The sequence below is a fragment of the Aethalodelphis obliquidens genome, unplaced genomic scaffold (genome assembly GCF_003676395.1).
Source record: "Aethalodelphis obliquidens isolate GAN/ISIS:26980383/991018 unplaced genomic scaffold, ASM367639v1 scaffold21, whole genome shotgun sequence".
In the NCBI taxonomy this organism is placed as follows: Eukaryota; Metazoa; Chordata; class Mammalia; order Artiodactyla; family Delphinidae; genus Aethalodelphis; species Aethalodelphis obliquidens.
In genome coordinates, this window is record NW_020837965.1 from 10,876,505 (window position 1) to 11,018,706 (window position 142,202).

The 142,202-nt window shown below is 40.0% G+C and overlaps 2 protein-coding genes across 2 annotated transcripts; both read left to right on the forward strand.

The window, feature by feature from the left end:
* Window positions 1-17,076: 17,076 nt before the first annotated feature.
* On the forward strand, window positions 17,077-112,772 carry LOC113627799 (translation initiation factor IF-2-like). Its single transcript, XM_027120862.1, has 3 exons — window positions 17,077-17,294; window positions 17,460-18,180; window positions 112,668-112,772. The coding sequence occupies exons 1-3, from the start codon at window positions 17,077-17,079 to the stop codon at window positions 112,680-112,682; spliced, it is 954 nt and encodes a 317-aa protein (XP_026976663.1). The 3' UTR covers window positions 112,683-112,772.
* On the forward strand, window positions 112,677-119,551 carry FLRT2 (fibronectin leucine rich transmembrane protein 2). Its single transcript, XM_027120233.1, has one exon. The coding sequence runs from the start codon at window positions 113,050-113,052 to the stop codon at window positions 115,030-115,032; it is 1,983 nt and encodes a 660-aa protein (XP_026976034.1). The 5' UTR covers window positions 112,677-113,049; the 3' UTR covers window positions 115,033-119,551.
* The last annotated feature ends 22,651 nt before the right edge of the window (window positions 119,552-142,202 follow it).

The window sequence follows — 142,202 nt, forward strand, 5'->3', positions numbered from 1 at the left end:
TGGTTTTAATGAACCTAATAAAGAAATATGGTAATTTGCCTGCTCTCTGCAGACACTTAGCTGTGAGAAAATTAAATTAGGGTTAAGCCACATTAACTCTCATTACTTAGAGCAATGGATATTTTAGTATAACTTAAGACAATAAAACAATGTTATATATGAATCTTCAGAAATTTTCATCTCAACATATATGATATTCTTTATAGCTATATTTTAGATGTGATAGAATGGAAATATTCTTTACAGTTTGAATGCAATGAACAATCTTCAGGGGAACTTGGAGTTAAAACTGGATAGAATCAGCCTCATTCTAACATACTTGGTAGAAAGCTGGCACTTTTCTTCCTTTAAAAAAAAAAACTATTCTCTCTTTTATTAAAATGAATATATCATTAAAGAGAAAAGCTCAAGGATGTTGTGAGACCTGTGTACTTGTTTCCACATGACAGACAGTATAACTGGGAAGATCTTTTGACACTGATGAAAAATTTTTAAAAAGTAAGCATTAGGATCTGCTTTTTGGAACATAGAGAATCCATGCATTTTTCTTTATTTTTTGGACAATGGATTTTTCCCTATGGAGATGTAAACTATATATACATATACACACACACACATATACCTATACACATGTAAATGTCTATATATACATATATATAGGCTCTAAATAAACAGCCTTCAATTGTAATCCTCCAAGTTCTTTTTCCGGGAAAGTTAAACGAAACTTTATCCACAGACATCTGGACATACTCAGGGCTTGTCATGTTGGAATTAAGAACTTGGGATGGCATCAACCCTGCTGTCACTGGTTTTTGACATTTGTATCAATGCCCTCCTTTAAAATTGTGGTGTTTAGACAGTTCTGGGAGGTGTTCTCAAGATCTAAAGCGCATTGACGTGACTCAGTGTACATGAAAAGGAAATGTTTCATTGCTTGGTCGTGGTTTCCATGCCAAAAGTTTCCAGACGCTGAAGACACTGACACCAAGTTTCCAGAGAATGGGGATTGGTGAACTGGCAAGGAGGAGGGGTACAGGCAGGATATCTGGATTTGGGATGCTAAAAGCAATGAAAGGTTGAAGTACCAAGTTATATTTGCCAAGAATTTAAAAACTACATCTTCTCCCATTGATGGTCTAACTGTGATTGCCCAAGAGAAGCATGCCAAAAAGGAGGGGTGAAAGAATTTCCTTTACTCATAATATATAATATTTCCCAAATGTCTTGCAGAAACCAGCAATTAGGAGTTGCCAAAATATTTTAACGTCATATTATGGTGCAACCTCACCGACTTCATGTTCATCTGAAGAATACGAAGAATGGAAGCAGAAATGGAGATGGAGAGGGTAAGAAAAAAAGATGGCGTGAGAATCCTAGGTCTTTAAAGTGACAGCAATGACATTATATGGGATATTGGTAAAATTCCAATCTTGAAGAAAGATAAATTACAGATGAAACCACTCCCAAAGGGAAATAAATGGAATACAAAATAACTTTTTAAGGAGAAAAGGCAGATTCTTCATTTGTCTTATCTCTTAAGAATGAGATATTGCACCATCTGCTCCCCAAACAGTTATTTCAGCTGACTCTGGATTTCTCTTTGGTCTCCTCCCTACGTTTCTTCGAATTTTCAGATTGGCTCTCTTCCTGTGAGCCACATCCTTTCTTTAACTGTTTCCATATTTATTCCCCTCTCTGCAGCTTATGTGTGACTCTTTGTTAAGCTTTTCAAAATATTACATGTTACTGCGTCATAATACTTTGCCTGTATCTAGCACTTTTATTCTTAGAACTCACTGGCATTCAAATACTGTCTTCCTAACTCCTATGTTTAAAAAATATTATTCATTTTACAGGTATAAACTTGTATCACAATTTTTTAAAAAGACAGAATTACTAGCTTACACTCTGATTCTACAGTGCTTAATCTAACTCATGATTTTGTGGCCATTTAAAGATACCCTCCAAATTATAATCACTTCTCTTACTGTGTTCTTGCTTTCTTCTACAATATTCTACATGATATGTAATTACATTTGCCTTTAATGAGTTTTAGGGTCATCCATTGGTAGTTTTCTCTCACACATTGACTGAGCCCAAAACTTGGCATCTCCCTCTCCCTTATTTCTAGCCAGTGACCAAACCCTTGCAATTTTACGTCAGCAGCGGCTCTCTAATTTTGCAGACTGTGGCCTGTGGGTCAATTCCTGCCAGCTGCCTTGTTTTGTAAATAAAGCTTTACAGAAACACACACGTTCATTTGTTTGCGTATTGTCTACAGCAGAGTTGAGTAGCAAAAACACAAATTGGATCTTATGACATTTAAAAACCTTCAACGACTCCCTGCTTCCTTCAGTATAAAGCTCAACTTTTTAAACATGAGTTGCAAGCCCTGCTACTAATTCTGTCACTTCTCTTTTTCCTCTCCTAGACAATAGATATTCTAAGCAAAGTGAACAACTTTACATTTCTGTCATATTTCATATCCTACCAGAAAGGACACTTGACTCCAAAAGACTGAGTTAGGTGTCTCTCCTATGCTCTTCCACAGAACTTTGTTTCCCCAATCTAGCACTCACCACAATTGCACTATAATTTCACTTACTTGTCTGAATCCTCTGCAATAATTTACTTCTCGCTGCCAACTTTGCCAGCATCAAATACAGTGCCTGGCACACAGTAGGGTTTCAGAAGTATTTAATAATGTAAGCAATAAAACAAGGATACCATGCACATGCTTCATATGAAGTTTGTAAAAGTACAAACAGAACAACCAAATTTAGAGAGATGTATACAAGGCCCAAGAATGGTGGAAAGAATATAGATTTTTTTTCTTGGGAAATTAGCTAAATTTGCATAGGTAGGATGCTATAGCTATGAGAAATTATGATGGAACAACTAGACATGTTTACTGTATTATAATGTGCAAGGACCAGAAGAAAATTCCATAGCTGTAATTCACAATGCTCAGTTCATTATTCTAAGCATGTTGACATTATCACATCCATTTATCTTGTTATTAATGATTCTAACTTACCCACTGCAATTTTTCAATATACATTTTGATTAATTATTATTATTAGTAGTAGTTATTTAGTTTGAGTCTCACTATTTGGAAATAATGCAGAGTATTAGTATGAAAGGAAAAAAACATTTAGAAGATAGAGAATGAGAGATAGTAGGATCACTGACGAATTTGAAGAAAATCACTGTTATGGGTATAGGAAATACATGATTCATTTTTCATAAACATTATATTAATTGTGACCTATTGTTGGAATGTCTTCTATCTTGAGCTGTGGTTATGGATTATCTTAGATCAAAAAAAGAACTCTTTTCTTGTGAAAAATGTCATCCTACTGTGAGACTCATATAAAGTTTTCCAGGTTATCTATAAAGAGGGACGATAGCTTGCTTATTATATAAACTCCAACATTTACCTTATTAGACCAATGTCTAACCACTATAGCCTGGCTTTTCCTGGGGTAGAATGGAGGGGGTCAAAACCAAGAAAAGAAGCCAAGAAGTGAATGTTTTTATGCAATTTACTGTATCTGGACCTCCCAAAACAACTTGGAAACTGGGACTTAACATACTCCTCTTCAACTAAGTTGTAAATTTAATAGTATTAAAGTATGCATTGACATGTTTTTGTACCAATTTCATACACAGAGCTATTTAAATGGCCTTGTTTGCATTAATTCTGTTGGGATCTGTAGCTGAAAAGAACTACATTCCAATTGATAGATGTGTTTTAAAACATTTCCATGAAGGAAATTATTAATAAAATATTAATGTATAAATAAATAATAAAATCTTGTAAAAACAAACAAGAGGATTTTAGAGACTTTGGAAGCTAAGTGTAACCAAAATATAACAAGTAACTTTGAACAGATGAGTCCTAGTACATACTCAGTGTTCTCTGATTCATAGTCCCAAAGGTGGCCTGACTTTCTGTATTGTTTCATAGTAGCTCATTCATTTGAGAAAATACTTTGCCAATAGACTCTATAAATCTGTAAGAAGTAACTCTTGCCTTTTAATCTCACCCAAAATATCCATAAGTAGGATTGTCAGCATTCTTTTTCTAACTATAACTTTATGGCATGAGTTTCCAAAGGCAAAAATAATGTGGAATATTATGGGATTCATATAAATGATTTGACTTATCCTGAGAAAGGAAACCCTCCTACTGTTCTTAATGGCGATGTGACTAGGACAAGCCATGTTTGTACTGTTTGAATACATATCCCCTTACTCCTGCCTGGTGGGATTCATAGTCACCCACTAGGCAGGGTTAACTAATGACTGAAACGAAATCCAGTCATTTGAGGAAATCTCAAAGGCTTCCTGGAGTTAGGTTGGAAAGATGTCACTAATGAAGGGCTGTGCTTTATACTTTTGCAATGTTTACAGAACCTATAACACAATGGAGCATGATTAATGAGGCTCTCCAAACTCTAGGCCAAGCATAGGACTTTGTACTTGTCACATCTAAAGATCAGCCCTTTATCCCCTTTATAACATAAGAAACGTAAACCAGAAACTGACCATTTCCTAGAGGATTTACCCTGGCTTTCATCCTCAAGCAAACTAAGGGGGTAAAGAGGAAACATTCTCATTTTTAATAAGAATGACACCTTTGCTTAGGGAAATGCTTTTCTCTTAGATACTCTTACATTTATCATTTTATTCTATGCTTACAAAATGATGTAAAGCAAGTTTGCCAGAAATTATTATCACCTATGAGACGAGACATCTGGGGCCTATGAAAACTGAGTGGTTTTCCCAAATACTCAGCTAGTTGGGAACATATTTGATACCAGAACTCAGCCTGATTCTATTCCAAATAGACTGCAACCTGCTCTTATACTTAAACACCTCCTATAATGCATTGGCAAAGAACTTAGCCAATTAAGAAATTTTTTCAATACCTTCAAAACCTAGTCTTTTCCTAAAGCCTGAGAGTACATAGTGTGAAAAATGAAAAATAAATGTGATTTATATCTATGATTAAATCTTTTAAATATTTTTCATTGCATCAGTTCAAGAAGTTGATCTCAAAACCTTCAGACTTGTGTTTTTCTGTCCCTTTAGGGCTCACACCTCATTAACTGTGATCATCCTCATCTCTCTTCCATCTGGGATACTGTTGTGAATAGGTGATGGATGACCTACAGGTCCTGCAAATCTAGTCACAGCTCTAACCTCCTTCACTCTATCAACAGTTACCCAAGGCCTGAAAAACAAGGTCTTCCTGGCTGTAAAAAGGCCATTAGAGAGCACACAAACTTGACTTCACCACATCTAGTGGGCAAACTCCTGTTTGAGAAAAATGAATGCAGGATACCATTCAGGGCCCATTTTCAACTGAAAGCCACTATGTCAGTTGTCCTGAAGCTCCTCATGTGAAGATTATAAATCTGTCCTTTAGATCCTTTTATATTGTTGAGGATAGATTATTCTTCCTGAGCCTGTTCATCAGCAGTGCCCAGAAAAACATGATGACAGTTTATCCCAGTGTAATAGACATGCCGTGCCCTTAATCAATTTTCTTCTCTTTTTCTTTGTGTGCTACAGCTAATTTTTTTTTCAGGTAATCCTCCTAGTAAAATGACATGTTTATTTATTCCAGACATTTCAGTGGAAACCATGGAGAAACACCTTCAGTAGTTTTGCTTATTTATTTTCTGGTTGCTCACAGGTCTGGAGCTGTTATCATTTGAGAAAAGAAAGACTCTTGATCTGAGCTACTTGATGGACAAGTTGCTGTCTTTATGTTGTTTTTTTTTCCTTTGGCAACTGATACTGTGTCTGACTTTCTTCTTAACCCATCTGTCTTATGCTTTCTTGTTTTGCCAGAAAAAAGAAAAAATTGACATCCTCACAAAATGTTATTTATATTGCCATAACTGGACAGGGAGAAAGAAGGCTCCTGATTGATGAATATCTGAAGGAAGTAAACTGTTAAAGGGATATGTTATGATAATTGGTAATTCTATTATGAAAGATAGATTTTTATTAATAAAGCATCCTGTTTCCTTGAGCCATAGTAAACAAAAGTACTATGGGTTGTAAAACCAGAAGAACCTTTTGACAGAGGAGTCAGGTAAGCAGAGAACTTAACACAAAAGTAGAAAATTTGTTTTCCCTTAGTGATTCATAGACTTTTTTTTTTTTTAGTTTATTTATTTATTTTTGGCTGTGTTGGGTCTTTGTTGCTGCGTACGGGCTTCCTCTACCTGTGGCGAGCAGGGACTACTCTTTTTTGCGGTGTGCAGCCTTCTCATTGTCATGGCTTCTCTTGTTGTGGAGCACGGGCTCTAGGCGCCCAGGCTTCAGTAGTTGCAGCACACAGGCTCAGTAGTTGTGGCTCGCGGCCTTTAGAGCACAGGCTCAGTAGTTGTGGCACGCGGGCTTAGTTGCTCCATGGAATGTGGGATCTTCCTGAACCAGGGATGGAACCCATGTGCCCTGCATTGGCAGGCAGATTCTTAACCACTGTGCCACCAGGGAAGTCCTATAGACATTCTTAAAATGTTACTTTTTTTTTCAGAGAAGGGAGTGGAAAGGATATATCACTCTGTATTTTGTTTATTTTACTTCTGAATTTTATGGATCACATTGGGTGGATTTACCCAGATTGCAAATGACTTGCTGTTTTGAAGAAGCAGGCAGAAAGAACTGTTGAAACTTGTATACTTGTTTACTATTTCTAATACTCTCATGTTCTTTATCACTCGAGATAATTCAAGTCCTATTTATTGGTGATGTAAGAGGATCTAACAAGAATATTTACAAGATTAAATATTCATTGATGTTGACATCAACCCTCTTAGCTTTTAAAAAATAATTTTATTGAGACATATTTGCATACCACATAATTCACTCTTTTCAAGTGTATGATTCAATGATTATTTTTAGTAAATTTACCAAGTTATGTATCCTTTCACCATGAATCAGTTTTAGAACACTTTCATCATTGCATTATGATCTCTCATGTACATTTACTGTTAATCCCCATTTCTTCTTCTTTTTTAAAAAAATCTTAATTTAATTTAATTTATTTATTGGCCGCGCTGTGTGACATGTGGGGTCTTAGTTCCCCAACCAGGGGTTGAAACAATGCCCCCTGCAGTGGAAGTACAGAGTCTTAACCACTGGACCACCAGGGAAGTACCCCATTTCTTCTTCCCTCCTGCAGTTCTGCGTCATCCTGGCAGCCACTAATCTGCTGTCTTCATAAACGTTTCCTTTTCTTTATATTTCTATAAATTATATCATAGAATAGGAGGTATCTTGAGTCTGACTTATTTCACTGAGCAAAATGTTTTTGAGGTTCATCCAGGCCTTAGCAGGTATCCCTAGTTTGTTCCTTTTTATTGTCAAATTGTGTTCCATTGCATGACTATGCCACAATTTTCCTATCCATTAACCAGCTGATGGACATTTAGGTTGTTTCCAATTTAGATTTATTACAAATAATGCTGCTAAGGTCATTCATGTGAAAGTGTTTTGTAAATATATGTTTATATTTCTCTTGGGTAGATATAACTAAGAGTAGAATTTCTAGGTCATATGGTAAATTTATGTTTAGCTTTTTAAGAAAACTTCACACCAAACTGTTCTCCAAAGTGGTTGTTCTATTTTACATTCCCATTAGCAATACATGAAGCTTCCAAATTTTCTACTTTCTCACCAATGAGGGTTATTGTGGGGCTTTGAGGGGGGGGGTTGCTTTTCATTGCCATTATAGTGGGAGTGAAGAGGTATCTCACTGTGGTTTTGATTTGCATTTCCCTAATGATCTTGAGGCTTCTTTAGCTTTTATAAGTTTACTTCTGCAATTTTTAAGCCTGTCTGCTTCAGACAGACGTGAGGAATACACTGTGTCTTTAAAGGAATCTTTACTTTTTTTAAAAAATGCTTTTAATTCATAGAGACTTAGGAAAAAATTTAAGTAAACTTTGGTTTTATCCAAAGGGACAAGAGAAAAATTCCCTGCTGATGAGATAATAAAATGTACAGCGGGGCTGTGGGCTAAACTCTGTACAGTCTCCTCAAGACCCGGCATGCAGTCAGTACTAGCTGCTTCACTGGTTCTGTGACCTGGGACGTGTGTGTAAAGGCGGCAGCTCTCAGATAAAATAATTAATTTAGAAATGCTGTGAGGGATAAAGGTTCAAGAAATGAAGGTATTCTTTATGTTGACTGCTTGACTTTCTACCAGCACTGATCTATAATCCATATTCTTGTATCTGCTGCACTTAGTAATCTAATACTATACCATGTATAAAGCATTAAGGTGAAAAGGAGAGGAAACCCCACTATATAAACATGGAAATATAGCAGAATCCTTAAAAATAAAAATTAATACATAATCCAAGAACAGAACAATTTACTTCTTTCTGTGGTTTGACATTGTGTTTGGGATTCACTAGACATCTCTTCAAACTGCCAAGGAATGGGAAGACCTTTCAAACTGAAGGTCTTAATGACTTCTCTAGAGAAACGAGCGAGCCCCATTGCCATTATCAATCTACAAAACAGACTGGTGAGCCACAATGACTCTTCAGTTTTTAGGAAGCAGAATTTAACTTCTGCCCCTGTACTATTGGTAAAGAGTGAAAACAAAATGCTAATTTCATGACATATGATTTTTTTTTAGCTTTATCTGTGAGGTAAAATTGTTAATTTTACCTTTCAAAAATGTTTCAAGTGGAAAAGGGGAAACATGAAATCCAAGTTGTTCCAACTGAGTAAGCAAATGAGATGACTAAATCCAGAAAACTCAATCAGTGAAATAACCCAACCATAAGATGAATAAACAAAACAAAACAAAAAACAAACAAAAAAACTAAACAAATAAAAGAATCACTTGAAAAACTTTAGTTCACCTCTATTAGCTAAGTGGAGGAACTTTGGAAGAAAATTGTCCAACAGAATTTTATAGGAATTTTTTAATGATAAGTGAGGAGATAAGCTAAGAACTCCCTAGGCTGAGAACATTTATTTTTTGAGTAGTTCAAAGCTTAGTAGCAAACAGTGGTGCCAGAAAATATTGTTCAGAGACACTGCAGGAACTTAGCAGCTCTGTACATTAAAGCTCTGAGACAAGGTTACCAGAAAAGCAAAACCTGCAACACAAGTAAAACCCATGGCTTAATGTTATACAGAGCAAAATATATCTCACATTAAATTAAATTATGTCCTAGAAAACACTATAATTATATAAATAATGGGAATTTATTCTTACTGTGGAGCTTTGAAATAACTCACCTCATCTTTTCTTTATATATGTACTCTGGAAGATAGTTTTGGTTATACTTATTTGATAGAAGAGAAACTGAGGTTTCATGCAGTTAAGTGATTTCCCTAATAACGTGGCAGTGGCTTAAAGTATAATACCATCTTTCAAATCCAGGTTCACGGCTCTTGAAACTACACACAATTTAACTGACAGTATATTTGTTCTCATAAAGAGAGTCAGTCTAGAAAACTGTCTCTGACCTTTTAAAGAATGCAATTTTATTTTTCTAATATATTAATAGACAGTGGGAAGTATACATATATGTGTGCATATATATGTATATATATATATAGTGTATTGAGAAGTTATATACATATATATAAATGTAAATGTATACAAATATATATTCCAATTCAGAATCTTATAAACTCTTTCAATTGACTTTGTTTCCTCAGATTAAAATAGCACCTCTGTCTTCATCAGTACTACAGTCAGATATGGAAGGCTCAGTAACATTTTCTACAATGGTTTTGACCAGGTTTGAATAAATCCCTGGGTAGATCTTTCATCTCTTCTGAAAAAGGCTTAGATCTTTACATCACTCCTATACCCTTATTAAAAAGGCGTTTCCCTCACTTATTCTTTCTCAGTGCTGTTGGAGAGTGTTTGCTTCAGGTTTTTTACCAGTTTCCTTTTGGAACAGAGAGCGATTGCTTAACAAATGGCAGGTTTATATGAGGGAAAATCTCCATGGTTTAAACATGCTTTTGTTTCCTGTCAGTATGTACCTTCTGTTTTTGTTCACGCATAATCATCTTGTAACTTTCATGGAAAGTCAAAGAAACCAAGGCTTGGAGAAATGGATATTCAAGAAATTACTTCCACACTGAGTTCCCAATTCTGGTCCCAAAGAGCTTCCCATGAGACGGGGGACTCTAGCTGGTACCTGGGGTTGCCGCATGCACAAGGCTGGATATAAAATAAAGCTGCAAAGTCCCCTCTAAAATCAATACCTTGTCAAAAGAGCCTCCTCATAACTTGGATGAGGTCTTCCCTCTAGAGGGAATCTGTTTCAGGGCACTGAAGTATTTTGCATACACCTAAATTGTTATATTTACCTAATGAGTATATAATTATTTGTCTATGTGTCTCCACTAGACTGAGAGTTTTGACAGGATTGGAACTGAGTCTATTCAGCATATGCCTGCTACTTGTTTTGTGTTTTCTACAAATGTCTGTTGGATGAATGGATGAACCACATACTGTAGAATGGTGTTTCAAAATCAGAAGGGTGTTCATCTCAATGTCACCGAACCACATGAACCAAGCTGCACTCACAAAAAGGGTGTCACACATTAGGAGTAGTTTATACTCATGAGAAAAATGAGAAGCCACTTCTCCCCAGTATGTTAATCATGGATTTCCTTATGATGGTTCTCATCATAGGAGAAAGAATGCATTTCTCTCTACCTGCTGGAGGAGCTAACTCATGAAGTCAACACACGTATTTTGAGTATTACCAGCAGAACAGAAAAGTAAGACCAACTCAATTCTTTGAGACACTTAGATCTAGTCCAAGACAAATATGAAGATAGCTACTATGGCTTTGAGGGAGAATGAAATTAACACCATACTATCAGAAAACCATGAAAAAAAGAGAGGAGTAAGAAGTCATGAATGTCATCTTTCCATATGGAAGTTGGAATTCTGAACCAACCACATGTGGCATTGGTTTGGATTGGAAAGGAAAGGGACATTAGAAAAGAACAGGATTTGGAGAATGACTAGGTTTGGAGACTGTAAAGCATGGAGTAATTAAAGATGGGTTAAAAATACATACCCAAGAGGAGACTGTTGAACATTTTTCTAAGGACATATAATACAGGAGGAATTTCCTGGGAGATTATTCCTGGATGAATTTGATATTTTGGGTGTTTATGAGCTACCCTAAATACTTATTTTGCTCTTTTAAAAATTCTAAATTCACGAGTGTGGGCAAGAACTAGTAACTCATTTCCAAACAATAGAGTATGGAAATGGGCAAATACTTCTACTGTGGAGAAACCTTGCACACAATACCTTGAGGAGTGATGACTTTTTCATAAGTGATGTCATGCTGATATCTTGTACCACCTGATATGGTGTGATGAGAATGACATTCCACCTCCATGGTATTCTTTCCCAAACCCATAATTAAGAGTCTAATCTGGGGTCTAGTCATGAGAAAACATCAAACAAATCCAAACTGAGAGACAAAATACCTGACCATTACTCATTCAAAACTCTCAGGGTCATGAAAAACAGTGAAAGACTCAGAAACTGTCACAAAGCACAGGAGATACGATGGCTAAGGGCAATGTGGTACCCTAGATGAGATCCTGAAACAGAAAAAGGACATTAGTGGAAAAACTGATGAAATAGGAATGAAGTCTGGAGTTTAGTTAGTAGCAATATAACAGTGTTGGTTTCTTCCTTTTGCTAAATGTGCCAAGGTAATGTAAGATGATAATGTTAGGGGAAACTATGTTTAGTCTGATGTCATTTTCCTATGTTTTGAAGGCTGGGACTGTGTGATGTAATGATAATACTGTTAGCAATAACAACAACTAAAATTTCTAAAGCACTTTCACACACACTGACTCGCGATCTGATGGTATATAAGGCTGGTAGAATGAATATTTTTATGTCCATTTCATATATGAGTAAACAGTGGCTTGAAGCTGACTTACTCGGGATCAAAATTTTTAGTTCCTTAGGCTTAAACCATGATCTTGTGAATCCAAATCCTATGTTATTTTTACTTTCACCAAGTCAGTGTTCATGTGTAAATGGGGAAGGGTACAAGAAACATGGGGGGGGGGCTAAAGGATTTGAGATGACAGTCAAAGTTCAATTGAAAACTCCACTGAAGATTGAAGTCCTAAGCATAACTAAGCTGACTTCTGGGTTTTGAAGCTCACAGATTTGCTTTTTGTTTCTCTCCTTCTCTACCCTTATGCATTAGTGATAGTTTCCCTATAAAAATAAAGTAACGTAATTATCACAGTTTTGTGAGTCTGCAAAATTATTATACTCTGGAGCCCCTGAACCACATTCTTTTGCTTCCTCTGGCCCTGCCATCATGCATTTCTAGAGCTGACTAATGGGTCATATGCCTAAGAAATTTGTAACAGTGATTCTGTTCATATATTTGGTGTGATATTTTCCATACTTCATTTTCCTTGTCCTGATTAAATAACTGCACCAGTCGTCTTTAATAGGGAGTATATTCACATTACATTCTCTTCTTATACTTCAGAAACAGCAATAATCTAACATACAAATTCTGTACATCTGCAGCCACCCCCTCTCCCTTTCTCAGTCTTATTCATTTTCCCGAAGCATAAGTCAGAAAGCAAAACCTGAACAGGGCTCCGTTTGCCTTTAAACAAAAATGTATTCTTAAAGATGAAATAGTAATACCGTTATCTCACATCAAGGTTTCAAAGGAAGAACCTCGTGTACTTATGTACACTTACACACACGAAGTTGGATGTTTAAAAAGCAGGCAGATGAATATTTGTCCTAAAATGTGGTCACCCCTGTTGATTCTGCGGCTTGAGGAGCTATCTCTATGCTTTGCTGCCACCTTGGCAAACTAGAAGGATTTACAACGGAATTCTGCACCCGGCTGGCTGGAAACAGCGTCTCCATTGACTCGGCGGGCTGGCCTGGCTCAGAGAGGCATTTGAAATGGCTATTATGTAGCAGAGAGAAATGAGAACATCTATCCGGTGGATTTTCTCTATTTAAACATTTTCCCTATTTAAAATAACTCAGTTTCTGCAAGATTCAAGTGTTACTCTGATTTTTAAAGGCTCGGTCTTTCATTCTTTAGTTCGAAACGCAGATGGAGAAAGAAGGAATCGGTTGAAGACTTCTGAGTTTGCGCTCTGGGCGAAGTTCTGGCTCTTTGGGATATGACGGTGACAGCAGAGGCGTTCTGCTGTCAGTTTTCTCTTGTCTAAGCTTCCATTCTGCATCCATGAGATGACTCGCCTCCAACTCCAGTTAACTTCTTGGGTGCCCAGAGCAAGTAGTCGAAGATGTTTACAAAATGCAAAGCATCTGGGTGGCCAAGGCGGAGGCTCATATTCGTATTCTCTCTCTCTTCTCTCTCTCTCTCTCTCTCTGTCTCTCTCTCTCTCTCTCTCTCTCTCTCTCTCTCTCTCGCTCTCGCTCTCGCTCTCGCTCTCTCTCGCTCTTTCTGTCTCTCACAGGAACTGGGGAAATAATGTTTATTAAAATCCAGACTCTTAAATTTAACCTGCTGCTTTCAAGTTTGGGACTCAGATATATTTTCTGCATCGTCATTCTTGTTTGTGTTTCCCGTTTTATCCATTCTGAGGATTTCTCTCTCTCCCCCTCCCCCCAGCCCTCACCTATTTCCCCATTTACATCTCAAAAATCCCTCACCTCCCTCCCACCCCCCCATCTTCCGTTCTCTTAATCTTATTTGAATATAAGGTTATTATATTTGGCTTTTGCAGACACTGGGTGGTGGGTGACTGGGAGGCAACTTTCCTTGCGGTTTCATTTAAATTTGGCGTGAGTGGGTGGGTGCCTTCAACAATTCGTCTCGCACACGCAAAACAGTTAAAAGCTAGAGGTAGAAGGAGCAGAGAGTCCCACAACTTCAAAAGCATCGTCTAGGAAAGGAAGTAGTCCGTGGGTCCGGAGGGTGGTCGGGGGGAAAGGAATAAAACCCAACTTCGCTGGCAACTGTAATAAATCTGGTAACTGAGGGCAAAAAATAGATTCCGAGGGCTGGGTCTGGTCCGGATGAAACGCTAGGGCTCCTTCCCATGCCGAAGTCTGGCGCTGGAAACCTGCCACTGGCGTCTTGCTACGCGAGTGCCCCCAGACAGCAACACACCCACTAGAATCGCACGTGAACAAAGCTCTTTCCCCGGGAACCGCCGCCTGCGGTTTCCTGGTCGATTACAGCTTCTCCGGGGAGTGTAGGGCGCACACAGGGTTAAGTTAGTTCCCTCCCTGGTAGGAGGGAGAGGCGGGGGAGGGGAAAAACAGCTTACAGTCTCAGGCTGGGTACCTTGTAGTTAGTTGTACGTTCGAAACCTGTGGCCGTCACTTGCGAGTTTGGCATCTTCCACTGTCACCGAAGAGGAACGGGGGCTCGGAGATAATACCAGTGGCCGCAGTCTGCGAGCCAGGCGCTGCGCGCCTCCCGCCCTGGGTGCGTCTCTGACCCTCGGTCCCGTGCATCAGGGAGCTGCGAGGCGGCAGCTCCGCGCCCGCCACCGTGTCCACCCAGCCCGGGGAGCAGGTTGGCAGTTCTCAACGATGGGCAGGAGGGACCTTGGCGGCGACCCCTAAAAAAATACCATGCCCCGGGAGCCCCGCTGCTGCCGAGCCAGCTTCTTGCCTTTCCACCTCCCAGACCCTGTCGGATTCGGATGAGCCCACTGAGAGAAGCCGCGGCCTCCAGGTAAAGGGACTGAGGTGCCAGGTGGAGTTTCCAGTAACCGACCTGGCTGCCGCTAAGCGAGAACCACGAGGTTTCTTAAGGGGGATTATAAATCAGCTGGCGGTGGTCATTGGGGTGGGATGTTTTAGGCTTTATCTTTCATCCATAGAAAGAACAGACTGCTTAACTCGCCCCTGATTTTAGGGAAGGGAAGTCTAATTGCAGGTCGAATCTACCTCCTCTAAGGAGTTTCCTAACTGAGCTCTGGGTCAAAACGCAAATTAGCTAGCCAGCTGGAGCGTCGATCCTAAATTGGGATTTCTAGATCCACTAAGCTTGCCTGAATCCAACCTCTCATTGCCCCAGAATGAATGCTAACTTCCAAGAGTAACAATCCCCTAGTCACCCACCCCTGCGCCCACTCCATCTGCTGTTAATGCCACCGGCGTTATTATCAAGCGGTTGCGTCTAAAACCACCAGCCCGCCCCCCGCCTGCAATCGGGGATCCATTAGTGGCTAAGAAGATGCGGAGGGTGCTGGTTCGTTCTCCTTCGAGTTGGGGAAGGGGTTACTTTTCTCCAAAGTCTTTCTCCAGCCCTGCTGGTCTTCAGTGGCCTGGCACTGAGCTCCGGCCTGCGTGTCTTGCAGGCGCACCAGTGGTGACGGTGAAGGCGGGAGGAGCCCACCAGGCTGAACTGGGATTGCGTTCCCGGCTCCGCGTGCGTGGGACGCGGTGAGGGGGTGGATAACGCCTCCCAACACTGGGTTTAGGGTCGAGGCGACAGCAAGGAGCGCGGGAGTGGGTCCTCGCCAGCTGCCACGGAGTCCCAGGGAGGGGTGGGAGCCGCCTGGAAAGATCCCTCCGCCACGCAGACCAGTCCCGGGCTCGTCCTCGCGCTTTCAGCGCTGTCTCGGTCGCTTCTCATTTGTAATCAGGCCCAAGATCAAGATTGCTAGTTGAGGTGCGGGCACTAACCAGGGAAAGGAAGTATCCGGAAAGAGGGTGACTGGGGCGGGCTGGACCCACACTTGATGCCCGGTAAACTCCTGGAGCGCTTGGGGCTCCGGAAGGCGGCAGCTGCTGGTGGAGGCAGAGGCCACCGTTGCTGTCGTCCCTGGCGCTTTACTCCTGGAACCTCCCAGCAAGGTTCCTCCTGGAACCTCCTCACTGTCAGTCCTGGTTCAATTAACTCCCTCAGCCTCTCCCCTCACCCGATATTTATTAGTCACATACTGAGTTTGGGGAGAAGAGCGGCTTTGCATCTGTAAGGCAAAGCATTTTCCTAGCCACCTTCTCAGGATGCAACAGGAGGAGCGACCCGCGGGCACGACCCGGGGGCGTGTGTGCGCGCGTGTGCCAGCGTGCGTCTCGGGCGTGCGTCTGGGTGGATCCGTGAGTGGTTTGTGTTTGAGAGGCAAATCAGGCGTTTCTCCAAGTCCGCTTAACATGATTTAGGCGCTCAAAAAACATGAAGGCGGTAGACACAACGGGGATGCGAAGGAAATAAAAACAATTAGGAAAGTGGTGCCAAGTGACTCAGACTTTGAACTGAGGACGGAGAACTCATCCCGAGCTGGTTGTGGCCACCGCCCCTGCCTAACACTTCTGCCGCGATAACCGAGAGGATCCCTAGGGAGTTGGTCCTAAGCCAGTTTCCAGCTCGCTGGTTGCTTCTCGCCTGGCCCCACCGACGGCGCGTCTCAGCGCAGTCCGGCGCTTGGCGCGAACTCGCTCTCCCTCTTCTGTTCAGATTTAGCCTCTCTCCAGACTTGTTAAAACATGACAGCAATTTACTGGAGGCAGGAGGAGCGGCAATGAAATGAGAGGAGAAAACCAGAAGCTTTTTTTTTTTTTTCCTTTTTCAAGAAAGAGACGTGCACCTGGTTCTCCTTGCATTACTCTTTAACCTTTGCAAAAGATTGCGAAGTGGAAACGTAGCCTGTATGCAAATCAAGCGTTTGTTTTTTTTTTTTTTTTTTCCGCCGCTGTCAAACCTGTTTTCTGAATCTCTGAGGCTGAATTTGGTTGTTCGTTGTAATCTATGGGGCAAGTGAACAACGCTCTTTCCAGCGGCCAGGGTGAAGGAGGAAAATGGGTGGCTTAAAATAATTATATGAAACTTCGAATTATTTTCCCTATTGAGTTATTTAAGAAGATCCGGGATCAGTGATGGGGCGGGGGGCAAATCACCAAGGTTGCCTGCATTTGAAGTTACGCCATCTTGGTTGAGAGACTTGTTATATATTTTTACCCTCTAATGTCACGTTTCGATCGTTTCTCAGTGTCTAAGTAATAGATCCTCTGGTTTAGAAGTACAACCCCGGGCGGGCAGGGGGAAATCAACTTTTGGCGCTCAGATGGTGGCACTATCCTTCAGAGCTGGAGGTGGGAGGGTGCAGGGTAGAGAGAGAGAGGGGAAGGCGTACGCGGTCTGGGTGGCATCCGCGTTGTTAGCTTCGGCGCTCGCGCTGCAACTCTCTTCAGGGAGGACAGGGTTAAAAGCCGAGGCTGACTTTGCCTCCTGGAAAGCTTTGAGTTGCAGCCGCGCCTCCCAAGCATTCTTTAAACCAGAAATGTGGGAGGGGCTCCGAGAGGGAGGGAATAGGGGAGGGAGGGAGAGAAAGAGGACTCGAGGAGGGGAGCGCGCCAGAGCGCGAGGGACCGAGGCAGAGGAGGAGTGCGGGAGCAGAGGAGGCGATCCCGCGCCTTCATTACTGTAAACACCTCCCGGGGGTGTCAGATGGGGTGGGGGTGGGGGTGGAGGCCGCGGCGCCTACATTAGCCGGGCCGGGTTGGGTCGAGGAGGCAGTAAGGTCGGAGCAGCCTCCGCACCCACGCCGGGCCGGCGCAGCCCTCGGAGCGAGCCCCGCGGCCGCCCCCGCGCACCCCGTGCGGCGCCCCACGCCGGGCTCCGCGCGGTCGGCGCACAGGCGTCTGAGTTGCGCGCACCCGCCTGGCTCTCCGGCTGCCCCCCGGGGTCCTCTGTGTCCGAGGAGCCCCGGCGCTGCTGGGCAGCTTTCCGCCGCCCTCCCGGCTCCCCCGCCGCCTTTCGGGACTCGTGGGCTCTGCCGAGGCAGAGAGGGGGGAGGCAGAGAAGAGGAGGCGGGGGCCGCGGCGGCCGGAGCCGAGAGAAAGTGGCATGCTCGAGCCCTGGAGGCGGAGGTGTTGGAGGACGGGGGAAGACGATGCCGCGGCTCCGTAGGGGAGGAAGGCGAGAGCGAGCGAGGCGAGCGGGGCGCCCGGGCGCCGGCCGGCTGCGGGGAGGCGCGCGCCGCTCTGAGGCTCCGGCCTCCGCATCCCGGCGCCCCGACGCTGCGGGCGACAGGGCCGGGCTCCGGCAGCCGCCTCCGTCGCCGCCGCCACCACCCGGAGGAAAGAGCAAAAGTTTGGATCTGGGGGAGGACGCGACGCTGAGCGGGATTACTACCAGGGCTGGAAGGAGACCTCCAGAACCTTCGCAGGTAACGCACACCCCCAACCCTCTCCTTCCCTGCCTGCCCGCTGGGCTCCTGCTTCCTCCTAGCGCCTTTCCAGAGCTCGCCAGATCTGGCTGAAAGTAAGAGGGAGGCGAAGTTGAAGATCCCGGGAATGGGCAACTAGCACGGGGAGATCTACTGGAACGTTAGAGCGGGATCGAGGCGCTTCTCTGCGCAGAGTAGGCAGCTGTGCAGGGAGGCGAATCTCGCCCGGGAATGGATGGGAGCCCTCGGCCCCAGCTGGTGCCTCATCTTGTAGCTCGGAGGAAATTTAGAATGTTTATTCAGTGGCTTTTAGTATTCTTCATTCCAGAGAAATGATACGTAGATTTCACTCACTCCACCTTCACCCTCCCACTCTCTCATCCTTATTTAGTATCTTTTTAAAAATGATACGAACCCACTCTCATTCGCCTACCCAGTTTAGCTGGTGCAGGAAAGCAAATGGGGGGGAAGGGAGTGGGAAAATTTCAAGCAAAGGGGAAAATTTATCCTTCCCCTTTTTAACATCCTAAGAGCCCTCCCTCCCTCCTTCCATTCACCTCTGGCTTCATAAAATAGGAACTTTCGAAGTCACATTTTGATTGAAGGGTGAGATGAAACACGTTAACCATTGGTGGTGTGAATTTGCAGTGATCGTCAGCCAAGTGTGTTTAGGGGGTTAGTGGTGTTGCGGAGAGGCCGGTTTTCCTCGGTGGCCTGATGCACCGGGGCTTGGGGGGAGTGAGTGGTCGCGTTTGTGCACTAAGGCGGGGGCAGCGGAGAGAAAACAGTCACGTTTCCTGGGCAGCAGCCTTCTTACGCTAATAAAATAGCTCCTGCGTTTCACTCCGAGAGCAAAAAGGTGTCAGCCTCAACTCCCCGACGTCCCCTTTCCCCCAGTCAAGTTTGAGTTTCGAAGCAGCTCAACGTTTGCTGCTCTGTCTTCTTTATTATGATCATTATTTATTCACCTGGAAACTCATCGTGCCTTCTCTCGTAAATGGAAATCAGTCTCCAAGAGCTTTTGATTAATTTTAGTGCAGGAAATCTCTTGTAAAGCTTACAGTAAGCTAATCAAATGCAAAGCACAAATCCGTGTAAATGCTCGCGCAGGAGTGCAAGGTGCTGATTAGATTTCTTTACATGCTGCATTTGCTGTGCAAAGCATCTTCTAAATGGGAGCTATTGCTCCCCACTCAGCTGGGAGACTCTTTAATCACCCAGGGTCAGGGAGCTTTGGGGCATGTCCACTGGCTCACAGGCTTATTGCTAAATTTATTATGTCTAACTTCTCCCAGGCAAAAGGTAATATGAAGGCTACCTTCCATATCGGGACCGATATTGTCTGTGGACTTAGCGGTATGACCTTATTACATCTCCAACGAAAGGATCCCCCAAAATATTTTGAGGTAAATAGAATGCAGGTTGGCATTTGTCCAGGCATGTATTTGGTTGTTGCAGTATGAATCAGTATGAATGTAAAATTTTAGGTCAGTATCTGAAGTGTTAGAACTGGACTTTTTTTTTTTTTTTTTTAATCACTGAGCAACATGCACCAGATACATAAGATCGGCAGGCCACCATGTTAGATGAAAATCAATCTTTGGGTAATCAATCTTTCATGCATAGCATGAAAAGTTGCTTATTTTCCCACAGTGTCACTAGTCCGCGAAATACAACTTTTCTTCCTCGCCTCGCCAGAAACCTCAAAACCATTTATGGATTTTTAATAATCACAGGTGACAGTGCAACACCATACTGTCATGTTGAGCTGCAAATATCTGTGACTGGAGGAGGCTGGAAGATGAAATTTCAAACATTAGTCCATGCCTCTGGCAGTAGGTACAAGAAATTGTAAAAAGACTTGAGCTAGCTGTACTGTAGCAGACCTATTACAAACCTAGCATGGAAGGAATGCTGTTTTTTTAAAAAAATGCCCGTGTCTTAACACTTCAGTAGTTTCACTGCAGTTTTAGAAATTCCAGGGGATGCTTTTAACAGAAGAAGTAGATTCCCAAATGACACCATGCTGGGCTGCCTTGGGTTTCCCAAAGCAGGCATGATTTTTCCTGTATGCTAGGTTTCAGATGATGTGCTCTTATCCGAGTTTGAGTTTGACTTTGACCGCCTGGATCTAATTTGAACCTCCTCTGATACCTGTTACATTTATATTCTGGCCTGCTGGAGAGTTTGATTTAGGATTTAGACATATCTCCCCAAAGCAATCCTACATCTTCCCAGTTTGAAGCTGTGGTTTCAAGAAAGGCTCAGGTATGTACAAGTGCAGAAGCCTTATTCTGTAGAGAACCAGTGTGAGCATCTGATCTGACCCTTCAGCTTTGTACTCTACAAGGAAGAATTGCCACTTCTGCGGTCCCTAGTGTCTGAAGGTAAAAAACAGCAAGGGTGCCGGGTGGCTCTCGGTTTTGCTCGACTTAGAAGATTCGAAAAAGGTCAAGGTGATGTAATTTTATTTGTATTCCGGTTAGACCTTTCTGGATAACCATCTTTTGGTATCTTTAATTTCAATTCAAGTTCATTTTTCACTAGATTACTAACTTTGTGGTTTCCGCCACAGTGATTCAAATTCAGGCCATTAGTGACCTCTGTCTGTGAGAAGTGAACACTCATTGTTTTTCTTTCTTCTCATCAGAGTCGACAGATTATGTGTGTGTGCAGGGGAGAACCCAACAGCTCTGTAGTTCTTTCTGAGTATTTAGATTTTCGAACTTGATATTTCTAATACAGAGTTCAGAATGGGTAATGATATTTAACAACGGTAATAAAAATGTTACAGGCTACTAAATGGTTATTCCATACAGCATTGACAAAGTGATCAACATAAATAAAATACCAGTGCTGTCCACTGCCAATAAAAGGATAGTACAGTCAGGTAGACTAATGTTTCGAGACTCACAATACTGCTGGATGTAAGTTAAATTTTATGGCCCTGAAGTGCTTATGTAACAAGGGAAACTTGAGACAAGCCCAGAACATACATGTGGGCTCTAGACTTCACAGTAGCAGTGCATGTATATCTTTTTAAGTTCAGCTGTGCTTCTGCTGTGAACTTATGGTCCAGATCAAGGGCGAGGCGAGGTGGGGTGTGAGAAGGGTGTCTATAAACAGATGGTCTTTTAAGGAGACTTTTTAAAATCTGATTCCTAATCCAGCTTTGTCTTCTGAGCGTTTTCAAATCAAAATTTCCATTTGAGTTGATTATCCTAAATGGTAATTGAAGACAAAGTTTACTGACTTTCTTAAGTATGTGGATACCATTATCTGGCATTTTCCAGATGGTTTTTGATCTCATGGTATTTGGGAATATAGAATTTTTAAGAGGCTTTCTCGTCCCTTGGGCAGGTTTTATGCCAGAGACATTTAAAAAGACCAATTATTATTATTATTATTATTATTACTAAACTTAAGCAACTATTATAACACCCCAACTTTCTTTTCCCTACCCTCCACAAATTGCTTTGGTTTTTTTTAAGTTATATTTTTCTTCTAAAACTACATGTTGGGGCTAGGAGTAAGGCTATCAGTACCTTTTTACTCCTTTCAGCAATGTGACCTCCAATTAAATATTTGTTTATAGTAAAACATACACAGGTAAACATCAAGGACCATTTTAGGACAGAGATTCTTTTCAAGGTTTGAAATATGTTTCTTTTTAAAGGATTATGACACAAATATTGTAATAAAAATATCCTGTGTTCCAATGAATACAGAGACTTATTTCAGTTGCATGGAACAGTAAAACACTGTATTGGCAAAATAATCAGCAGTATTTTCAGTACATGGTCAAAATCTGTTAGAACCTTCATGGTTTTTTTTTTCCCCCTTGGTGAATTTTGCATCTACTGGTCTTTTTGGTTTTCTTTGATTCTTTCTAATGTGGCTCTTTGAAGTGATTCAAAATTAAACAGTAGCTACTTTTCTCGGGAAATTCATCATGTTATGTTCAGGATTCCAGAGGAGTTAATGATGCAGAAAAAGTCCTGTAAAACATCTTTCTAAAAGAAGTCCTTCTCTTGCAGGCTTCCCACTTACTGGCCTCCTGTACCATTTGCAGTGAATTGGAACTCTGTTATTTATTTATTTTTCAAATACCACCTCTAACTTAATTTAATGTGGGATGTGTTTCTGCAGAAGCGAACAGCACCATGTGCTGTCCGAACAAAGCAGTGTCATTTACGGATCTGTCATAGGGAAGGTCAAAGAAAATATCCTTGTATAATTTGGGAAGTCAAAAGGCCACATTCATGATTCTTAAATACCGATCAATTGTTCTGCGGATACTCAATAAGGGCACACATTTTTCTGGCAGTTTAGTGGTTGAAGACCTCAGCCGTTTTTTGAGGCATTCACAAAATAAATCTCAGATGCTCTTACCCATTCAGCGCTCATTAGAACTGGGCAGTCTTTCTCACTTTCCTCCCAGCTTGCTTTTAAGGGAATGTGCGAGAAACTTGGCAAAAAGTCCTCTGTTCCCCTCAGTTCACAGGTCATGTGCTGTATTTCAGTTCTCTTTATTAGAGCTTTCAACACACAGATAAAAGAATCTTCCAGCTGAACCTTTCAAGAACCTGAGGGCTTTTGGATTTAAACCCATCGAAAAATATCAGGTCTCCAAGTTCATCGATACTATTAGGCCTCAGAACACTAAAACTTCCTTCCACGGGGAGTGAAAGGACAGTGGCTCCTAAAATTAGTTCACAAATATATGGTCCATTGAAGTCAACAGAGGTCACAGGTCTGAATGGAAAACATTAGACTTATATCAGTCCCGAAATAGGCCCACGTGCTGGTGTCACTCTTAGCCCCAGCTGCCTGTGGGTGTCACTTTCATGAAAATCCAGTGTCAGAATAACCTCTATGACAGTTTTCTCTCCCACTTTGCTCCAGAGCTTCGACTCGAATATTTTGAAGAAGGGAATCATGCAGGAACTTGTAATGTTCCTCACAGATATTAGATAAAGAGGTGCTGAAGGTTAAGGGAGTAGATTGGATAAACATTTGACATAGTGGTTCCAGAAAATTCTGTTTAGGCCCTGAAGGATGACATTGACTTTCAAACATATTCCTCTTGATCATTCACCCGCCTCCTCTGTTATGTTTTCCAGTTCTCACATACAGTATTTCATTTATTCCTCACAACTGCCTCTTCTGTGAGTTGGTCTGAGAAAGCCCCACTCTGCTGGCTTCTTATTGGGTAATAGGAGCCAGAAGGAAGTTGAAGGCTACCTAAGGCTGCACAGAGCCCTCCTTTAAACCATTTGACTTTGTACAAAATCATGAACGTTACATTTAATTACATAGATGCTGAATTCTCTGATACAGTTTAGAAGTTTCCTTCTTTACGAACTCACCTAAAATGATCAGAGTTGGATTTCTTAAATTTCTTAAATTAAAACTCTAAAAAATCTTGCGATTGTGTAAATATTTTGATTTTAAAATAACACTTCACTGTCTCTCCCCCATTATCCTAGAGGCATGTTTGCCTGTTAGGATGGGAGTCATTTTATGAGGTAGGCTTTGTGATTTGGGACTTTTACTGTGATGGGGAATGAGAAATAGGGAGGCTGTTTTGGAGGAAAGAGAAGATGTATTTATAGAAAGAAAACCTGCATTCTCATGTCAGCACACTCCTTTCTACACTGATGACCTTGGACAAATTACTTCATCTTCTGGAGACTTAATTTCCTCTCTACAGAGTTCAACAGGGTTGTTATGGGGTCAGATAAGATTAATGTGTGTGAAAATACCTTGATAATAATTCAGTGTTATATTCCCATAAAGAGGCATTATTCAGATTGATAACATTTATCACTGCAGGACTGTCAGGTGCTAGGATAGTTCTAGGTTTTAGGTAAATAGAAGGGTAACCAAGGCAGCGTGCCCTGCTCTCCAGGAGCTTTTGTTTCTGTGAGTGTTCTGGGTACCGCCCAACCAGTAAAGTGTCTGATGGTTCTCTACATCACTCCCTCCTTTCACTTAGTGGTGCATGATCTTCTTCCGTGGTGAGTTGGGCACAAGGGCCAAACTTTCCTTCCTTGACAGCTTGGCTTGACATTGGAAAATGAATTTATCACAGATGGATTCCAGTGGGGATCTTTTGGGAAGGAACCGTCAACATTCCCTGAAGTAAGGTTGTTTCTTTTTGGATGATGGCTTTATACTTTAGCCATCCAAATGAACCTTTTGCAAAAACACAGTCATTACTAGGGTATATGATGATTTTTCAGACTTTTGTTTTGCAAAATAAGGCAGGCCAGTGCAAAAGACTGTCAGTAGTTTGGAAGCCTCCTGAGCCCATTACCAATAAATGGCCTCATTTATTAAGAAACAACACAGTCTCCAAAGCTTGGCCTTATTTTGACTTGTGAGTGTCACAAAGCCCTTGTGGGACAGTTCTTCACAACTTATTCCTTCATATTTTGTTCAGTTGTATTTTTATAATTGTCAAATCGGAGACACTTTTAATTTTAAATGTTCCAAGAGTTGAGCATGTTCATTTTACTTCCCTGATTTGTCTACATGTAGGCCTTTGTAAAGGTTAAGGTTTAATTGTTTTAAAGTTATTTAATTGAAGCCTGCAGAAGACACACATATGCGAAGTGTGTATTTATAAAACGTATGATTAGGTCATGATTCTTGATCAGAAGAGAATGTTCCTATCAGTGATTTGAATGTATGACAGTCTGGATCTGTGTTCTAGATCTGGACAGTGTTCTTTTTAGTTCTGGATTTTCTATTTGCCAGAGCTCTGACGCTTGCTTTATTCTTTTTTAAGTTAATTAGCATTTTAGTAGTACCTTGTAAAGGACCTGGCCACGGAACTATATTTTTACATGACAAATCATTTTCATAGTTTGAAAAAATTAGTCTGAATACCTTTTGTTCTGGCAGTGCCAAATGATATAATATTTGAAGAAAGAATGTTTGCTGCTACTCTGAAGAGTTCTGCTAACAACATGAGAAGAACCTGTGGGTACATATGGGGGAGGTAGTGTACGTTTGTGTGCGTCTTTGAAATGCACAGACAAATCTAAGTCTTAGATACTATGGGATGGGAGTACTACTTTGCCCTTATGCTAGGTGGTGCTAATTTAGCCCAGATGTCCATACTATAATAGAACAATGAGATAACCTAACTTATTTTTGGTTGGAGATTTTCACTTCCAAATAGGTCCTAGGGAAACCCTAAATAGATAAACACACACATTGTAACAAGGGACTATACTTTTGTGTGAATGGCGTGGTACTTATGAGGAGATATTATTCTTGTAGAGGCAGAAGGTATACATCCGACGATGAAGAAAGCTTTTTCATACACTCAGGAGATTATTTTTGCCACTTACCATGCACCAGGCATGGGGTAAGACTGGAGAGGCAAACATTGGTAATGCAGGATCCCTCCACAGAGGCAACCCAGGCTGGTGAGGAGAGAGGAAGACATAAAACCTATCTGCATGGCAGTTTCATCCATGATTGAAGACAGTGCCAGGAGCACAGAGTATTAATGAAAAGAGCTTTACATTTGGAGAGAGAGTCTCAGGTTCTAATGCTGCCTTTGTCCCTTGTTAATTATGTAAACTTGGGCACACCTTAAAAATATCTTTTAGGGCATCCCTGGTGGCGCAGTGGTTGAGAATCTGCCTGCCAATGCAGGGGACACAGGTTCGAGCCCTGGTCTGGGAAGATACCACGTGCCGCAGAGCAACTGGGCCTGTGAGCCGCAACTGCTGAACCTGCGCGTCTGGAGCCTGTGCTCCGCAACAAGAGAGGCCACGATAGTGAGAGGCCCGCGCACCGTGATGAAGAGGGGCCCCCGCTTGCCGCAACTAGAGAAAGCCCTCGCACAGAAACGAAGACCCAACACAGCCAAAAATAAATAAATAATTAAAAAATAGATATATCTTTTAGTCTTTGTCTCCTCAAGTGTAAAAATGAAAGGAAATTCTTTCTAGTCATAGAGCTGTTCTTCTGAGGATTGAGATAATTATGTAAAATATCTGCCTGTCTGGCACACAGTAGAAGCTTAATAAATGCTGACCGCAGATCCTTCTCTCTCTGAAATGATAATGATTCCATTATGTTACTCGCCCCCTCTACACATACCTCTGCATTGCCCTGGAATCCCGAAGAAGGCTTTTGACCCTTTGAACCTGTTCATTAACAGGATACAGCTTCTGCAAAAGACAGTTTCGTTATTTATGCACGTAACAGAGCATGAGGGGACAGCAAAGGAAAGCGCTCTCCACATAGTGGCAGAATGGGCTCATGGCTAGTGGGATACAGTGTGGGCTGATGGTGTGAGGGAGCACAGAGGGAAGGGACAGAGGGCAGAAAAGAGACCTCAGTTTGGGGAATCAGAAGGTGGTGTCAGCTGAGTCCTGCCTGACTTGCAATGTTTTTGGTCATTGAAAGCATAGCCTTTGGCACCCCGCCCCCCATTCACCTCCATGCCCCCTTCCAGGGTGACAGTACCTGCAGCTTGCAACAAGCCCCATGTCTAGACTGTGACCCTGGACACAGTGAGCCGAGGTTATGATGCCTCTGCCAGTCTACGGAGATTTTTTTATCAGAATTCATTTTAAACACTTGCTTCACACAATCCATCTCACACATGACTCTTGGCAGAGTCAAGAAGATATTTTATTGTAGAAGATTAACATGTAAATCATTGCTCTGTTTATATAATGCTTATTCTGTGCTTACAGAATGATTATACCTTGCTTGTGTAATGGTAGATGCTCGAATCAGAATGATGCTCTTGGGTTATCATTTCCATGTGGAAGAATTTCTTTCAGAAAGCCATTTTCAATTAATTTAAGTAAAAGAGCTTCTTACTGCTTCTGTGTGAGACACTCCTGAACAGCACTCAAAGGCACTGGTCAAATACACAATGCTGGGGTTATTTTCCATTTCATTATGATTACATGTATATATAGTATAATTTTTGCATTCTACTGAGCAGTTGAGACTTGGTTCTTTTTTCTTAGTACTATGAATCTATAAATTGTTGTGGGAAGGTTATATTTAAGAAGATGTTAGGAACCCCCAGCTTCCAAGTTTGGAAACACAGAGGTTTTCCTGTTAAAATCACATCATATATATGCAACACATATACATACAATCAATCACATTGGAGCAGAGAAGCAGGCACTAGAGTGTATTCTGCAAGCTCTTCACTTCTTAGTAAGTAGCTTTAGAACCAACATTCCACCCAACATAAAACAATAAGACCTTGTTTTGCTTCTTTAGAACATGTAAGAGAGATTAAAATTCTTTGGGAAATGGTTTAAAATTTTTTTTTTTTTTTACCCAAATAGGTAAGGAACCAGTCAAATAGTGCTGACAGCAATGGAATTTAAAGCTCAATTCTCATAATCTCTGAGTCCCAAAGGAATGCAAGGCAGACATCCATTCAAGTCACAAGCTTGTAACTGGGGATTTGACAAAGGTTGATTTTTTACCATGTGCCAGGCACCATGCTAAGTTTTGTTCTGAGCACTTGGGATACTCTTTCAAAGAAGACCTCGTCCCTCCTCCCCAGGAAATCTAATGGATTGACCTAGAGTTGCCCTTTTCCAAACTAGACTCATTCATCTGAATGAACTGGTTAAAAAACTGGAGGAGCTGGTTAAAAATCCATGTTTCTGGGCCTGAGGCCTGGAGACCCCGATATTTTAAGTCTGTGATGAAGCCTGGGAATGTGGATGTTCAAAAGTTCCTGGGATTGGAGATCACTCACTGATAATTTTTAGAATTTTTTCCGACCCAGAGACTCAGTGGTTTTATAGTTGTCTGGTTTAGAGTAACTTGTGAATTTCTGAAAGTATTTTTCCCATATATTTTGCCACATAGGAAATATTGCTCCATTTAACCCAACTCTTCTAGGGGAACCTTCTGAGGGACCAGATGTCAGGGCTGGTTTCACTCTTGGTAGCCACAGTCTCCTATGTGGTTTCTCCACCATCTGTCTGTACCATTCTTGGTGTCCCCAGAGTTAATCCCCTAAGAAAGCAAATCACATTGCATTACTAGTCCTATGACTTGGATTTCCTGTCCCCATGGATAAAGCACATCCAAACTTGTTATCATGACACATGAGATCCATGACAATCTGGGTCCCAAGCATCACTGAGACCTCATTCTCCAGCACCCATCCCAGCACCCATGCTCCAAAGATGGTAAGGCCTTCCCCATGCCATTTACCCTTTACATAGAATATTACTTGCTCACTCTCCATTTGGCAAACTCTTTTCCTGTAAGACACACAGGAATGACACATTCCCTCCCAGTCAAAATTAGTCATTACTTTCTCTGGGCTTCTAGGGCATTTTGTTTGTCACTTTATTAGTTCCCTGTTGGTGTTGTATTGTAGCGTGTCTGTTCATGTGTCTGTCTCTCCCAGTAGACCCAAAAACCTTGGCTCATTCATCCCATCTCCCTGTTACTAACAATAGTGCTTAATGCCCCAGGTTCTGCACAAATGTAATTGAGTGAATAAGTATATAATTGTACTGGACAATTCTGGAAAACAAGAAGATTCATAATCTAGTGATAGGGGCTGCTTCCTCAGAAGTGTTTTCCATGCCTGTAGATTGGTGGCTCAGTGGGGAAAAAATACAACCACCACCATCCTGCCTTACTGTAAGAAGGTTTGTCAGGCAAAAGCCTTTTGGTTAACCCAACCCTGATCAGCATCAAGCTCTCCAAACCTCACGTGAGGCAATTTCAAATGCCACACTCGAAGATCTGTTTAAAGAAGGAATAATTTTGCTTGATGAAGTATCTCTCTTGGCACCGAGTAAAACCATCAGTTAAGTAGATGTTCATGCAGATGTGGTTTCCATAAAATGAGAAATTTAACTTATCGTGTTAACTTTGTGTCTCTTTCCAGACAGAATTAGAGAGCAAAGCAAAGAACTTGTGACTGTTGTGCATTTGCTCTCTTTTTCATGTTGTTGCTCTTCCTTTTTGTTTTGTTTATTAGATCTTAGGCACATTATTTCCTGATGGCAATATCTGAGGAATGAGGGCCCTCCAAAGAGGAGAAAGGAAGACTAGGAATCATAGATCCTTAGTCACTCTGTCTCCACAAAGCAGGATCCACCCTAGTCCTCATGATTTGCACATTGAATGCAGCAAAGCCCATGCAAAGGTTGCAACACATTCTAAACTTGCATGGTTTAATGTGATCACGGTAGCGACAGAAGTTGGACCTCAAGTCCTTCTTATTGGCCAAGAGACAATTCTAACACCTTGCTGCTTTTATGGTAGACTATCGATTGATAGACAGAGAGGACTTGTTTGCAGGTGGGGGTGGTGTATGCACACATAAACACACTCTGGTCCCTCCTCCCCCTTTTTAAGCAAAATTTTCAGTGGCTAAAAGAGTAGAAGATAGTGGAGCACATTTTGATATACCCACACCTTAACCCTTGGTCCCCTCTGGGCTGTCTATATACTGGCAACACTTTCCATGCCAATAGGCGACCCATGGATGACCTGAGATGACTTTTGATAAAGCACTCTGCTTGAGTTCTAGGGGCTAATCACAACGCCCCCCAAGGATCTTACAGGGTTAATTTATGGGGCTGTTTAGAAACAATACGCCTTCCTGATTCTTGAATCATGCTGGGTATCAGTAAGGTCACATTCTCATCTAGGGGGATTAATAATAATAATAATAGTAGTAGTAATAATAATTAACAGTGGTAATTGTATTGATTATGCAATTCATTTAGGATGCTGCTTATGCAGTTCATGTATATTATCATGTTTAAACATTCACAAAAACCTTGTATAAGAGGTTCTGTTTAGAAATACTGCTAATAACCCCAGTTTACACACAGGGAAACTGAAGTAGAGCAAATTGCGTCAGATTGCTTATCTTATTTTGTAACTGCAGTTAATTAGTTTTGTAAGATAGGTGAGCACTAGGTGATTTCCGAAATCCACTCTAACTTTATTTTTCCATGCCTTAAAATCAAATTCTGGGATGATTGCTCATCCTCCACTAGGCAGCATGTGGTCCAGATTTCCATATTTGACTTTTTAATAGGTAAATATCTAAGAAGTAATTATTTGCTATTTGCCATTTTTGAGTGAAAGCAGTTCTTGGGTCTGTCCATGCATTTCTATAAAATGGGAAGAGAGAAGAGTCATTAATTAGAAAATAAAGTGTGACAACTTCTAGCATGTTTTCAGTACTAATGAAAGCCTGTGGTAAGTACCTAGTGATTAAGGAGTCGGTTATCGGAGAGCAGACTCTCCGTTTCTTGTCTTTACCCTTTTACCAGCACTACTAATAAATAGTTAGATGGACTGATTTGAGATGCACCTCTTTTTCCCTGTGGAGGTGATAATGGATAATGGAATGGCCAAAGGGCAGATAATAACATAGAGTGGGAGGTTTCTGAGAGAGCCTGGAAATGACTGAGAATTGACTGTGCTATAAATAGATCAGATCCTCTCCTTTTCTAACTCTATGTGATTGCTCAGGTGGTAGACCCTGTTAGGTGAAAAAATGACCCAGAGATGGTCTGGGAAATGCTGTTGCATGTTGATAATTTGAACATAAGCCCTGCGCTTACAAGTCGTCCCCAGTTGAATTTGATTTTTGACCATCCCTCTTTTCTCACCCTTTCTGCTGATGCCCTCATCTCTGCATGTATTCTCGTTGCATTTTATGAATTTGCAATTATTTGTCCTTCCTAGTTCTGTATGAATATTCTTAATTCTGTCTAAATTAAGCGATCCATCGCTTAATTCTTTCATTTCCCTGTGGGCAGCTAGACCATGGCTGCTGTTGTTTCTACGTTCTTTTGTCACCACATGCCCATCATCTGTCATGAGACTTCTGTGGATGGGGTGGCATAAGATGATTTCTGAGTTGGGTCAGTTTAGATGGGCTCGTGGATGGGGTGGGGTACGAAAGCACACTCTGCCCACGTGTGGTAGCAGTTTGATAAGCGGCTCCCCAGCTCCAGGGCCACATGCAAACACCAGCTCTGTTGGCCCTCCGGTGAATTCTGTGTTATTTCTGTCTATGGCAGAAATTTTACCTAATGCTTTGTGTCCACTATCTGCGAGCTCACTTAAGGTGAAGGCCTTGCCCAACAAATGTTTGAGGAGCTAAATTGAACCAAAGCATTTGCTCTCTGCAGTTTGCAGCTGAGAAGTGATCAGGCCACGTGGAAGAAACTGAAACAGACCAGTGTCAGTCTTGCTGGAAATGGCTGCCTGGTCTCTTTGGACCATGCACAGACCTATAAAGGATCAGCCTGCGACCCAGGGTCACTCTTCCCTCTCCACTAGGAGTGGTGGACTCACTTGGATTTTGTTGGAATTCAATGTCGGTATGTCATTTTAAACAAAGTCTCACTCTGTTTAATTCATATGTCTTTATTAAACAAGATCCGCTGTCTAGAACCACTGCTTTGAGTCATCTTTAATTACTCCCTTTCAACTGTTCTGTCACTAGTTTTACGCATCTTTCAAAAATTCTGTCCTCCTTGCCCTTTCACTTTGGCTGCATTGCAGTTAAACCCAGGTATGTCTTTCCTCCCCTGACTTGCACACCACAGCTGTTCTTCCTCGTTTTCAGGCGGATCCTACTGCTTTCCATTATTCACAGAGTCAAGGCTAAACTTTTTTTTTTTTTTTTTTTTGTAGTACGCGGGCCTCTCACTGTTGTGGCCTCTCCCGTTGCGGAGCACAGGCTCCGGATGCGCAGGCTCAGTGGCCATGGCTTACGGGCCCAGCCGCTCCGCAGCATGTGGGATCTTCCCAGACCGGGGCACGAACCCGTGTCCCCTGCATCGGAGGACTCTCAACCATTGCGCCACCAGGGAAGCCCAAGGCTAAACTTTTAAGCTTGACACTCAAGGCCATTCTTTCTGGGCCTTTCCTTTATCTTCCCAAAGAAAGTTAATCTTCTCTTCTGAGCTAAATGTAGGGTGAGCCCTCACTTTTATCTTTATAATAGTCTCATTGTGGTGTAAAATTTTACCTGGTGCTTTGTGTCCACTGTCTGTGAGCTCCTTTAGGGAGAAGGCCATGCCCAGTAAATGTTTGAGGATACTCTATCTGGTATCCATCCATACCAGATACTCAGGTATCTGACTCCAACCTACCTCTGAAACTTATAGCACAAGTCTCTATCTCCATCAACATATACTACTTCCCATAATTTTCAGTACTGAGAAAATTCATATTAACACAAGTTTGCAGAAATAACTCATGCATTTGAATTTCAAAGTTATCTAATAGAAGCTTCCCTTGTTCCCTCTGTGGAACACTTTGTCAAAGCAGTGCACTCTTGCTTTGAAAACAGGAAGGTAGAACATTCCAACAGCACCATGAGCCCTCTGTTGGTATTTGTAAAATCTGTAGTCTTTCCAGACCTGTAAGCAAGAGCAAATAGAAATAATCAGAGGCATTAGACTTGATTATGTTGAGCTGGATTCTTATAACTGAGGCTGGATAGCCAAAATTAGCGGTGTGATGGTTTATACTGAAAGAGATGCTTGCAGTATTGCAGAACCACAGACTGCAGCTTACTGGAATCTTTGAAGACATCTGGATGTTTTGAAAAATGCAACAATCACCTGCTTTTTATTATCTCCATAATTGTATTCTTTCAAAAAGGGAGCTGCATAATGACAGAGGGTGGTTGTAGTGGGAAGGCCATGGAGTTTGCATTCACATGGATGGCTTTGAATCTGGTTCTGCCGCAACCACCTAGGGTAACTTGAGTGTGTTTCTTCGTCTTGGGTCTACTTCCTCCGTTTTTAAATGGAGGAAAAATAATATGCATCTCACAGGATCACTGTGACAAATAGATTAGGTGATGCCTGACACACATCAAGTACTAGTAAGCCTTAGCTCTCCTTCCTTTTGCACTCCAACTTGGAATAATGTGAGTGCTGTGGTTTATAAATGGCTTTTTTTTTCCTGCATAGATAAGGCAGTTCTGTAATACTATGTCACTGTTTCCCTGAAGGATCTTTCTGTGGGGCAACACTGCCTCTTGCCCAATTTCTCCATAACAGTATTTATGTCTGGGGTCCAGAAGAGGAAATGATATCTTAAGAAATAGTTATCACTCTGTCTCAATTAGGACACTCACTGCTGAAGAACTCTTAAAAACACTTTGCTTCTGCGAAAAAAAGAAATCTCTCCAGGAGTCTTATCGCCTCAAAAACAGTGGGTATCATGGATTATTAGAAAGGAATTACTCAAAGAGAGAGCTCTTAAAAACAACTGCCCGCCGAGGAGTCTGGCTTATCAACAGGCAAAAAAATAATTTTTCTACTAAATTTTAGTTTGTCGCTATAAACGTGAAAATGGCAACACTCATAATATATTCTGTGGGGACGATGCAGTGAGTGTTTCCACTAGGTGAAATTCTCAAGTAAGAGCTTCTAAGAATGAACATTAACTCTTCAAGAACCCTAGGGAATGTCTGTTAGGAAACAGGTAAACAGCAAAATGAAAGCTATTACAAAGAGGGAAGCAAAACAGGCAAATCTAGTAAATAATTTTATTGTGGACCACATTGTGGAAAATATGCTGGGTTGTGAGGCACATTTCATTTAACACGAATGACCAATGTGATTATAATTGGTTAATGAATATGTTTTCTTTTTCAGCGTAATATTAGTGTCATCCAGAGTTATGAAGGTGTTTTTCATATCAAAACCCCACAGCCATGAGAAATTATGTTCGTAGACTTATTTTCTGGTAAAAAGTCAATGGTGTTTCAGCTTCACTTAGATTTCAGTTTAAAGGCTTGTCTGCAGTCTGAAAACACATTAGCAGATAACGAAGGATCTGTACAACATGACTTTTTTTTTTTACCCTTAAAAACCAATATTAGAGCTTATCCTTAATTGTATTTTTCTTTGTGTGGAAATCTTGATCTTCTTGTATAAAATACTTTGGAAGTTTGGAAGGGATCTCATGGGAGAATTGTAGTATTTCCTTCATTAGCGATTTTTCAGATAACATAAATAATTATCCTGATGGTTTAGCTTAAATTTGGTCTCCGATGACAGGCGTGCAAACAAGCTGGCTTGTCACTGCCCACTCTCGTTTCGTGATTCTTTATTTCTAGATCAATTAGTGGGATTTCTATGCAAATATATAGCAAATAGATTCCTGAGGAAATGAGTATTCAGATGATTATTTGTCCTTAAGTGACAGAGAGACTTGTAAATAATGGAATGTCGAGAGAAATCTCTAATTTCACTTAATGGTAGCTTGGCTGTGATTGTGACTCCACCTTTTTACCAGAACTCCTAACAAGAAGATGAAAGGATTGCAACTTCAAGTCCCGTATTTCTTTTGCTCTTCAAGATTTAGAGCACGTTGCTGATGGAGGAGTGCTAGTTGGTATCTGTGAAATGTGCTGAACAGGACCATTAGGCCATAATTGAAGTGATATAAGGAACGGGATTATTTGGAAAATTAGGAAATGGAGGTAGACTGGAAGCTTAAGAGGAGCACGGACATGCCGCTGGAAAAGATAACCTTCCAGAATCTCCTTTTCTGCCTACAGTAGCTCTTAGCTTTCTCCAATGGAGGGTAATTGAGAATTCATTAAAAAGTGCAGTGTTTGTTGTTTTCTTTCATATCACTCTATGATTTAACTCTCTAGAGCCCAAGTGATAGCAATAGGTGCTCCCGTGTCACCTCTGCTTGTCCTGTTTAACGGGAGGGGTTGGGAGGGATAGTACTTTGTGGTCATCGGCACATCCAAACATGACTCCAGGTAGAGGGAATGTCAAGGACAGCATGGTTGTTCAGTGTTAGAATTAGGTGGGCCTGAGTTTGAATACCAGCTCTATTACTACCTAACTGTGACACTTTGGGCAAATTATACATTTTATCTCAACTTCTTGTATAAAATGAAGACATTAATATTTTATAGAGTTCTTATAAAGATTAAGTGAAATAAACTATGCAAAATATTATGCCTAGTAGGATCTTAGCACATTGTTAGTTTTCGGTGTGTTTGGCTAACTACCACTGTATCTTAAGTTCTTGAATGAATGGCTGGATGAGTGCATGCATGGATGGATTTATATGTATGTTCTGCCTTGAAATCCCTAAAAGATTCATTTTATTTAGGATTGCAGTGGACCCTAATGGGATAACTAAAGATTTAATTTAATTATTGCCGGAGAGAAAGCATAGCATGAAATGGAAACATGAAGATGGGAACTGTTTTTCGTAATCCTTTCCATTTTTGTAATTCCTATTTCTTAAAGCTTTCAGTTTACTGATATCATTTTACTTTCCTGTCTCCTGTAGTAGGTGGGGTGTGCACAATTATCACTATCTCAAAGAGTCTCAGAGAGGAAGATGAAATGGAGAAGGTCATGTCCATTTCTGTTTTGTATAGCTATGTATCAAATAGTCATCTTATCAACCATTGGTGCCGTGAGCTGGACTGGACAAGCAGTGTGGGATCATCAAAAGAGCAATAGGCTAGTGGGCAGATGTTCTGAATTCTAGTTTTGTGCTGTCTCTAAAAAAAATCTTTGATTTCTGTCAAATTTCTCAACTGTCTTGAGCCTCAGTTTCTTCATTTGTTTAAGACTGGACAGTTCCAGTAACTCTTTTTCTTTTCTTTTCTTTTCTTTTTCTTTTTTTTTTTTGCGGCACGCGGGCCTCTCACTGTTGTGGCCTCTCCCGTTGCGGAGCACAGGCTCCGGACGCGCAGGCTCAGCGGCCATGGCTCACGGGCCTAGCTGCTCTGCGGCATGTGGGATCTTCCCAGACCGGTGCACGAACCCGAGTACCCTGCATCGGCAGGCGGACTCTCAACCACTACGCCACCAGGGAAGCCCTCCAGTAATTCTTTAATTCTCAGAATCTAGGGAGCCAGCATTAGTGGTTAGAAGCTAGGCTCTGGATCTTGTCTGCTTGGGCTTGTAGCTGCCTTCACTACTTCACAGCTCTGGCACCCTGGCAAGGTACTTAATCTCTATAAGCCTCACCTTTCTCATCTGTGCAGCGGGGACAGCAAAACTAAAACCTCCTTTAAAAAGTTGAGGATAAACAACAAGCTCCTACTGTATAGCACAGGGAACAATATTCAATATCCCGTGATAAACCATAATGGAAAAGAATATGAAAAAGAATGTATGTATAACTGAGTCACTTAGCTGCACAGCAGAATTTAACAGAACATTGTAAATCAACTATATTTCAATAAAATAAATTTTTAAAAAAGAAAAAAACAAAACCCCCAAACAAAATATAAACCAAAGAAAAGTCATGTTAATAAAAAAATGAAAATAAATATATAAGTAATCAAAGTAAATGTGAGTAGATTTAATTCACACGTTAGTTAGAGATTCTCAGATTTGATAAAGGAAATAAATGGGTACTATGCTATTTATAAGAGACATCTCACCCCTATTAAAAAACTATACCTGAAGTTCTAAAATAAAAGAATGGAAGATTATACCACACAAAGAGAAATTAAACAAAGCAAACAAATAAACAACAACAAAAACTCCACCATCAACCACAACAGTAAAGCAGAAAGATGCCAAAGAAAAAGAAATTGATATAGCAGTGGCAACATCCAATAACTAGAAAACAAACTAAACACTTAAGAATTATAGAAAGGAAAATATAAATCATGTATAATGCCAAATACTGGTAATGATCATCACTATTATTATTTCCATATGTTTTTCCAAATTTGGAATTCTATTAAATACGTTTTTATTTTTAAAAAAACAAGTTGCCGTGAGGATTAAATGCATGCCGAGCATTTAGCATAGTATCTGGTGCAGTTATGTGCTCAATAAATATTAACAAGTCTTCCAACATGGCTTATTCAAAAAAAGGTAAGACAAGCATCACTGATGTTTTGGAAAAGAAATAGATGTTAATGTGTCCCTGTATTACTGACCCAACAGCCCAAGTCATGCCCTTCGAAGCTACCAAGGGCAGATGATCACAGAAGAACATCCCACAGGCCTCTTCCGTGAGAGGTGTGGTCCCTCTCGTTCCCTCTAGGAGCTCAGCCAGTGTTTCATGAAGATACTGTTGATGATTCTGCCACAGCATGGAATTTCCTGGTGTAGACAGGTAAGATACGGAGACCTTTCGGTTTATGGAGCAATTTAGAAGGTTGATTGTGAAACCTTTGATGTGAAGAAATGATTCCAGAAATCCTTTCAAGAGACCTGCACTGCTGTAACTAATGAATCTTGTTGCTCATGTATCTGATGCTTCTGCCACTGCATTATTTCTCTGAAAATTTTACCAGCCTAACCTCTAGGTCTAGATTTAGAAGACTGTGGAGGAATGGCATTTCTGGATGCAGTGCTCAGGCTAGGACTCCCACATTAAATTTTAACTAGGGGATTTTTTGTAAATTAAATACTTTCAGACACAATAGATAGTGAATAAGGCAGGGGACACTGAGAGAGCAGCCACCTTCCACCTGTTAGCTCTTTTCTTTTGATTCAAGTAAGATTTTACAGGTATCTGCATTGGTCTTTGTTATGAAATGCACACCTGTTCTCCTTTGCAGCATTGAGACAGAGCAAAAGGATGCAGTGGATATTGCAGTGATAAAGGTTTATTGGCCACAAAACATAAAATCAGGATGAGATGCGATGATACAATCTTTTTAAGGATGTAGACAGGGTATTTTGTAGTGGCCGACTTTTAAACACTTGCCCCAAAGATCCACTTGCTTTCTCTTCCTCTCCCTCAGTGGGACCATCTAAGGGTCCTTTCACCTTGTTGAACCCCTTGGGATGATGGCTGTCTGAATTACACTTTTATCCTCAGATTCCAGGGGTATAGTAGGGTTTCAACAAATATTTGTGGTGGAAAGGAGTGAGAGAAGGGAGGGGGACGGAAGGAAAGATTGAGGGAGAAGGTAAAAAGAAAGATGATTTCAGGACTTCCTTGGTGGTCCAGTGGTTAAGAATCCACCTTCCAATACAGGGGATGCAGGTTTGATCCCTGGTCGGGGAACTAAGGTCCCACATGCCGCGGGGCAGCTAAGCCTGCACGCCACGACTACTGAGCCCCTGCACTCTAGAGCCTGCGCGCCACAACTAGAGAGAAGCCCACGTGCCACAACGAAGAGCCCATTCATCATAACAAAAGATCCCGCAGGCCTCAACGAAGATCCCGCATGCTGCAACCAAGACCCGACACATCCTAATTAATTAATTAAAAAAAAGAAAGATGACCTCATGTTACCTCTGTAGATGAGTGTAAGTTTTTTTTTTTTTAAAGAAGATGTTGGGGGTAGGAGTTTATTAATTAATTTATTTATTTTTGCTGTGTTGGGTCTTCGTTTCTGTGCGAGGGCTTTCTCTAGTTGTGGCAAGCGGGGACCACTCTTCATCGTGGTGCGAGGGCCTCTAACTATCGCGGCCTCTCTTGTTGCGGAGCACAGGCTCAGTAGTTGTGGCTCACGGGCCTAGTTGCTCCGCGGCATGTGGGATCCTCCCAGACCAGGGCTCGAACCCGTGTCCCCTGCATTAGCAGGCAGATTCTCAACCACTGTGCTACCAGGGAAGCCCTGAGATAAGTTTTGGTGGTGGTTCTGCATTGTAATTTTGGAAAAGTATAGAGTCTTTTTGTTCTACTGAAGACACGGCATAACAGAGGACCTTTGGAGTACATTAAAACACAGCTCTGCCTATGTGCTTGACACAGTTATCCAAAAAACAGCATAGATTCAGTTTTATATTCATCAGCTTATAAGGTAGGGCAGATATTTTCAAATGTGATCTTGAGGGTTTCAGTTGAAAGGAAAATCTCATCAGTAACAGAAAGCCAAGCCTCCTTTCTTGTTTTCATACTCATGTAGAAGAAAGGGGGAAATATTTTATATTTTTCTTTTTCAAAGAGCTGAACTTATTAGAGGGCTTCATTACCCTCTTACAAGACACCACATATTTTTAGGTTAAAAAAAGATTCATGTTTGAGCCAGCGATCAACAAGTACTTATTGAAGTCCCAAATACAAGGAAGTTCTAAGTGCTAGTTTAGTGTTCTTCCTACAGGATTTAAACTGTCATCTTGCAAAAAAGACATTGTAGAAGATAAACATTTGTCAGTGAGCGATCACAGGGTGCAGACGCCTTTCCTGCAGAGTGGAAGTATTATGTGCTTCATTTCCTGATATATTAGTGTACCTAAGAAATACAGTTCAGGATGTATTACATTTTCATTTTTTTTCAAAGCTTGCAAGTGACATACAGATGACTCTGAGGTTTTATCAGACCACGTCTGTGTGGTTTGAATATCTATTTTGAATCCTCCCACCCTTTTCCTTAACTGAATCCTGACGTTCTAGTTTGAGCTGACAATGAATTCAACTCACCTAATCGGGCCGAGACTCTTTCCCTCTTAAAATTGTGATATTTCTACTTGATCCATTATTTGTAAAATTTAATTCATTAACTTTGACCAAACATTTAGGATTGTGAATATGAGTGTGGTGTTTAACGTATCTGAGGAATGGTTATGTTTGCCATTCTTTTCTGAATTTAAAAATAGAGAGGTGCTGCTATGAATTTCAGTCACTCGGCCCAGTTAAGAGAACGATTCTACATCACTACTGGATGCTGCTAAGGTCTGATTCTGAGGTCCTTTTTCCCTGAAGGTGGTTTGCTGTCCTGCAGTCAGAGGTGGTGCTTGGTACTACATCAGCTTCCCATGCCCTCACCCACTGGGTATAGATCACACCTGCAGAACACACTGATGTGGATTAAAGACCTATAACATCATCTAATAATGCCTTTCTAATGGAGACAGGCATCATTCTGGTAATGCAATTGTGGTCCTTAGAGACCACTTGGTATGCTAGTTTACTCTGTGTAAAAGCTATCTTTATTGAAAGGGAAGGAGGGGAAATCTAAGAGTGACGAGGTACTGAAGTCTTTTCACATCAGATTTCACAGTAGATTCAGATATTGAGCTAAGGGGCCAAAGGAGGTTAGCAGCCCTAATAATCTTGATGTACCTTCAGAAATGAACTAGTTAGTATGTCAGAATATGCTTAAATTCCTGTGAGATGCTACAGGTCAGCAACATAGCTATTTCTTCCCTATCTAAGATCTTAAAATGAATCTGGTAAGGAGAGAAGAAAATGGGAAGAACTCCAACTATTAAAAATTAGAAAAGTGATGACTAAAAACACTTTTAATAATTAGCAGGAGAAAGGGACTTCCCTGGTGGCACAGTGGTTAAGAATCCACCTGCCAATGCAGGGGACATGGTTCAAGCCCTGGTCCGGGAAGATACCACATGCCGCAGAGAAACTAAGCCCGTGCACCACAACTACTGAGCCTGCGCTCTAGAGCCCGAGATCCACAGCTACTGAGCCCATGTGCCGCAACTACTGAAGCCCGTGCACCTAGAGCCCGTGCTCTGCAACAAAGAGAAGCCAGCGCAATGAGAAGCTTGCGCACCGCAATGGAGAGTAGCCCCCACTGGCCGCAACTAGAGAAAAGCCTGCATGCAGCAACGAAGACCCAACACGGCCAAAAATAAATAAATAAATAAATTAATTAATTAAAAAATAATTAGCAGAAGAAATAAGCATAAAGATGTATGCATGTTTCTATTTTCTAGCAGTGAGATGTTAATACAATATAGATAGAAGGCATATAATTAAGAAATTCACTATTAAGTGGATAAATTCAGTCTTGTGAATATAGAAGATTTGTACTTTCGTAAGACTGTCTGGAATATACAGTGATTCTCTTAAAATTAAAGCAGTAGTAATAAGCAGTGCTGTCTGGACATTTATAATAATAAGCAGTGCTGTCTGGACATTTATAATTCTTTTAAAGTTTCATATCCTAGAGACAACTATATGGATTTCATCTGCAGTATTCACCATTCTAAAAGAAGGCCCACTGGGTGGTTGAAAATTAGGTGTACACGTGTGTGTGTGCAGGGCACACTAATTGTATTGGTAAGAGCTTAATTTCAGATATTTAACTTACCTTTTGACAAGCTCTAGCCTATATCCCAAATACCCTTCTTTCTTTCCCTAATTTCACCTGCAGGTAGTGCTCTATTAATTTTTAAAAAGTTAGTGACAAAATTCTATTGCTAATGCAGGGGACACGGGTTCGTGCCCCGGTCCGGGAAGATCCCACATACCGCGGAGCGGCTGGGCCTGTGAGCCATGGCCGCTGAGCCTGCGCGTCCTGAGCCTGTGCTCCGCAATGGGACAGGCCACAACAGTGAGAGGCCCGCGTACCGAAAAAAAAAAAAAAAAAAAGTGGAATCATAGCCTGAGCTTGGTCTGAGGACCACACATGTCCCTTGGAGAAAATCCATTTTCGACCCGGTAAGTTGCGTATGTTCTATACTGCAGGGGCGCGCCAAGGCTTAGAGGCAGTTGTAGGAAATGATTAAGCTAGCGCTGGAGGCGGTCTCTGTAGGGCTCAGATCCCTCCTCGTCATTGTACTTGGTTGCCTTAGGTAAGTTACTTGTCTCTCTGGGCCTTAGTTTTCTCAACTAGAGCATGGAGATAATGTCTACCACATAAAGGTGTTGGGAGAATTAAATGAATTAATACTGTGTGCTCGGAACAATGCTTGGCATGTAGTACATGCATATGAAAGTAATAACTATGACTATTACTTATAAATAACGCCTTACTAGCACAATTTCTGTACCTTTTATAATTGATCTAGTAAAAGACTTTTTGAACTCTTCCTGTTTTCTAAGTGATAAACCCCTTCAAAAAACACAGACCCTGTTACTTGATGGGAGGCTTAAATTCATAACTAATTTAGAGTGTTCTTTTTTAAAGCATTTTTATGAGGTAGCTCTGTTACTAGTTTGCTGATTCTTTGAGAGCAAGGTTCATATCATATTTATCTTGAAATACCTCCACAGCTCCTAACTGAGTATTTAATGAAGTGATGAATAAATTTGTTTAAATGATTTCTTCCTTAAGTTTACCGCATTATGACTATAAGGTATTATTAGTAGGGTACCTGGATTTTCAAAAAGGAGATGGGCTAGTTAACATCCCTACACAAACCCAGAAAGTATAAAAATAAAAGCAAAACATAAAAGACACTTCTAGAAGTAACTTGTGTATAACACAAGCTCATATTAGAAGGAAAATGGTGATTATAGAAATAGTGAACCTGGAATCCGTCTTAGGAAATAAAACACATGATGGAATTTTGTAGACAGTATCTCTTACTATGTTCTAAGTACAGACCATAAGACATAAGACATAAGAATATTGAAGCCTCCGTGTAGTCTCTTTTGCTCTTGGAACGTGTATGTCCTCTGTGTGTGTGTGTATGTTTTCAATTGGGTTATGATTTTGTAAGCAGAACAAGAGGCAAGTGGCTCTCCTTTGCCCCCAGAGTTATATTCAGGTCTTTTAGGGAATTAGTGTGTTCACCCTGAAACATATATCCTTGCTTCAAAAATTAATTTAAAAAGTAAGTAAATGAGAACAAACAGAGAAAACAAGCTGGGTGGGTGGAGGGAGGGGATTGGAGTCATGGGAATGGGCAGGTGCTTAGCTGATTTAAAATGAGAAGTAAAGCAACGGCTGACGTTCCTGGATAAATGTCGATATGCATTATTAAATGAAACAGTAGTAAAATACAGACTGTCAGAAGCATTTGTCTTCTAGAGACAAGGGGAGAATTGAAATGCACTTTTGAAGGAGAAGTCTTTTTCAGTGCTTCTTCAATCATTTTCTGCTTGAAGCTTTAATTACAGTGCTTCTTGCTACCTAATGCTTTCAGTTTAAAATCACATCACAAAAGAGAGGGGAAGATGCAGTTGCTCAGATGAACAGCAGCTGTAGCATCAGTGTCAAGGTGTTTATTCACCGGGGAGTTCCCGCTACATGATTCCCTTCCAGATCAACATTTTGTTTTTCAAAGCCTTTTGCATCATGCATATTGGATAGTGTTTCTTTAGAGTGATTGCGAGATGCTGTTATTGCCAGGGGAGTTAATAACCTTTAGGGAATAAGGTAATCTGAAGTAAAGGAACTAGTTATTCCCATCACTTTCTCCGGATCTGGTAATGTGGGTGGCTAGTGGCTTCCTAACAGTTTAGTGTCCTCATCAAAGAAAACTGTGTTTAAAATATATTTATGAGGCCAGATAAATACACGTAAAAGCACATGTATACACATAGATTTGTACATGTGAATATGCATCTGCATATATAGACATATATAACTGTCGTAGTTACTCCTAATGAAGAATCTGTTATTCAGCTCAGCTGACAAATACTTTTTGAACACGTGCTCAGCCTAGCAGTACGGAGATGCAGGGACTCGGCCCCTGTCTCAAGCTGTTCATGGTCTGGTGGTAGATGGACAAGAGGACAAGCTGGGATGGGGGGATGTACACAGAGGTCTGGAGGCAGAGTAGAAGTGGGGCTCGTTTCTCCTCTGGGAGTCTGGGAAGGCTCCACAAGGAAGTAACCTTTTAGCTGATCCTTGCTGAAGGAACAAGAATTGGCTAAGCAGATAAGCAGTGTGAGGTCTACCAGGCAAAGGAAGTAATCACTTTTGGGGCTAAACTTGCAGCAAAATGAATATGAGTTCTTTTGTTTCTAAATAGTTCAGCTGTCCTTTGAAAGGCACTACCTAGAGGAAAGGGAGCCCGGGAGCTAAACCATAGTTGCATATGGTAAAGATTATATGCGCTATGTAATATATGTGTATACATACATATATGTGTAATGTATGTACATATGAGTACATGTAATACAGATGTTGTTTATAAAGTCTTTTTATGCTTTTTTTTTCTTTTTACCTCTTAGCAGCTCAACGAATTAGCGGAATAGGATCACTTTTTCAGGTAAGGAAAGGGAGGCTTACAGAAGTGCTGTCACTTGCACAGGATCATGTGGCTCGGTTTCCCTCCAGGAATGTTCTTGGGACTCACCACTCTTCCCCAGGTCTGTGCTGTCCATTGTCATCCAGAGGTTAGATGCAGGTTACAGGTTAGACTCCAGACCCTGGGCTTCCCCTGGCATCAGCGGCTTTTAGTGGCTTTCCTGTCTCCTTCACTCTTTCATGTCGGATGGACAGGGGTTTTTTTTGTTTTGTTTTGTTTGTTTTGTTTTTTTTTTTTGCAGTATGCCGGCCTCTCACTGCTGTGGCCTCTTCCGTTGCGGAGCACAGGCTCCAGACGCGCAGGCTCAGCGGCCATGGCTCACGGGCCCAGCCGCTCCGCAACATGTGGGATCTTCCCAGACCGGGGCACGAACCCATGTCCCCTGCATCGGCAGGTGGACTCTCGACCACTGCGCCACCAGGGAAGCCCTGGACAGGGCTTTTTATCTGTCTCAAGAAGCCCATAGGATTTGAGCAAAAATGTTGACTTTCTTGCATCTCTGCCAGAGTCGCTCCCTTCTCCCCCCAGAAATTTCAACAAATCTTTTCATGCTGCTTCCTCCTTTCTGTTCTTCAAAGTGTTTCTGCCAGACAGACAGACCTTGTCTGTCCCAGCTCCGACTCTTCAGGGTTGGGTAGGTTTATTTATTTATTTCTAAAGTTTTACTTGTCTACTGTATGTGGATCTGTACCCACCCAGGTGAAACAATTCTGTTTTTCCTCATTTTTATAGGTGAGACAGTGTGAACATACAATTACTTGAAACTAAGTCCAGAATCAGGAAGCACGAAGGAGAAAAATATCTTAACCTATCAGATTTAGAAATAATATCACACACACCAGAAACTGACTCCTAATAAAGACAGTCTTCACACATAAAATCCATGGTATGTGACAAGTAATTTGTAACAGCTAAAAAAAAGTGGTTCAAGGGAAGAAAATTGAAAGGTGCTAGGTGCAGTGTGAAGAGTATGCCTGCTCTTGGGTTCTGAGATAGATGCTTGTGAGAAATTTTAAAAAGTAAATGAAGAATGTTCTTTTCTCTCCTTTTTTTTAATACAATTAGATCTTTTCGACTACAAAAAAAAAAAATGCAGAAGAGCAATTACTCCGCTACTTTAATTACTCTCCTAATTGTAACGATAACCTTGTCACATTATCGTAATTCCCAAAACAGAAAATGCAAGCTCCAAATTGCACCGATACTTGGTCATTTTACCTTGTTAATAGCTCACTGTCAGTGCGTGGAACACTAGATTTTTTTCCCTCGTTACCTTTCTGTTGCACATTGGATATTTCTTTGCCTCCAAAGCTGATATTACATTCTGTTTAACATGCTTCTGCTCCAACGCCCTAATTTCAGTGCAGCTTTTTAACATCTCCTCACTGTTTCAGAAGCCGTCTACTGAGCAGTGTGTAATTCTCCCCCGGCTGTCGGGTGGTAATGGGAGCTGTATGTGTCTGGAGAGGGAAGCACACAGCTTGGGGTGAGAAAGTAACTATTTATCAAGGTATCTCACAATCTCAGTTTATGTTGCTGTAAAACGTTACAGTGCATATGTTCTGCAAGATTATATCCGTGAGAAATTTGTCAGCCATTGTCGACATACTGTAAGGAGTAAGGACCCTTTTTCTTCTAGTCAACGGAATTTTATTCTGCATTTCTTTGCCCTCATTTTCAAAGAGACTGACTTACGGAGGATACTTGCTTAATGGTGCCATCTGTTAGATTATGAATTGGGCAGGATGAGTGCTGGAAATACACTAGAACACTCACAGAACCCCGGCAGGTAGAAAACAAGGCATCCTAACACATGGCTTTTGCCTGCATGGAAATTCTCCTCCCATTATTACAGCAAGTGATTATTGTTGACACCAGTAAAATTGCAGAAAGGTTGCCTAGTATACAGTGATAAAGTAGGAGTGAGATCACATAGAATCACACACATAGAATGGTAAATTTCCCTTATTTTAAAATGTATAATAATGGAGCCTTGAAAATCATTAGTTCTTTAAGACAGCCCCAAGCCTTGGGTAAAATTACAAAATTGTTTCGGTTGTGGCTCTTGTTGTCTTTGTATTTAGTTTCTGTTGTTTGGCTTTAGTGCCCCTACCAGTTCCAGAGCTGCCCAACCCCCCTTCTGTGGGACACTTCTGTCACCATGTTTCTTTTCTGTCCTCAAGCTCTCTTACCAATACAACTGGTCTCAAGATAAGTTGGAACTCATTTCTACTACAGTGAATATGACTGACACCAATGCTCAATGTTTGTTTTCTGAAAATACTTGCATTTTAAAACTATAAGTAAGGACTTGGACTAAATGCAGATAGTTTTTGAAATGGAATGCTTAGAGCAGCTACTGAACAAATGGGGGGAGAGCGTCCGTGGGAGGAAAGGCTTCATTTCCTTCTGAAAGTTACTGCACACCTGGTCAGCTTCTCAGACCTGCTTCAGGTTTCCAAAGGGACACTTCATTTCATGTAGACATGGATATTTCTGAAATTCAAACCCAAAGTAATTGGAATGTAATGTAGACAATGTAAAGTTTTAATATTATTCCTGGATTCTCCATAGAGGATGTATGGCAGTTAGCATCAAGAAGACCAAGTCTGAGTGCAGTCTCTACCTTTTTTGGGCTGTGAGGCAGGTTATTTGACTTTCTGGAAATACAGTCTCCTCTTCTGTAAACTGAGGTAATACCAACTCATGGCCTTGTTCTGAGAATCAAATGAGATGGTATAAATATCAGAGAGGGGGAGAGAGTAGATAGGTATATAATGTCAGCTACTTGAGGTTAGTTCCCAAGTCTCAACCCTACTCCACTTTTTTTTTTCTTTGATCAAGATGCAAGATCTCTAATTTACCTCATAATTGTCTTAAAGATTGTGATGCTTATGGGCATCAATTATTTTCCTGTTCTTTAGGACGTTCTTTAGGCAACGACAGTTCAATAACAAGAAAGAATCACATGATTGCATCATGTTCTTCAAAATGAAATCTATTGAAGGTTGAACAGTATAAACAACAAGGAACATAATCAGTCAGAGTGACCCAGGGGAAATGTCCCAATGAAATTAAACGAAGGAAATTTTATACTGTGAGGAAAAAAATCAATGGATTGTAACAGAACCTGGTAAGAAGAGACAAAGCTCTTGAGTCCCAGAGACCCAGAGGTGATTGAGAAGCTGTGTGAATTGGAACCTGGGCTTCTTGTTTCTGCTTTTTGAAGGCTGTTTCCACTGTGTTAAATATAAAGATAAATAATAAAGAAATGCATTTTTAACTTTGTTTTTTTCTTAAGTAAAATTAGATAGCTGGAAGCATCAATAGGACATCTAGTTCTTAAAAGAAACACATACCATTTTTTGAGAATTATGGTCTTCTGGACACTGTTGCCTTACTCAGTGTAACCATTACAGACGTCTTATGAAATAAGAATTTCATAATTACAATTACACCCAAGTAATATCACAACAGTTACCTCTGTCACCAGGGACACACAGCCAGAAAATGATGAGATTGGAATGGGACCAGCTCTATGTGACTCCAAAGTCTATGCTATTTAACAAATGCCAGATTCATTGAGTGCTTCCCAAGGGTACTTCTGTTGTGACTGACATCGTTCAGATTTTCTGTTACCTCCAAACCCCAGTACTTTATATGATCTTGGGAAAGAAAAACAAAAACAGAGAGAGTTGGACTTCTCTCTCAAAAAACAGAAAATATTACATATATTTCCTCCTAGGTAGAGGGTGTGTCTGATATTTGTATATAACTTCATAGATGACGGTTCACTCTAAATCTCAATGAAGACATAGAGTGAAAAAGAAGACAGTGTCGACACAGGTAGAAGTCCGAGCATGAAAAGACCCTTAAAAAGAAGTACTCCTACATTTGATGCTTGAATGGACAGCTGGACGTCAGGGCATTGATCCCTTTCCTTCAATTGATCATAAGATGATGTTATCAAGGGAAGTATAGGGCAGGCAGGGGGGTTCACACTTCAGTGCACTGTTTTCAGTATTAACATGGTGGAAAACCAAAGTGACACTTGGCAACCTGTTCTTCTCTGCCTGTATATGGAGAACGTTATAGCCAAATAACTTTTTTTTTCATGTCTCATGGATTGATTTGGCTGATGACTATGTATTGCTTGAGTTGGATGGATAGGTTTAGAAGATTTAGTGATTTTTTTTTTTTTTAACCCTTTGGTGAGGACCAATTTGGGAGTGTTAAAAGGGACACTGGTTTCCCTCATTTTAGTATAAATTGATTATCTTAGAGGGATGCAGGATAATCAAAAATTCGACAAACAAAAACTAACAACTGAGTTAGCAACATATTTAGGTAATTAAGAGCCTAAATCATTACATGTCCATTGTTCCAACCGAGATCATGCAAAATGTATTCATGGAAGATCTATGTGAAGACATTTTGACTTTGGCAAAAAGGGCTAGGTTTCTGAGTGTTCTGTTAGACTCATAGATAGCATGAAAAAAAGTATTTGTAAGGAAGGTCCTGTAATATGAACCATTTTCTGTGTCTTTTGTAGGCATGGTTAACACTATTGCAGAAAAATAGTACAGTACCTATCGTGATTGAAACAAATGGTATGTAATTTAATGTCATAGTTCTTAAACTGTGCAGCTCTGCAAATCAACACCTTCATCGATATGATGAGAAGCATAATAGTGCTGATCTCAAAGGTTTTTGTGGTGATCAGTTGTGAGATCCTATCTAAAAGTGATTTGCAAGTTGAAGACTATTATTCATGTGTAAGTCCTAGTGGTGATTATTATTCTGATTCTATGGGGTAGTTCATACATTAAGGCACATTTCATGTGGATTACCCTGTCCTAAGTTTGTACAGTAATACCCATTTAAAGTTATCTCCTTTTGTTTCATGAAATTGTTCTCATATTTCCTGTATAGCCATGAATTAGTTCTTAGCTGCATCCCTGGTCTTACCAGAAAGCAAAGAATTTAACTTTATGATTCAGTCAAGTCTTCGGGATTTTAAAATATTGCTTCCTCAATATAAAAGAGATTTCAAACTCCTGAATTGTTGGGTTCCAATGAATGTATATGATATTGAAAGTGAAAATTTGAATGTACACACTGGTTGTTTCATAGTAAGAAGGAGGTAGGATATTTATCATATGATCTCTGGTTTTATCTTGTTTCTTTCTCACCATTTCTATGACAGAAGGAAAAGAGTTGTAGAGTTATGAACTATACCGGTCTTAGGAACAGAATTTATAAGATATTTTATAGAACATTCAAGATGCAAAGCCACAGAAATCCTAAAGTCTTATTTTAAACTAGACTCATTTCTGTCATTTCCATTTCTTTCAGGGATCTTAAGAAAAAGGAAATTAAATACCCTACTTTAAAAACAGTTTTGTTTTTGTTTTCATCAGGACGAGGATAGCAAAATTCTTCCTGACCAAGATGGCATGCAGTCTGCAGTGTCATATATTGTTTTTTCATAAGAGAAGTGATATTAATATTACCAGGATGTATGGAGTCATAAAAATAGCTTTTGTCATAATGTCACTTGTGTGCTATTACTTTTCTCATAAGAAATCTGTCACATCCATTTTCAGTTAAAATGTGGTTATGAGACAAGGGGATTCTGCAATCGGTTTAATGGGCTGGGTGTAAAAATAATGACTTTGATGGAGCTATTCGGGGTGTTATTACAGCATCTGGAACCCCGATAGTTTCTTAATCTGATTAATAGGAATATCACCATTGCTCCAGTACATGCATGGCTAGTGACCAAATTTATTTACTTTTTAAATTTTCAAATGATTTCAGAATACAGAGAATATATAAGATGTATATGCTTGAGGGTCCTTGTGCTCAGGTTATTGGTTTTAAAATACAGGTTGTTAGCTTTAAAAAAGGGTTGCGGGCTTCCCTGGTGGTGCAGTGGTTGAGAGTCCGCCTGCCGATGCAGGAGACGCGGGTTCATGCCCCGGTCCGGGAAGATCTCATGTGCCGCGTAGTGGCTGGGCCCGTGAGCCATGGCCGCTGAGCCTGCGCATCCGGAGCCTGTGCTCCGCAACGGGAGAGGCCACAACAGTGAGAGGCCCACGTACCGCAAGAAAAAAAAAAAAGAAAGGTTGCTATTTTGGGTTGTCATGCCTAAAAGACACTTGGAAATAGCATAAAAAGACTCCTACATTAAAAAGCTGTTACAAGTCATGAGGGAAAATGTACTTGACGCGTAACACTGATGTACTCCTACCTATTGAATCCATGGGGCCTTGGGAAGGTTTAGAACCTGTAATGGAGTTTATTACAAAATGCCTACCGACAGGCTGTTATCTTAAGGGAGAAAAGCCATTGCTTTGTTATTCCTCCAGACAGAGACTTCACTGCTTTCAATAGAGGATGAATAAGCAAAACGCATCAACTTTTGTAAGATTCTCCCATACCCCCAGTCATTAGAATAAGAAAGATGGGTCTCTGCTTTCTGCCATATCTAGGCCATGCTGACAGATAAGCCAGTATAGGAAAATGACAAGTTTAGGGAAATTTGCAAATGCTACTGTGCCAGCGGTAGTTTTCTCATGAATTATCCTGATGACTCATACAATGCAGATTAGAAGACAAAGTTGGATGTACCTGGACAGAGATCCACTTTCCTGTTGGCACTTGCCCAACTCACTCTGGTTGAGGACCCTAAAGAGTGTACACGAGTCAACAAACAATAGTCTCTACATGTATTAAAGGGAAAAACATCAAAGTACTGTGGGCTTGAGTGCGCTGATGAGCCACTCACTCATGGGTCAAGGAAGAAGGTATTCACTGAATGAATACCACGCATTATTACTACATTCAAGACTGAAGTTGGGGCAGTTCTTCAAGAATGAAAGGGCTTTGTGAAGGAATCCAGAGGATCATTTTGATTTTTCAGCCCAGAAGATAACACTTGGTAAATTCTCAAGTCTAATCCTAAGAGAGCCATCCTCACCACTCCCATGATTGTGTGTGTATGTGTGTGTGTGTGTGTGTGTGTGTGTGTAAGATGAGGATTTCTGCTGCTATTTTGGTGAAAGCATTTGGGAAAATGCAATATGCAGTATTGTTCAGTAGCTGATCCAAATATGTGTGGTATACTCTTCAGGGTTTATATTCCTGGCCTAGTTGCAGGGAGAAAAAATGTCATCTGGTGGCAGAAAAACAGTTGCAGTATTGCATCCTATCAAATCTTTGGCATGACTGAAAAGGAACAGACCTCTTCAGTGTATCAGCTTCCCAGAATGAAGCAAGCGTAAATATTTTTCAGTTTGGTCGTTTGTGAATCAGTCATGATGAAAAAACAATCCGTTTCTGCCAGATGAAGGGTAATACAGTGCAGAACTTTCAGCAATATTAATATTTGTGTTGGGACTAGAAAGTAATGAAAATAGTTTCCACAGGTGACCAAAATTTCTCATGATTCAGCTAGTGTCGTTGAAAGTTGGAGGAAGGACACATCTATTGGAACCTATTTAAAATGAAAAATGTGTTGATGCCTGGCTCAGTGGTAATCTTTTTCAAAGGAGCTAGAGGAGGTGTGTGCAAACACATCCATCAGTTGGGAGCAGGATATTGGATTTGAGCTTTGCAGAATTGCTTGCAACCAGCCCCGGGTCAGCTGCCATGTTTGACACGTCCCCTCAGAACCCCATGGGCACCTGGGCAGTGTCTTGAACATCATGGTATTTCCATCATACCATGGTGCCTGCACATAATAGAAACTCCAAAGGTCGTTTGGACCTCCTTCTACACACTTCCTCTGTTAGACCAGAATGGAACTTTCTAGGAAGACATACACTGTGTATGTGTCATATGCATGTTTGCCCTATTGCCATACTATATGGATTAAGAGCATGGATTCCAAAGCCAGACTCACCACCTGGGCTCATACGTTGGCTTTGTCACTTATTTACCTAGGAGTTCGGGCAAGGTCTTTATCACTCTGCCTCAGTATCTTTCTCTGTATAATGCAGACAATCCCAGTACCTACTCATAGGGTTGTTGTGAGAATCGAATGACTTAATATCTGTAAAGCACTTAGAATGGGGTCTAGCATAGGGCAAAGGACTTATGAGTACATTTTGTTTTCCTATAGAGATCAGGGGAACATCCAGCTTGGTTAAGTTCTACGACAGCATGGCTTACCCTCCTCCCAGCAGGTGGGTTGCCGAAGACTTGCACAGTTCCTCTGCAGAGCAAGGAATCTTACTACTTACTTGGAGATTAGCCATCTCTATCTTCCTCATGGTGGGTTCTTTGAGAATTTGCCCCTTATCCTGTTTCATCAGGGGACAAATAAAGACAAGGAAGTGAGAAGGCAGCAAACACTGTCTCTATTTGTAGAACCTCGCTGACTTGGGGAAGGAGGGCGCCGGAGGAGGACTGTGGGTCTTTGAGGCAGAAAACATGGTTTTTGTTCCAAGTCTGCCCTAGGCTGGTCACTCAGTTTCCTGCTGAAAAGTAAAGGGTTTCTTTGCCCTGCTTGGACAATGGAAAGGGTTATTGTAAGGAGGGTGAATGCTGAAATTAAAAGGTGATTGGAAAACCTTAACAACCATGTGTGAGGGAGGCATTAGGACCGAGACAGTGGTCATTGCTAGGTGTATTTCCAACTGAATTTAATTTTCCTTCTTTATATAAGTATAGATGGGGATTTCCCTGAAAAATGGACCATGTTCAGGAAGCTTGGAGCAACTCTGAATCAAATGGCACAAAAGATGGGGACTGAGCTTCACATTTAGTTTACCTGTCATTTCTTTTGTCTTTTCTGTTTCCATGAACTTCCTCAGGGATCCCGTGTTCTGGTCCTGCCCTCCCCTCTAATTAATGAGGACGCTCACTGTGGAGCCCTACCTTGGATGCTCACTCCTCCTATTCTTAGGCTCTCCTCTTAGTTACTTGACCTTTTGAAATCCATTTTCATTGTCTGTAAAATGGAGAAGCCTAGAGATTAATGGACATGGTATGTATGTCTAGCCCAGTGCCTGGTATATATTAACCATTTCTCTCTGCTTCTCATTCCTTGCATCCCCTCTCATCCCCTCTTACCCTAGTGTCTTAAGGATTTGCAGGTCAGCCTTTATCTTAGAAATTCCAGCTCTGATACTAATTAATGAGTAACCCTTATCATGATAAGTAGTAACGTTGTGATAGTAATTTCTTAGCAACCGCAACTCTTCACGGAAGAAAAGGAATATTTTCATGGTGGACCTTTTGGACGTTGTGACAAACTATTGAGGGCTCTGTGAGACCAAAGGAAGGCACTTAAGCCAGTAGAGGTGGTTATCATTTTGTTCTTGGGCACTGTTCTTGGTTTCCTCTAGAAAGAAAAGAGGATCTGTGTCTGCCCAAAGCAGCTCTGTCATTACCCCATGTCCTTGACAGCTGACCAGCTGTTGTTAAGGAGACCTGTGTCAATGCAGGTTTCTAGCCTAGGATGGAGAGAAGGGCAAAACTGAGCCCCTCTGGTTCCCTGAGCTGACCAGGAAATGGCACCAGGGGCAAGGAGGAGGGTGGAACCCAGTCCTCTGTGCTGAGACTGTGGACCAGAGCAGCACAAGAGCAGCAGAAGCAAGACATCATTTCCTACAGTGAACACCACCCAGGATGCACTTAACTTGGCCCTTAGAGATAAACCTTAGAGACAAGGAACCAGTAGGAACCAGGACAATTGTGAGTACGCTACCGAGTTCTCATAAAACTCTGCAGCAGTCACACTAAGGAGTGTGTTTTAAGAATTTCAGATGAGGTTTATTTCGTCGCTGGGCCCTTTGGTTACCAGTTTGTTATGGTTTTATCAGAGCTGCTAAAAAATACATTTATCTTGCTGCACACCAGCGAGACAGTGGCAGGATTCCAATCCTAAAATAATGTTATTAAAGCTTTTTTTTTTTCAGTGCCTTTGGAAGGAATTTGCATTAGCGATAAAATCATCACAAGTGCTGCCATTACCGAGATGTTTTCTTATAAAAGTTTTGACCAGTTCAATTTTGGGATCATGCTAATTAAATGTGACAGAGAGTCAGTCTTAGTGGTATTGATAGGATGTTGGTATGTCCATTTCATCTACCACCATATTCTTTAAACAGGCTTTCTCCAGATGGATATATCATTTTCAACCTTAGTGAAAAATCAGGAACAGAAAGTGACAAGCTTTCACACCACATAAGACTGTGTATTGCCACCATCACCATTCTCTAGCTTCCAGTATTGACAGCCATCAATACTGTAGAGTTGTCATTTTTGTCCCAAATTATACCTTGGCTCCTTCAAAGATGTTCTCTTGTTCTGATGCCAAGTTTGTGGTGAATATTGAAGATGAAAGCCCTTGGTTTTCGTAGGTTTCAAATTCCAACTCCGGGTTAGAATCTACGTGAGGATATTGTAAATAACTGAGTAGATACATACAAAATTGAACATGTAATAACTGAACTCTTTTCATTTTAGGCATTAGGATTCATAGTTGTACTTTTTTACCTGAACCTGACCACAGTATTGGAAGCAGCTAAATGAATTCATATTTAGAATTTTTTTTTTTTTTAAAAAAGCATTGCATAGATATGCTCTAATTTATACAGTTACTGAAAGAGCAGAGGGTGAAGTGCATGGTTTTAAGCAATTCTTTATGCTTGTGTTTTCCCTTAAATTTTCATTATTTCCTTGAAAACAGCTCTGGTGTCTTAGTATGTTACATTATACTTATTTTCATTGTAGTCTGCCATGAATCAGGAGTTTAGATTTTAAAGCATTTGTTGCTTCAAGTGTTTGTAAGACTTCTATCTTAAGAAAGTATCTGTTTATGCTTCTCAGTGATACTGGCTTTGGGGGGTATAAGGTGATTACAGTGTATCTTGGGCCCTGGTGACATCCTAAGGATTTGGAACCCAGGGCTTTTCTTCATCTGATTTGCTGAAGGCTGAGGTTGTTTAAAATGGATATACTTTTATTTTTATCACAGGATGCTATCTGCTAAGGTTTTTCTCAGAAGCGTGCATGATTTTAAGGATCAACATGATGTTAGCTCAGGGTCGGCTATAATGTGTTTATATTTGGATCTGCTATAACATTTTTATATTCTAGAATTTCTTTTAAAATGGAAATTATCACCCTCTTATATATTAGTTTCAGAAACTTTAACAAACTATAAAGAACTTTGTGGGGTAAGGAGGATGTGGGGTAAGGAGGATATTGAAATATTAGATGGCCAAATAGTACCTATTATGACATTTTAATTCAGTGGTCCATAGTTGGCAGTTTAAAAAGTATAACCCGGGCTTCCCTGGTAGCGCAGTGGTTGAGAGTCCGCCTGCCGATGCAGGGGACACAGGTTCGTGCCCCGGTCCGGGAAGATCCCACATGCCGCAGAGCAGCTGGGCCCGTGAGCCATGGCCGCTGAGCCTGCCCGTCCGGAGCCTGTGCTCCGCAACGGGAGAGGCCACAACAGTGAGAGGCCTGCGTACCGCCAAAAATAATAATAATAAATAAATAGTATAACCCAATGGATGGGGTGGTGGATGTGGCCATAAGAAAGGAGAAATGATTTATCTAATCCCTGGGCTCTTCCCTCCCACTGACATGTGTAAAAGCTGTATCAAAGATTGATTCCAAAAATGAGAATCAAAGGTAATCATTATTCATCTGGTGTTGAATATTTCCTTGACTTTCTTCCCATGGTGGTGTGGGAGGAATTGTAACAAGGTGGGCTGGGGGAGGCCACTGGAGCAGAGCCATAGAGGGACTCTCCTCCTCTGACCCAGTGCACTTGATGTTTGAAGAACATGGAGAGCACCTTCTTTCCTTATCAAGTGTCTCTTGATTTGGCTGCTAAAGCTCTTAGAGGCTCTTGTCCCAAGGCAGCCATGTAAACCATGTGTCAAGAGACAATTGTTTTGCAGTCAGTGAAATTGTGTCGGGGTGTGTGTGTGTGTGTGTGTGTGTGTGTTTGGAGTTCGGGGGGGGATTGCTAGTGCCAGTTTACTAGGACTTTATATAATCTACAGTCTTATTTATGCAACCCCAAATCCTTTTGAGTGGAGACTTGAGAATGATCACTGTTATTACCTGACAGCTGTATAGTGGTGAGACAAACAATAAAATGTTGAGAACCACCAGCCTCAATAGCAATGGTCCAACTTTTGTGCCTGGCATTCAGTGCTGCAAACAGCATGGCTAATGTACTGTGTATGTCTAAGTCATCACTTAGCCCTGTGTTTTCTCATTTCTGTGACTTTCTTGTATCATAAATCTAGGATTTCCTCTTCTCTGCTTATCTAAATCCTACTGTTCTTTCAAGGCCAGTCTCAAGTGGCTTATCTTCCATGAAGAATTCCCAGACTGCTTTAACTCACGGCAGTTCCCTTTTTCTCTGAGCTCATGGATGGTGTTATCAGTTATACCACTTGTCTGACTGCTCATCAGTGATTCATCTACTGCCCTTTGTACTTTTATGTTGTCCTTTTATTGTTATTCAACCGTCATTTTCATTAACTTCTCCAGCAGGTGTGTGTTATTTCCTCAACCAAGACATGGGGGCAGGGCAATGTGTCTTACAATGTTGTGTATTATCAACATCAGTTAATCAGGTCCCAGGGTCATGGCAGGAGTTGCTATTAAGCGTATATTGGTACATGGATTATAAGACAGTTATGTGCAGACAGGAAGTAGGTATTGATATTCTTTTATTGCTCATTCATCCTGTATGTAGCTAGGCACAGAGTCTGTGCCTAAGTACTGGCAAATACATGGTGATGGGCTGAACCACTGGGCCCACAGAAATGTGCATTCTTGCATCTCATTATTGCCATTTAGTGAGCACGTACCATGCGCTGTGGTGGGTAGTTCACACACACTAATTTATTTAATCATCCAAGGAGCTCTTTGAGTTTGCTGCTGTTACTTACATTTTCCAGATGGCTAAGGGGCACAGAGAGTTTGAGTAACCTGCCCAAGATCTCAGGGCCAGACAAGATGGAACTCGGGTTTGAACACAAGTCTGAGTAACTCTCAAGAGAGAACGCTCATGCCTACTTTCCACTCTCCTGAATTCCTGCTGCACACAGACCCATGCTTCAGTTCTAGCTTTCCAGTTCTTGGCCATTCTAACTACTGATTAGCCACGGTTTCTGTGTTAACATCTTTCTTTGGCTGGGTCATCCTCTTGGTCATTTGTATGTCACAGTTAGCAACCCGGGATTGTCGAACATAGCCTCCCTGGGAGGGAAGTTTTTATCTATTGTAAATGCAAGGCTGTGTGTGTGGAGCTATTGTAAATGCAAGGCTGTGTGTGTGGAGCTATTGTAAATGGCCATTATGCCCCAGAGAAGAAATTCTGCTGATGGTAAGAGAAGGAAACACTCTCTCCTCCATCATTCCTGCCCATTTATAGGCAACACACACGCACATGTGTGCACACGCACGCACGCGTGCGCATACACACACACACACACACACACACACACACACAGCATGTCCTTGGAAGTAAAAAGTCATTGAGCTTTATTTTCCATGAAGAAAAGTCCGATTTTTCTTTACTCACTTTTAATGCTGTTAGCATTTACTGATACAATGAAGACCCAGCTCACATCTGTTGAGATAATTCCTGATTCAAATGTGGATGTCGTTATGTTATACTGTGATTGGACGGTTACATGGTGGCAAAGGAGTTCGCACATTAGCTAAGGGTAGAAGAATGTCTCAGCTCCTTCTGTTGGGTGTGCCAACTCTCTCAGCTGTTCAAGAAACAGGATGTAAGGAGGAATTGTTTAGAAATGACAACATGGGGTGAATTCTGGCATCAGGTGTCAGAGATTCTATACTTGGTTGTGCTTCTGGGTTACAAATTTAGAATGAGTGGTTCTCCCGCAGTGTCCTCATGTGGGTAATGAAGAAGTGGTCCGTGACAATATTTTCTTAACCAGTATTTGGGTTGACGTTATCTCCTTTTGATGTTCTCAAGTTCACACTACCTTAAGATTCAGGACATCCGAGTCACCTCTAAGGGCCTAATGGAGTGATTTGAGCCATCAAAGAAATCTGGCTTATTGTGTCTTCCACATTTATTTTTATTAGTCTGGGTTAACACAGTCATTCTCAAATATGTGTGCATCAAGATTCACCTGGGAACTTGTAAGCATAGTGATATTTGGCCCATAGGAGAACTAACCTCTAGGGGAAGGTCCCAGGAGTCTGCATTTTCAAAGAGCTTCCCAGGAAAACATGAAGCACAATAGTGGTTAAGGACCTCTGGTTGTACCGTTAACCAGCTCAAAAATAGTTCATTCAGAATTTGCTCATGACTGCTTGATTGTTCTATTAGAGGGTTAATAGATATAATAAATAAAAATACAGGATGCCTGGTTAAATTTGATTTTCTGATAAACACTGAATATTTGTTGGCATGCATAGGTCCCATGCCTTATTTGTATTATTTTTTTTTCACCTGGCAACCTTTCATGCTATAGAGAGCCAGGACAGTCTTGGTTCTTTTACAAATGTTAATACCAAGGGGTCAAAAATGATCTCTAGACAAAGAGAGGTTGGCGGAAACTGTGGTATTGCCTGTTAACTTGTGTCTTGAACCTTTGGAAGATCCTTGTGTTAGAAAGAAATTTGAAGATGTCTTTTTTAAATCTTTCACTCATTTTCTTCCCTTTATGCTTCATTTTGCCAGAGCTGCATTCACTTTTATTCCTGAAATAAATTAAAGGTTTCTTTTTTTTTAGAGTGCAAAGGAACCTAGACACACTGCTCCTATTAAGCCATCACTTCACGTGGAAAACTGTTCCAGTGTTTCTCATGTGGATACAACTACCATCTCCTAAATTTCAGAACTTTATTTTGATGAGACTTGTGAGGAATCTAAGACCTCCCTGTTGACCAATGTGTTGGCTTCCCAAATAGTTTTTCTTCCAAATGGAATATTTTTCCACTGTTTGTGAATTGCATCTCTTTAGTCTACTTTGGAAAAAATTTACCCAAGACATGCTGGGTAAGGTAGGAAACAAAGGCCTTGGCCATTTTTTAAGAGCAGACCAGGTCACGGCCAACACCACCAAGATTCATTTTCACTGAAATTGATCTCTGGGTACCACCCTCGCTTAGTGATACTTAGTCTTAGTGACTCAATATCTCTGGGTACCACTCATACTTAGTCTTACTGACTCAGCAGAAAAGACTTACGGTCATTAGGTCAGCAAATATTTTTACTTTGGCTTTTATTTACTAAGTTTTCAGATATACTTAATGGGCACACTTGTGAATATGGCCATACTGGCACAGAGCCTGTAATAGGTGGTTGTGATTGCCAAGGAAATAGTTCGGCAGCCTGGACCCAACCTTCATCATCTGAAGGTTGTTTATTCCCAGGCTTTGCTCCTGGGCTTTTACCATCGCACTGAGATCTTGAAACCTGGACCCAGATGATCCTGTACCGTCCTTAGGCCTAAAACAGGCTGAAGGTAAATTTTGAATCTCTACCTCTGATACCTCTGGGTACCTCAGAGCAGAGTGTATGTGGGTAGAACAAGGGACTCTGACTTACAACCCTGTTTCCCATTTTCTGGAGCTGAAGACAATTTGTTCTTATTGAAATATTCCTTCAAACTCAACAAATATCTACCGATACCTCTGGTTCCCCCTCAAAACATTATTTTAGAATGGATCAAGTGGTTCTGCAGCTCAAGAAAAGGTAACTCACCTTTTTCATAAGTATGTATAAGTTAAGTTGGAAATGGGGAAATGAAAGCTCTCTGCTCTGGGATGGGCACATCGGGCCCCACAACGAGAATCCCCTGCCAAGCATAACTAAATGGAGTGAGGAGACATGAACGGTTTGGACCCCTGAGTCTCCAAACAAAGTTGTTTACAGCAAGTAGTGAAAACCCTGCCCCAGACTGTGCTTCTTCCCATGGGGCAGATGGGCTAATGAATGAACAACCTGCAGCAGCAATTTCAAGCCTCTTTAAGAGATGCAGAGAGCGAGAGGGTGCAGGAGGGAAGACAGAATGGGGGGCCCCCTTTGTTCCAGGAGAGCCACCTTCCAGCCATAGTTCCACTGCTAAGCGCCTTCACGTCTGAGTGTCAAATTGTTCATCTGTAAAGAAGTGATAATACTACCTCTTTGGCTGGGCTATCCAGAAGATTAAAGGGAAGAATATATGTTAAGTGCTTAGCACAATGTCTGGGAGGGACAGGGCTTTTAAGGAGCTTGGTAAACCTTCATTCTCTCTTGCCTGTAAAATTCTATTTGTGAGGACATATTCTATAATTGGGAAGGATGCTTCTTGCACTAAGGCTTTAAGAGATCATTCACGACCTTGTATGTTTATATTCTGTGCTTCCTCCGATTAATAATCTGCCATTGAGTTCACCAGTGACCAATCTTGAGATAAAATGATCTTTCTTTACTTGCAATCTGTGCTACATTTGAAACTCTGTCAGAGGCAGTCTCAGAAACTCATGACCAAACCCTCAGTTATTCGGATTTCTTTCAGGTTTGCTGCTATTTTAATTATATGTGATTTCTTATTTTCCTTTTGGGACAAGAGCTCTGTATTTTCATCACCATAGTTATCTTTTGATGACTCAAAGTATTTGGCTGTTTTCCTCTATTTGGGCATAGAGACAGGGATGTTATAATTTGTCTAAAAGTATTTGCTGTCTCCAAACAGTAGAGAGAGTGCCTTACATTTATAAAGTGCCAAAACATTATCATTGTCTTGTGTTTGGTGCTTGCAAACTCAGAATTTTACGTGTTATTAAAAGCTTTCAACACCTTCTTTTCCTACTTTGAAAAATAATCAGCATATTGCCTCTAGCATTCTTTCAAGGAAAGCCAAAGACTGTTTTCCAACTTCTGAAAATCTAATTCCTAAAGCAATAGCAGTACAAGCTGCTTGTACCTTTTGCGAGGAGGCTAACAAGTCATTTGTCGATTTTGTTTTCAAATGCATTTCAGATTTGCAGTTCTTCATATTAAAACTAATTGCTTGCTTGATGGTAGAAATATTCTATTGTGTCAGAGAAAAGGCATTATAGACACCCCTCGAAAGCGCTCCAGATACCCTTCCAAGAGCATTGACACACTGTGCTCAGAGAGGAGCAGAAATTCTGACGGCCAATTCAAATCCTTGACATGAATTTCACACAGTGCCCACATATTTTGTATTTCTGTTTAGAAAAAGTGAAAAAACAATTCTGTCCATGTGTGTTCCTGATCTTACATATAGTTATTCCTCTAACTATAGCTCAGAACATTTGTCAGCGAACTGTGAAGCTCTTGTTAAAAATAAAATAGAAATTCAAATCTCAAAATAAATAAGGAGCGATTTGTAATGCATTGCCTGTTTTTCATTTTGGGTTGGCAAATCTGAGGCCTGTGGAATGCTGTTGTGGGTGACCCCATTTAAATAATTATTCAGAGGCTATCGAATCTTATAATTCTGATGTCTCCTTTTGCTGTTGGTGTAGAAAACTACAAAGCCGAATCGATTTTTTTAAATGTATTTTTGTATTTTGTCAATATGTATAAAAATGGAGGAGAGGAAGTGAAATGATTCATTTTAAATGACGTATGAATCCATTTTCTCCCGCAGTGCTGTTACAGAACTCCCGTCCACACTAAGGGAGGTGAGTGCATGCATGAAGAGGTGAATTCTAGTCACAGCCCACTGCTGCTGCCTTTAAAAAAAGATGTACGGATTTTTTATTAATTCCCTGCAGCCGTGCTCTCCTTCAAGATTCTGCTTTCTAGCCAGTATACTATTTTTCAGTTTATTGGCCTCTGAGGACAATGCCCTGCCTTCTGTATGCCTGCTCTACTTCCCCTACTGTCAACAGGACTTGAGTGAGATGGTCAAGGACAGCAAATGGCAATCACTGCCCTTAGAGAGTTTGCCACACTGAGTTGAGAAGGAAAGGGCCAGATATTTCTAACGTTGCATATGGTGTTACCTATTTGGTTGTCATCTATGCACAAAAGTACACCCAATTTGCTGTTTAAAAAATATGTATATTGGCACCTGTTTTTTTTTTCCCCAGTTCTACATGTAACCATTCAGAAAGCTGCTAAACATTCCATTGCAGCAGCGTTTTTGACTTGCGCCAGAACAAAAATCACAGGCATGCTGTGTTAGCTAGGCAGTGTAAAAGCATATTGCATACATTATTATCAGATGAGAACATCTTCATAAGTCCATAATCATTCTGAATAATAATGGCAGCAGTAACACTGATAACCGATGGATGGTAAGCCAAGAACAGGCGGCCAAGTGGCTGTCTCTAAGAAGTCACCTTGTAAATCAGAGGCAGAGCAGAAGGGAAGGATGCACTGGCTTGACTTCCAGGCAGGGCCTCCAACCCCTTTCGTGGACAAAAAAAAAATAGACGCTGCAGCAAGTTGGGGGAAAATGGGGGCTAAGGAATGTTACAAACCATTTTAAGGAACTTTTTGGTTTTTTCACATACTTAGTTTATATAGCTCAATTCAGGAGCATTCTTGTAAAAGAGTATTGCTTCAAATTATAGACATGCTGAGGGTCACAGACAGCTTTATGGGCGGGTGAAATACCGCTGCCTTGTCATGGTGGGGATAAACTGAGTCTACTTGACATCTGGATGGCCACCCCTGCCCCTCAAATCCAGCCAGGCACTCAGAAATCTGGGATCATCCTGCAAACCTGGGATCTGAGCCACAGAAGCACACCCCTCCCAGTTGGAACCTCATACCTTCTGATCTGCCCTGGCAGTCCTGATAGAAATCAGCTTTTGGAAACACTTTGAATTCTTTTCTTTGAGCTGACCGACCTCTGTAGTGAATCTCCACTCGTCCTCCACCCTTCCCTAGGGATATGGTCCCCCTTCCAGCTGGCCCTCATGGACCTCGTGCTTCTCTTCCCCCTGGAGCTGCCTTTGAAGTCAGAGGGGGCTGTGCAGTGGCCAATGGGAGTGGGGAAGTGGGTGGAGGGGGGGAGTGGGGGCCGGCTGAAATCCATGTTGTTCCATGGGATTACAGGTTTCTCCTTTGCTTCCTTTTAAAAATATATATTTACTTTTTATTTTGAAATGCGTGTCTTCTCTTGGCTAAAGAAAAGACAGAATTATTCTGGTTTTAAAGGACACCACTAGAGCCAGCCTGTTTATGCAAAGTTGACTGTAACAAGCAGCTGCCACTAAAGCCACTAGTGCCAGGACTTGGAAATTGGACATACACCCACCCCATTTAGGCTTCGGCTATTCTGGGAGTGGAGGAAGGCTGGGAGGTGTCAGAAATGAATCCTGATGCTCTCTCTTCTTTAGTGTCTCATTCTCCAGCTACCTGGAGAAAATTACCTCTCAGAACCTCAATTTTCCTTATTTGTAAAATGGAAATAAAACTCTTAGCTCATGGGGGTGTTCTGAAGATTAAAGGATGTAGTATTCTTAAGCACTTTATATAGTTGCTGGTTCATCTGAACTGCTTAAGAACCTTTGTCATTATTAGGATCATATTTATGGTACAACAAATTTCTATGGAATGTTTACAGGGCTCTAGTGGGCAGAAATTGACAGAGTCCTCTTTGAAAGCAACACCCCTGGAGTCATAACAAATCTTTTCGTGGCTACATGCACCAGTAGTGATAGTCCTGATTCGTAGAGGCTATTGGGATTTCTTAAAATCAGTAGTTATCAAAAGGGGAGGCCTGAGTCGTTTGTAGATTTGTTCTTGAGCATCTACCAGTCTGGTTTGAGCTGTTGCAGTTTTGTCACTCAGATTTGCATCTTGTCTTTCTTTCTGTTTTTAGTTGTTTGGATTTCTCCCAAAGTATTTGTGGCTAAAATTCCCTTTGGACTCTGAGCTGCCTTTTTTACATAAGCTTTGGATTGGAATCAATAGAATGTCAAGATGCCGGGCACATTCAACCTAATAGCAGGTGGGTGTCTGCTGGACAGTGTGCCTGATTTGCCTGATAGCTGCAAATTTAGGCCAGAATTAATGATCCAGGGAAGATGCTGTTGATGTTGCAGGATTTTTGCAGAGTTTTCACAAGTAGTTTTGTTTTCTCCTTCTAATGGGATTGTGTTTGCTCAAGAAATACGTGTTCATGTACGTATGTGTGTGTTTATTATGACATAGAGCCTATTTATTCTTGGTAACTAACATTCGCACACACCTCAAAATCTGGCTCATAAACCTAAATAGAATTTAGTTTAAGTTAACAGTTTTTCTCTGTCTGATTAATCTTCAAGGAGAAGAAAACATTCAAATGCTGAGTGAATCGCTGAAGTTTTTGTTTACACTTACGAGGATACTTTTCTGTTGTATTTTGGGCTAATGTCAGAAAACAAGGGGTCAGCAGAAGGGAGGTGAGTTGGGGTGGCAGGTGAAGGAATGGGGTTACAGCCAGACCCTACTACGTTTGAATCTTGCTTCTACTGTTTAGAGGATGTTTAACATTGAGAAAACCTCCTTTCTTTTGATTTTCTTTTTCTTCTGGACTTTCCTTGTATATCAGGGAGTAGAAAACGATTAAATGTGGAAATGCAAGTAAAGTACCTGGTGTCATCTTAGGCGCCCCTGAATGGTGACTTGCTAGCTCATCAGTAGAAATGCAAGACCTCAGCAATGGTTTCTGGTTTCTGCCACGTTTATACTGTAACTGGTCTTTTTGTTTTTTCATACTCTGTATCTTGCAGCAGGCTTTCTCTTGTTTCTGCTTTTAATTTCAAATATAAACCCAACTCTGGAACCCAGACCTTCTCATGGTTGACCACAAATGGCCTTAAATTCAGGAGACCTCCCACAGCAGGGATGATATTAAACATTCTGATCTAGACTTGGGCAGGGGATGAATAAAATGCAAATGCGGTTTATGCAAATCAGCTTCCCATTTGTTTGGAGATGGTCCGGAGGCAGCAGCAGTCATGGGGTGTTCCAGGATTCTAGAACAGAGCAAGCAGTGCTCTGAATGACAAGCTGGTGGCTTCACATGGCTCATTACAGGATGCCACTGACCCCTAGGGAAGACCGGCCTCTATATTTTGTGGTCAAAGAAAGGAAAACAATAGTTTGACAGTACCATTGAGTCCTAGTTCAAACGGTTTAGAAAATTCTACCACGTCTCCACTTCTTGCAAGAAAATGGCAGTCATTCCCTTCCTTTGGTTCAAAGCCCCAGTCGGTCCTCATGGGCATTCATAGTCACGCGTCCAGTAACGTTAGCGTTGAAGATTGACCCCAGGATGAAGACTTCCATTTTCTTCTGGAGTGAAAGGTTAAAAATTCTCCCTATGCAGTGGTGACATTACATATATTTTATAATGTTTATTTTGTAGTATCCATTATTTTTAAATTTGTAGAACTAGATTTTAAATAATAACATTCTTTATTTTTATTCAGAAAAAGATGTGTATTTTTTTGCAGGGCCAGTTTGAGGGTGGTGTCCAAAAGGTCCTTTGCCATGTTTCACTTGAGTGAAAAAAGTCTAATATTTGGGGTCATTCTGCAGTGTTATCTCTCCATATTGTCTTGTCCACCATTAGGATGTGTGACAAATATGACAAATATCTATCATTTCATTTCGCCTTGAGTCATAGCTTTTGAAGGGATGAAGTCTTAGCTATGGATGACAACTGTACCTGTGAACACAGATGCAAGTTTGGCTTCAACTTTGTGTTTCCCTACAGTGAGGGGCGGGCTTTTCTTTTCACGGACTGCATCATTTACACTAGCTGTTTTCTTCCTTGGGGGTGGTGGCAAGTGGGGAGCATTACTAATACAGTCTGTTAGTGGAAAAAGCACCAGCACTGGAGAAGGAGCTAGTCTTAAATATTTGTGTGATCATTATTTTTATGCATCTGAGTCTTCCTGTCTTTAAATTGTACAAAAGAAGTCTTTCTGCCATGTTCTTATGAAGCTTAAGGAAGAAGCTATTTATAGGAAACAGTAACTCTAACAATGGAAGATATTTACTTAATTACAGCTACCATCCCATTTTCTGTATGATTTGCCTGGTTTAAGGTGTACTTAGGTCCTACTCTTAGGTCTACAGGCTGGTGGTAAGGCAAAACAAACGGAGTTTTGATATTCTATTCAACAGCAAGATGAGCATTATTTTGATACATATGCCTTACGACTATGTGATGTGTGTGTGTTTGTGTGTGTGTGTGTGTGTGTGTGTAATGGGTAATCATAGTTTGTTTTGACTTAGGAAGCTCAATGAAAGTGGCAGACATCTTGAGTTGGGGACCTAAGGAGGAGATAGAAAGTATTTGCTCAAAGACTCGTAGAGGTCTTCCTCAACCCCACTCACGGATTTTCATTGTACTTCGTGTTTGTTTGAGGCAGTAGAGCAAAGTGGTTAAGAAGTCAAGAATGAGTTCAGTCTGGGTTGAAATGCTGGCACTTATTAGTGTTGATCTTAGTTAGTTACTTAACCTCTGTGGGCTCCGTTTCTTCATCGGTACAACGGGAGAAACTAGAGAACCAGGTTCATAATGCTACTGCGTGGATTAAATGAAGATGACTTACGTAAGGTGTCTAGCACGTAGTTAGGCACTGAGTAGATAAATCATAGCTCTTGTTATTGTTATTATCATTACTATGATATGTATAATGGGGGATAGTGGATAGTCTTATCTTAAGCAGTCACTGTGGAGATTACATGCAATAATTATGCATAAATTTGTCCTGCAAAGAGAGTGCTCAATAAAGTCTAGCTGTTTTTATTACTAACTTGGGATGAAAGCATCTAATTTTGAGAGATGTTAAATAGTAGCTATGAAAAAGGGCATCCTTTTGTAGGGTTCTATGTATGTTAGATCAATTTTATTGTTTTACTATATATTTCCATAATATTCTGCATATTTTTTTGAGAATAACAGTTGCATTTGTTTCACTGAACAACTTTGGAGGTTAAAGCTAAGCTTCCTCCCTACTCCCCTCTCCTGGCCCTTATCTAAAGTAGAAAACCATCTGAAAAAATAGTACCTAGAGAAAATTCCCATGTGAGGAATAAAATTGTCCTTGTGAAGGGTTAGGGCTCTAGGAACTGTGTGCGGAAAATCATGGAAAGATAATCTCTGTAAGATTCTGAAAGTTACTGGGACGGATCAGCTCTGAAGGTTAGAATGTCCCAATCCTTCCCATAGTAAATACTGCAGGGACATTTATTTTAAATTAATTTTGATTCATTTAATTTTTTATGCTATGTCATATTACCTAAAGAAGCAGAGGTAATGAGAAAGGATAGATAAGGTTCATCCATTTTGTTAGATCAAAACTTAAGGAAACACTTTTAACCCATTTGAAATCCTTGCTGCTGGTAAACTGGAGTGGGCAAAGTTCCCCAATAGTAACAACCAAGGAATTAATCCAGGGAGCAACTGAGGGGCACTCTGTCCCATGAACAGAATTCAAATGTGGGTTAAAGCAAAGAATTTTGGGAGCAGAGCACTCCCATTTTGGCAATAGTGGCTTGAAGCCCTAGGTACACACAGCATCAGGCAGTAGATGTCATGGGGAGAGCCTCCAAGCACATCCCAGGGTTCCTACAGGATAAAGTCAAGATCAGAGCTCGTGGTTCGCTTAAAGCATGTTTCCTCAAGGCGTTGTGCAAGGAAGAAAATATATCTTACTTTATATAATATGTGTGCTGCATGTTGATTGTACTGATCTGTACCTCCTGAAAATCAGTGAGAAGGAAGAGAAAAATGGGCCTTTCTTAAGCTAATTAGAATCTGACAATGGGTATATGGATGTTTTAGGAATAGGAGGTGATTGGCACTAGCTTTTCGTTATTGATGGGCTCCTGTGGCTCCCTGGACTGTCTTTATCCCTGCAATAGGATTTATTTATTTTTTTCCCTCAGGGAATATGGGCTCCCCTTTATCTTACCTCTAAGCTTTCAGTCTTAGGAAGCCTCCACAATTACATTGCTCTGTTGTCCTAACCTCTCTATTTAAGCACTGGTGAACTAAGGCTTCTTAGCTACTTGCCTCACAAAATGCAAGAGTTGATTAGTATGTGCACAGGACTAGGAAATGCCTTTTAGAAGTGGCATGAGCATGTACCAGGCCTTATAGTAATGACTTAGGCATTGCACTCATTTCCTTCTTTAAATAATTAGCAGGAGAAATTACATGAAAAAATATATGCTGAAAGGTATAAATGAAAAAAAATAGTGGGGGCCAATTAAAACCATGAAAGGCATTCTTTTAATGATCTTAATTCTGTATTTCTGTCAAGCAGTAGAAATTCCATGCCTAGGTTGGGTGACTGGATACAGTCAGACTTGGAGGTTCTTCCTTAGACATTTCTGCAGCTTTTTCTCCCCTTCCTGTCTTTTGGGACATGACAATATGCCCTCCAGAGCCACAGAGGACAGACTTTCTTCCCTGGGGTCCCATGCAGTCCTGCCTGGGTTCAGTAGAGAATCACTTACTCTGTGGGAGCTGGCCTCCACCGCAGATGCCTGCTGACACAGGGTTCTAAGTGGCGCTGAAAGCTGCTTTATGAGCTCTGCAGAATCGGTGTGCGTGCCTGCAGCTGCACGTCTGTGAGAATACTGGTGGGTTCAGGCATTGCTGTCCCTACCTTAGTCAGGCTTTCTGTGTGGGAGCTATATGAGGCTTTTGTACTCCTGCTGACTTTTCATTGCAAATGGGACCACATCCAAAAAGCAGGGAAGAGGGTGGGCTTGAAGGGGGAGCATGGTAGGGGCAATGAATAAATATATGAGAGGGCTGAGGAAAGGCAAGAGGCAGACGAGGGCCTCTGTGGCATCATGAAAGGATATGTAACTTAGAACTGGGAAATATGGTTGGTGTTCTACCATGGCTGCTGACCTTGAACCCTGGTTTCCATATTTGTAAAATTGTGGTCCAAAGAGCTCTCTACAAGTTGGAGGTGAGATTGAGGGAGATGATGCTTGTCAAGTTATCTGTCATCAGGACTCAATAAGTGTCTCTAGCCCCTAAGCCTTTCCAAGACACCACTCCTCAGGTTTGACTGAGGTGACCATCTGTCCTCTGGGTTCAAAGAGCAAGATGTTACTCAAATGTTTTATTTCTCTTACTGTTCCTCGTCCCACTTGGTTCATTGCAGATGATCATTTTTCAGGGCAGTCTTTGTATTATCAGTCTGCTAGTTCTGCTTTTCCCACTCAAAGGGGGCTCAATCGTGTTCAGTTATAATGAGAATTCCAAAATTATCCCCACTTGAAAACTGCGAACCTTTTAATTTCTGATTACACATGTAAGGTGAGCTTATTTGTAGATAATTTGGAAAATCCAAAGTTAAAGACTAAAATAACCAGCAATTATAATCGCAGTACACAGAAAGAATCATTGCATGTGTGGGTATGTGTTTTACATAGGCATGAGAGTATATATGGTGGGTATTTTATTGAGTATCATATTAATATGTTATTTAGAGTTCTGGATTCTGCAACATAAGGTTTGTTGAGATCAAGGGTAGGTGAATTTTATTTTCTTCATTTTAGAATGAGAATATAAATTCATATACATTTTCCTTTCTTGTTGTTGTTCAGGAGTACCAATGCTTCAGCTTTGCTGATAGTCAGTGATAATGATTGCAAATATTTTTATGTTATTTATCTTCTTGGCATTGGTTCTACATGCCACACACACATACGTAGTTAACACACGTATACCCACACATACATGTTATATAACATATAACATATATATTATATATGTATTATTTTGATTTATATATATTTTATATAACATATATATAAAAATATATAACACACACACACACACACATATATATATATATATATATATATATATATAAAACATATAACACATATATATGATTTTTTAAATTCTTTTCGCAGAAGAGGAAAATGAGGCACAGGGAGGTTAAGTAACTTGCCCACACGTCACACAGCCTGTAACAATGGAGCCCAGCTTCAGTCCCAGGGGCTGTGGAGCATGCGCTTTTATCTATTCTGCTTACTGCATTGATAATGCTGGTGTAAGAAATAATGATCAATCAAGGAGCATGAAATTTCAGTTATGCAAGATGAATAAGTTCCAGCGATCTGTTATACAACATTGTGCCTATATTAACAATTCTGTATTATACACTTAAGAATTGAGGGTTTGTTGAGGGTAATCTTGCTAATTGTTCTTACCACAATAAAATGAAATTTTTAAAAAATAAATGAAATAATGCCCCAAATTGGAATTTTATAATCCTGGTAAAATTCACCAGGATTATGTGCCAATCCTTCCACAGTTTGTGAATTGGAAATATGGTATTTCATTATATATATATATCTCAAAGTAAAAAGGGGTCTTTGTTTAAATTTTTTTTTAAACAGTTGAAACCAGAACACTAGTCAGGCAAATTCTCATGGGCATAGTAGACATGGAATCAGTTTAGTAATGATCCCATCACTTGTACAATAGGGCCATGATATTTCTCAAAGTCAGAAGAAAAATGTTCTAATCCAAAAGATCAACACAGGAAGGTAAGCTGATTCTCATGGAGTTTAGTTTAATCAAAGAAATTCCCAGGTAGTATGTGAATGTTAAAAATAGTAGAGGGTTTTTTTTTTGTTTTTGAGTTGGCTTCCCTTTATAGATCAGTGTTCTCCAGTTTGACTATAAGGAAATCTACACTCTTTTATATAAAGCATTTCTTACTTGATATTTGGCCCTTAGTTACATGTTAGAAAAGGTGTATTTCCAGTTTTACCATCAAATGAGGAAGCTCACTTTTACTTTGCTTTCAAAATGATATTCAAAAAAAAAAAACACTTACTTTCTTTCAGCATTTCAGGACATGGGCACAAGTAGATTTTGGCCTTGAAACTGCTTTGTCATCTAGTTTGTAGCTGGCTAAGGAATGAAAAAAAAAAAGAAAAACAGACTTATCTTGGTCACTGTAATTGTCACTGACAGCAGACACCAGTTTGCCCACAGTTCCAAAGAATTCCCAAGGAAGAGCTACTTCTGCTCTTCTGTCCGAGATTTTCCAGATTTGTTTTGTTTGCTCATTTGATATATAATCTTGTGGTTTAAACCACCTAAAGCAGAAAAACATATTCGATTCTTAGGTCATTTTAACTAGAACTTGCTCAGGTTCTAACTATTTCAACAAATTAAAGGACTTGACTGTGGAATTTGTTCTTTTTTGAAGTGAACACTCTGCTATTACTCAAGCTCTAACCACAGGTTCAGCAGACAAATGCAAACTGTCTCTTTAGATGTGGTCACAGTTGACAGCTCAAAAGAATGAAATCAGAACCCTTAAAATTGAAATAAAAAATCACTCCTGGAATAAAAACACGTATTTCAAAGATGATATTAAAATGATAATAATTTTAAACATCCCGTTTTAGCATAAACTTCTCCTGATTAAACACTAACCACAAAACTGTAAGGCTGTATTGTTTTTATTTATTTATTTATTTTACATATTTATTGGAGTATAATTGCTTTACAATGGTGTGTTAGTTTCTGCTTTATAACAAAGTGAATCAGTTATACATATACATATGTTCCCATATCTCTTCCCTCTTGCGTCTCCCTCCCTACCACCCTCCCCATCCCACCCCTCTAGGTGTTCACAAAGCACCGAGCTGATCTCCCTATGCTATGTAGCTGCTTCCCACTAATTATCTATTTTATGTTTAGTAGTGTATATATGTCCATGCCACTCTCTCACTTTGTCACAGCTTACCCTTCCCCCTCCCCATATCCTCAAGTCCATTCTCTAGTAGTCTGTGTCTTTATTCCTGTCTTAAACCTACGTTCTTCATGACATTTTTTTTCTTAAATTCCATATATATGTGTTAGCATACGGTATTTGTCTTTCTCTTTCTGACATTCTTCACTCTGTATGACAGACTCTAGATCCATCCACTTCATTACAAAGAGCTCAATTTTGTTTCTTTTTATGACTGAGTAATATTCCATTGTATATATGTGCCACATCTTCTTTATCCATTCATCCAATGATGGACACTTAGGTTGTTTCCATCTCCTGGCTATTGTAAACAGAGCTGCAATGAACATTTTGGTACATGACTCTTCTTGAATTATGGTTTTCTCAGGGTATATGCCCGGTAGTGGGAATGCTGGGTCATATGGTAGTTCTATTTTTAGTTTTTTAAGGAAGCTCCATACTGTTCTCCGTAGTGTCTGTACCAATTCACATTCCCACCAGCAGTGCAGGAGTGTTCCCTTTTCTCCACACCCTCTCCAGCATTTATTGTTTCTAGATTTTTTGATGATGGCCATTCTGACTGGTGTGAGATGATATCTCATTGTAGTTTTGATTTGCATTTCTCTAATGATTAATGATGTTGAGCATTCTTTCATGTGTTTGTTGGCAGTCTGTATATCTTCTTTGGAGAAATGTCTATTTAGGTCTTTTGCCCATTTTTGGATTTGGTTGTTTGTTTTTTTGTTATTGAGCTGCATGAGCTGCTTGTAAATTTTGGAGATTAATCCTTTGTCAGTTGCTTCATTTGCAAATATTTTCTCCCATTCTGAGGGTTGTCTTTTGGTCTTGTTTATGGTTTCCTTTGCTGTGCAAAAGCTTTGACGTTTCATTAGATCCCATTTGCTTATTTTTGTTTTTATTTCCATTTCTCTAGGAGGTGGGTCAAAAAGGATCTTGCTGTGATTTATGTCACAGAGTGTTCTGCCTATGTTTTCCTCTAAGAGTTTGATAGTTTCTGGCCTTACATTTAGGTCTTTAATCCATTTTAAGCTTATTATTGTGTATGGTGTTAGGGAGTGATCTAATCTCATACTTTTACATGTACCTGTCCAGTTTTCCCAGCATCACTTATTGAAGAGGCTGTCCTTTCTCCACTGTACATCCCTGCCTCCTTTATCAAAGATAAGGTGACCATATGTGTGTGGGTTTATCTCTGGGCTTTCTATCCTGTTCCATTGATCTATCTTTCTGTTTTTGTGCTAGTACCATACTGTCTTAATTACTGTAGCTTTGTAGTATAGTCTGAGTCAGGGAGCCTGATTCCTCCAGCTCTGTTTTTCGTTCTCAAGATTGCTTTGGCTATTTGGGGTCTTTTGTGTTTCCATACAAATTGTGAATTTTTTTGTTCTAGTTCTGTGAAAAATGCCAGTGGTAGTTTGATAGGGATTGCATTGAATCTGTAGATTGCTTTGGGTAGTAGAGTCATTTTCACAATGTTGATTCTTCCAATCCAAGAACATGGTATATCTCTCCATCTATTTGTATCATCTTTAATTTCTTTCATCAGTGTCTTATAATTTTCTGCATACAGGTCTTTTGTCTCCTTAGGTTGGTTTATTCCTAGATATTTTATTCTTTTTGTTACAATGGTAAATGGGAGTGTTTTCTTGATTTCGCTTTCAGATATTTCATCATTAGTGTATAGAAATGCCAGAGATTTCTGTGCATTAATTTTGTATCCTGCTACTTTACCAAATTCATTGTTTAGCTCTAGTAGTTTTCTGGTAGCATCTTTAGGATTCTCTTTGTATAGTATCATGTCATATGCAAACAGTGACAGCTTTACTTCTTCTTTTCCGATTTGGATTCCTTTTACTTCCTTTTCTTCTCTGATTGCTGTGGCTAAAACTTCCAAAACTATGTTGAATAAGAGTGGTTACAGTGGGCAACTTTTTCTTGTTCCTGATCTTAGTGGAAATGCTTTCAGTTTTTCACCATTGAGGATGATGTTTTCTGTGGGCTTGTCATATATGGCCTTTATTATGTTGAGGAAAGTTCCCTCTAGGCCTACTTTCTGCAGAGTTTTTATCATAAATCAGTATTGAATTTTGTCGAAAGCTTCCTCTGCATCTATTGAGATGATCATATGGTTTTTCTTCTTCATTTTATTAATATGGTGTATCACACTGATTGATTTGCGTATATTGAATAATCCTTGCATTCCTGGGATAAACCCCACTTGATCATGGTGGATGATCCTTTTAATGTGCTGTTGGATTCTGTTTGCTAGGATTTTGTTGAGGATTTTTGCATCTATGTTCATCAGTGATATTGGCCTGTAGTTTTCTTTCTTTGTGACATCCTTGTCTGGTTTTGGTATCAAGGTGATGGTGGCCTCATAGAATGAGTTTGGGAGTGTTCCTCCCTCTGCTATATTTTGGAAGTGTTTGAGAAGGGTAGGTGTTAGCTCTTCTCTAAATGTTTGATAGAATTCGCCTGTGAAGCCATCTGGTCCTGGACTTTTGTTTGTTGGAAGATTTTTAATCACAGTTTCAATTTCAGTGCTTGTGATTGGTCTGTTCATATTTTCTATTTCTTCCTGATGCAGTCTTGGCAGGTTGTGCATTTCTAAGAATTTGTCCGTTTCTTCCAGGTTGTCCATTTTATTGGCATAGAGTTGCTTGTAGTAATCTCTCACGATCTTTTGTATTTCTGCAGGGTCAGTTGTTACTTCTCCTTTTTCATTTCTAATTCTATTGATTTGAGTCTTCTCCCTTTTTTTCTTGATGAGTCTGGCTAATGGTTTATCAATTTTGTTTATCTTCTCAAAGAACCAGCTTTTAGTTTTATTGATCTTTGCTATCGTTTCCTTCATTTCTTTTTCATTTACTTCTGATCTGATTTTTTATGATTTCTTTCCTTCTGCTAACTTTGGGGGTTTTTGTTCTTCTTTCTCTAATTGCTTTAGGTGTAAGGTTAGGTTCTTTATTCGATATGTTTCCTGTTTCTTAAGGTAGGATTGTATTGCTATAAACTTCCATCTTAGAACTGCTTTTGCTGCATCCCATAGGTATTGGGTCGTCATGTCTCCATTGTCATTTGTTTCTAGGTATTTTATGATTTCCTCTTTGATTTCTTCAGTGATCACTTCGTTATTAAGTAGTGTATTGTTTAGCCTCCATGTGTTTGTTACAGATCTTTTCCTGTAATTTATATGTAGTCTCATAGCATTGTGGTTGGAAAAGATACTTGATACAATTTCAATTTTCTTAAATTAACCAAGGCTTGATTTGTGACCCAAGATATGATCTATCCTGGAGAATGTTCCATGAGCACTTGAGAAAAATGTGTATTCTGTTGTTCTGGGATGGAATGTCCTATAAATATCAAGTCCATCTTGTTTAATGTATTATTTAAAGCTTGTGTTTCCTTATTTATTTTCATTTTGGATGATCTGTCCATTGGTTAAAATGGGGTGTTAAAGTCCCCTACTATGAATGTGTTAGTGTCGATTTCCCCTTTTATGGCTGTTAGTATTTGCCTTAGGTATTGAGGTGCTCCTATGTTGGGTGCATAAATATTTACAATTGTTATATCTTCTTCTTGGATCGATCCCTTTATCATTATGTGGTGTCTTTCTTTGTCTATTCTAACAGTCTTTATTTTAAAGTCTATTTTGTCTGATATGAGAATTGCTACTTCAGCTTTCTTTTGATTTCCATTTGCATGGAATACCTTTTTCCATCCCCTTACTATCAGTCTGTATGTGTCTCTAGGTCTGAAGTGGGTCTCTTGTAGACAGCATATATATGGGTCTTGTTTTTGAATCCATTCAGCAAATCTGTGTCTTTTGGTGGGAACATTTAGTCCATTTACATTTAAGGTAATTATCGATATGTATGTTCCTATTCCCATTTTCTTCATTGTTTTGGGTTCGTTATTGTAGGTCTTTTCCTTCTCTTGTGTTTCTTGCCTAGAGAAGTTCCTTTACCATTTGTTGTAAAGCTGGTTTGGTGGTGCTGAACTCTCTCAGCTTTTGCTTTTCTGTAAAGGTTTTAATTTCTCCATCAAATCTGAATGAGATCCTTGCTGGGTAGAGTAATCTTAGTTGTAGGTTTTTCTCCTTCATCACTTTAAATATGTCCTGCCACTCCCTTCTGGCTTGCAGAGTTTCTGCTGAAAGACCAGCTGTTAACCTTATGGGGATTCCCTTGTGTGTTATTTGTTGTTTTTCCCTTGCTGCTTTTAATATGTTTTCTTTGTAATTAATTTTTGACAGTTTGATTAATATGTGTCTTGGCATATTTCTCCATGGATTTATCCTGTATGGGACTCTCTGGGCTCCTGGACTTGATTAACTATTTTCTTTCCCATATTAGGGAAGTTTTCAACTATAATCTCTTCAAATATTTTCTCAGTCCCTTTCTTTTTCTCTTCTTCTTCTGGAACCCTTATAATTCGAATATTGGTGTGTTTAATGTTGTCCCAGAGGTCTCTGAGACTGTCCTCAGTTCTTTTCATTCTTTTTTCTTTATTCTGCTCTGCAGTAGTTATTTCCACTATTTTATATTCCAGGTCACTTATCCATTCTTCTGCCTAGTTATTCTGCTATTGATCCCATCTAGAGTATTTTTAATTTCATTTATTGTCTTCTTCATCATTGTTTGTTTCATCTTTAGTTCTTCTAGGTCCTTGTTAAATGTTTCTTGTATTTTCTCTATTGTATTTCCAAGATTTTGGATCATGTTTACTATCATTATTCTGAATTCTTTTTCAGGTAGACTGCCTATTTCCTCTTCATTTGTTAGGTCTGGTGGGTTTTTATCTTGCTCCTTCATCTGCTGTGTGTTTTTATGTCTTCTCATTTTGCTTATCTTACTGTGTTTGGGGTCTCTTTTTGCAGGCTGCATGTTTGTAGTTTCTGTTGTTTTTGGTGTCTGTCCCCAGTGGCTACGGTTGGTTCAGTGGGTTGTGTAGACATCCTAGTGGAGGGGACTAGTGCCTGTGTTCTGGTGGATGAGGCTGGATCTTGTCTTTCTGGTGGGCAGGTCCACATCTGGTGGTGTGTTTTGGGGTGTCTGTGGCCTTATTACAATTTTAGGCAGCCTCTCTGTCAATGGGTGGTGTTGTGTTCCTGTTTTGCTAGTTGTTTAGCATAGGGTGTCCAGCACTGTAGCTTGATGGTTGTTGAGTGAAGCTGGGTGCTGTTGTTGAGATGGAGATCTCAAGGAGATTTTCACCGTTTGATATTATGTGGAGCTGGGAGGTCTCTTGTGGACCAGTGTCTTGAAGTTGGCTCTCCCACCTCAGAAGCACAGCACTGACTCCTGGCTGCAGCACCAAAAGCCTTTCATCCACATGGCTCAGAATAAAAGGGAGAAAAAGAAAGAAAGAAAGAGAGAAAGGAAGGAAGAAAGAAAGAATATAAAATAAAATAAAGTAAGTTAAAATAAAGTTATTAAAATAAAAAATAATTATTAAGAAAACATTTTTTTAAAAAGAAAGAAACAAACAAAAAACGGATGGATAGAGCTCTAGGACAAATGGTGGAAGCGAAGTTATACAGACAAAATCTTACAGAGAAACATACACACTCACATGAAGGGGAAAAAATCATAAATCTTGCTCTCAAAGTCCACCTCCTCAATTTGGGGTGATTCGTTGTCTATTCATGTATTCCACAGATGCAGGGTACATCAAGCTGATTGTGGAGTTTTAATCCGCTGCTCCTTAGGCTGCTGGGAGAGATTTCCCTTTCTCTTCTTTGTTCTCTCAGCTCCTGGGGCTCAGCTTTGGATTTGGCCCCGCCTCTGCGTGTAGGTCGCCGGAGGGCGTCTGTTCTTCGCTCAGACAGGACGGGGTTAAAGGAGCAGCTGATTCAGGGGCTCTGACTCACTCAGGCCGGGGGGAGGGAGGGGTATGGATGCGGGGCGAGCCTACGGCGACAGAGGCCGGCGGGACGTTGCACCAGCCTGAGGCGTGCCGTGCCGTGCATTCTCCCGGGGGAGTTGTCCCTGGATCCCGGGACCCTGGCAGTGGCGGGCTGCACAGGCTCCCCGGAAGGGAGGTGTGGATAGTGACCTGTGCTTGCACACAGGTTTCTTGGTGGTGGCAGCAGCAGCCTTAGCATCTCCTGCCCATCTCTGGGGTTCGCGATGATAGCCGCGGCTTGCGCCTGCCTCTGGAGCTCCTTTAAGCAGCGCTCTTAATCCCCTCTCCTCGTGCACCAGGAAACAAAGAGGGAAGAAAAAGTCTCTTGCCTCTTCGGCAGCTCCAGACCTTTTCCTGGACTCCCTCCCGGCTAGCCGTGGTGCACTAACCCCCTGCAGGCTGTGTTCACGCCGCCAATCTCCCTGCGCTCTGACCGAAGCCCGAGCCTCAGCTCCCAGCCCCGCCCGCCCCGGCGGGTGAGCAGTCAAGCCTCTCGGGCTGGTGAGTGCTGGTCGGCACCGATCTTCTGTGTGGAAATCTCCCCGCTTTGCCCTCCGCAACCCTGTTGCTATACTCTCCTCCACGGCTCCGAAGCTTCCCCCCTCCACCACCCGCAGTCTCCGCCCACAAAGGTGCTTCCTAGTGTGTGGAAACCTTTCCTCCTTCACAGCTCCCTCCTACTGTTGCAGGTACAGTCCCAATTCTTTTGTCTCTGTTTATTCTTTTTTCTTTTGCCCTACCCAGGTACGTGGGAACTTTCTTGCCTTTTGGGAGGTCTGAGGTCTTCTGCCAGCATTCAGTAGGTGTTCTGTAGGAGTTGTTCCACGTGTAGATGTATTTCTGGTGTATCTGTGGGGAGGAAGGTGATCTCCGTGTCTTACTCTTCTGCCATCTTCCCTGCCCATCCAAGGCTGTATTGTCTTAATCATCCTTTTAGGGAAATCTGTGGAGCTCTCACAGGTTAAATGATGAGGAATGTTCTGGAGGATTGCTTTTATTTTAACTTTCCTTTTTATTGGTGGGGATGGCCCTTAGATTAATTTAGATTGATTAGATTAAAATTAATTAAATTAATTAGATTAAAATATTCTAGGCTGAACAAAATGTGACTGTTTGATTCTGAATTTTATTTTTAATACTATCATAAGCTTAAAATGTGTCTTTATTCTGATACCCTCTTATGTATTTTCCTTTCTTCATGTGCTGTTCAATGAAATGCATGGGCTTTATTATGAATAAAAATAATAAAAGTAAAAATAATAGTAATAAAAGTACTTCCAGTTTTATAAGCATTCCAGTAACAGGATGAATTACTTTGCTTGAATTATCTCTTGCAGTACCTCACCCATCCTTCAAGGTAGGGACTGCTGTATTATTAATAGTATTATACAATTAAGGAGGCTTGCATTTCCAGAAGTTCAATAACTTCAATGTCGTATCACTAATTCAGGGTTTCTCCACTACAACACTATCAACAGTTTGAACTGAATAGCTCTTTGTTGTGGGAGTTGCATTCTGCCTTATAGAACACTGGGCAACATCCATGGTCTCATCCACGGTCTCTTCCCACTAAATGCCAGTAGCACCCCCAGCCATGACTAATAAAAAGTCTCCAGTATTGCCAAATGTCCCCTGGGGAGAGGTGTAAAGTTGCCCCACTGAGAACCGCTGTACTATATGTAGCAGAGCTTGGGGATGTCTTAGACTAATTCCCTTCCTCTTTACTCTTGTTACTGTAATTCTACTCCCTGTTCATATAGCACATAGCTACAGCTATCAACTTTTCTTGTCTCTTTCTCTTTCCCTCTCTCTTTCTTTCTCCTGAACATAGAGATTTAGCCCTTAGTAAGTGATCATTAATGTCTACTTGTTCATCTTGATGATGGGCTAAGTGCATTGACAAACACCTTTCTATTCTCTTTGTGGGTGTAGTCAGTTAAAAATGGTGTGGGGTCTGCGCCTTTTGAAAACAATATCATACGCACAGCAGCGTGCGTGAAGAACCACACAGCAGCTGTTTAATTGCTCATCCCTCTTCACTTGCTTGCTGAATGTGTGTTTGAGATACAGTTGTCATGTGTTCACTGAGTCAGACTTCTGTCACTGTTTCCTCTGAATGGCTGAGTGGCCTTGAGCAAGTCACTGAATCATTTGTGTTTCCTGCTTTTTCTTTTTGAAAAAATGAGAACCATCCTTCTATCACAAGTCCTCTTACCTTTCACTTTGGAGAGTGGTGTGTTAACTGCAAAACACTTTGAAAGGAATTCTAAGACATCCAGTTCATTGAAAAGTATAATATTTGAAAAATAGAAGTATCATTCACGGTGATAACTTTCAAGATGAAATAGTCCATTGGTCAGCCATTAATGCATAAAATACTATCAGAAGAAAGCCACATATACCTTTTGCAAGCCATCGTTAGTTTTAGTTTTCCCAGGCCTTCTAGTAGCTGAGGATTTGGTTTAATACAAAACCATTTTGAAAAAAAGGTAGTAAAAGCACATATGGGTGGTGTCGTGATGTTGTCATCTGTTCATTTCACAGAAACTGAGGATACATCTTGCCCTCTTCCAGTGTCGGTGCATTTGAAGTGCATTGTGCTGTGGGAATTTATTCTCTAGGTTAGAAAGTCTGCAGTGGCAAAGTTCTTGGACTCTGAGCATCTAAAGATGCACAGGCAGGGGACAGACCACAGCCCTGCCCCTTACTTGGGGAATGCATGGGGCAGGTTCCAATTGCTCCTAAAAGATAACCTAGGTGAATGCTTAGGTGATTAGGAATCCTATCACCTCAGGCCTCCAAAATAGCCATCAAATTATTTTTGCCAGTTAGCACATAAAATAGTTAGCTGAGAATAAAACAAATCTGTGTAAATCTAGGTTAGCAGGCAACTAAATGCAATTCTTTTTAATTGCTTTTGATTTATTGAGTGACAGGTGTACAAGGGTACCTAATTTATAAATGAGGTGGAGTTTTGTTTGCTGAATATATAGCATTTTTATTGCTTAATAAATATTTTGTGAGCTAAGCCCTGACTCTTATGGATGTGGAAAATAAAGGGACATTAGACTTACATAGAATGCTATATAAATTTAATATGCATTTATCTTAGTGTTTTAAACACACGTAACAGTCAAGAAATGAATGACTCACTCCAGTAAATTGAAATAACGAAGTAAATTGCAAATTGATTTTTAAAGTGTCAAATTAAATATTTCTCTACGTAGTAGTTGATTTCACCCTGTCTGAGATGGGTCGTTAAAAACATGTGACACGAAGAAAACAAAAATCTTTTATATGACTATTTTTTTAACAGCAACAACAAAAAGTGATAGGATAAAGACAACTTTATTTCTTAGTGTTAATCAATATATTCTGTGATGATGGAAGACAAAATAGAAAAGGAAGGAGAGAACTCTAGAGAAGGACAGAGGTAGCATCTCTACATCCTTTTCCCTTGGTGATAAAAGTGCATCAGCTCTGAAAATAAATGGAATCTGGTATGTACAAAGAAGTATTGGCATTCCTTGCTCAATCAAAAATTGTAACCACGTTAATTCTGCACCTGTTTGTCCAGGATGCTGTGCAGAGTGCTGTGGAGGATCCAGGCGTGCAGAACATGCTGCATCAGCTGTCCCGGGAGCACAAGGCTTTCATTGTAGTCATTCCATAGTCTTTTCAAATTACATAAATGTTTTACCTAATATTTTCAAATCAGTGGGCTGAAAATACACAAAATACATCTTCATCTACTCTACACTAAATCTCAATACACATCTGGATATGGGTAACATTTTCTTTTCATCTTATGCTACAGAATTGCCACTGGGTTATATACCGTGTTCCTTTAAGAACATTTAGAAGAAATGTTTCTTCAGAAGAAAGGAGAAAAAGAGTACTTGACCAGATGTCTATATACTATCTGTAGATTAACTTTTCATTTCTTTGAGTGCGGCTTTCAAATGCTTAATCAATGAGTTATTAGACTTTTTCTAAAATTTATAGATTTTTCTGTGATGTCTGTGTGCCCCTATTCTGTGCTGCTTTTGACATTACCTGAAGCTCGTGGCTGTTTCTTCCTTGTAATATTCAAGCTTTTTTTCTGTACCTCGTCTGCTGGCTACAGAGCCAGTAGGTTAATTTAAGTCTTGTCATACCTTTCATATAATTTGTTTTTAAGTACAATTGTGAAATCCTGCTGATTTGATAAGATTAAAAATATGTTCAATATGTTCAGTCAAAATCAGTAGGTGCCAGTAGGATTTTCGATATGTCATATACTTCCTGGGGATTGAAACCGAGGGATATTGTTGGGTCTTTATACTCTACCTGGGAACCAGTTAATAATGTTTTATAGACTGTGAACTCTTTGTGTCATTGCCGACCCTTAACTGTTTCTTTTGGTTGTTTAGCATTGTTTACAGGGCTCTTAGTTACCTGTGTTTCTTGTTTTTGTTTTTCTTGAATTGAAATTATTTTATGCCTGGTTCTGAGCATTAAAAAGTCTCAACACCTGATTTTTAAAAATAAGATTTAAAAAATTCTATTTGCCTTATATACTGTGAATTCGATCATTTGCCTGCTTATTTAGAACATTCCAGTCACAAGTATCTGTTAATAATTTGTTTTCAAACTCGTCTAAATATAATATTTAATATTAAGTATATACTACTTAAATCTGATTATTTAAATAACATTAAGCAAACTAGTAATGAAACTTTTATCAGTATGTCAATGACCACAATTTTTTTTTTTACCTAAAATAATTTATCTAAGCTAAAATTTAGATTTTCAACCATAATGAGGTTTTCAGTCCACTCCAACTGTGGTCTTCTGAATATTTTAATGAACCAACACTAGATTTAAGGTCTTCAATACAGCTTCTCTAGAAAATTCAAATTGCAGTTGGTAGACCTGGGTAATTCAGCAGCCACATGAAAAAGACCAGGTTCTGTGTCATGTGACCAACGTGAGCCTCTTTCTGTGGTTGAGAACATGAAGCATGGGCTGGTGGCAGGAGACACAGCAGGCTGGATGCCCTGCCCCAAACACCAGCCCCTCTGTTTCCCATCAGCATGGCTCCTTCCTTTGGATCCCCAGGGCTTTTCTTCAGATAAGAAAGCATTTTACAATAAAAGTTTATCTTGATTGGAAGCAGTCTCCTAATACTAATAAGCCTGACAAATGGGATGATATTGATTTCTAACTTAGAATAAGCCCAGAGGAGGTATCTTTGGAAAGGAGAAGACAGAGGAAACAAACCATCTGACTGGAGGAGACAGCCAAGGAATAATAGGAGAAAAAATTCCACAAACACACCGTATGTATGTCAAGAGGAGAGTACACGTCTGTACAAGGAAGTGACACTTTTTGCAGGAGATTGGAAATGCAGGTCGTGGTGGAGTGACTATACATGGCTGCAAGGGTTTTGTTCAGGTTCTATGTGTATGCCAAGTTTGTCCTCAGCTGAGGGAGAGGAGCAATGGGGGCCACGATCACTACTCGGGGGGCGGGGTCGGGCGGGTTGGGGATCTGTTGAGTATGGGATGGAATGTGTGTGGATGTGTGTCTTTGGAGTATGGCCATGTGTGCATCAGCAGAGCTGCCCTGAATCTCTTCCTCCAGGTATCCACGTGCCCAGCTCCTTCCCTCCTGCAAGTCTCAGCTCAAATGCCTTATTTAAAATTGCACTGCTGGTGGGAGGCAGGGGCGGGGCGCGTGGGGAAGCGCCGGGAAAGAGGCCGGTGGACCTCCGGGGGACTCCTGTCTTCGTGGAGGTAAAGTCTTCCAGTCCGAGGAGCAGGCGCCCAATCACGTGCAGGCCCAGCACGTGGACGCCATAGCTGCACACTTAGGCTTCGCTCGTGCACCCGAGGAGCCCCTGGCCCTGGAGGGGGTTGGGCGGGAACACTCGCCGACCCTGGGTGTCATCTCTGCCCAGACTGAGGGGGCACGGGGCCCCCAGGAGAGGGTGCCCGGCTCGGCCTGTCGAGTGCCGGGCAGGGTTCTTAGAGAGGAAACCTTCGAGCTGAGGCCTGAGTAGTAGTTCTTATGCCCCGGGGAGTGACGTGGGGTGGGAGAGCCTAAGTCTCGGACTTTAGGAGCTTTGGACGCCACCACACTGAGCTCAGAGGAGGTTGCGTCCGCCTTATTGTTGTAGTGACCCTATTGTTAATGGGCTGGGAGACTTTAAAGACGTTTAAAGTGTACCCAGGGTGCTGACAAGGCAATGAAGACACTTGGGTTTGAGAGGGCAGTAGCCCCGCGTGTGTAGCAGTCACCTTGACTGGGTGTGTAGGGGGCGGGGATAGGGGGATGACCCGGTGGCCACCATCCTGGCAGGAAGGGCGAGGTCCTGGGGGGGGCTGAGATATCTTGCCTGGCTGGAGAGGAATATCCTGGTAGGAAGCGAACCCCCAGAGTCTGAGATGAGGAGAGAGAGGGCAGAGTCAAGTACAACATTGTAGTGCCAAGATTAGGTGCCTGGGCTGTTGCTTGAGGGGTTCTATCGATGAGACTTAGCCTGAGACTACATTGGGTCTTTGTTTTCATATAATAGTTTTCCTTTTAATAAAGACCAGTAGAAGTTAAAATAAATAAATAAATAAATAAAATAAAATAAAATTGCACTCACTCAGCCCTTCACCACACACCCAAATAAATCCCTCTTACCTTATTAGGTGCTCAATAAATATTTGGGAATGTTCTCCCTGAGCTCTGAAGGAACTTGGACCTTAAGAGTTGTCCCCAGAACTTCCCTGAGGGTCCAGGGGTTAAGACTCCATGCTTCCACTGCAGGGGGCCACGGATTCAATCCCTGGTCAGTCAGGAAACCAAGATCCCACATGCCACGGGGCATGGCCAAATAAATAAATATAAAAAATAATTTGCTTCTGGTATAGGTATTGTACTGAATTTGTACCAGTTAAAAAAAAAACAAACAAAGAAAGAGTTGTTCCCATCGAAGTCATTTTCAGTCGAAAAATATACAGGAGGCTTTTATCTTTTGGCGCATTGGAGTCTAAGTCCTCCCATTCAGTTTTCATATAATCCTGACAAGAACTAAAGTTTTTTCCATAGTTCCACACACAGCCCCAGTCATTACCTAACAGGGGATACCTGTGATATGTCAGAATGACCCTGGGATGTGGTACTCACATCATCCTAGTTTCGAGAGCTGATGTTTATAATCTGTGTGAATTTGAGCAAATTATTTCACTTTAATTAAATTTAGATTTTTAGGGCTTCCCTGGTGGCGCAGTGGTTGAGAGTCCGCCTGCCGATGCAGGGGACATGGGTTCGTGCCCCGGTCCGGAAAGATCCCACATGCCGCGGAGCAGCTGGGCCCGTGAGCCACGTCCACTGAGCCTGCGCGTCCGGAGCCTGTGCTCCGCAACGGGAGAGGCCACAACAGTGAGAGGCCCACGTACCGAAAAAAAAAAAAAAAAGAAAAAAAAATTTAGATTTTTAAAAATCTCAAGAATGAGTTACACATAATGGCCTGCATGGGTTTTGTGAGGATTAGTGATAAGATGTAAAGAAATGCCGGAGAAAGTGCTTGGCCTGGAGAACGTGTCCATAGTTGGTAGATACATTTTGAATGTACATTCATGCTTGTTTATTTCTGTACATGTATATGCACAGAGCTAGGAGAACTCATGGATTCCTCTCAAAGATAAGGAAGAAAGAATCTTTTGAAGTCTATATGAAAAGAGCTTAGGAATTAATGTCCTGCTGTTATCCAAGATATAAGTGCCTACCATGTTCAAATAGCATCAATAGGATTAATATTCCAAATTTTCTTTGAAGTCCTAATACAGGAAGGCCTGGAAGTGAAACCCATAGCTATTTCTATTGGGGGTAAGTTCTCGATACCAAGTAACAGGCCCAGTGGGACAGCTAGGCCATATCTGTATTGTCCTGTCTTCATATGTGTATTCTCTTGGTGTCTTAGAACGGTTCAGATGACTGGCAAGAGGTGAGCATGTTCCTTGCTTGGTCAGTCGCTTGGAGTTAACTTCTGTAAGTCTCCTGGGGAGGATTTGGAGGGCTTGGAGATTTCTGCTGTTGGGTGTCGGGACTGGGCTTTTTTTTCATTCATCTTAGGACAGGCTTGTGGCTGCCTTTCAGGAAATTACAGTTCATTTTTTGACTGTTCAGGAAGGGCCTTTTTAAATACTGGCGTCCAACAAACAAACAGTCTTTCCCTGCACAGGTCAGCGAGGCCGCATCTCACCCAGGGGCCAGGAAACAGACTCCTCTGAACTTTCCCCATGATTTGTTTTCACACGTTATCTTCTCTTCCAGATCTGGAGACTGACATAGAACCTGTCTTCACGGATTTAGGTGAGGTCAGTTAAATAACCACCAGCAGCCCTCATCTTCACAAGAATCCTCAAATGAATCAGATATTTCTGCAAATATTAAAGCAGTTGGACACACTGTTTTCATGTAATTTTTTTCTTTTTTCTTTTTTGAGACACTCCAGCACATTTGTTTGCTATGTCATATTTATGCCTTGTAGAACCATGGACCAAACTAGAGATTAGATAGGAACACAAGGCAGGGTATTTTTGAAGTAACTTTTTTTTTTTAAGTGAAAAAGGACTTTAATGTGAGAATTTATTTGATGGATTTCTCCAATGCGCAAGTAGATAAAAGAACTTCAGATTTAGAAATTCCAAAGTAACTGAGCCCATCATCTTTTGGAAGATTTTTCTGTTTGTTTTTCTTTGAAACATTTTCACTGTTTAAGCTCTTTCTGCTTCTCACCATGGTACCTGCAAGAATTTGGATGTTTCATAGGTGAGCAGTTACCATGCAGCTACACAGATCAGAACATGTTAGCTGGGCCTTGTTATGTGGTGTGTTGACTTTCAATTGATTTTAAGTACACTTTAAATGGTAATGAGAATGCCAGGCTAGGAGATAGCATATAGCTTTAATGATTTGATTCTCAGAAAGCAAGCAAACATTTTAAAATTATGATAGAGTTTTACTAGTGTGAAACTCAAGGTGAAATCAGTGTTTGAATGACAGAAACTACTTCTTCCTTCTTTATTATTATTAGCTATGCTTTATTATATTGTATTGTGTGGATAGGAAAAAAAGTAAAGAGGAAAACCAGAATTTGCTATTGAAGTTTGGATCAAATTAAATATGACATAAGGCTTTGCTCAAAAGGTATGACGCCTGGTGTTTTTGAACTCAAATCATCCTTTCCAGCAAAATTTAATATGAAAAGTCAATTAAAATACAATAAGGAAAAAAGGTAGTTCAAGGAGCTGGAAAATGAGAGAAAATGTGTCAGGGCATGAAAGAAAGATGAAGAGAAATATTAACTATTTATGCATGAACTACATTTGGGCTTCCTTGGTAGCGCAGTGGTTGGGAGTCCGCCTGGTGATGCAAGGAACAGGGGTTCGTGCCCCAGTCCGGGAAGATCCCACATGCCGCGGAGCGGCTGGGCCCATGACCCGTAGCTGCTGAGCCTGCGTGTCCGGAGCCTGTGCTCCGCAGCGGGAGAGGCCACAACAGTGAGAAGCCCACGTACCATACATTTATATATATATATAGTACTCAGTACATAGCCTCCTATTAACCAAGAGAAAAATGTGAGTAAATGAGGTGAGTCACATGGAGATATTTGATCTCTTTCTGGGGAAAAACTTGGAGGCGATGTTGAACGTTTGTTTTCTTTATTTGTTCTATCAGATTTTGCCGGCTGCCATTCCCAGCTAAATGACAAACGCCTATGGGGTTATTTTTTCTTAAATCACACTGTTTTCTTAGTTAAAACTGAATGCTGGAGATACCAAAATGCAGTCAACTTTAGGATATTTAGGGGTTTAAACAACTTGTGAGAAGTACGATCTGTTCACAAAGAAACCATGCTTCTCTATAATTCAGTCACTTCTGCAGAAATTTAAAGGCATTGGTGAATTACACAGTAAGATGTGTGGTTTAAAATTATATACTGATAGGATGTCACCGCCGAGTGGGACTACAGAGAGAAAATGCTCTGGAGGCATTTTGTTTTTATACCAGCAAAATGGATTTATTTACAGTCAAAAACATAATTGTCTACAGTTGGAAAATAAACCTTTGATCTCCTGAGTTTTAGACTCTCTTTAATGGCTCCTCTACACTTGTCACTATTTCAGTTTAGTTGTTTCATTCAAAACTGTTAGTTTAGTTACTTCATATAGACACAGTCTAAGTCGAATGATGAAAATAATGATTACCATTTACTGAGCACTTATTCCATTCAGGCCATTTACTAAGTAAAAGCTTTGCATAAATGCCCTCATTTAATTTTTACAACCATGTTGTAAGGAAATTTTGGATTAGAGAAGTTAAACGATTTACTGAACATTCGCCTACAGCTCATTAACGGCAGAGAAAGTGTTCGGACGCACATGCACACTGGGGACAAGGAGACACGAGGAAAGTTCAGTTCAGCTTATTTATGAGGTTAGCAGCAAGTATCTGAAGAGGGAGTTTTAAAGTAAGACTTGACCTTACCAGTGACTCATTTGGGTGGTAAGTCAGGAGGAAGTAGGAGGCAGTGGTGACCTCTTCACTGTGAGTAACAAAGAGGATGTTGATGCCATTAGTCAGAATGAAGAAGTCAGAAGAAGATCCTGAGAGAGTTGGTTTGAAGTTGCAGATAGATGTAATGCTGTTAACATCCATGGGTATGGAAATGTAGGACTGAATTTCTGATCAGGTGTTGGAACTGGGTTGAAGATTTGAGATCCAGCTTTATTTGATTAAAGCAGTAACATTTCATCGTGCATCAATAGAAGGTAAATGAGGACAGAACTGTAAGGACTGTCCACATTTAGGGGTTGGGAAGAAACAAATGGGGTCAGAAAAGTAAAAGGAAGACTGACGGGATATCAGACAAACTGATGAAGGGGAGAGCTTAGGGAAAGGAAGAGTTGTCAGGAGTGTTATTCCTTGCAGAGAAGTCAGGGTGAAGGAAGATCAAAAGAGACTATTCAATTTTATATTATGAAATCCTAATGTGGACTTTTTAGAGAGCAGTTTCAAAAATATTTCAGGATAGTTTAAGCCAAATTATAAAGATCCAGAGGGTAAGAAATAGAGATAATCTAATTTACAAGAATGCAAGGAGAAAGATGGAGTGGGAGTTTGGTGGACTCCCAGTGCTGGGAATGAGTTTTTGGAATAGTGGAGACCTGATCATGTTTGTCATCAGAGAAGACCTAGTTTGAGGTCAAGTCTCTGACTTATACATCATTCTGTACATTGCCTCATCCACGTAGGTGCTTAGTAGATGTTTGTTGAATGACTGATTTAGCCTTTTACCAAACCAGAAAGATAGATATTACCTTAATTTTGTAAATTTTAAAAAGCATGTTCTCAAATAAACAAATAGAAACCATGTCCTGTGGTAGGCGGGAGGGTGGGGAGGAGGTTGGATGAAGGACACAGGTTAACATCAGAAAGGAGAAGGTCCAGCTGACGGTCAGGCAGGGCTAAGGCTCAGGAAGGCGGTGAGGATGCAGGGACAGAGGCAAAAGTGCTGGAGGAAGAATAGGATGAGATTGGAGGGAAGCAAAATACGCAAGAGACCCACTGACAGAATGTGGCACAGGGCAGGCAGCAAACTGGCAGCCCAGACAGATGAGGACTGGGTTGAACTTGCATGAACTCATAGACCATTGCTGAGCCATTTTGTCAGCCTTGCTTACAAGCCCTATTGAACTTTAAATGACATGGCGTGATCATAATAAAGAGGTCCTGGAGCACAGCCAGGCTTCCAGGACTAAAGTTATGTCCCACATCACCAATTCCCCAGAGAGACTGCAGGTCTCTGGATAATAGAAAGCAGCAGGCTGCTCTAGAAGCTGGGGAATGGCAGGCTGCAGTGGATTAATGGCCCGGGGAGAAAAGCCCTAAAGCTCTTCTCACCCCAAAGGAAAGAGCACAACTCTGGAATCAGAACACTTGAACTTAAACTCCAGCCTTGCTTCCCACTACCTAGATAAGCTTGAGAAAATCTTTGAAACTGTCTGAGCCTCAGTTCTGTCATTTACAAACTGGGATCAATGACAGACTTGTCTTACAGAGATGTCGTGAAGATCAAATGAGATACATGGGAGAGTAGTTTGTAAATTTCAAATTCTACTCAAATATTAGTTTTTTGACTATTATCATTATTGTTGGTAAAGCCACAGCGATGTGAATGGCTAAGAAACAGTGCTAGCATTAGGACTGCCATGTATCTGGCTTACAGTACTCAGAAATGGGAGATGTGTCCTTGAGTCCATCATGGAGTGTTCTGAATACCAGACTGTACAGATGGGAGTTCAGGTAGAAGAGAGTTCATTGTCTGCGACAAACAGTACTTCTTGGTCTGTATGGAGGAAGGCCCTTTCTGCAATAGACACTTTTTTGTAAAACCATACCGGAAATTTGTCATGAAATACTTATTTATAGTAAAGGATAGTGCAGTGTATTTTGTAGGTATAAATGTTTTTTGTGTATATATACATACACACACTCAACCTGTAAATGCATATAAACATTCATATGTATGTTACATGAAAATACATACATAACTACCTTATTTTCTTTGCTCTCTCCTACATAGCTGTCTTTTAAAATAGTGATACATCTGGTCCAGTTTCTCAAGATTAACCATCTTGCTAAAACAACCTTGCAATAGTCTCTAGGTTCAGATTTGGAGTTACCATTGCAGAATCATTCCTGGTCCGCTCCTGGCTCTTCTTCCTTCCCACCTTCTCCACTGGAAGGGAGATGGCGTTTCCGATTTCATTACCATACCCTGTGGCTCAGGGAGCAAATTGGAGACATCAGGATCGATTATTTTCTGTGCTCTCTTTGTCTTCGTCAGGGTTTGTTCAAAAGCCAAGTTAGAGTTTTCAGAGTGAGAGTAGCTTAATGGAGCTCTACATTCAGTACAGAAAACTGTGATTTGGCAAAAGCTCCAATTATTACAGAGAGTGAAATAGAAAGGGTGGGCGTGATTGTGCTTTAGGAATCTTACCTTCACATCACATTATTTGCCCTGTAGCTGAACATATCTGGCAGATTATTTATTAGGAAACAAGTTGCTAGAATGTCATACGTGGATGGCATATCCTTTGATGCATTTAAATTCTGTGTGTGCCCTTCATTACTGTTTAAAATAAAACTAATGACCATTTTAAAGATATATTGCAGAGGAAAATTGCTCATAACCCCAGACTGATGATTATCTCTGTGCTCAGGTTTATTTGGGGGGTGTTGGGGGTTGTGAGGTGCTTCTCTTGTTTACAACTCAATGGGCAGTTAGAAAGGGAGCTAATCTCAAATGCCACTTTTTTTTTTTTTTCAAGTCTTTCAGATATCCCCAATCAAATATTCCCTTTCTTTTCTGCCTGGATATAATTTTGTTGATAACCTCTAGTTATGGCATTTATGGCCTTCTGCCTTCATTTATTCATTTATCCATCTTCCTTGTCTTCCTGTGTGCTACGTAACACGCAGGCAAGGACTTGAACTGATTCCTTCTGAATTCCCTGAAGACACTTAGTATGGAGCCCTTCACCCATTACATGCAGCTTGGTAACCACTCCTGTTGCTCCAGTGAGGTAGACTCCAGAGAAGAGCAGACGGAGGCCCCTTTGCTTGTATCAATAAGGAAGAGGAAAGTTGAGGTTCTGGGCATTGATTATTAAGGAGGAGAAAGAAGGCTTGCGTCAGTTCTTTCTACAATAACGGCAGTGTCTGAATAACTGATGAGCTCAAAACCAGCATATTAAAAAATGTCCCTGTCTTATTGTTCCTTGATGAGTGATGTTCTCTGCTGAGGACAAGATAAGGACAGATAAATAACGTCTGATAGAAGATGAAGGGGTTCCCTCTTTATTTTTTCTTCTCTTTTCTTTTTTGTCAAATCTTGGCATGTAATTGGGACCTGAACAAAGAATGGAGAAGGGATCAGAGATTAAAACTGTACAGATTTCTGGGTAACAAAAGGTGACTTTTCACTGTGTCTTGATGGGACCATTTTAATAACATTAAAACGTACTGCTCTAGTTGGAATATGCATCTATTGCTTTCTTTAATGTATTTCTGTGAACTCAAGAACTTCAAAGCCTATCCTACCTAAATTAATCCTACCCTGTCTTACTAGTTTTTAAAAACATTTTTGTGGAGTTTTTTTTGTTGATTTTGGGTAGGTGGGATGGGCTGGAAGAAAAGAGCTTAGATGCAATGGAGTCCATCCTCTTCCATAAAGATGCATGACAGGATGCCCAGGGAAGTTAAGTGACATGCCTGTATTAGTGGAATGTTCAGGAGTAAAGTCATGATTTCCTAGCTCTTACCCAGATCATCTTTCACTTATATCTTATTTCATGTATATTTCACATGCTTATCTGCTGCCTGATAATCTTCTCTAATGTGTGTATTTTCTTTATGCAACGATAGTGTACATTTTTCAACGACTCAGATCATATCTTTGACTTCTTTTGACCTCTCACAACTAAGCCCAAGTCTTTGAACATTATTATTCACAGTAGGTCACCCTTTAAGGATTAATGATTGCTGTGGGCAGCAGTTGTTTGCACAAATTACTGTGGATGAAGAAGTTGAGTGAGAGATGGAAAGCTCCACCAAAAAGAAAAAAAAAAAAATCAGAAGCAAGATAAATAAGCCTAAGGACTGTTTTTAAAACTGAGAAGTTTTTTTGTTCTTACTGTTTTTGAAATTGGACTAATGGTAGAGAGAATAAAAGGATGCAGATAAACTAAATTGCTCTAAATAGCTGCAGTTCAGAGCAGTCCTAGAGAAGTACCTTCAAAGAGGGCTTAAAAAATGGGAAGAAATTAGTCATTCGTGCTGTGTCTGTGCAGAGGCGTGGGATGGGGGTGGTTAGGAAAGGAAATGGGAAGACCACAGTGGCCCTCGCAGCCTCCTTCTGGCTGTCAGTGCCCGGTAGCGAAGACGTGACTCTGACACGGAAGGTTCAGAATCATCACAGGTCACAAAGAAGACACACTAAGAATGCATAGCCCTTTTGGGACCTAACTACAGTGCATCTGATAAATAATTCAGGTAGTCAGAAGTGCCTGCGTATGGAAGACTTTAACTGTTCTTTTTCATCTTTTCCTTTAATATTGTACCTGGCCTCCTTTCCATCTGATGAAAATTTCAATCTGTCTCTCTGTCTCTGTCTCTCTCTGTCTCCTGACTCTCTCTCTCTCTGCCTGCTCCCCTCTCTCTTTCTCTCTGTCACATCTCTGTCACTATATGGCTGTGTCTGTCTCTGTCACTATATGGCTGTGTCTGTCTCTAGCTCTGTTTTGTCAAGAAGGATCATTTAGGAAGCCCCTTGTTTTCTCTCAGCTATGTTATTCTTTCAGTAACTTGCAAATTTAGTTGGAAATAGGGAGCGTCATTTATTTTGGTAACGGTAACTCTCTCCATTGGATGGAGCTCAGCAATTTTGCTTACGTTTTTGCCTCAATAATAAGTCACAGATTTTCCAGGCTTTAGGGCTAATAGAACCATGTTATACATTTGAAAACATATACAGTGTACAAGTTATCTATTATCAGACGTAATTGGGACAGTAATTCCAGGTAAATTAAGAAGTCATAAAAAGATTTAATAAGTGGTACACATACACAGAAAACCATCTAAATGGACACTAACTTGGCAATCTTTTGATGTAGGATCCAAGTTATTGCCTGCATGTGGATCCACTGATCGAATTAACATTTTTTCCCTTCCCCACATGCATCAACTCTGATTTCCAGTTTGCTTTCTTACATTGGAATAAAAACATTTAGGCACTTGGAGAGTAATTTGAGTGTAGAATCGTTCAAGATTTTTAAGATTCTGCCCTCTCCTTACCCACATGTCCCCTGATTTGCCAGAAACTTTAACTGACTTGTCCTTCATCAATGTTTCTAAGCCATTCAAGTAGATTTTCATACGAGTAACTCCTTTTTTGTTCCCCTATTTTATTGCATTGTAAAATATTTATTCTTATATAATTACAATACAAAAGTATAGTTGGCATAATTGTTAATTATTAGAGAAATGCAAATCAAAATTACAATGAGGTATTATTACCTCACTCCAGTCAGAATGGCCATCATCAAAATGTCTACAAATAACAAATGCTGGAGAGGGTGTGGAGAAAAAGGAACCCTCCTACACTGTTGGTGGGAATGTAAATTGGTGCAACCACTATGGAGAACAGTGTGGAGGGTTCTTAAAAAAACTAAAAATAGAGCTACCATATGATTCAGTGACCCCACTCCTGGACATATATCTGAAAGAGACGAAGACTCTAATTTGAAAAGGTACATGTGCCCCAATGTTCATGGCAGCACTATTTACAATAGCCAAGATGTGGAGGCAACCTAAATGTCCACCAACAGATGGATAGATAAAGAAGATGTGGTATAAATATACAATGGAATATTACTCAGCCATAAAAATAATAAAATAATGCCATTTGCAACAACACGGATGGACCTAGAGATTATCATACTAAGTGAAGTAAGTCAGACAGAGAAAGACAAATATCATATGATATTGCTTATATGTGGAATCTGAAAAAAAAGAGTACAAACAAACTTATTAACAAAACAGAAATAGACCCACAGACTTATCGTTACCAAAGGGGAAGTGGGGGAGGGATAAATTAGGAGGTTGGGATTAACATATACACACTACTATACATAAAATAGATAACCCAAAAGGGAACTATACTCATTATGTTTTAATAACCTATAAGGGAAAAGAATGTGAAAAAATGTATATATATAAAGAATATTTTTTTCAGTAATTTTTTTTAAAAGTATAGTTGGTATAATATGGTTTGGTAAGGGCTTGACGGTCAAGAGCACATGTGTGGAGGTGCCAGAAGATTACCTGAGCAGCCACTAACACCCAGTATGTGCTGGGTGGTGATCAGTGTGTTTCATGAGGACATGAGACCATTGAACTTTCTGGTATATTGATTAAGTGGAATATTGGGCAGAAACTTTCTGCCATATATATCCCAGCTATCATATATTTCAGCTGTGTAATCTTGGGAAAATGACTTAAACACTTATGCCTCAGTTTCTATGTCACTTAAAATAGTAATATAATAATAATACTTATCTCACAGGCTTGCCAGAAAAATTTAATGAGCTGGCAAATCTCAAGCACTCGGCACTGCGCATTTCAGTTGCAGGTGGCGCTCAGTACATGTTAGCTATTACTATTCTTATTTCCTTGTTTGGTAGTCTATGACTGTGTCTCTCAAACTTTTCATCCTTATTGCCCCCCTAAGGAGATTGCTTAGATTTTTTTCCTAAAGATTTCATTCCCTCATAACATTTTAATACCATAGATATGCAGTATATCCGCTTATGTACTGTGGCCACGTGGAGGGTCATAAACTATCATAATATCTAAGGTTTTCTTCTCCTTTCCCTAAGAAAAATTTTCTTACCCTCTGGGGACAACATTGCCCTGGTTGCGAACGCATGGTCTATTGTATTTCAGATGACTGTGTTCTCCTCCAACCCAAGGCATCAGCGTACTATGTTAGAGTGGGGTTGACTCTTTATAATATGGGATTGAGCAAGTTTTGACCTGGGAGTGATGCTCCCTTATCCTGTGGATATTTCCCTCCTTAGATAGGTACTTTGTTAATGGATTGTCATTGAAGATATGAAGTATTATTTGTTGGCCTGAAAAGTGGGAGGTGGGTGGATTCTTGGAACTGCTGAGGGTATGACCAAGGCACCTGGGAGAAGAACGTTTTCAGTTCCAAGAATGAGAAATCCTGATGGGGAGGCCTGGAAGTTGAAATTAGGTCTAAAGTGGACTTCTAGAAGAAAACCCTTCCTTTGGTTTACAAGCAAGTCTGCTTTCAGTTTTGCTTTGAGAGTTGGATGTAAGTGAGCTGTTCTTAATCACGTGGTCTTACAATTAGTTGTGACATGTCTTTCTTTTCCTTTGTATCATGAGTTATTGAACTGAGCGTATCTCTGGGTTAGCTTGCTCGGGCTGCCATAACAAAGTACCACATACTGGGTGGCTTAAACCACAGAAATTTATTTTTTCATAGTTCCGTAGGTTACAAGTCCAAAATCAAGATGTCAGCAGGGTCAGCGGGGTTTTGAGACCTCCCTTCCTGGCTTATAGGTGGTGGTTTTCTCCTTGTGTCATTGGATGGTCTTCCTTCTGCGTGTGTCTGTGTCCTATAATCTCCTCTTCTTACAAGGATACCAGTCATATTGGATTAGGCCCACCCTAATGACCTCATTTTACCTTAATACCTCTTTAAAGACCCTGTGTCCAAATATGGTCACATTCTGAGGTCCTGGAAATTAGGACTTCAACATGTGAGTTTTAAGGAACACAATTCAGTTCATAACAATCCATTACCTGTTGGGTAGTGGGCATTCAATAATAAGTGAATGAATGAATGAATGAATGGGTTTTTATTTATATTTTTGCTGTTTGCAGAATTAGCAATTCTAGCAATTCTTGTGAGTTATTAATAAGTTTCTCAACATTTTTATATTTCTTTCACCCTAAAGATATGCTTAGGAGATAAAATTCCAAGGTGATGTTCATATTTATTCAGCAACTATGCACCACTCTTCTCTTCATGAAGGAAGATCCTCTCATCATGTTAAGAGCTTCTGCCATCAGCAGGTGTAACCCAAACGTTAGCAGACCCCTGAGCAGTGGTTAGAGAGAGGCCAGCCACAGAGCTAATCTTTCAAAAGTTATCCATCTTATTAACAGATTGTTTATAAAATGCGTACAATCCTCCTACTATGACTGATCTGCATTTCAGAATGTCCTGGAAGGCCAGGCAGGTTCGACTTTAGAAGTCTGACTCCACCAGTGCTTCATGGAAAGTAACAACACAAAGAGAGCTGATCCCAAGCCTCTTCTATTCCCCATGGGGTTTCCATCCTGAACCACAAGGGGCTGGGCCCACGCACACCAGCTCTGCACTCTCCTCCCCCAGATAAACAGGGGACACCTAGAGATGTCAGAACTTCGGGAGGACAGACGCAGCAGAGAAACCCACCCAGGCCCTGGGAGAAGGTTTGGGACAGGAAATTATGGACCTTGGCTACAAAGAACATAGCTTAGAAGAGGCTGTACAGTCTTCAGACAGTCATACTGTTTGGCCCTGTCCACCCCTTGCCCTGATGGGAGGGTGCGGGTCTTGGTCTGAGGGTGATGCTGCGGTCAGTTTCAACTCCTTCAGGACCTTGCACTAGTTTTGATATTATCTCCATACTCTGACTTCCTTGAAGAGTGAGCAAGAGAGTCAGGGGGACAGAACCTTCTGAGAAAGCACAAGGGTCAGGGCTTAGCCACGTTCAAAGGGAGCCGATGGAGGTGGCTTTTTCACCTGGGAATTCACCTCCTTAGGTCCTGCCGCCAATACCCCCAGTTTCTGCACCCGTGAGTCCCCGCAAAGACCAACTCACTCCCTGTGAGGAGATTCAGCTCTAGAAACGTATGAGCAGATTTCAGGTAAAAGCAGAAACTGCACGGGCTACCCTGGAGAGGCGCCCACCTCACCTGCAGGGAGCCAGGGCATTGATGCCACCCCTGTACTCAGGTGAGACAGCCCAGCCTCTCATGAATGATGCAGCCCTGCCAAACCCTGGACATCACTGGCCACTTTTGTGTCACTAGGGTCACGAAAAGCCACTTTTTCAAAATTATCTATGGTGGTTTGCCAGGCTATGCTCATAGCTTCAGGAAAAAAAGCCAGTGTTCTTCTTCACTACATAGAATAATTTACAGGTAGGGACCAATCTACTTGCTTGGGAACAGCGGGTGGTCTGTGCCTTTCCCAGTGGAGGGGACATTATGCTAAGCAGGGTGATAGTCTTCAGTGTTCACCATAGAAGCAGGGAGAGCTTTCTCATTAATTACATGGCTGTCTTTATGCAGTATCAGTACCTTACTTTGTCCTCAAGATTCTTTAGAGAAAGCCATATTTCTTATTTATACAACATCTATTTTCAAAGAGAGTTTAAGACAGATGAGAAAATGGGAGCGGGGACAGTATTTGGAAGGCTGTCTGAAATAGGACATTTGAAGAGACAATTCAGACAGAAGTTTGAAGTTGCTTTGTCCTCTTCTTGATAAAATTTCCTGTTTTTACTTCATCCTTACTTCTCCTCTCCCCAGACCTCCTTCCACTCTACGCTGTACAGATTCAGGGTATCCCTTTTCATCGTTACCATCCCTCTCTATACCCTCCCTGCTCTAGCCCATTTAATTGCCGGCTTCCAGTTGTCCTTAGAATAAAATTCAAGTGGTTTACCAAAGCCTCAAGGCCTTGTGTATCCAGGCCCTTCGGAACCCTTGGTCCTTCCACCCACCCCATTCCTCACAAAACATCCCCAGCCACATTGATCTTTCAGTTCCCGGAAAAGAACAGACTCTTCTTCCCTACTAACTTTGTGCCTGCTCTTGCTAAGACCTGGACTGTTGTGTTAGCCTCTCTCCTTCCATGCACTGCCCTCCTTTGTCCCAGCTCCCCCATGGGTATCAGCTGCTCATCCTTTGGGAATCCCACTCTCCAAGATGTCATCCATGTCTGCCATATTTAAACTCACACTCACAGCCTCCCAATATGCTCTATCATACTTCTCTATGCCCTTCATGACGTCGCTCATAATTTTATTATTTCCAGTCTCAAGTTTGTAGTTGTTATTTGATATTTCTTTTCTGTCTTGCTTTCAAAACAGATAACCTTCCCGACTGCAGGGACTTTATCTGTCTTGTTCATCTTTGTATCCCAAGGGCCTCACACTGTGTCTGGCACAGAGTAGCCACTCAACACTTGTTTGACAAATGAATGAAGGAATGAGAAATGCTAGCTTTAGGATAGAGTCTGATACACTTCACTTGATTTAGAATGTCTGCCAAGGATATTTGGATTTCAAGAGAGGGTAACATTCTAGTCCAAAGAAATTGGTTTACAATTATGAAATTGTAAGTGTCAGGGAACTGGTGTAAAAAGGTTTTTGTGGAAACACAGGTCCTTTGGGAAACCGTGTCACATTAAGCAGATGCCCACCCACGAGTCTTTTTCCTTGATCTGTTTCTTGAGTGTTTTGTCTAAGAGAGCAGGCCTGCCATTTAGATGTGATACTTTAGAAGTTAAACCTTATTAGACCCACCGCGGTACTCCCAAGGACCAGGGGGCCCTGCATTTCAGTCAAGTGTGAAAATGTAGCTAAGGAAGGAATGAGTAATCCAATCTGATTTCAAACATATGATGTTCCCCTCATTAATCTCAGTCTTTAAAATCTGCTTTATCATCCCAAACTCACATTACTCTCTAATACTTGAGTTTTTAGTTTTATTTACAAGTGAAGAGAGGAATTCTTTTCTGAACAACCATAAAGTAGCTGAGACAAAGATGAAAAAACAGTCAAAACTTTTTCATGTGATGGGTGTGTGTGTGTATGTGTGTGTGTGTGTGTGTGTGTGTGTGTGTGTGTGTGTGTGTGTATTACTGGGATCATCTTACAGCTGTGTTGCCTCCCTCTGGCTGCCAGCTATGTGCACATGGGTCTGGGTGACATGGACTACGTCAGACTGTAGCTTGCTTTCTTTTTAAAAAAGAAAAAGAAAAGAAAAAGAAAAAATGTTATTGTGTTCTCTTGATTTTTAAAATATATTTTGGTGGAAGCTCTTTTTTTTTTTTTAACAAAGACTTAAGTGGTTGAAATTGATTGGCAGCATATATTCAATACTTAAGAGAATACAAGCTTTTTGCATGTGGGGTAAAGTTGGGAACCTGCAGTGTTCATAAATGAAAGCAGGGCTCTGACTGCGTATAAACCTATAAAAGGATCTTCTCATATGTTTAAATTCCTCAGTATTGGGGAAATATATTTCAAAATTCATTCAAATGAGAAAGGCCACCAGTATAGATTTTTTAAAGGTAGCTTTTAAAATCTGTTGTGGGTGTGTGTTTTTATTATTTTCCTTTGAATTGTTCCTTATCTGAACTGTGTAGCTACACTGGACGCGGTACTGATGGCTCTCATCTCAGGTTTTATTTTATGTCTTAGAAATCACTTGATTTAATTTTAACCCATATCTAGACATGTTCCAGGGTCAGGGCAGGGGAGAATTTCCTTGAGAGAAGGAGAGGGTCAAGGATAAGGAATAATATTTTTTCTTCTGTTTCTTGTCCCTTCTCATCCTCCAGATCCAGAAATAGTCCCCTGAACATAGCCTGACACTTCTGCGTGACAGGTGTTCTGAAGATGAGAAGGTGCACTGTAAAGCCTGTTTATTCAGTGGGGAAATTTTATACCACTTACATTCAGAGCCATCGCTATCATACTGAAATAGGCTTAAGCAATGAATTTTTTGTTTTTTTAGACTCAAAACCAGATAACCCACATGGGAATACACACTATGTAATTTCATTTCACGCACCTAATCAATACCACTGCCTGAAATCTGTATTCCAGATCCTTCTCATGAAGGAGACACGAGATTTTCTGTTTCATTATGTCTATTACATATAGGGTGCAGTATTTTGGTGGGAAAAATAGGCCATGTTTATATTTTTGGATTCAGTTTGTTTTTTTCCATAAGCATTTTTATAGCTCTCAAAGATACTGGCTTATATTATGATTCTAACTATGTGGCGTGGTAAAGTGATATGCTATTAAAATGCAGTTGAACTGTCACACTGAATGTATGTAAATATTTATAAGCTGTTGCTATATATAAGCAGAACACATATTTGCTGTAGACCATAAAGACTTACCTGAATTCAGGTCATCACCATTTTAAAACTGAGGTGTTAGGTATCTAGCATGATCAGAGGTGTCTTTCATCAAACAGAGTTTGTAGTAATAGATCAGACTGATCTTATCTGAGTAGTACTCTTGCTGAAGAAGACCACAGAATTTGATATTATTTTGTAAAAGAAGTACAGTGCTGTAGTAATTACAGTTATTTTCCACTTGAGTGTTCTGTGTCTTTTCCTAAAGTCATCTAGTTCCTTTGTGTTTGGGAATTATTTATCCATCAATCTCTCCAGCTAGGTTAGTGTAGTGTAAAACCCTTGAAGCCTGTTCTGAAATATTATCTTAGTGATTCCTTATGGGACCTCAGATTGAAGATGCTGAAGAGCTTTCACAGACCGCCTCTTCAAACAAACTAATCATCTGAAGGTCGTTCTTTGATTCGTCCATTTATTCTACAAACACTTCTTGAATGCCTGCCATGTGCTGCTCCCGGCCCTGGGGAGGGACCAGCTTGTGAATGTGTGGAGTTTACAGAGAGACAGAACACAGGATAGGAGCAAGGCCCTGCAGATCATGCCTGAGTTCAAGTCCATCCGTGTCACTTCTCTGCTCATCCACTTTGGAGAAGCTACTTAACTTGGAGCCTCCATTCCCTCTGTGAGATAATAACAGTATAAAATGCATAGCTTTATTATGAGTCCATGTATGTAAGATTCTTTTAAAGTATCTAAAACTGTTAATGCTATGTTGGAAGTGCTCCTGAAACACTGAAGTAAGTCAGGTGGGCGTTTGGGTGTACAGATAAGCAGCTGAGAGGACAGTCTAGGATGGAGATTGAAGTTTCTGATTGTATATATGATCATTTTTTAAAACTTTTTTTGGAGTTTAGTTGATTTACAATGTTGTGTTAGTTTCAGGTGCAAGGTGATTCAGTTATACATACACGTATATTCATCCTATTTTGGATTCTTTTCTCATATAGGTTATCACGGAATATTGAGTGGAGTTCCCCGTGCTATACAGTAGTTGGTTATCTTCTTGTATATAGTAGTGTGTGTATGTTAATCCCATCCTCCTGATTCATCCCTCCTCCCCCCCCTACCCGCCACCTTGTTTCCCCTTTGGTAATCATAAGTTGGTTTTTGATGTCTGTAAGTTTGTTTCTGTTTTGTAAATAAGTTCATTTGTATCATGTTTTTAAATTAGATTCCACATATTTTTAAATATCATATTTGTTTTTCTCTGTTTGACTTTTCACTTAGTATGATAATCTCTAGGTCCATCCACATTGCTGTAAATGGCATTGTTTCGTTCTTTTTATGGCTGAGTAATATTCCATTGTATATATGTACCACATCTTCTTTATCCATTCCTCTATTGATGGACATTTAGTTTGTTTTCATGTCCTAACTATTGTAAATAATGCTGCAAAGAACATTGGGGTGCATCTATCTTTTCGAATTATGGTTTTCTCAGGGTATATGTCCAGGAGTAGAATTGCTGGGTCATGTGGTATTTCTGTTTTTAGTTGTTCAAGGAACATCCATACTGTTATCCACAGTGGCTGTACCAATTTACATTCCCACCAACAGTGTAGGAGGGTTCCCTTCCCTCCACACCCTCTCAAGCATCATTTGCATATATGATCATTTAAGCTTAAGGCTTGGATGCCATTTCTTACAAAGGGAAGAAAAGAAGAGTGTCTGGACCCAAGCTTATTGGACTAACACTGAATGGCTACACGGAAGAGGGAGAACCTACAAAATAGGAAATAACAATAGAAATAGGAAGAAAACCAGCAGCTGTCATAGCAACCAAGGAATGAGGATGTTTCAGTAAGCACATGGACAAGTCTAAATGTTGCTGTGAGATTAAGTGGGAGGAATACAGTCAAAAGAAAGCCCTTTGGATTTGCCAACCTGGGGCAGATTGTTAACATCTCCTAATGTAAACATTAGAAGAGAAGCTTGTGGGAGAGTAGGGGTGGGAGCCAGCATGGAATGTGTTGGTGTGAGATGGATGGGAGGTGAGGAAACAGAGATATTGATGATGGACTGTTCTTTCCAGGAATTTAGCTAAAAGGAGAGAAATGTGGGAATAGCTGGAGGGGAACTTGAGGGTCAAGGGGATTTTTTTAGTGGAAAATAGTGGGGAATATTTAAACATGGATCCAGTTTGAGAGGGAGAGATTGTGCACACAGGGAAGGAAGAGATAGTTATCTTCCAGAGAGGCCTGTAGGGCGAGGGCTCCAAGGAACGGATGATGTGATCAACCTTTAAGGAAAAGAAAGTAGGTGCACATAAAGGTAAACTCGTATGTTTGGCAACAGAAAGAGGTGGGAGATCCTGTCTGATGCCTTCCGCTATCTTCAGATTAAAGTCAGGTTGTCTACTGAGGGTGAGAGGAATAAGGTTTGGAGGGCTAAGGAGAGTGAAGTTTAATGCCATCTTTGAGGAGAATGGGAGAGAATGCTTTCCAGAGAAGTGCAGTAAAATTGCTAGATGGGGTGAAGTCTCACTTTAGGTTGGGGATCTCTTATTTAAGGTAGAACTAGTCTGTGCTGTTAGGTGACTTTCTCTAGTGGGAATCTGAAACTCAGGTGGGCACAGGGGAGATTGGGCTTGTGATTGGGTGGGAAGTGTTTGCTTCATTGCTGTAATGAAAGAATAGAGGGCAAAGAGAACCTGGGGTGTTACAGAAGAATTTTTGAAATGAGAGACTGTATACCCTAAACTGATAAGGAGAGAAATGTGGTGTAGTGGGAAGAGCACTGATTGTTTTTTAGCCAGGAAAATTGAGTTGCAGTTCTATTTCTAGGATATGCTACTGTTTGAACTGGTGGAAGTCACAGATTTCTCCAAGCTAGTTTCCTCATTTGTAAATTAGGAGTAATAATGACTTACTTCTCATAGCTGTGTAGGCATTTCACAAGACTAGTAGTGACTAGCTCTCAATAGGTATTTGAATATTTAGCTGAATCTGAACTCCAGTTGGAAATGTACAAGAGCCTAGTGGTGAATAATGTGAGTATAGTTATTTGCTTATTCCTTCTCTTGAATTATCAAGAAATGTTTAAACATCTTTTGTTCTAGCCCTGCACAGTCTGCCTTTTGAAAAAGAAAGAGAGGGAAGGGGTGAGGAAAAGAGGACAAATTCTCATTTGGGACACACATATTCAGAATGAGCACTGCATGTTTGAGTTATAGAGTGGAAGAGGGAAAAGAAAACCTATTAGACTTCCTGGTGTCAAATGCTATTATAGGATTGTCTGAACAAAGTCTCTTGTAGAGAAAAAGCAGATGTAGAAAGATTTTCCCTAAAATTACTGTTTGGTAGCTTACTGATCCCATTTTCTACAGATATTTTTTTCACTTGGAATTCAAGGAACTCACAACACTTAACAACATTTCATTTAAATAGAATACAGAAGGTGGCTGTATGTAGGACAGTTGGCAGTTAGTTTTATCCCTTAAATGGCTTTTCCGACAGTGACCCCACATAAAGACCTTCCCAAGCTGTAGAACGTGGTGGCAGCAAACTTGGGACTCTTGGCTATGAAGGAGGCAAGGAGACTTTGTTGTCTGTCTTGCTACCGGCTTATCAGTAGCTGTCTAGTCCTTTAGACGCCTCCAGTTCTTGGCATCTTGCTGCTGCCCATCATCTGGGGAGCCCTTGATTTCCCATTCCTGCTGAGTCCTGGAGTCACGTGGGCAGAGCAGATAATGGGCCCCCTGGTGTAATTACCTTTTACTTATGCACCAGTCCTGCTTGGAAGTGTTACCCACTTTAAATGCCAGGCTGCTGCTAGTTTTGAAAATTTGAGCAGTGGCGAGGGGCTTTAGTTTTTTCAGGGAAGTGGATGTTGTTTTTTGTTTTTTTTTTTTTTTCGGTACGTGGGCCTCTCACTGCTGTGGCCTCTCCCGTTGCGGAGCACAGGCTCCGGACGCGCAGGCTCAGCGGCCATGGCTCATGGGCCCAGCCGCTCCGCGGCATGTGGTATCTTCCCGGACCGGGGCACGAACCCGTGTCCCCTGTATCGGCAGGCGGACTCTCAACCACTGCGCCACCAGGGAAGCCCGGATGTTGGTTTTACTACCACTGTAACTAACACCGTTCATAACATTATACCTGAAGCTTGCATTTTCATACGGAAGATTTATAATACTATCCTCTGTCCATACTGTCTATGTGGCTTCAGGCAAATTATTTCATCTCTGTGGACTTCATTTGAGATTGATATAAATAGCTCCTATGGGCTGTTGTGGGATTAGATGAAATGAAACATATTAAAAGTCTTTGGAATTATAAAGAGCTTTATACAAAAAGTTACTTGATATGACATGAACCTTTACTCAATACCAAGGGCCATGTCATAGGTATCTTTCTAGTTACCAGCTCCATGCCTGGCAGGGCGTGGGCATTCCCCGAGTATTTGCTGAGCTGTACTTGGTGCTGGTAGACCTCATGAGTCTTATTTTCCATTCTGGGCAACACATATCAAGAAAGGCATTGCCAGTGAAGGAATCAGCATTGCTAAGATTCTGGAGCAAATGAAAGAAAAGGGACATTTACACAGGAAAGGAAGAGATCTCAGAGACCCAATAAATGTCTCCACATATTTGCAGGTTGATGGATGGAAAGGTGTGTGTGTGTATCCCAGAGGAAAGAACTATGATAAAAATAGAGAATGAAAGTCAGAGAAAAATAAAATTTGATGAATTAAACAGAATGACCTGTCTACTAAATTAGGGACAAAAGCTTCCTAGAATAGGGGGCTTTTTGTTATTATTTTTTTTAATGCTAGTAATAAGAATGACACAATGAATGTATGTTCTCCATGTGTTAGATGATATTCTAAGTGATTTATAGTCCTACAACAACTCTGAGAGATTAATACTATCATTTTCCCCATTTTGCATATGAGTTAACTGGGGCATAGGGAGATGAAGTAACGTGCCCAAATTAGCACAGCTAGTAAGTGGGAAAGCTGTCCCGGTCAACTGTCCCCAGACCCAGCTTTTTCTCATTATACAATCTCTACCTCTCTTAAATCACAGTTTATTGAGTGCCTAGTTGGTGCTTCTTGTTACTTTACATGCATTAGATCTAGTCTTCCCAACATGAGCGTGGCTTATTATCCCCTCTTGAGATGAAGAAAGGTGATGCACAGAGAGGTTAAGTGTCCATTGTCATGCCGTTTGAGTGGCTGCACTGATGTCAAGTTAAATTCTGACTCCAAACCCTTTGCTCTTTCCATGCCCCCACGCCACCTCTACCTCTCACTTGTTGATTTGATCCAGAAGCAAGAAGGACCAGTTGTCTCGCTGCCCTGAAAGCAGTTCCTGATTAGTGAGTGGCTGGGTAGTAAGACCCTAAAGTGACTGATCATCAAACCCATCTGGGGAAAGTTGACAAAATGTACCTACCCAGCCTTCTTTGAAGACCATTCAAACCAGCAGCTGCAGGGGTGGGACCCAGGAACTTTAATGTTTCATCACCTTCCCTAAGTGTTTTTGATGACCCTTGGGGATGGGGAATCGCTGGATCAGATGATGCGAAAAATCTCTCCCAAAGTTAAGTCTAAGAAATCAGCTATTTTCTATGCCCGACCCGTGAGGTGCTCAGTATCTGAGCAAATGAATGACTGCTGAACTACCTCCCTTTGAAATGGGTTGAAGAGTGTATAGATATGAGCTGTAGGGAATTCCATCCTTTATTGACCATATACTTTTTTCTTCGTTTAATCCTGTTGGCGCTGTCTGAATAAAATTCTTCTCTAATAGTGTCTGTTCACCAGTGGGCTTTATTAAATACCGTGAAGACTCAGTCTTGCAGTCCTAGATTATACAGATTTATATGAACCCAGGGGATGGTCAGTGGGAGCTCCCTAGTGGATTGAGAGAAGCGTATGGCAGTAATGAAGGTGTCCTCAAAGCTTATGCAGTTGAGTTTTTAGCATTGTAACTTGTTCTAAACTTAGCCCTATTATTCAAACCAACTGCATTGGAAACCATGTGAGAACAACCCTTCAAGTGTGTTAGAGAATTTTATGCTTGTCAGGAGAATAGTTTTTCTTTTTTTTTTTTTGGTCCAATTTTAATGTTTTCCATTCTAGACTGACTGGAGCCAGAAAATTGTCGACTGTTTAAATAAAGTGTTTCCTTTCTTTCCTTCCCTCCTTCCCTCCTTTTCTTCCTCTTCCTTTCTTTCTCTCCCTTTGTTTTGGCAAAGAAACATATCTGTCTAATGAGAAAAACTTCAAGGAGCTTGATTGAGCTTCAGTGAATGAGATGGAAAAATGGTTTCAAGTTAGGGGGTAGCTATTGTTATATTTTCCTCCGCATTCCTCTGCTAATTCCCACATCTTGGCCAGCTAACTACAGAACTCTCCGATTGTTATAGGAACAGTATTTATAACCTATCTTGAGGAATGTGGAAATGTGCACAAGATCTATAAATTGCTTTAGTGTTTCCAGATTATAACAAAGACATTTGCAGTGTAGTTGGGCCTATGGTTTCTGCACCTGTGTGTGTCGATTTTAAGCACAAACTTAACTCCAGAAGCTCTAAGTCTGATGTATCCAGGGAAACTTTTCTGGGAAAAAAAAGCTCATCATTTTTCACTTGCATCGCTCCAGGCAGTGTGCTGTCTTGGCACAATCCAGGCAATGCCGAAGCCATTAAGGTTTTTATTAGGTTTGTCCTGGTGTCATTATACTATGGAATCGGCAGTGCTTATAGATAATGCCTGTTTTCTGTACTATGATTTTTATAGTCTGAGTTTATTAAGAGCCCCTGGAATTAATTTAAAAAACTTTTTAGGCAACATGAGGAGAGAAACACTTTGCAGAAAGCTCTTCCATGATTTATGTCTTTTGAGTCTCAGTTCCTATGAAAAGAGTTAAAAAGTAGCCTGGCATAACTGCTGCCGTTACTGTCATCTTTAACAGACAGGCAGGGTCAGGGTCTTGCTGTCTCCAAAGAGCCTTTGTTGCATGTTGTTTTACACTCGGGCTTTTGAAACTCTTTTCTGCTTTAAATGAAAATTTCTGTTTTTACCTAGCACCTTCCATTAAGCCATTCTTCACATTCTCTCATTTCCTGGAGGGGAGACATACTCAGTGCACTATTCAAATAGGAAAGAAAGAAGAAAAACCCCACACCTTTTGCTCTCAATATTTGAAATCCATCTTGTAAAGCAAAATCTTTTTGTTATCAACCTTTAGAGACTTATAAATGAAATGGCTAATGATTTTGAAACATGGGTTTGTTTATTAACTTCTAGAAACAGGACTATCTCTGTGGGAAGCAAAGAGTTGGGCGAAAGTGCTGTGCAGTCAAAGTTTTGTTCCTTCTCTGAGCTGGGCTGGGTTTCACCTCTTGGTCCACATTACAACCGTCCATGTGCAGAACTTCTGGAATCTCTTCCCTGGCTTGCACCTTACTATCCTTCAGATCCTCACGTAGACAGTCCTTCCTCTGCTGTGTTTTTCCTGATACTCCATGCACTAGATTAGAACTTTTTACATGGTACCATAATTTCCTGATGCCCTGAGATTGGAGATCTTTACACAGTACTATAATTCCCTGCTTATTCATTTCTCTCCCCTCATTATACTTTTAAGACTCACGAAGGCAAAAACCATATCAGCTCTGCATGATGGTATCGTCATTCCAGTGCCCAATAAATATTGGCTGAATAAATGAATGAAAAACATATTGCATTTTCATGCTTTTTTGGTGGCCATGGCACAAAACATTTATAGGCTCTGTTTATTAGAGACTTATCTTCACCTTCCTCTATAAAATCAAGATAAAAATACTAACTCTTTAAGGTACTTGTAAGATGGGGTGGGTCAGTCGTTCTTAACTGGGGGCATTTTGCCTCACCAGGGGACATACCTATGGCAATGTCTGGAGACATCTTTGTATGTACACAGCAGCTCCACAAGAAAAGAATTATCTGGCTCAAAATCTGAATACTGCTGATGTTGAGAAATCCTGGAGGAGGTGTCAGTACAGAGAACTTGGTTAGTCAAAGGTGATTTTATTTTACTCTACATTTTGGAGTTCACCTTTTTGGATATCATTAATAATAACAAGTACACAGAGAATAAAAGTTTTATTTATTATGTTTTTGCCATGTGTCAGGCACCATATAACTTTTCACAAATATTATCCTATTATCCTATTTAATCTCAACAGTGCTGTTGAGTTAGGAACTATTTTATCCCCATTTTTCAGATAGGGAGACTAAGACTTAAAAGGTTAACTGGGCTTCCCTGGTGGCGCAGTGGTTGAGAGTCCGCCTGCCGATGCAGAGGACACGGGTTCGTGCCCCGGTCGGTCCGGGAGGATCCCACATGCTGCAGAGCGGCTGGGCCCGTGAGCCATGGCCACTGAGCCTGCGCGTCCGGAGTCTGTGCTCCGCAACGGGAGAGGCCACAACAGTGAGAGGCCCGCGTACCGCAAAAAAAAAAAAAAAAAAGGTTAACTAATTTATCTAGCTCCTAAGTGCCAGAGGTGGGATGAGAACTCAGAGGCTATGCTTTTGATCATTATACTATACTGCTTTCTCTATAAATACAGTCTCCATTTTAAGGTCTAAAAGGATTTCTCCCCCTAGTGGGAGAAATATGGAGATTTTAGCCTTACTTAAGTTTAAAAAAAATCATTATTGCCTAGGTGGTTGCAGTTTTACACTTGCACTAATTTGAACAAAGATACAGTCTACTGGCTGATATAATATGTAGGCAATTGTTGATCCAGGAATTAGGACAAGTCTATTATGCACAGTTATTTTATGGAATTCCCAAGAAGCACAAAGAAAACCTTGAGAGTTTGTTTTCTTTCAACACTGAACTTGCCATAGCTGATCAACACAGCGCGATCTAGATGGGACTTTTCTCCTATTGAGGTGGATAAACAGTGACGGTTTGCCCCATGTAATCCCATTAGGAGCTTTCTTCAGGACCACATCCTCTTCTTATGTAATTATAGGAGAACCACTCATGAGTAAAGTCCACCTGCCAAGAGAGCAAGGCCTGGGGCAAAGGGTTGGCTGATAGGGCTTTTTCTCTCCTTACAGAGGACACAGTTGAAGCAAGTGGAAGAGTTGCAATTTGTATGCACAGTGATGGTCTCCAGTGATCCCTGAGTACTTTGTTAGCTCCGCAATCATTATTGCCTTGAGTCTCTTCACTGATGAAGTTTCTAAACAAATTCTACCATCTTCAAACACTGGTTTGTTGTTTCTAGGGCCTTAAAACTTGGCTTGTAAATGCCAAGTTGAGAAGCATCTATTCTTTTTACATAGGAATTTAAAGACCCTGGGGCAGCTGTGTTTTCTCCCTTGGAAAATTCTGTTCATTGTGTGCTACTATCACACTTTGAAGATTCCCATGGAATACTCAAAAATGTGTTAGATTCGATTCTTTTGGTCTCACTTTCCTACCTTTTTTGAAGAGTAAATGCTAATAGCACCAAACAGATTTTTGTTCTTAAATAAATCATGCTTTATGAAAGTAGGCCCCCTCTGATTACAAATAGCTCTTTAAGGTCCTCCTGGATATTAGTGCTTGTCATTCAGACATACATTTTCAAGGGTCTGTTGAAGCCAAGTGATATATTTAGTCATTGCATTACTCTACCTGTAAGATGTCATTTACATATAAGATGCAATTTGAGACCATCTCCTGGGGACGAAAGTGATTAGTATGCCTTATGCTTTTACTCTTCTCAAATGAATCATTTGACATGCTCTTGCATGTATTTTACACTTCATAAATTAAAACATTTGAAAACTTAAATAAGACGGCACTGTGTTGAGGGCAGTGTTTCTCTAATTTTAACGTGTATGCCCCAGGCTCTTGCTAATGTGCAGATTCTGTTTCCAGCAACTTCACAGGTTCGTGCTGCTGGACCAGGGATCACACTTGAGTAGCAGGCTATTAGGGAACATTGAGATGGTTTGAGAATTTGAAACCTGAACTAGGGATGGCATCAAGCTGATGGCATTACATTCGCTTTTCCTGAACTACGCTTAGTTGTATTATAAATTATCCTTTAAGCGTATAGGGAGATTTTGGGCAGAGAGGATGACTCCTGTTCCATGTGATAAAACATATATTTGTAATTTTTAACAACTTAAATAATGCTTAATTTTTAATAAAGTATCACATCCATCTGTTTTGCCTGGAAAGATACTCCCTATACCCCCTCCCTTTTTTTTTTTTAAGTTTTCTGAACAATAGAAAAATGAATATTACCGTTTCTGGTCATCAAAGGCATTTTTTAGATGGCTCACAATATTTCAAATTGTAGAACAAATTTACAAGAGTCTGGACACTTAAATAGTAGTTACAATGTTTTTTTTTTTTTTTTCTTTTTCTTTTTTAATTACCTTTCTAAAGATAGCTAAGGGAACAATTTCAAATAGTTCCTCTGTGCTTTACATATAAGTTGTTTCAATTGTTGTGTATTGGTAAGAATTAAGAGACTTCCGGCTTGCCATGTCCTGTCACGTTAGCTTCTTTTGTAGGGAAATCAAATCTGGCACCTTTCAATTAACTTCTTTATTTCTCTAACCTAAAAATAGACGGAACAGTTGTGGAGCAAGAAGGTCTGATTACTATCTGTATATTGCCTTTACTTCCCCAACTGTGTCTTCTAACATTTCAAAGTTTACTGAAAGTCTTTTCCTAAAAGCAGGAAAACACATACAGATGGGAGGAAGGTTGAGTTGCTGGAAAATAATTTTATTCGCAGTCATGAGCTTGTCAGCTCTCAAAGGAATCGCAATGGTGTATCTCATCTGAACCTGAAGGTCTCAAAAGAGGGGATAAGTGGAAATGTGTCATGGTTAACTCAAGTGGGGGCTATTTGGGAGGCAGAGAGAGATGAGAGGAGGGGGGGAGTGGGGAAGAAAAGAGCAGTCTTCTCTCTGACTTGACATCACCTCTGTTTCTGTGCGTCACCTTTAAACTGCTTCATCACAGTGTCAGATCAGAAGGACGCATCTTTCTAAATAACTTTATCAGTCCCCATTTTGCATCTGTTTATAACTGGAAAGGGTTTCACAATTTTTTTCCCCTTAAATTGTATTCGTTGCTCAGTCACTCATTTCATCTTGAAATATGACTGTGACCAGTTGCATTTGTAGATGGCCATCATTGATTCAATGGATTCAGCCCTGGGCCTCTTGTGCCTGTCTGTTTGGATATGCAAATAGATCTCTGAGAGAAGATACTGACTGTGCTGTGAAATTCACAATATGATCATTGATAGTGAGAGGTAACAGTATGGTCTCCGTTTGATGATAAAGATAATTGAATCGTTTTCATTTCTTGAATACCTTTTCAACTGAATTATTATTATTTAGCATGTCACTTAATGCCAACTCCCTGAGCATTTAGTCCCAATAACAGTGATGTTTTTGTTTTTGTTTTGTTTTTTAACATCTTTGTTGGAGTATAATTGCTTTACAATGTTGTATTAGTTTCTGCTGTATAAGAAAGTGAATCAGCTATATGTATACATATATCCCCATATCCCCTCTCTCTTGAGTCTCCCTCCCACCCTCCTTATCCCACCCCTCTAGGTGGTCACAAAGCACTGAGCTGATCTCCCTGTGCTATGCGGCTGCTTCCCACTAGCTATCTATTTTACATTCGGTAGTGTATATATGTCCATGCCTCTCTCTCCCTTCCTCCCAGCTTACCCTTCCCCATCTCTGTGTCCTCAAGTCCATTCTCTAGGTCTGCGTCTTTATTCCTGTCCTGCATCTAGGTTCTTCAGAACCATTTTTTTTTTTTTAGATTCCATATATATGTGTTAGCATAAGGTATTTGTTTTTCTCTTTCTGACCTACTTCACTCTGTATGACAGACTCTAGGTCTATCCACCTCACTACAAATAACTCAGTTTTGTTTCTTTTTATGGCTGAGTAATATTCCATTGTATATATGTGCCACATCTTCTTTATCCATTCATCTGACAATGGACACTTAGGTTGCTTCCATGTCCTGGCTATTGTAAATAGTGCTGCAATGAACATTGAATCACAGCATTCTTGAAAAGCCACAGTCAGATCAGCACTTAATCCACTCACTACCCTTAACTGACTCTTTTCTCTCTACTTTCCTACAGCAGATTGCAGACTGAACTTAACCAAGTTCATAGGCTGATCCACACTGACCTGACCGACCACAGAAGAAGGGGTTCTGCCTACCTAACTGGGCCCCTTTTGACCGCTGATAACTTGGCTTCACTTGTTGCCTGGGTGGAAAGTTCTCCCTATTGAAATTTTTTTGCACATGGAGGACAATAGCAAAGAGGGCAACATAGGCTGATAAGACCAGAGACCACAGGAAGATTCTTTGACCTTGGCCTTCGGGACTTTTCCTCTAGCTGGAGTTCTGGACTTTAACAGAACTGCGTTCAATCATTTTGGTTTTGCTACCTGTTTTTTTTTTTTTCTTTTTCTTTTTCTTTTCACTACCACATCGTATTTTATTTCTGTACTTCAGAAATGGGCCTACAGACTACACAGGGGCCCAGCCAGGGGGCTTTTTTCCTGAAATCTTGGCTTCTCATTTCCCTGGGGCTCTACTCACAAGTGTCAAAACTCCTGGCGTGCCCTAGCGTGTGTCGCTGCGACAGGAACTTTGTCTACTGTAACGAGCGAAGCTTGACCTCAGTGCCTCTTGGGATCCCGGAGGGCGTCACTGTACTCTACCTCCACAACAACCAAATTAATAATGCTGGGTTTCCTGCAGAGCTGCACAACGTACAGTCTGTGCACACCGTGTACCTTTATGGGAACCAACTGGATGAATTCCCCATGAACCTTCCCAAGAACGTCCGAGTTCTCCATCTGCAGGAAAACAATATTCAGACCATTTCACGGGCCGCCCTGGCCCAGCTCTTGAAGCTTGAAGAGCTCCACCTGGATGACAACTCAATATCCACGGTGGGGGTGGAAGATGGGGCCTTCCGGGAGGCCATTAGCCTCAAATTGTTGTTTCTATCCAAGAATCACCTGAGCAGCGTGCCTGTGGGGCTTCCCGTGGACCTGCAAGAGCTGAGAGTGGATGAGAATCGAATTGCCGTCATATCAGACATGGCCTTTCAGAACCTCACCAGCTTGGAGCGTCTGATCGTGGATGGAAACCTCCTGACCAACAAGGGCATTGCCGAGGGCACCTTCAGCCACCTCGCCAAGCTCAAGGAATTTTCCATTGTCCGGAATTCGCTCTCCCATCCCCCTTCTGACCTCCCAGGTACGCACCTGATGAGGCTCTATCTGCAGGACAACCAGATCAACCACATCCCTTTGACAGCCTTCTCGAATCTCCGGAAGCTGGAACGGCTGGATATATCCAACAACCAGCTGCGCGTGTTGACTCAAGGGGTCTTCGATAACCTCTCCAACCTGAAGCAGCTCACTGCTCGGAATAATCCTTGGTTCTGTGACTGCAGTATTAAATGGGTCACGGAATGGCTCAAACACATACCCTCATCTCTGAATGTGCGAGGTTTCATGTGCCAAGGTCCTGAACAAGTCCGGGGGATGGCAGTCCGGGAGTTGAATATGAATCTGTTGTCCTGTCCCACCACGACCCCCGGCCTGCCTCTCTTCACTCCAGCCCCAAGTTCAGCTTCGCCCACGACTCAGCCTCCCACACTCTCTGTCCCGACCCCTAGCAGAAGCTATGCGCCTCTAACTCCCATGGCATCGAAACTCCCCACGATTCCCGACTGGGATGGCAGAGAAAGAGTGACCCCGCCTCTTTCTGAACGGATCCAGCTCTCTATCCATTTTGTGAATGACACTTCCATTCAAGTCAGCTGGCTCTCTCTCTTTACTGTGATGGCGTACAAACTCACGTGGGTGAAAATGGGCCACAGTTTAGTGGGGGGCATCGTTCAGGAACGCATTGTCAGTGGTGAGAAGCAGCATCTGAGCCTGGTCAATTTAGAGCCCAGATCCACTTATCGGATTTGTTTAGTGCCGCTGGATGCATTTAACTACCGAGCTGTAGAAGACACCATTTGTTCTGAGGCCACCACCCATGCCTCCTATGTGAACAACGGCAGCAACACGGCTTCCAGCCATGAGCAGACGACTTCCCACAGCATGGGCTCCCCTTTTCTGCTGGCGGGGCTGATCGGGGGTGCGGTGATATTTGTGCTTGTGGTCCTGCTCGGTGTCTTTTGCTGGCATATGCACAAAAAGGGGCGCTACACCTCCCAGAAGTGGAAATACAACCGAGGCCGGCGGAAAGATGACTATTGCGAGGCAGGCACCAAAAAGGACAATTCCATCCTGGAGATGACAGAAACCAGCTTTCAGATCGTCTCCTTAAATAACGATCAGCTCCTTAAAGGAGATTTCAGACTGCAGCCCATTTACACCCCAAATGGGGGCATTAATTACACAGACTGCCATATCCCCAACAACATGCGATACTGCAACAGCAGTGTGCCAGACTTGGAGCACTGCCATACGTGACAGCTAGAGGTCCAGCATTACAAACGCGGACAGTAAGACTCTCGAGAACACACTCGTGTGTGCACATAAAGACACGCGAATTACATTTGATAAATGTTACACAGATGCATTTGTGCATTTGAATACTCTGTAATTTATACGGTGTACTATATAATGGGATTTAAAAAAAGTGCTATCTTTTCTATTCCAAGTTAATTACAAACAGTTTTGTAACTCTTTGCTTTTTAAAATCTTAAAAAAAAAAAAATAGTTGCTGAAGTACTGTACAGGGTTGTACAATGAGAACCCAATACTAAGGTAAAAGAATGAGTGATTCTTCCTCCTGATGCAATTCACCACTTTGCTGTTGAAGCTTCAGAACAAATTCCTTTCCTAGAGTTGGTGGTCAGATGAAAGGGCAGGTTAAAATGGACTCATCAGTGTAGGATAAATAATAGGCATAAAACCAGAAATGACCCCAGATATCTTCACGCTATTTGTATATTTCCTGGTCTGGAAGAAAAGTGAAAACTTCTAGAGTATAAGAAAGGAGGTAGTCACCCTGATTTGACCCAAAGGAGGAAATGCAGAAAACATCTCTTGAGGAAGTCAGTTCCTGTGAGATAAGTTAACCCATCCTGGCAGAATCAAGAAAATGAGATAAGATTTGAAAAGACAGTCAAACCCAGGGGTTGGCTTTCTGACTGGGAACTTGAAAATCACTCTTCAGGCTTCCCTGGCCCTATGTGAAACAGTGAGAGACCTGAGTCTGTTTTCAGTCATCTTCGGGGGCAGGTAGGATGTCCCAGCAAGAAAACTCCCTTTAAAAGTGTTACTGTTCAAGTCATATGTCAGGTTGAATCACATTCATCAGAGATATATTCTAGAATACTTTTTTTAGAAGAGGCTAATAAAATAATGGGAAGAATTATATTGAATGGAATTATTTTTGATAATGAGAACTATTTGGGTAGATTCACTGCAGCTATGTCAACATGATATTTAGACCAACAAGGGATCAATGTTTGGAATATACTAAACTTGTTATGTAAAAATTATTGATACCATTTAGACAAAAGCAAGTGATCAGTGGTTCTGTTATACTATATCAACTAACTTTGTTAGTATCATGTTGAAATAGCTTGAATTAATACCTTTATCCCCTTGGAAATTCTTGTCTTCCAATCACCTCACGTATATTTTCGTAATTAGCTGTAGAGGCAACATTTGTCATTCCCCCTCTCTTCAAAATTCAAAAGAACATCATGGATGCCAGTCTTGGTTGCACAAAATATCCATATACACTTTAAAATGTATACTAATTCTCCTTGCTAATAATTCTGTAAGGACACATCAAAGCTGGCAAAATAACGTATTTGTTTAAAAAGCAATACCAAGTTTCCACCTTGAACTGACTTTGACCTTCCATTTTTTAAATTTCATTTATTCCTTTCAGTCATGGATGTTCCTCTTCTTTGGGAATTGTGGAGGGATAATCAATCTTATATTAACAGCGTAACAGATGAAAAAAAATGATCAAGTCTGAGAGGGAAGACTTGTTCTCCTAATCTTGGCAAAGCAGGGCATAGGACAGAGGGCATGGAGAAGAGAAGGATGTCCAGACTTAATTCTAGATATTTTTTGAAGCAACGTCCATCTTCAGAAAGCATGTATAATGTACTCCTTTCCATCCCTTAGTTGTAGAAGGGCTATCGATCACACACATACATTATCTAAAAAATACACCCTTGGAAAATTATTTTCAAAATCAAATTTAGGCATTTCAGTCTGTGTTGCATGTTTCCTTGATCACCAGCCATTATTTTAGGAACCTATGAAGTTAATGTCACAATCATTTTGCTTTCTCTTTCTCTGTCCCTCTTACTTTTAACAAAATAGAACTGTGATGTGTCTACTTTGTAAGAGTTTAGGTATAAAATGCTATGCAAGTTTTTCTTTATAGTAAGAGCTTTATTTTCTTTAATAATATATCCCCAACTCATATGTTTTAATCTCCCTTGTCCCTCAGAATAAGCAGAAAATATAACTGAAGTTATGTTATAGACACAAGAATCAAAACTGTGCAGTCAGTTGAGCTGAAATTAACTACTAATTAATTTGAATTAATTCTAAAGTGACTTCGGTTTTCATTTTAGTTTATTAGCTAGCTAGTTTTGTCTGTTGCTTTTTTAAAGCTTGATCCACACAGTGAAGGGTTAAGACAATCTGTGAAAGTGATCAGTGTAGCAGTAAGCCATCTGAAATGCAGGACCATGACATGGGGTTTTGTGTATTTAACTGGATAATTCCCTCCCACTGTCCCTTTCTCCTTGGCTGTGTAGATAAAACTATGTGTTCAAATGATGGTACTTTGATTTTTGAGGGTTTTTTTTTTCCTTTTATCCACAAAATAATCATTCTCATTTATTTGTATTGTGTGTATAACCTCCAGCTGGATACTTCGCTGCTGAAACAAATGTTTTTGCTTTGAGCCAGGAAGACCAAGATTAGAGAGGTTTCTATAATGTCTTATGGGATTCACAGAATTATTTGGGGCTTAAGTCCTATGACAGAGACCTGGTCATGTGAAGTGATTAGGATGATCTGAAATGGTTCCTTTGCTAGAAGACCTTTCTGAAGAGATAGAATCTAGTTATAGACTTAATTCTGAGCTTGTGCACAACATGACAGAGACTGTTAAAATTGAGATCAGTCTCCTATTTGAAATAGTGTACCTGGGGCTCTCACCTACACCAGGATAGAAAGCACATCATGGAATCTGTAACAACCATCAGTGGTGGATGATGCTTTGAATGGTGTTTTTGTTATGGGAATGTTTTCCTGATACATCAACTCTGTATTTTGGACCTCTCTTGAGCTCATACATTATTTTGCATTTTGAGATTAGTCAAGAGTCACAGTTCAAGGTGCAGGACAAGACCATGAGCAAAGCCATACGTACCGGCTTTTAAAGAGCTCGATGCTGTCTGACCAAATCAAATGATTTCAGATACTATGTGTCCACTTTCAGAGCTAGGTAACTGTCACTGTGCAGAAGAAATTCCAAAAGGAAAAGTCATAGCCATGAGCACACAGGTATTACTGACCATTATTCATACCCAGCATTGTCATGAATACCTACTTGTTTGGGGAGATGTATTTGAATAGGGAGAAGCCCTTAGCTTCCCTCAAACTGTCAAATGCATTAACAACTTTTCGCATGGGACAATCAAAAGCAGAGACACAAAGGATGTCCTCCTGCCTATTTTTCTGATGCGAGAAGTGGAAAACATTCTACCCTGTGAGAAATCATGCAATTTCTAGTTATCTGGATGTTTGTTGAAAATATGTTACATGTTTTCCCAGAGGTTTAAAAAAAAGTATAATGTGACCAGTCTGGTAAAAAGGATGAATGAAATAGCTGATGTTATGGCTCCATTTCCTACTAGATCATAATAGTCCTAGTCATTCCACAGGAGTTAGAACTTCCTTCCTCACTGAGGAGAACAAGCTCTCCATGTTGTGGACAGAGCATCCATTCCAGACACAAGACAATATAGTTGCTGTCCACAGGGAGGACAGGAGATAGCTTGGTCAGCTAACCTCACTTGCAGAATCCATTACAACTTGCAACAATGCAGTGATCAATTTCCATTACTTCTTAGCTTCTAGCATTTTTCTCTACCCTATAACAAGGAGACATTGTTTCACTTTGGAATATGAGAGTAATAGTTTTGCTCATGACTTACCTTTCCAACTTCATGGGAAAGCAGAACAGAAAATGGAGCCCCAAAGAGAAAGAGATAAATACATAAAACAAACCAAAAAACTCCTCTTCATTATTAGTTTTGTCCAACCTTGCCTGATGCTTTTTTTTTTAAGTCAAAATACTAATGTAGGAAGCAGTAGTTTACACCTCTCTCTAATTTCTTCAGTGGGGTCGAAAGACAATTGCTGACAATGGGGGGATGCTTGTCCCTGATTGTGGGGAGAAAGTTTTGTACATGTTGTTATAACATGTACTGTTACACTGTTATTCTGGGGATACTGTTACAACAAAAAAAAAATCACATTCCTTTTGCTATAGTTTAAGTTTTTTTTTTTTCCTAGCAGCACACCCACCAGAAGAGCACAAAGCAAGGCCATCACAACAGACATTTTTTAACTAGTGTAAAACACACACTTGTGTACACACACACACCACACACAGGGGTATTCGTAAAGACATCCATGAGGTGTAAGATTTATAACCTTTCTGAGGCAAGGTGAAGGCGTCGCCACTGTGTGTCCCTCTTGGGAACAGTATATATTCGCTGAAAGTTAATCCTGATGATTTGTTATTGTTTGAGCCGTATGTTGATTTGCTTCTGGTTTCTGTGTAGTGTGTTCTCACTGACAAGGGACTGCAAGGGGCTGGAAGATTCTGCATCACACATCCCCTGAGACCTACTGTGTCGCACACTTTGTTAACTACAAACTTCACTCTACACTATACAGTACCTTGTTGATATACTCAGTAAAGGCTTATTTTAAAAAGAAACCACATTGTGTTTATCTGAGTAAGTTCATTGGGATACTGCCCATCCTTGCTTGGTTCATGTCAAAGACAAATGAGGGACACTTCCTGATGGAGGACCATGGATGGGATGAAGGAGGTAGTAGGGTTTTCATTTTCTCTTACCTTGAAGACAACTTCTGTGTTTTAAGGCCATTTGACTCTTTTTGTGTGAGGGGTTTATATGAAATCTTCACGTTCTTTTCTATTTCCTGACTAAGTTGTGTGTTCCTATGAATATCTTTTGAATATACACACATACATGGAGCATATTATTTTGTGTTTGTGAAATCTGTGTTGTTTAGAATATAGATAAATGCCAATGTAGTTATCTCATCAGAATAGTCTTTTGCCCTATTTCATAATATACACTGTCCATTTTAAATGTCACTTTTCCTTAAGAATCCTCATGGTACTTTCTACTTCAGAATTGTTTATAGAGCTCATCCATCCATACTTTCAATAAGCACTCATGAAAATGTATGTATTCATATGCTCAAGTTCAATTCGGGATTATCTCCTGATTTTCCAGAAGCCCTTTCTCTAACCCCTCTTGGCCGTTTTACTAATAGTGTATTTGACAGAGACTGAATCAGGAAATAAAATGATGTCACTCAGTTACTACTATTAATGACTTGCAGAACCTCTGTTGGAGAATTAACTATGAAAGATGGTTGTAACAGGTGATTCATATTACATTTGGGAGATTTTGTGCAAAATAATGTCTATGTGTTCTTGGTTACTTTTGCCAAGAGTTACAGACTCTACTCTGTGGAGACCAGACTCTTAGTCAAGGAATACCTTTCATTCAAAAGAGTTTATGAAACAACTTTTACTATGTCCCAGGCACTGGTCTGAGTTCAGAGGTTTCATAGAAGAATGAAATACAGTCTTAGCCAAACCAAGTGTATTTCCTACTCCACCGTGTTCCTAAAACGTTTATTCATCCAATATATTTACTTTTCATCTACTTTTTACAGAGTACTTTATTAGGTTCTACTGGGGATTCAGAGAAAAATATGACTCTGCTGCTAGGAAGCCCACAGATCGTGTAATAAACTTGTTTTCTAACATATTCCAGTGTCTCAGAGCCCATGTGATAACTTTACATCCTCTCATTAAACTCAACGAAATATCTAAGATAACAAAAGAGACATATATACCTGTTGGTAAGTTTGATAATGCATCAAATTTGTATATTAGATATCTAGAGAGAAAGAGGTTAGAGGATCTTGGTGTTTAATAGATGAAACTAAGAGTGCTTTGATAAGATCAGAATTCAATTGAATTAAGTTTTCAAATTTACATCCAGTAATTGAAAATTTTGGAATTGTATTTGGTAATTACAAAGGCAACCTCTTAAATTCCCATTGAGCCCAGAATGGAAATCAATCAAAAATAATAATCATAATAATGGTACCTGGCTCCACGGACTCTTCTTGTTTTCTTGCCTCTTAATCAATTGACTAGCCTTAAGACTGACTAGCCTTCAGGACAAATTCTTAGTGTTTAAGATTTTCAGTGATGGAGTTACCACAACTTCACCCAGTGGATTCATCCATTGATTGTTTGTGACCAATCAAGGGAATATTCTTACAAACCTCAAAATATCTATGTCTTTGAACTCCTTTGGTCATCCATTCCTATAATTTTAATTTTTATATTCTGATTTTGTGATCATTTGATACCTGTACATTAATTTGATTTGAAAACTTCAGATGGAATCAAGCAAGCTCTATGTATATCCATGGGGTGAGCTGAGAGAACTATTAAAAAAACGAGTCAGGTTATTTTTAGTAATGAATTTGTTTCATACTTAAGAGGTTGCTCTAAATATTTTGTAAATCCTGCTGAAGATGCTCACAGATAAGAATCTATTAGGGTGTTAGCAAACTGGCTTCTGCATTTATACCTTTATTTCATAGCACAAATATAGAATGTGTGCTTTAGAGGATATTATACAAGCTTTATCTCATTAGTTATACAGAAAGTTAAGGATAAAGAATTTTTACTGTTAAACTCCAAACTGGATGTCACTGTAGGACACACACCAACTGATGATCCCGTCTGTCCAGGTTCTTGGTATGAAGTCTAAAGTAGATGAACATTTCAATGTACCCTTAGGGGGATTCTTATCATTTGACATAATAAACCTCCATAATGGGTCCATCTTTTTCTAATCAAATATAAAAATGTGATGGATCAGAGGGTCTGTTAAACTCCCTGGTTTGGGTAATTAAGTTTTGTTTTCATTCAGCAAATATTCGCTAAGGCCTGGTAAGTTTTGGCGCTGAGTGAGACAGTTTTCCAGGAGACTTAACTTTGCATCATCAAAAATCTTTCCTGGAAGCTACTGGTATTCAACTCACAGCCTAGGCCATTCCCCACACTCTTTGACTTCTTGGAGCGCTCACGCACCTATATTTAAATAATCAGCTAACAGTACTAGTTCTGGCACTTACACACGCTCTCAAATGTGTTTTCTTCTCTGAGCTTCCTAACTCTGACATGGTTAAGACCCTTCCTTCAGTCTGTTCCCACTTCAGCCTCGTGTACACATTGCAGGACAAAGGATAATCTATAAAAAATGCTTGTTGTGACACTATCTCAATTTCAAACTATTCCATTACCATTACTTTAAGAGAGAAGTCAAACTCCTTGTGTGACATACGCGTCCTACTACCCATTGCTGCCTGGTATTCCTTACCAGTATTTCCTCCTCATTCATTATGTGCTCTAGGTTAGATATATATCTTAAATTAAAAAATGAATGAAAATCTTTCAGTCTATCTCTAAGAGATCTCAAGTTCCTTGTCTGGTTGACTATTCAAGATACAATTCAAATATACACCCACCCCCCAACACTTGGAAAGCTTGAATCATACCTGTCAATGATCTGACCTCTCTGTGCAGTTAATCTAACTTTAAAATACTTTGATTTGTGGCACCCATGCATTGTAAATTTTCATGGGTCTGTTTCATGACTATAATCCAGGAGAGACAGAGCACATATTCTGTCAATTGTATCTCATCCAGTGTTGAGTATGGTGTCCAGCCCCTGGCAGCTGCCCTGTATGTGCTTTTGGAGAAAGTGTGATTGGAGCACAGGGGGCCCCATGGTGACATCAGGCTCCTTGTGGGATCAGCTCTCCACACACAGCATCCCTCAAATAACAGCTACCCTGTCAATCTCCTGTGGCTGGATAATTTCTTTTCAAACCTCAGAAAGAGCTATAGAATTGTGAATCATGCACAATAAGCTTTGCTCGAAGCAAATCATATATTTTCTTTAACATCTCTTGGTTACCCATTGCTATATTTTACAGAAATTTTGTTTTTATGATTATATGATAGCCACACATTTATCTGATTTGGGAGCTTGAGATGGACTCAGGATATGTTTACACCCACAGGGAAGGCTAAGAGAACTGTTAAAATGATTTGAAGAATATCCTTTTTTTCTATTTACACACAACCTCAAAACTGAGCCAGCTTGCAAAAGGCATATACAGAGCTATCTTAAAAAATCATCTTGCAACAAAATGTCACCATCATGAAAAGTATGCAAAGTATGGGGAGACACAAAGTCAAATTGAGGAAAACATTTTGACCGTTTGCTAGTCAAAATGAATTCTTCACATGTAAAAAGCAGAGGTAGATTTGTTTTTGTTGTTTCCATCAGCAGTATCAAAAGGGACAGTCATTATTCACTGTGTCATACCCTATATCAAAAATACGGCATATATCTCTTAAACGTTCACATTGTATTATCTTGGTTTTTACCATGAAAATAAATAGTCTCTCCTAGAAATAATATTCCCATAAAGAAGGATGCAGTAGAGAGTAGTGGTTATTGAAATTTGAATGAGGCTGACTTATTTTGGAAATCTGCCTTTGCCATTGACCAGCCAATTGGCCTTGTTAATAACTTACACTTTAGGGTCATCGGTTTCTTTTACCTTAAATGGAGACAGTGAAGACTAACACATATGATCGCTGTCAGAACTGAAAGCAGGTATAGAAGTTAACACATTATCTGAGGCTGAATAAATGACATCAAGCACCATGTATGTTTCAGGCAAACCCAATTCACAAGCACGGGGTGACGTATCGCCAACTTTATATGACGAAACCAAGCTTCTTGAGCATTAGGATCAGAATTATATGCAGGAATCATTTATGTAAATGTAGTTAGCATCCAAAATTCCACATCACTGTGTACAACCATTTTCAACACAACTTTGACAGGGAGCTTTTCATTTTCCCTATTTTTTTTTTTCTGGAACAGTTGGGGAAAGTGAGATCCCACAGGGTAACACAAAACAATACCAGGTCCTTTGTCTCATGGTGAGCGGGATCCATTGAACAGCACAGTTGAATGGAGAGAGAATAGACTTCTTTGTAGTGTAGTTATTTCTTCTCTGATCTGCAGAGGACATGTAGGCATGGTTATTGCTGAAAATTAAATCAGGAAATGTTTCAAATGGGTGAGTATCAGAGTGAGTGTTCAGAAGACACTGGGCAATTGAAACATTAAAAAGATCAAGGTATTAACTTTCTGTAAGATCTGTAATGTTAAATGACGTAGTTTTATTTCATTCTACTATACCACAAGCCGTGGCATCTACATCCACACTTGATTGATAGTGGGGAAGGTAGCAACCAAATGGAAGAGTTTTTTAATGGCTCTGCAATGCAGATGTGATAGTCTACCAGCTGTCACATAGTTCCTTTTTGCAATCAATACCATTCTTGATTTCATAATCTAGCTGTAATTAAGAAACATGTATCCTCTTCAGCTGGGTTGTGGGTTTTTTTTTCCTTCTGTACACTTTCTATTCATGGTAGTTAAAATAGTCTCAAAGCAGCTCACTCACTGGGGTCTATATTAGCATTATTTTCCTTTTAATCCTGCGTTTCCTTGATCAATAAATACAGAAGATCAGATATCCGGACGCTAAGGGAAGAAAATACTTTATATTCCAGTCCTTGACTGCAGAGTTTAATTGGTTTCAGGGCAATTATTTGGTAGGTGTAAGTCAGTCCTACCAATCCCATGGTCTACAGCCAATTTCTATTCTGTTTGGGCCGGTATCTGTTTTTTGTTTGTTTGTTTTTTGTGTGTGGTACACGGGCCTCTCACTGTTGTGGCCTCTCCCGTTGCGGAGCACAGGCTCCGGACGTGCAGGCTCAGCGGCCATGGCTCACGGGCCTAGCCGCTCTGCGGCGTGTGAGATTTTCTCAGACCGGGGCACGAACCTGAGTCTCCTGCATCTGCAGGTGGACTCTCAACCACTGCGCCACCAGGGAATCCCCCGGTATCTGTTTTGATAGATTGGCCCACAGCTCTTTCTATTGTTAAATATTTTACATAGCAGCCCTGGTTAGTTGGAATACAGGATGCTCCTCTAGTATATCTGAAGTAAGGGAAAACCAGTTGCTTTGTAATGGAGGCCAATCACATCTGATAGAGACCAGCAGTTTCTGTACAGCCTATTGGGTGAGGAGCTAAATTACTGAAGGGTGGTGAATCCCTTTCAGTCTGAGTTCAAAGCTATCTAGAGCTAGATTCATCCTTGTGGCAACCCATACTAATGTTGGGCCCTGGACATGTTTATGCTTCAATTTCCTCATCTGTACAAAGGGTAATTACAAAACTTACCTCAGCAACAATAATACAGCACCATGCTTGACACATACCAAGTGCTCAATAAATGTCACTTACTTTCTGAAAATATATGGAATTAATGTTCAAAAGTTGGGCCACATAGCTCAGGTCTCTCTTGCATCTTGGATAAGACCATTAATCTCTCTGGCTTTTTTCTTATATTTGAAAGCATCAGAGTTTGGTGGATTTCTTAAGATCTTTAAACTCTAAATTCAGTTTCATCCTTGTTAATTTTCCGTGAAGTTTAGCTCTATTTCATTGAGCTGCTTTATGTCCTATGTTCTTATAAATTTTAGAAAGATGTGTATGGACTAGAAAACAGGGAGCATTCACTCAGTTTCATTAACTTTATCACAAAGACTGACATGTCCCTCATTAGCTATAATGATAGTAAACTCAATACGTTTGAGAAGCAACATGCACAATCATTAAAAGTAGGAGTTGTGGGATCATAGGCACTCCTACTTTGTATCTGTGTGATATTATCTAATGTCCCTGAATCTCAGTTTCTTCATATGTGAAATGGGTACTAAAACTTCTGAGGAGCCAATGAGATCATTTTTTTCCAGTGTTCACTGCAGTGACAGGGATTCATTCATAACCATTATTGCTGAAAAATGCAAATGAATGGAAAGGGAAGAAAGTGGAGCAAAACTCATTCTTATTAATTCAATTACCCTTCCTTCAAAGCAGAGGAATTCAAGCACTATTACTAAGTAGACACACTTATAAAATACTTAATTTCAATACAAAGTATCAAAGATAGATTTCCCTACAGTAACAATTGTTCCCTACAGTAACAAGATTGTTTCTTAAAATATTGAGTGCATCTTATATCTTTGCAGACCTTTTATGTAATAGCTATTAAACTTTAAATATTCAACAGAAAGTTAATTATGAGAAGAACACCCAGGAAAACAATGATTGATAAATGTGATTTATTTTAGATGAAATAGAACAGATTCTAGTACTGACTCTGCCACTTCTTATCTTTAAACCTTGAAAAACTATATACTTATGGTCTAAAAAAATTACAGGACAAGGCATTTAGAATAATTAGGAATTACTTTTTTTCAGGACCTTCAATATATTTATAAAACCACTGCTTAACAGGTAATAATGGGATCTTAATTTCAAAATGTTTAGCCTTGACGTGGTTGCCTAAGAATCCCTGCCAGTAAACAATACCTTTATTTGATTACACCATACACCTGAATTGAATAATGATATATTGTTTTATTAAAGATGTTACATAGTGCCGACTTTCCAATTTATAACACACTAATGATATTTTAAATGAAGGACTTTTTAATTTTTATTGGAGTATAATTGATTTACAATGTTGTGTTAATTTCAGGTGTACAGCAAAGTGAATCAGTTATATATATATAAATATCCACTCTTTTTTTAGATTCTTTTCCCATAAAGACAAATATCATATGATATCACTTATATGTGGAATTTAAATGAATGACTTTTAATTGTATAGTTGGAAAGTCATCCTTGGGGCTCAGACTGAGGTACCTCTACGTGTTTACCTTTTTTTACAAGCTGTTATTTATGATTCTCACTCATTAGCTCTTTGTTATGAAATTTTAAAAGTCCATTAATTCTAGAAAGGGAATTTAATAAAATGAAATCAAAATAGTAAAATAATTATTTTTTGATGTTAGTTAAGTACTACTTTACCTTTATAAAGGACCAAAATAGCATTTAAAAATGGATTTATCAAAGTAAATATTATAAAATTATATAATAGTATTTTTTTCAAACATTAGAATTCTACCTAGCAGTTCAGAAACATCCCTAATACTGTTAAATATAAATAAATCAAAGATGAAGTCGCCTCAAGGAAAAACACATTCTTATTAATCTTAACTAATTTTCCATAGTGAATGAAATTCAAAACCTCAGAGACAAGTTTTTGAAATCATTTATTTTAATAAAGATAGATTTTACTAATGAAAGAATTACTATAATGTGAGTCTGTTTTAAAAGCTAATGTAACCTGAAAAGTAAAAAAAAAAAAAAAACAGCATAAGGAAGACATAAAATGTTTATGCAACATTACTAATATTTTAACAGGCAAAAACATACACACACAAATCAAAAACATAAACACATATATTTTACAGAGGAGTGATCAAAGTACAGGCAAGGAAACTGTGGTGTGACATACTTTTTTGTGTTGTTGTTAGGGAAAAAGAAGCAACATGTTTTATGGACATAGGAATAAACACATTTAAACATATAAATCATTTGTGGCATGGGTACAAGTTAAAATAATCAGGGTTAGTTTAGAAAATGTGAGAAAATTTACATCTTGACCAGGAAATTATTAAAAGCATTAACAAGTAGTTTAAAATATTAACCCTCCAAATACTAGAAAGTTGAACTGCTGTTATTAAAAGTTGTTCAGAATCCCCATGGCATATGAGTATAAGATGGTGGAAATAACACTGGCTTTGGAGTTCAAATGTTGGTTTATTCACTTACCAGCTGTGTTCCCTAGCCAAATAACTAATTTCTTTAACATTTGGTTTCTTATCTTTTAAAACATCTACCATAGTGTTGGTATGAGAATTCATTTAAAGTTACCAGCAGAGTGCCTAGTTCATAATAGTCGCTTAGCTACATTAACTACATACATCTTCCTGTCATTTCTGGCCTCTTTCCTTTCCTTTGCTAGCACTTCTTGTAGAACTAAGTGCTTTCCTGTACTCCTGTAATGAGTATTCACAGTCTGCCCTCCCATGAGATCCTCAGATAGAGATGCTGTCTCATGTGTCCAGGAGTCATGTAGCTTTGAGCAAGGAGCCACCAATCCTGTCATACTTTGGGTAGACTCATCTATTGCTTGAATTAAATTAAGATTTAAAGCATAGTTATTTCCCGTGGGTGTCTCCGGGAGAGCTGGTGAGGCACATTTGCAAATTTTTCATGATGTAATCTCCCAAAAGTATAACAGAAAGGTTAACTATGTGCACCCCTATAGTTATCTCATTTAAAAGAAGTTTAAATTCCCTGTTCTTCGTACTCTTTGTTCTGTAATGCTTCACTCTGCTTGGAGTTGCCACCAGTGTCTTCATTCCCTTGATTCCAGGCATCCTTACCAAAATGAGTACATGTTACCAAGATTTTCAAGAAGTGACGCGTCTACTAACCATTATGAAAGAGTGTTGGAAATATGTGTCTTATCCCAACATAACGACTAATGGTAGAGAATGGGACAAGACAATTGAATTGGAGAGAGGAGAAATGGAAGGGTTTGGAGCAGAGTCCTCTAAGAAGGACAGCCACCAAGTGGGATCCCAAATTTGGGAGCAACGTTAAGGAGAGCAAGATATGCTTTTGTGGCTAGCACTCCAGGAAGTGCTCTACTGCTATTGGTAGAAAGCTTGAGTCTGAAAAGAGGGTATTCACCTCTGTCCTCTTCTCCAGATCACCCTTACCTGATGACTGGTAGCCACAGGGGTATGAAGGTCTGGGTGTCTTACTGCAACTTGGATCAGCTCTGTAAGGTAAGGTGCTGCTTACAAATGGGCTGCAGCCTCAGTTTAGGCTTCACTTCAGTTTTTATAATGACTTCACTTCTGCCTCTATCCTGTCCTTCCTTCTTTTTCATCTGTTTCACTGTAGATTACAAGAGTCCTTGCAAATAAGCCTTTTGCATGCTTCTCTGGAAACCCTACCCGTCATAGCCTACTTCACATTTCTGCTCAAAGTTTAAATTTCACCGCAGATAGGACTATCATTTTAGGAAGGTGTGAGACTGAGCTTAAACGTGTTCCTTACTTGTTGAACAACGTGGAATGAAATTAACTTCATGTTATAACCTCTGACTGTTTAATTCTATGCATATAAATGATGTACGTGAACACATACAAGGCCCAAAATTGCTCCATGTTTACAGCAAACCTATCTTGATTAATCAGTATTTGACTTTTTCCCTTATGTGATAACTATCAAATTTCTCAGTAAATAGCCCTAATATACCCTAAAAGTGAAAATTTAAAAACACAGAGTACAATAACCAAAAATAGTTAGCATTCAATTCTTTGAAACCAAGTGAAACCAAGTTTATCAATTCTATATGAAAATAAAAATGTCTAAGAAAAAGACAGTCAAAATGATCGTTGTGTTAAGACAAGTGTCTCCTGTGGCTAGATAAAAATGGAAATGAAACCAAAAGAATTCCCAAAGTAGGAGCCACTACTCTGTAACAAATTTCTCTTATGATGCAATTGTTTTAAGCATCCCTACAGGATCCCCCGGATTTTCTCAATCATTGGCTGGAACCTGGGAAATGGTGCTTCTCATTCTCTGTTGTGCTGTTTCCTTCTTCGAGTCCTAATACTCCTTGACAAATTCAGTTAACCAGATGGCAAGTTGTTTATGAGCATGCCTTCTCGTTAAGTTGACAAAGCCTTGACAGGAGTAAGAGCAAAGTGAATTCTCTTTCTGAAGTGGTTTATACTTTTAAAATAAGCTGCTCTTCTTGAAAGCAGTTTACCTACATGGGCAAAAAGAAAACGAGTATTAAAGCCCATAAGGTATTCAAGGTACCACATTTACTTTCTGTAACACAGGTAAGTAGAAGGAGGGTCCCCACCAGTAATTCAGAGACTTGTGATTCATTTTCAGCTACTTAATTTTTAATGTGCCCAAAGAAAGGTAGCAGTGAATGGTTTGTCTCAACCCTATTGGAGAGCTTCTGAGTTTTCTTATCATTGATTTTAGCTAGAATTAGCGTGTGTATTGAGAATTCATATTTATGGACTCTTGCTATCATCAAGTGCATCACTTATTTTAAAGATGAGATAACTGAAGTCCATTGTAAGGGGCTTGTGGTGGACCATTCTGCAGATAAAGCCAAGGTAATCTAAAAATGACCAAACTAAGCATTCTATTTCCAAAATTATATATTTTAACAGGATAGTAAGGCACTCCGTGGATTAATGACCCAACAACCATCCTGCTGAATACATTTAGAATCATGCAATTATGAGTTTTTAATGCAGATCATACCCAGATTCTCTTGGGAAGTAAAATGTAGTCACCAAAGTATTTATAGCAAGTATTAAATACCTTGAGATTTTGTTTTGTTTAATCCTTGGGAAAACCATGGAGAGCTTTCTCTCCAGAAGCAAATTAGAAGAGGCAGAATTCATTAATAATAATAAAACTAAAGACTAAGTACTCTCTTTGAAGTCTTTGCCATTATAGAACCATTGGCTGCCATAAATTGCATATTTTTTAATAAATGTGCCTTGTGACTATTACTACATCTTTATACATGCTCTGGATTCTCATTGGTCAGTCTGTCTCTCCTACTAGAGTCTAGTATCTCTGCAAAGAAATGTAAACCCCTTGATTAGAACATAGCAAACTACTTAAATGACCTGGCAAACACTTCATTAGAAGCTGCCTCCTATTCTCTCTCACAAGTAGCTTGAGGGAATGTGTGAACATTTCTAAAGTGTAGATCTCACCTTAGGCTTTTCTGCAGCACAGCTGATGTGCCTGTGTGGAAATCCTGACCTGGCTTCTTACTAATCACGTGACCTTGGGCAAGCTGTTTAAACTGTAACCAAATTTCCTGGTAGATTTGGTGTAAGTGCTAAATGAGTTTAAATACACGTAAAGCGGGCTTCCCTGGTGGCACAGTGGTTGAGGGTCCACCTGCCGATGCAGGGGACACAGGTTCATGCCTCGGTCCGGGAAGATCTCACATGTCGCGGAGCGGCTGGGCTCGTGAGCCATGGCCTCTGAGTCTGCGCGTCCGGAGCCTGTGCTCTGCAACAGGAGAGGCCACAGCAGTGAGAGGCCCGCGTACAGCAAAAAAAAAAAATAAAAATAAAAAATACACGTAAAGCACATGACATCTAGTGCAGTTCTCCATAATGTGGGTCCCAATTGTACTCCTTCCCACAATGCATTTAGTCTATGATTTATTTCTGCTAAATCCCACTAAAGTGAAAACTAAAAATAGAAAGAGCTTTTAAAAGACGTAAAAACCTCAAAAGAGAAAAGAAGGGAATACAGTGCTTGAAGCTGGGTGGCAAGCTGTGAGAATCAACTTTTTTAGACAAACCCCTAAACATGGCTGATTGCTTTGGTATTCATCATTCTTAATTTATTATATACCTTTCTTTCCGGAAGAGTCAACCACATTTATTGGACTCCTTTACATGTAGGGTTCTATATGTGAGTTAGACTCTGCCAGTTCTGTGCATATGTACAAAATTTTCAAGGCAGAAGTGAAGTCGAAACTATCTGCCTTTTGATGTTTGGGCTTCGGTACAAGTCAGGCAGGGCAGCCATAATCAGCGTTCCAGTGTCTGGTCACTAACTTCACTGAGGTCACGAGGCAGCAGCCAGAGAGCCCTGCTTTCTGGATAAAGGTTACAGCAGAATGTCCTTGGATATAACAGTTTAAGAAATGGCCCTGGATTTCTTCTCCCACCCCCCATCCCCAGGCTCTTTCACTGATTTTGTACACACCTAATATTTGTATTAAATCTTCTCTTGCTTAAAATAACTAGAATCATTTCCATTTCTTACATTTTATCCTATTGTCTGAAGTATTTGATTCCAAAACTGGTTGCAGATCTACTTATTCAAGGATATAAATTTGGAATTGCCTAACCCGGTTGAGTATGAAAGAGGAGACAATCCTAGTAGTGCATAATGACACATTGCTAATACTTGGCTTGTAATTATTACCTGAGGTCACCTGGAATGAAGTACCTATGAAAGCCAAGGTTTTGTGATTTCTTCAATAGAATTTTATGATGGGAATATAAATATAATAATTGTAAGGTAGGCTGGCTCTCTCTGACTGGCCCGATTGTACAGAGAGAAAACAAGAAACCCAGAGTTTTAAATACTTTTCTCAAGGCAAGTCAGGAGCCCAGGGAGCGTCCATGACTACCTCCTACAATCTTTTATATCTTGTAGCTGTAGGGCTGCTGATGGCAAAAACAAACAAACAAAACAACAACAAAAAAAACAGCTCCTACACAGAGTCTGATCTTGTTTATTGCTAAATTGTAATGTGGGCTGAATCTCAGCCTCACCAGGCCTCCTCTGTGAAAGTTACAGCATTGGTTGAGAAAGACTGAGAGCTCAGAGAATTTGAGTGGGAACATTAAGTGGATTTAGATTATTGTAACTATACTGAATGTCCAAATCCACTGAACCTTCCTTGCCTTAGAGGACTCCTCAACCCTATTTTATTAGGTTGATTCTTCCTTTCTTGGAGAGCTAACTCACCTGCAGTAACTAATGTATAAGGAATGCCATTTCTCCTCACGGTCTGCCCGTACCACCTCACTGCCTCCAGACTTGTTAGAATTGGTTCCTAGTGTGTGAAAAGAGGTCAAATATAAAGTGTGAACCAGGAGGAAAAGCCTAAAACATTAAAAAATGGCAATAGTTTGTTCTTGTTTATCAGCAGAAACCTGAGGAATGTGTGTGGCAATATATTTGAAAGGAGCTGCATCAGATAGGAGAAATTATAAACATACTGGGCCAAATTAACCAATATGGCTGCACATACCAGAGTCTGCACCTAATGTGCTGGTCCAAGAAGCCAAGAGGGCTTGTAACTGTTTGATGGATTGGTTGACTGAAACCTGGACTTAGAGATGGTTCCCACCAAATGAAGTTAAGATGCAAGAAATTCCTCAGCATATCTGTAGAATCTGAGACTTGGGGGGATAAGAACATTGGAATGATTTATAATGTGACTCACTTTAACTTCTAATTATATCACCTAAGCAAGTTCAGAGGGTATTTCTTTCACCAAGGCATTTAGCAATACACTGATGTCCTCTCTTGGACAGAGATAAAGGTGTAGATGCTGCCCTTGAAATGGGCTCTGTATTTAGATAGGAGTGATGGACTCCTGGAGTGACAGATGTCAAATGACAATATTTGTTGCCAGGTAGAGGGTGGACATGATTATAATAGACATCAAGAAGATAGTAGTAGAAAAATGGTTTAACCCATTTTCTAGGACTGGATAATTGCTCATCATAACTTTATGAATAAAGTAGATGGTCAACTAGCTTAACTTGTATTAAGTTGTACAACTGAAGAAATGACCCGGGTGTGACAAATGGACTAACTCTAATTATCACAGTGGAATGTCACAGCCACTTACCTAATTCCCAGACTTGAGGTGTAAGTGTAGTGATTTCTATAATATCCCCATTTAACTTGTTTCTTTCAGCCATGAAGAAGTTGGCTATGTTTTGGAAAATAGCAGATCAATGTAAGCTTAATCAGGTGGTGACTTCAGTTGCTACTGTTGTGGAAGATGTGGTCTCTCCTAGAACAAAATCAACTGGGCTGTGATATCGTGTAGCTATTAATCTAGAAATTTCTTTATTTTTATGTGAATAAGCAAAGAACGTCAAAATGGCTTGTTTTCACCTTAATTAATTTTTCTCATGGCAATGGAGTGAATTATCCCAGGGCCCTTGATTATCTGTCTATGCCAGAAGATATCACAGAGGTTTATTATTTAATGACATCAAGTAACTTTTTAGTCACTTGGAGATCTGGGAGTAAATTTTATTCTGGACAGCTCGGTAATTTGTATACATGCCAGAAAGTAGGAGAGACCCCCTTCCCCATGAAAATTCAGGACCTGCCATCTTTTTCAAATTTCTGAGAGTTCAATGGGACATGTCTTTATATCTCTTCCAAAGAAATAGGCCCAGTTTTTGTGGGCTTCTTGGATGTTTAAAAGCAACATACACTATTTTTGGATGTGCTTCTTCAATACTTTTACCAAGTAATCACTATGGCTGAGTCTTCAGTGTGTTGCAGAACAAGAATAGACTCTCCAGCTCATCCAGGCTGAGGTGCAAGCTGTTCTCTCTGCCACTTGGCCATAATGAGTCAGCAAACTCAGTAGTGCCTAAAGTGTTTGAGGCAGATGGCCATGAAGTTTGGAAAATCTTGCAAATCTGATAGGAGATTAATAATGTAGACCTTTGGGGTTTCAAAACAAAATCACGTCTTCTTCCTGAAATTATTAATCTTCTTTTGAAGGAAATATCCTTCCTTGCTAATAGATCCTGGGAAAGGCTAAACACTTGACCATTGGGCCCCCTCAAGTGGTCATGCAACCATGATTATCATGTTTTTTGACCAACCCACCAGAAATTTGAGCTTGAGCAACAAACCACCTACAGCAAACGGTAACAGAATATATAAGATTGGCTGAATGCTCAAATTTGTCACTCAAACATTTTTTTTTACCCTTGAACAATTTTATACCCTCTCAATGGACTTCATTTTGTTGCATTGCCACTTCAATCATCCTATTTCCCAGAAAAACTATAGAGAAGAGAAATCTTCCAAGTGCACAGATCTTTGAGTGGCACATCTGTTTGCTCACTTTGCTTGGAAACAAAGGTTGTCAGAAGTATGGATGCAATTTGGAGGATTGATAACAAGGAGTTATAGGGTAGAGGTATGTGGAAGGACCTTTCAGAACTGACAGAGCCTATGTGGCTATTAATGTCCCAGGTGATTTCTCTTTAGAAGAGGTTCCTAGATGAGGAATCTTTCAAAGATTACATGAATACAATGACCCCTTATATGAACGCCAAGGAGCTTTTTGTTTGTTTTGGTTTTGTTTTTTGTTTTTTTACCAGCCACCTTCCCTTGCTTGCTCAATGGAGTCAAAAATAAAGAGTTCAAAATAGCAAGGACGTAAGTTAAGCACAGATTTAACAGTATGGCTTATTTGGTATGGCCAATACTGAGTACCCGAGCTGCCAGCCTCAGGGATAAATGTTGATACTCACATTGCACCATTCACAGGGGGACCAGTAATCTGTCTGATGACAGATAATGACATGGGATTCTTTCCATTATGGAAAGGGCAACTATTCATTTTAGGATAGACAATTATTCTGCCTATGGATTTGCCTTTCTTGTTACCATGCCTCTGCATCTGTTGATTTACTTAATGGTACATCATCATGGTGACATATACAACATTGTTTCTGAACAGTGGATTCATTTATAGGACACACATTTTTTTAAATGGGCTCAAGTCAATAGGATTCACTTGTGTATCATGTGCCACAGCTGCCTGAAGCAAATGGCCTTTTAAGACAGTATAATGAATGAATGAAAACTCATTTATAGCACCACTTGGGAGAAGATTCACTTGGAGGTTGAAGGCACTGTCCTTCAATAATAGGATACATGATCAGAATTAGTGACCAATACATGGCACTTTTTTTCTATATTTGAATGTCATGTGGGGAGTTACCTTAAGCTTCCCAGAGGTCATTGAACAATGTCATTGAACAGAGACTCACAGACCAAATTAAGCTGCTCAAATCAGATGGTATATTCAATTTAAAACAAATGATGAGAAGTAAAGGGAAAGGGCTGAGTTCAGTTAATGTTCTTCTTAGAATAGATGCCAGTGGGCTGAATGGATCCTAGTGTTTAATCTTCACTTGAACATATTTGTAGCTTCTGCCTCTTGAATGGATTAGCCTTCAGCCTTCCCATCTGATGGCATGGTAATGAGGACCAGAGTTGAGGTTTAAGGGAGGGTCCCTAAGATATGGAAGTTGTCCAGGGCCAACACACTCTATCTAGAATTCCAAGGGGCATGTGCACCTGGATAAAGCTGTAACTTGCAAATTACTGGAGGAGCAGCTATGGATGATTTTTTGCATTTATGGTCTACAGGAAACATGGGTTTGGGATGATTATCACTAATGTTTGGTTGATCCACAACCTTGTAAATTTTGAGTACCTCATATGCTTTATGTACATTTAGTGTGTCAAGAACACTTGGTGTCTCAGGTGCCTCATATATTTAGTATATTATGAATGTTAGCTTACTCTTGTTCTTCCCATCCCTTTATGTCTATGTTCAGTGCACACAAGATGTACTTGCTTTATCTATGTTTAATATGTCTCATAGGTTAAAAACTTACACATCTTATGAGTTTTTGTGTTTCCTACAGCAGAATTGAATATTGTCTAACAATATGACATATGCAAATCATACCAAAGTGTATATCTGGAAACGAAGAGATGGAACTGGGAGAGGAGATAATTATCTATCATCTAAAGATCATTCACAATATTTAGCTTTCCATCCACATGACTTTGAACTGGGATTGTTTAAAGGTCTTAGTACTCAAAGGAGGAGTGCCTCCCCTCCACAATGACATAACAGTGATTCCTTTGAACTCTAAGGTTACTGTTGGATAGTTTGGTGTTTCCATGACACTGAACTAATAGGCAATGAAGAAGTTAACTTCATTGGCTGGTACAATTGATCCTGTATCAAGGAGAAATAGAACTGTTTCTACAAAGAAAAGGAGAGGTACATGTGGAACCCAGGGCATCCTCTAGGAGCACCTCTTACTACTTCCATACTTTTTTGTCAAATGTTAAATAGGGGACAATAACAATCCAATACAGACAGAACCACCAAGAGTAAAGAACCCTCAAGAATGACGATTTGGGTCCCCTACTGAGCAAAGATCCCTAACTAGTCACAGTGCTGGTCAAAAGTCAATGGAATGGAAAGAGAATAAAAGGCATCGTAAACAACAATTGTGATCTTGTGACCAGTTACAGAATAAGGAATTAATAACCACTCCTCTTTTCTTCCTTGCCCTGCTGTGTATGTCCTGCATTTCCTTTTTACCTCTTTCCTTTCCCCCTACAATTTTATATAAATTGTGATGTTTGTACTTTTGCCCTCAAATTACAGACTATCAGGTTAGAATTATGACTGGAGCTGAAGGATGATGATAACTCAGCTCCAGATGCAATGACTAATAAAATTTGGGGAGAGGAAAACCTATGTTTATTTGCATAAGGGGTAATTTCTATATGATAGGCAGGTGCATGTTGAAATTGCTAGTTTTTTTTAAGTTTAAGATATGGTCTTGAGTAGCCAAAGTGTCTAATCATTTGGCACTCAGCATTCATTCCCATATTCTTCTGGGTGCCATCCTGTACTAAAGAAGCTGTCAGCCTAAGGGGGTTTCAATACCCCCTTGTTACTAGTCGTCTAGATGCGAATTTTGTTCCACCATCAGATACACTCATACAGTTTGAAAGACAAAAATGAGATAGAGGCCATCCTTATGTTGCCATTTCAGTTAGAAAGTGCACTGAGACATGAGTGTCAAGGGCAGCTGTGATGGGGATATTGCCTGGCAATACAAGAGGTTTTTCTAATTCCCAGAGTGCAATCACTCGATGCTCTCTTGAACTTAATACTTCCATTGGCAGTCCCCTTTCTCTGCTCCTTCAATTATTTTTTTTAACATCTTTATTGGGGTATAATTGCTTTACAGTGGTGTGTTAGTTTCTGCTTTATAACAAAGTGAATCAGTTATATATATACATATGTTCCCATATCTCTTCCCTCTCCTTCAATTCTTCATACAGTTTTCTAAGTACCTAATTTCCCTTCTTGTCTAAATACTTAGAGTAGGTTTTATTTCTTGAATTGGACCTCAAACTAGTTACAGATAAGAAGTTCTGTCTGCATCCTTAATTGTCCCCAGTACTACAACAAGGATATCAACACTAAATGGTCATCTATCTCTGCGATTATATGTTCAATGCCTATCTCCCATTAAAGAATAAGATCCATGAAAGTAGGGACAACACTTGTTTTGAGGAGAACTTAGCACAATATTTAGCACTGTCGAAGAGAACCAGAGCTGGACAGTAAAGTGGTAAAAATAGATTTTATTTGGAAACTATTGCATTAAGGGGAAAAGAGACCTCATCATAGAACAGGGCTCAGTTGCAAATACAGCAAGGACAAGTGGGTACTTATAGCTAAGGAGCAGAGTGAGGGGTTATTGATGGAAAATTAGTACAAGGAAACATCCAGGGCAGGGGGATTCTTACTCAATCGACCTAACAGGATTCTTCTTGTACACAGGCCAGGGCTGTCAGATATCAAGGCTGGGAGATTCTCACTAAACAGACTAGCAGGATTCTTCCTACAACTAGGATAGGTAGGCTTTAGGACAAGACCCAAGGATGAGGCCTATTCAAAAATAGGGCTCAGAGGAGACAGTCTAAAGTTTAACCAAGGAGAGATACTGTCATGAATAAGATCTAAATTTTAAAAAAAAATGATTAAAATTTTTTGAATGAAGAGATTTTAAGCCATGTGTAAGCAGGTACAGAATTTGTATTTCTCTTTATAACGTACCCATTCCTTTGAACTCATAGCATCTTTGCAGTGTATTTTGCCCACAGACATTGCTCCATAACTGATGTGGACAGAAATCCCATATCTCTGGGGGAGAATTGTTACTGTCCCTGTCAACATACCCATTACCTCAATGTGACTTGATTGCCCTGAAGTCTGGCTGCAGAATCATAAATGCAAAAGTATACGTTTTAGACATGATGTAAGAATCTGGAAATGCACTAATTATTAATTTTCTATTCTACAGTTTCCTCCATAAAGTCCCAATGTATTTATTTTGGGTAACAGTTTACTTGAGCAGAAATCACTTGACCCAAATTTTGATGATTTAATAGCTCATCGGAAGAACTAGCCTGAAGCAGATGATAAAATCTGTCACAGATGCTGTAACTCCTATTTGCAGCCATTGGTCCTTTGGTTTATGTGCTTTAATAATTTGAAAAACAAGAAGATAGTCAGGAACCAAGACAGACATGTGTGTCTTGAGACAGAACTTAACTCAAAATTGTACAAAATGTTTTGTCAGATGAACTCCTTAACCACATTTGTTATCAGTGGCACAGAATATATCGGGTTAAGTGTTTGAATAACATGCACAAATCGTGTCAGATTGATCTTGCCAAGCAAAAAACTCAGCCTCAAAAACAGAACCTTGTTTCTATCAGACTAGTTTTATGCAAAAGATTTTAAGATGAATTCTTTCACAATGAAATTTCTCATATTGTCTATACTTTCCCTCATTATTAAATTTAATGAAACGTATTATTGTTATGTGTCAACTTTGAGTTCTTCATTTAACTTTATTTAAACTGTGTCAACAATTTCAAAGAGACCATGTTTTGGGCAGAGGCAATAATCCACTTATTTTAAAATATATATCTTATACACATGTAGAATATTTTCTCATATTCTGAGGAAGAACATAGTATTTCTATTCTAGTTGATCATACAATTTGTTGCTTTATTTTATTATTTCTTTATTATTTTATTTTTTATTAGGAAATTATTATTATTTCACCACACAGGAAAGTAATGAGAGTGATAACGGGAACACTCATGTACTCATCAACTAGCTTTGATCTAAATAGTATTCTAAATTTGCTTCAGATTTTTTATTCATTAAAAAAGTTACAAATATAGTTGAAGCTCTTGTGCCCACCTGTCACACTAGCCTCTTTCCTTTCACAAATATTTACTGTGTTCATGTGTATAAATAAACAGTATATAATTTTGTTTTATGTTTTAAATTTATATATAATGGTTTTATAATCTATGAATCATTCTGCATTTTGCTTTTTTGTGCCCAACATCATATTTGTGGAAATCCCATGTTGTTTAATTCACTCATTTTCAATACAGAATAGTATTTTACTATATAAATACAACATTTAACAAATACATAAGAATTTAGATTTTACTTTAGCATATTGATGAACATTTTAGCTGTTTTACATTTTTCAGTATCATAAAACCTCTTTCAGTGAACATTTTTTAATGTCTTATATCATGTATGAGAATTCCTTAGGTATATATATATAGGATTTGAATTGTTAGATTGAACATTCAATTTTCAATTTTAGCTTTAGTAGATACTACCAAATTGCTTTCCAAAGTGTTTATACAAATTTTAATTACCACCAGTAATATATAAGTTCTCATTTCCCCATGCTTGATATTTCCTAGTCTAAAATATTTAAATGTTTGTCTATCTTAGGAATGGAAATGGTGTCTCCTTTTGGTTTTAATTTGCATTTCCCTAATTCCTGCTGTGTTTGAGCTTCTTTTTATTTATGTATTATCTGTTCATGAATTTTGTTTATTTTTTTTCTTATTGGTTCCTCTATATGATGAATAGTAAACATTAGCTTGCTCTAATCTCAGCAGTAACTTTTAAAGTTTTTTCTTAATATAAGGCTATATATTTTGCTCTAAGTACTAATTTAGCTGCCTCTCTGAACTTTTAGTATGTAATTTTAAATTAATATTTAGCTCTTAAATTTTTCTAATTTGATATAGATTTTTAATCCATAAATTATTTAGAATGTCTCAATTTTTTTGTTTTATAGATATCTTTAATTACTTATTCTTGATTTATTTTCATTTAAGTTGGAGAATATAGCCTAGAAAATATCAATTCTTTGGTATTTGTTGTGATTCGTTTTATGACTTAATAATTTGTCGATTGCTTGCAACGAGTGTTCTTTTCCTAATGTTGTCTACAGGATTCTATGGAACTACATTATATTTAGCCAATATTACCTCACTTTATCTCTTACCACTTTTGTTTTGCCTGCTTGGTCTATCAATTATTGGGATAATGTATTAAAAGGATTGTGCACTGTGTCATAATTTGCCTATGTTATTCACTGCACAGATTTTAGAATAGTTATATAGTTGTAATTCCTTTTGTAATTATGTATGATCCATTTAATTTCTCAGAGGGACATTTTGAATTATTGCCTTAAATTCTATTTTGATTATTATTAACATAATTATACCAGCTTTCTTTTGGCTGATATTTTCTTCTTATTATTTTTAATCTTTCTATGTCCTTATGCTTAAACTGTGTCTCTTACGAAGAAGGTTTTTTTTTTTATAATGGTTTCCTGAAAATCTCAGCATGCATATTTGACTTAAAGTCTAAAATTAATCAATGCTTTCTTGTTTCTCCTAAATAATAAAAGAAATTTCAAATTCGTTATTGTCCTTCACCACCTGCCAGCTTACATACACTTTCTCACTAGGGCTGGGAGTTCACATATATTACATCTTAAAAAAGATATCTGTATTAAATACAGGATTTAAAACAACAACAAGAACATAATCTAGATTAGATAGTTCTCATTAAAGAAGCTGTTTATAAGGAAAGCAAGGAACAAAGAATACAGAGTATTCTTTAGACATGAGGACAAAAATAATATTTTGTTTCATATGTTTGGTGTTGCTGAAGATATCTTCATAAACATATTATTTAAAGTCAATTAGAATTGTGCTTTAATAGCCTTATTAGCTCAGAAGATATTTCAGTGATTTGTACTAATGTATTATTTGGAGAATCTTTAAATAGCACTATTAGCTGTTCTCATATTCAGTAATATTTATATTGGGGAGCAGCTTTTCTCTGATTATTTGGAAAAGAGTTCTACTTTCTGACATGCTTCCTTTCCATTGAAGAATATCCAAGATAGCAAGTTTTCTTTTAGAAGCAAAGTTCATTTTCTACCTTGAAGTGGATTTTAGTTTTTTGTTTGTTGCTGCAGAAAATATTTCCTGAGAACTTTCTTCTTGTAATGCTCTTCATCTGATTAAACAAACAAAGTCATCTTAATTTTTAGGCTATAAATCTAATAAAATATTATAAAACTTTTAGAAGATTGAAAAAGAAATCATGGCTTTTATTTTACAACTTAAATATAATCTTCATCTATTACTGAGCCAGTTGTAAGATTTGAACATTTGACTTTTTGTTCATGTTAACATTGTCAAATTACACTATGTTGTACACCTGAAACTAATTTAATATTGTACATCAACTATACTTCAATTAAAAATTTAAAAAGGTAGGGCTTCCCTGGTGGCGCAGTGGTTGAGAGTCCGCCTGCCGATGCAGGGGACACGGTTTCGTGCCCCAGTCCGGGAAGATCCCACATGCCGCGGAGCGGCCGGGCCCATGAGCCATGGCCGCTGAGCCTGCGCGTCCGGAGCCTGTGCTCCGCAACGGGAGAAGCCACAAC

Bases quoted from the DNA above. Each gene is read 5' to 3' on its own strand.
- LOC113627799 (XM_027120862.1), top strand. From the start codon at position 17,077: ATGGTGGCACTATCCTTCAGAGCTGGAGGTGGGAGGGTGCAGGGTAGA. The intron at 17,295-17,459 runs GTGGGAGGGGCT...CGGGGGTGTCAG, and splicing joins GCATTCTTTAAACCAGAAAT to ATGGGGTGGGGGTGGGGGTG.
- FLRT2 (XM_027120233.1), top strand. From the start codon at position 113,050: ATGGGCCTACAGACTACACAGGGGCCCAGCCAGGGGGCTTTTTTCCTG.